The sequence below is a fragment of the Eublepharis macularius genome, chromosome 10 (genome assembly GCF_028583425.1).
Source record: "Eublepharis macularius isolate TG4126 chromosome 10, MPM_Emac_v1.0, whole genome shotgun sequence".
NCBI classification, from domain to species: domain Eukaryota; kingdom Metazoa; phylum Chordata; class Lepidosauria; order Squamata; family Eublepharidae; genus Eublepharis; species Eublepharis macularius.
In genome coordinates this window covers 23,313,195-23,457,373 of record NC_072799.1, presented here as the reverse complement: position 1 = coordinate 23,457,373, position 144,179 = coordinate 23,313,195, and the positions used below count along the sequence as shown (strand labels likewise).

General features: G+C 41.7%; 1 protein-coding gene across 3 annotated transcripts; it reads right to left on the bottom strand.

The window, feature by feature from the left end:
* Nucleotides 1–38,213: 38,213 nt before the first annotated feature.
* SMARCAD1 (SWI/SNF-related, matrix-associated actin-dependent regulator of chromatin, subfamily a, containing DEAD/H box 1) lies at nt 38,214–108,184 on the bottom strand. 3 transcript variants are annotated; one of them, XM_054990411.1, is made up of 25 exons: nt 107,902–108,184; nt 105,016–105,362; nt 94,032–94,215; nt 88,518–88,547; nt 87,228–87,408; nt 83,579–83,642; nt 81,990–82,081; nt 73,665–73,748; nt 72,175–72,259; nt 66,751–67,145; nt 61,080–61,282; nt 59,875–59,965; nt 55,778–55,877; nt 55,406–55,465; nt 52,750–52,825; nt 51,477–51,612; nt 50,628–50,765; nt 50,180–50,275; nt 49,855–49,972; nt 49,463–49,584; nt 45,147–45,335; nt 44,178–44,296; nt 43,536–43,718; nt 42,610–42,719; nt 38,214–38,771 (listed from the first exon to the last, which is right to left on the bottom strand). In XM_054990411.1, the coding sequence occupies exons 2-25, from the start codon at nt 105,272–105,274 to the stop codon at nt 38,710–38,712; spliced, it is 3,177 nt and encodes a 1,058-aa protein (XP_054846386.1). In that variant the 5' UTR covers nt 105,275–105,362; nt 107,902–108,184; the 3' UTR covers nt 38,214–38,709. The 3 variants fall into 3 exon arrangements, with proteins under 3 accessions (XP_054846386.1, XP_054846387.1, XP_054846388.1); XM_054990412.1 differs by lacking the exon at nt 88,518–88,547; XM_054990413.1 differs by lacking the exons at nt 66,751–67,145; nt 72,175–72,259; nt 73,665–73,748; ... (5 more) ...; nt 105,016–105,362; nt 107,902–108,184 and adding an exon at nt 66,100–66,463.
* Between the last annotated feature and the right edge of the window lie 35,995 nt (nt 108,185–144,179).

Genomic DNA, 144,179 nt, shown 5'->3' with positions numbered 1-144,179 from the left:
TTGTGAATGCCACGGACAGCCAAAAAGACAAATAAGTGGGCACTAGATCAAATCAAGCCAGAATTCTTCCTAGAAGCTAAAATAACAAGACTAAGTCTGTCACACTTTGGTCACATCATGAGAAGACATATTCTCTTGAAAAGTCAATAATGCTAGAAAAAGTGGAAGGCAGTAGGAAAAGAGAAAGACCTAAAATGAAATGGCTTGACTCAAGAAAAGAAGCCACATCCTCCAGTTTGTAGGATCATCTGAGCAAGACTGTTAATGATAGGACGTTTTGGAGGTCATTCACAGGGTCGCCATAGGTTGGAAGCAACTTGATGGCATAACACACACACACAATTAAAACTATGAGAAGCCACAACTCACTGGAAAAGATAATAATGCTAGGAAAGGATAATGCTAGGAAAGGATAATAATGCTAGGAAATAATGCTAGGCAGTAGGAAAAGAGGAGGAACCAAAATGAGATGGCTTGACTCGATAAAGAAGCCAGTTTGTAAGATTTGAGCAAGGCTGTTAATGACAGGATGTTATGGAGGGCATAAATTCATAGGGTCACCATAAGTCAGAAGCAATTTGACTGCACATCACACACACAATTAAAACACAAACTAGTTAACAATTAAATCCAGCAATAGGTGCAAAACCTCTGGAACTTATTGTTCGTAAGGAAAACGTAGGTGCTTAAGTTCCCACCGCAATCAATCCCAATAATTTTTTTGAAAGCAGTTATTTCAGTGAGATGTGCAGTTCATTTTCTCTAGGATGCTTCCAGCACATCCAAGGATGAAAAGTCAATTAAAATGAGCAACTAATAGAAACTGTCATTTTGAAGGGAAAAAAATGCTCGGTGTAGCATAACGTTCAATCCAAGAAGTAATCTGGATAATCAGATCTTCCTGTGAAGACCAACAACTTGCCAGGCACAGCTTTGGGAAGGATTAACTAGTGTTAGTGTGACGTAACAAATAAATGAACAAATGAGGCATGCGTCTGATACATCTATCATTCTCTTAATTAAATAAAATAAATAACATGAACAATGGCAGCAATAGCATAGTAGTTGCTGCTTCTAATTACTCATCAGGAAATTGATGACAATTATTTTTTCTGTAATTTATTTGTCGATAGATCTTCCCTAGAAAGATGACTATTAGTCTTCTTCCAACGATGCCATATTAGCTTCTCTAGAATGTTACTTATTGGCTTCTGTCATGTGCAAAAACACAGATCCAGTTCATACGACACTGAGAATGAGAAATGCATGTAGAGGAATATAGGACAGGATCCTGTCAATAATTTCTGTGTATATGTGTGTGGGAGGGAGCTTTTCACTGATTTCCCGCCTCCTGTGGCAGATTTCTGACTCCCCCTCATTCCTGAGAGGGCCCCCTTTCTCCCCAGGAGAAAGGGGGGATTTTATCAGGGGGGATTTTATCAGGGGAAAAAATCAGGGGGGGGAATCCCCCCCTGATTTTATCAGGGGGGATTTTATCAGGGGAAAGGAGCAGCAGGAGGGAAAAGACAGAGAGTATTATATAAGTCGATATGAAACAGGAGGATCTTGGCTGGCTCACCTCTTGCGGTTACAACAGAATTTATATTTGGAATACTTGTGAAAATACACCTTCCAAAGCTGCTTTGTGAATAATTATGTGCTTTAGAGGATTGTACTGTAACTTGAATTTACTTCTGGAATGTGTATTGTATCGCATACGTTTCATCTGTTTACCGTGAGGTACGGTCACTTTAACAGGCACCAGCACTTTATATACCTTAAAAAATTGTTTACAGGTGCTTGTCATTTTAGAACTGCAATGTTCTTATATGAATTGTTAATTGTATGATATGTTATTGATGTGGCTTTTTGCCTGTTCCTTCATTGGATTGTTTGCCTTTAAATTGTATGGCTTTGTATGTTTCATGATGAACGGACATATTTGATGTTTAAACTGTTTTGTTTGTATAAATATTCATAACAGAGTCACTAAACCTATATCAAAAAGAGTCCAGTAGCACCTTTAAGACTAACCAATTTTATTTTATTGTAGCATAAGCTTTCGAGAATCAAGTTCTCTTCATCAGATGCCTAAACCTATATATTTCTTAGTAAGTTAATCACAGCGTAGTTTCTTTTCCTTTGTGAAATTCAACACAGAGCTGGAAAAAAGGCAGACACAAGACATAAGTAGACTGACATGACAAATTAACAATGTGGAAACGAACCAGGAGGAACACACTTACAGCAACACACAGTATGTCATGTATTTGCCTTCAGAGCATATTCCTCAGATATTCTTTCATCTGATGAAGAGAACTGTGATTCTCGAAAGCTTATGCTACAGTAAAGTTGGTTAGTCTTAAAGGTGCTACTGGACTCTTTTCTATTCCTCAGATGAAGACCAAGAGGAGCCAAGACCATTCTGTGGGATGACCAGGAAACACCCAACACCGCTGGACCCCCTCCAGACCCAGAGCCTCTTCCAGACCCAGGCCCCTGGATGCTGAGGCCTCAGTGAAAGGACTTACCACAGAATGCTCAGCTCCAGGCAGTGCTGCCAAACTGCCAGAATCCAGGGCAGCCAGCCTCCTGCCATGTAGGGCCATGCCCTGGGCTACCAGTCCCCCAATTTCTCTCCTCACCCAGCAAGAGCGACAGATTGGGTAGGCCCATAAGGAAGCAACGCAGCAACAGGCAAGAGCCAGCCTTCCAGCCTGTGTTTCAGCTGTTGAGCCAAATCACTACCTAACTGCAGACAGTACCTTGTGGGATCATGATTCAGTCAAAGCCTGGCCAGGTGAAGGCCAGGAACAAGTGGGGCCTCTTGCTCTCCAGGATGCTTAAGCCCTGGGCTAAGCAGAAAGGTTTGCTGGTTCAACGAGTTCCCAAGCTCACAGCTTTGAGTGATGGTACTGGTTCCAGACCTTGCTCAGTCAACATCCACAGGGTAAGTCCTGGCTTATGAGAATACCCACAAATCGAGAAGCCTGAGGCAAACCACACTACTACATCTCTCTCAACCGTTTACTTAGAGTAGAGCCCTGTTACCTGTGTAAGACAGTCCTCCTACTGAATAATTCAGTTTTGCAGTTTGCTGAAAGCCAGGAAAATGGGAGTTCTCTTGACCTCTTCAGGCAGGCCATTCCATAAGATGGGGGCCACTACAAACCGTGCAGGTGTGCAGGCAGAGGTTGCTTTTGCCCAACTGCAGGGTGGAACTTGCAGAAAACCCTGTTCAGGTGAGGAAAGCTGCTGTGGTGGAGCACAGGACGTAAAGTTACCAGCCTCCAGGTGGTGGCTGGAGATCTCCTAGAATTACATGTGATTTCCAGGCCATAGAGATCAGTTCCCTTGGAGAAATCACCCTGTGAGGTGGGTGGGGCTGAGAGAGCTGTGAGTGACCAAGGTCACCCAGCTAGCTTCAAGTGGAGGAGTGGGGTATCAAACTCGGTTCTCCAGATTAGAGTCCTGACGCTCTTAACCACTACACCAAACTAGCTCCCTGTTCTGGAATGCTTTATTGAATAGAAATTCAGCATTTGGAATCTCCTCATCCTGTATTTCAGTTAATAAGAAATGTAGTCATAAGGTGACTTTAATGATGTTTCAAACAATATTTCCAACTCCAATCCAAATTGCCTAGGTATGGCTCTTTTACAAAAACTAAATATTTTTGCATGAGAGGGAAGGCAGCATGGTATAGCCTGAGCGTGGCAGATCTCAAATGCTAAGCAGGGTTGGTACTTGGATGTGAGACCACCAAGGAAGACTCTGCAGAGGAAGGCAATGGCAAACCACCTCTACTTCTCACTTACCTTGAAAAATCCTTTCAGGAGTTGCCACAAGTCAGTTGCAACTTGACAGCATGTTAAGAACATAAATTTTTAAGCAGAATGCGGCTAAATTAAAGTTTAAAACTAATTTGCTAACAGCTGCTAGGCACTAGCAAGCAGCCCATGGCCTTGATTTTAATTAGATCCAACACGTAACTATTGAATCTATTTGATTTTATGGTTTGTTATAAAACTAATCTGTATTATTTCTTGGAAGCTATTTCAAATACATTGGGTTGGACAGGTCAACCAAGGCTTTGCTACTGTCTGGCTTTGATTGAATCTTTTTACCTCAAAACCAACAAACAGCTTTCAGGGAATGATTCAGCCTCTTTTCCCATCTGAGCTGCCACTTCTGAGTAAACAGTCTGGTAACTCCTCTTCAGAAGAGTCAAGGGGAAATCACCTTCTGTGTTTGGCAGGTTTGTAGGATGCAAGATCTCTTGGTCAGAAAGTCTTCTTGACTCAAGGTCAGAAGGACCATCCTTGGAGAGGCCTGGTAGACTAGGCTGCAACAAATAACAACCTGCTTGGTTGTTTAAATGATAACGTTCACCATTGCTGCTAATAAAGCATAAAAAGATATGGAACAAATTTCATTTGCTGCTGGTGAAGGAGGGATGCAATCATACCTTACTGCAGTAAGGTGGACCTCAGAAGCCGTGTCTACATATCAGTAACAGCGTAAACAGATCTTCTTGATTCTAGAAGTTTGCTTCTGCATATGTTAGCATTGATTCCTGCAGTGTGGGGAGTGGAACTTTCACAGGTCCCTGAATAAACACAATTAATTCTCATTGATTAGCCCTGGTTTAATGGGCGGTGACAGGACACTAGGTCATAGATAGTTCCAACAGTGGAATGTATTGTCAGCTGAATGGATTTTTTAGATAGTGTAAACTTGGGACTCTTCTCTATTTATGGACTCTTGCCATTGCTAATTAATGCTTTAGTAATAACTGTGCTTATATACCACTCTTCTAGACAAATTAGTGCCTCACCCAGAGCAGTGAACAAGTTAGTGTTATTACTATCCCCACAATACAGCTGGGGAGCTGGGACTAAGAGGAGTGGCTTACCCAAGGCCACCTACTGAGCTCAAGGTAGTAGTGGGATTCGAACCAGTAGAGTGCTGATTAGCAGCCTAACCACTTAACCAATGTACTGCAGCAGCTCTGCCCCCTTCTACTGCAGTCTGGCACAATAAAATTTGGGACCTTTTTTTAATGGAAAAAATATCCTACCAATTAAGGCAAGCAGACTTGAGTAAATTACAATCTAGCTTTTGGGAAGATTGGCTACCAGTCTTGGACTATACGATTGCTCATGAGATAAATCTGTGTAAACCTTATCCATTAGATCCCTTCAGTATCTAACAAACTGCCTTAACTACACACCTGTAATATATTTATTGTTAATTATTTATGTTTAACCTGATTGGACTATATGCAGTATTTAGATAAGTATTGTTAGCTCACCATGGATTGTTGTGTTTAATTCTGTTACAAAAACAAAATTCAAAAATAGTTTTTAAAAAACCCTAGAAGGTACTCTACTTGGGTCAAGAGTCTCCCACACGGAAGCTTCTTCTAGGACATGAAAATCATGCCAGAAACTCCAGATCATGTTGGGAGGAGTCAGTGACATGGTTTAGTTTCTGGGAGGGGTGAAGCTGGCTTCCTTTGTATGTCTTGGAGCTACTGGTATTACCTTCATGCAGGGCTTTTTTTCAGCTGGAACGTGGTGGAACAGAGTTCTGGAACCTCTTGAAAATGGTCACATGGCTTGTGGCCCCGCCCCCTGATCTCCAGACATAAGGGAGTTTAGATTGCCGGCGTGGAGGGCAATCTAAACTCCCTTCTGTCTGGAGATCAGGGGGCGGGGCCACCAGCCATGTGACCATTTTCTCTGAGGGCAACCCACTGAGTTCCACCACCTCTTTTCCCAGAAAAAAAGCCATGCTTTAATGGCATAGGGAAGGAGCCCACTGCAATAGCAACTTTTTCAGAAAGGTTTTGCTTTAAAAGATAGAGCAAGATATCAGTTGGATGTTAAAATAATTGCTTCTGTATTACAGTCACAGCTTGCATACTGTCTCTAAATAGGATGAGTTTTATGTCTTTATTAGCCTGGCTTTTCCAGCCCCAAAGCATTTACCTTAAGGTGACATGCAAATAATTATTTTTTTAAAACCATATATTTCAGAAATCCTGTGCTCAATAAGAAGGATTAGACTAGATTTTGCCTATGTCACCAAGGTGCTTTAAATAAAAGAAGTCCAAGTATTAATTTTCACACCAGCAATAATGCACACAATACTGCTCTGAAGAAAAAGAGACCTCTTGAAACCCTCCCCTCCTCCACTTTAGCTGTGAAAAACGAACAGGCGGGTGAAATTTCCCCAGAGTACAGCTATTGCTTTTGGGAGGAGGACTTGGGAGGCCTTTAAAAGGATATTGTGAAGAACAGTCACCTGGACCACGCAATCAGCTTCCTGCCCTTCTTGGGCATGGCTCTCACCAGTAGTAGTTAACTCAATAAGTTCTGCTGCTCTGCTTATCATCGGATTGCTCTCTCCTGCTCTTTCACCCCCATCCTCTCCCCCAATTCTTTTACTGTCACTGAATCTAGATTAGACAATGCATGGTTGACAGAACAGGGCAAGTAGTCCTGCTGTAACATTAAAACCCTCATCATTTTTTATTTATTTAGTATATTTTTATTCTTGCCCTTCAAAGAGCTCTGGATGGTGTATATATTTTGCCTTCCCCATTTTATCCTGACAATGTTAGGAGAGTGTGATTGGCCAGAGGTCATCCAGCAAATCTCATCTCATCTCATCTCAGTCTTAAAACCAGCAATATAACTAAAAAGTTATTGCTGTTCTATATTCATTAAAAACATATGGCGTTTAATTGCAGCAGCTATATATTTACACACATGTAATGTTATGTTAAAATCCAGGCCCGCTAACAGAGTTATTAAATAATAATTAAAAGAACAAACAGGCTTCTTATTCAGATGAGGATCCAGAAATTTTCTTCTCAGATCCAAATAAATTACACAGAAAAAAAAATGCTCAATAGTTTCTACTGAAGAATGATCACAGATACAAACTCTAAATCCCCTTTCATGGCCTGTAAATCATCCGCGTAAGACAACAAGTGGAAGTGAATTCATTCTTGCAAGAAAAAAAACCTCTGGTAACATGGGACCATAATACTATAGAAATAATACGGTAAGTGGTATGACTATTCAAAGTACATGGACGAACATACGCACCACTTCCATTCCTGAAGACAGCACCATTCTTTTACCAGAAGATGACTACTAACCAGACTATAAGCACCAGTCTTCCCTAAAGCCAGCAAAGAGTCACAATCCCGGTGAAGTGAGTTCAGCTTATCTATGAGCAAATGAACCTATCCAGGTTTAAAAGAATCTAATACTGACAGCGAAACTAGTGATTCCTTACTCTCTAGATCAAAAAGAGTCCAGTAGCACCTTTAAGACTAACCAACTTTATTGTAGCATAAGCTTTCGAGAATCACAGTTCTCTTCCTCAGATGCATCTGATGAAGAGAACTGTGATTCTCGAAAGCTTATGCTACAATAAAGTTGGTTAGTCTTAAAGGTGCTACTGGACTCTTTTTGATTTTGCTACTACAGACTAATACGGCTAACTCCTCCAGATCTTACTCTCTAGATTAATTGCAAGCCAATATTTAATAACTATTAACCAAGCTATAAGAGATATTGTCTGCCGCCCAGTTTCCATTAACAAGAAGGATGTGACACATCTAGGACATGCTAAAATCAATCTAAGGAAAGCTGTCTGGATTATATTTGGGCATGTACCCAGACTACCAATCCATACTGGAATAGCATACAAAAACAGTAAAGTTATTTTTGCTCAAAATGCATCCAAAGCTGCAGGGACATATTGAGCACCTGTGGTGGAAAAAAAATTCCTCAGAATTGCAGCTGTACTCTTAGCTTCCATAGATATCTCTTTAATGTGCAAAGCCCAAGAAAGTGAATGTTGAAATGTAATTCCTAGACATTTATAAGATTGGACTTCTTCCATAATGTGACCTGAGATATTCCAGCATAATAATTTCAGCCTGCAAGATTTAGCAAAAACTAGAACCTTAGATTTTTCAAAATGAATTACCAGATATTCATCAGCACAATATTGACTGAAGATCTCAAATAACTGACGCAGACCCACTCTGGCTACTGATACCAGAGTAGTGTTTTCTGCATATAGCATTATTGGAATCAAATGAGTCCCAACTGTGGAGGGTGCAAAGATAGCATATTCAGTCTTGGGACTAAATCGTTAATGTAGGTAGGAGCCCCTCCTGGCCTCTAGGGGAGCAGTTAAACAGCCTTTTACACCACAGCAGACTTTAATTTGAGTATTAGAATAAAGACGACTAATCAAAAAGAGTAAACTGGTTGATATATTTGTACTGCATGGCTTCTCCCAGATTCTATCCCAAAGAACCATATTGAATGCAGATTTTAGGTCGAAAAAGGCAACATAACCTACTCTGTTTAATTTGAGTATGTTTCTCAGCCATATGTGCAACAGCTGTTACCCAAATGAGGTCTCCTTGAGAGTTGGGGAGAATTAGCAGCAAGGAGAAGCTTGTGAGAGGAGGGATAACTTTGGGATCTTTTAGTCTATGTATACAAGGATTGTCCCGAATAGAGAACTCCTTTCAATAAACGGACAGATATTCAATCAAAAGGGATTTTTATTTAAAATAATAAAGACACATATGTGTACAAGACACACAACGCACAACATGCAAATGGAGCTAGCTAGAAAGCAGTGGTGAAAGTTGGATAGAATTTAAGGGTTCGGGTGATATTTACCTATCCAGATGTCTGAGAGAGAGAGAGAGAGAGAGAGAGAGAGAGAGGAGCAGCATTGAGCTGCCTGCGCTTCAAGGTGGGAGAGACTCAAACAGAGGTTCAAGGGTGGAATGCTGGATCCAAGTATGCACACAATTTGGGGTTGAGGGACAGCCTATCTTATACCATGGAATCTACCTTGGAGCAAGATTGCATCTTCTACCCAAAAACAAATGCTTGAGTGGTTGGTCCTGGGGTGGGACAAAGAATTGTGAAGTTGTCTCTGGGGCAAGACAAAGAGCTAGCAAACTGTTCCCAAAATGGGACAATAAGCTGGTAAACCATCTCCAGGATGTAACAAAGAACTAGGAAGGTTTGATTAAGTCTTCCTGGGTGGAACTGAAGTTATCAAATTATGATTGATGACTCGTGAGGTGGATGAGTGAGGTTATCAGTTTTCTGAATCACTTAAGAATAGGAAAGTGGTTAAGATGAGATCACTGGGGTGGGAGGCATTGATTGATTCAGGAAAGCCCTATTGTATCAGGTCCTTAGTGCACCTCTGGGGCAATGGAGGGGGTCGAGTTGGCCTCACCTGTTTCTCCGCATGTTTGCATGTTCCATCTCCTGGGTGGGATCTGGTTTGCCGCTTGGGCAGTAGCTTCCATGCTTTTCTGCCTGCTTGGGCAGTAATTTTAATGCTGGAAACATATTTAGAGAAGGGATTCATGGCATATCCATAACCATACACCTTTTAATATTATGGGGGTGGTTCTGACCACTTACAGGGGCACACAATGATCAGTTCTTGAAATTGTCCAGAATAATCAATGGTCTGAAACAAGTGTGTCAAAACTGGGGACCACCAAGTGGCAAAATCCTTGATTAAATCAGGTGGTATCCAATCGGGCTCTGCCACCTTGCCTGCCTTTAAACCAGCAATAAAGTTCAAGATGTGAGCTTCCATAGCTGAGGACCAAGTACTATCACTGTCTTTACAATTCAACATAGCCTCGATAGTAGATGGTAGGGAGGAGGAATCAGCTCCATATAAAGATGTAAAGTGTTCTACCCACTTGTTACAGGAGATACAATGATCTGTATTTTGTTTTCTTTGAACTAATGACCTGTGAATGATCCTCCAAAAGGATCTTGTGTCCTTACTGGTGGATGCCTCAATCAGAGCAGCTCAAGATTGTTGGATACCACAGTACTTCTTGTGCCTAAGAAAGTTCTTATGTCTATGCTTTGAGTTGAGATATATTGTTTGTGTAGTAAAATTATTAGATTCCTTAAATTTATTAAGATTTCTTAAATTCCTGGCTTGTCTCCTGTGCATGAAACCAAGTCTTATTGTTTTTCCATTTGGGTTTATTACCATCCCTCCTTGCTAGTAAAGGTTTAATTTGGTCTAGTATGTCATGGAATTCCCTTAAAATCTCTTGGACAAAGGTAGAAACTATCAATTTGTTCTTCTCTATGAGCATTTCTTCTGAACAAAGTAACTGACCCACTTCTTCTTTGACCTTATCATCCCACAACCATGGGATAAGTGAAAATGGAGGCTCAGAATCAAGCTTTAGCTCCTCAGGAGCCTGGTTTATTTTAATATCCAGCTGCCAAAAAACAGGAAAATGGCCACTAACCATATATTCATATACTTTAAAATGGATTATCTAAGCAAATAAATCCAACAAAACCTACACTAAATCTCTCACATTAGAACCATTTTTTGAAAGAAATGTAAAATCCACAGGGCCATCGACTACCATTAACTAAAACCAACTCATGAGTGTCTGAACATTTTGTAAGCGCAATGCCAGCTGCATTGACTGTGCCATTCTTTGAGATACCTATACCTGGAAACCACTGACTTCGATTTGAAAATATTATTAATTTTAAACAATTGCTTGTCATTGGCTTTTGATTGGGCATTAAAATCCCTGGCCAATAATACAGGGGTATGACAGAATGGGCTTTTAAAGAAAAGATATTAAGTGGAGCACCCCAAGAGTGGAAATGAAAGGGTTAAAAAAGGGAGACTGATTGACATGCTGCTCCCCCCTCTCTGTGATTGGCCAGTGAGAAGGTACCAATTTGTGCTGACAGAATTGTTGCAGGAGTTAAGGAACGGAGTCTAACAAGGAGGGTCAGACTAGTAACCCTCTGCATGAGGAAAAAGGAAAAGTTTGCTTTAACTGGGGAAGCTTTAGGTTTATGGAAGAGTTTTAGTTAAAGTACAAGTGTGAAAGCCAGCACAGATTTACACAGACAAGATAGAACTGTGTGTGTGTGTGTGTTGTTTGCCGAGGAAGTGGGTAGTGAAAAGAGATTCCCCTTCAGCTAAGTGATAAGGGTTATGTCTTTTGGAGAAGAATAATTCCTGCTCAGTGTCAAAAAAGTGGGGTTTGGCTCTGAGGAGGACCCTGGGTCTGATGTAAAGGGTAAAGAGTCCTGTGTTAAAGTCAGAACACCTAAGCTGTAAAGTTTCTAAGAAGAAACCTTGTTTAAGTAACCTAAGTCTGAAACTACCAACCTCTCACTTTTAAGATTTGTACTGAAACTAAGCTTTAAGAAGATTATTGTGCCTGATGCTTGTGAAGTATTCGGTTCTACACTCAAAGTTTACCTCAGCTTTACTTTCCCTGCCTACCTATATACCAACCCTGCCTGTTTAATAAACCTGCTGTTTCCAATCCTGCCTGTTTAATAAACCTGCTGTTACCCAGCCTCTAGTGCCATTTAATTTGAAGAAGACATGGGCTCTTGTTTCTCCCCTACCAAATATTTGGGCTCGGATATAAGCCATAAATACATAAGCTTTGAGTGTGGGACAAAAAATTACACCCAGAGACACACTACCAGAGGCTGCCCAGCCGCAGCAAGCAATCTTGACAGTTTTGGAGGGAAAATCTGCCTCACAGTGGGGAAATGAATGGGGCTTACGACATAGGGGGGCACAGGGTAATTGTTCCTCACATACTCCAGATATATATCAAAACTGAACCATATTTCATCTAAATCACAGGAAGTTAAACTGGGAGGAAAATAAGAATTTATGATCACCATATTAAAGGAAAGAGCTTCCAAATATAGAGCCATAGCATTAATTCCCATGGATTCCATCTGAGTTGTTTTTAAATCTAGGGATTTAGCAATCTGGCAGGCAAGGCCAGCCCTAGGCCATCCCACAGTACCCACAGCAGGAAGGAAAAATGAATGAAAGCCCTCAGCTTCAAAAAAAACCCTTAACCCAGGTCTCTTGCAAAACAATATAAGGGTTGAGGACAAAAAATCAAGGACTTCATGCTGTGATCTGTTCTGTTCCCATCCTGTGATGTTCCAAGATAAAATTTTGAGTGATGAGATTGGGAATGTGGCACTATCTCATAAATTGCTGCCTGCTGTTATCTCATCAGCTAACTTGTTCAGAATTATTACATTGGTCTCTAAGGGTATGCTTCTTTTTCCTTCAATGTTATATTCTTGTAATTTAGTGTCAGACAGTGGACTCTCTCCTACTTGTTCTGCCTCTTCTTGATTCAAATCTTGCATACTCAACCCACTTTCTCTGGGCATTCTAGATGGGACTTTCTTATTTAAAATTTCTCCTACCAGGCCAAACTCATGTAGATTTGGTATTAAGTTCAGTTAAATTATCTGGAGTCTTTGCTTCAGCATTGGCTGACACTCTTAAATCCTCTAGGATCTGGTCATTTAGATCTGCAAGCTCAGCCTCCCCTGCATTATTGCACTGTGAACTGGCATCCAATTATAAGGTAGCATCATGCCATGTAATACTCTGATGGATGTAATGAGATGACATTCCAGCAAGTTTAATGGCAGAATGGGCACTTGAACCCAGGTCTTGCTCTCCAGACTGTTCCCTCATCACATCACTTATCATTCCCAGGTGCCATTTCAATAAAACACAACACTAAAAGAGTGGCCTGAAAACTTCTACCATTGATCAGAAGTCCCAGGTCTCAGGGAACCCTATAGTTATTCTGGCGTTGTTTCATAGCCCAACACAGATGCATTGTAAAGATTTTTTAAAAGATGCCCCTATGACGTTCCCTTGTCCTTGAACAGCAGAAATGGCACCAGAGGCGTTTTTTAAAATTCCAAAAATAACTAACTAGTTTGTTTATTTTAGAGGGGAAAGGTCAGGTGACTTGGGGTTGAAAATTTGTGAGGTAATTATATATATGAGGTAAAATCAGAACATGCAGATTTCAGTTCTTATGCTGTTCACAGATATTCAAAGGCTTGTTTTGAGACTTTGGTTCCCTTGTTTTTCTCCAAGCACTCTAGTATACTTTCTTTTAGTATTCTCTTTCTCTTCTAGAGTTTGGAATGCTGGTAACCACTGTGTAGTACCTCAATCCCCTTCACACACCATTGCTTCCTTCAGTCGTTAACTGAATTTGAAGGTCTCCGCAGGCAGTTTCCAAACCACACCTGACCAGAGATCTCTTCATTATTCACTCTCGAGCTACCTTCCTGTTTGACTGGGTAGGAAAAAAAATCTCCTCTCCTTAGAAGATCTTATTGGGTTTAGTTAAGGTACGTTAACTAAACAAACTGTACGCAGAAAGCTCTCATCCAAGTTAGAGAACCAATAACTGTTTGTCTGAAGATATATACATAAGTTTAGTGGAGAGAAAGAACTAGTAACTGATCTAACTAGTTAGGATGGCTTTAGATTGAAAGTAGGCCATCTCTCTCAGGAGGAGACACCATGCTGCCTCTCCTGGTGCATGCAGGGAAGAAGAGCGAGAGGAGGGGGAGAGAAGGAAAGGAAGGAAGTTCCCCTGGCAGGAAGGAGACTGATAGCAGCCTATTTATCTGACTCTATGGTTGTTGCCTTCCTTCTTCTCTGCTGGCAGTCCTAAAAGCCTGAGCAAGAGACATCGCCAGCCCCTTCTTCTAACAGATCTATCCCCTTTTCTTGGCCCTTTTGGGAGTCTGTACCTACTTCTCAAACCTCCTTGCCACCTTTCCCCAGCTCTCCTGTTGGTGTTAAAACTGCTCTCTATTAGGACCGTCTCCCAACTTTTCACACTGGATTCCTCTCTGCTAGGACTGAAAAATACACCCTCCTATTTCCATCTCACACTATGCAATCACATTCCTTGGAGTAGCCTGTCACTCAAAGCTCTTTGATTCTGTGAGGGATTAACTCTTAATACTCCTGCAACTGTGTGTGAACAGCCCTTCCTGGCTTTTTAAAACATGCTGTCTGCCACACACCCCTCTCTGCCTACTACAAATGCCTTTTTATTCCAGCTATTGTAGAATTCAACTTCTGTGCATCCTAGCTGTCAGCAGCAGGCTGACCAACTAACTAGGGCATGGACATATCTTTACATAACAACACCCTTCCAGTTTACCATGCAAACAACTATAGAGCTGCTAGATAATCTCAAAGCAGAAAGGAATTGTATGCAGCTGTGCAGTTCCGCAGTAAAATTCCAAAACAAAAGCCATGGAATGCCTTTTACTAGGACAAATCAAAAAGAAACAAGACCAAGAGTTAGTTTGCAAGTGCAACTCATCAGGCTGGATATTTCTAAAAAAGGAGAGGCAGAACAGGTATCAGCTGAAGACCTTGTCTTGTCTGAGGCCTCTGTAAAATGCAGGCTTAAAAGGTAAAGGTAGTCCCCTGTGCAAACATCGAGTCAGTACTGACCCATGGGGGGCGTTGCATCATGACGTTTCTTGGCAGACTTTTTACAGGGTGGTTTGCCATTGCCTTCCCCAGTCATCTACACCTTACCCCCAGGAAACTGGGTACTCATTTTACCGACCTCGGAAGGATGGAAGGCTGAGTCAACCTTGAGGCAGCTACCTGAACCCAGCTTCCACCAGGATTGAACTCAGGTCATGAGCAGAGCTTGGGCTGCAGTACTGCAGCTTACCACTCTGTGCCATGGGGCTCCTCTAAAATGCAGGCTTGCAGATTTAAAATGGTGCTAAGTTCAGGTTCACCCTTGGCTTCCTCAGAAGCCAAAATAACAACAAAAACCAGAGTTCTCCTGATTAAAATACATGTGCTCAGCTTCCAGGTTTTGTGTTTTACGTGGAACGACTCTCTTTTTTACTTCTGCTTCTCAAAAGGCCAAGGGTGCAACCTGGCATCAGCACCATTTTAAACTGACATACCCAGTCAGCATTTTACTGTGGATCGTGGCAAGACAAGGTCTTCAGATCATGATGGAGATACCTTCTTTCTCTCCAGCCATTTTCACACTGCTTACCGGCTGTGGAACATTGCGCCGAGCTCCCGGAATAACAGCGTCTTCCTTGCACAATTTCGCAAGAGTTCTTGTGCGAAATTGCACCAGGAAGACGCTGTTGTTCCGGGAGCTCGGTGCGATGTTCCACGGCTGGTAAGCAGTGTGAAAACCGCCTCCCTTTTAATCATCCAGCCTGATTAAGAGTTTTTGGAGAACTCAAAAGCTTGTGCTGTTTGTGTCATTTCAGCTTGCCCTAATAAAAAAGTGTGAATGTGGCTTCTGTTTTTACATAGAGCTACTATTCACTGGCACGGTGTGCAGGTAGGCCAGAAGAACAATCACAAAGAGAAGGTAGGCAAAGTGCCAGAAAAGAGAACATTCATGCAGTCTGCCTCAGCTAAATAATTGCATTTGCAACAGAGCTGCTAATTTTGCTTTGGGGGGAACAGCAGAGAAGCAACTTAGCGGTTCATTTGCTACATAACATCTTACAGAAGATGTGATGGAGAGTTTTTTATATCAGCTGTCTTGGAAACAGACCCAGTTGTAAAGGAGAGAACGTACAGAGAGAAAGAGACATTCTAAAAGATTTTAAAAGATTCTTTTTTTTAAAACGTCAAGCCATGATCAAGGTAAGATATTACCGGGGATGAGTTTGTCAGGCAGCAAAGAAATAAAAAATTCAACACCGCCTAGAGATATGTGAAAGAATATTATCGGGGAAAGTTGTAATGTGCTATTTGAGACATTTATCTCTCTATTCTAGAGAACACCAGAGAGCATCAGAGATAAAATAAGCCCTCAAAGTCAATGTGGAAATTCATCCCCAGTGTACTCTAAATTTCTTGCCAAACTGGAACTTGAATTTCTCTTCAGGTATCAGCTTTTGTTCTTTCTTCTCCACAGACAGAAGATGATGCTCAGCTGCCTTTTCCTCTCCAGCTATTCCTTATATGACAGGTTTTTTAAAAGATCTAATTTTCTTTATTTGTTATGATGATATTCTGGCCTAACTACTGTTGTGGGAAATTAAGGTGTTTGAGGTTTCTAGATGTATCTGATATAGATGGGCCTTGACCTGATTGTCAGGCTAGTGCAATCTTGTCAGATCTCAGAAGCTAAACAGGGTTGGCCCTGGTTAGTACTTGGATGGGACGCTACCAAAGAAGGCCAGGGTCATTACGCAGAGTCAGGCAATGGCAAAGCACAAACCACCTCTGATTGTTTCTTGCCTTGAAAAGCCTATGGTGTCACCATAAAGTCAGCTGCAACTTGACAGCACTTCATACACTGTTGTATCTGAATTCTAGAGGTCCCTCCTTTATACCCTACTGTATTCAAAGTCAACAAAAAAGCCTTTCATATTGTGTGTTCTAGAACAGAAGTTTCTGGCAAAACCTGAAACAAAGCCAAATTATCTTCTTTCCAGCATGTTGTATGTATTTCTTCCCTCATACATTCTTCTGTGCTCAACACTTCTTACGTAGAATGTATAACCTCTTTCCTTATAGGTTTTGGGAGGGGCGAAACTCTGGAACAGAGCTTAAGACAAATTTAAGAAGATTCTTTAACTCAAAACCTATCCAGCATACAGAAGAATACAACAAGGATGTATATAGTTAAACATGAGTGGGTAACAACAACCAGAAACTTACAATCTAAATCATCTCTATGCATTTAAAGAAGTAATTGGTTCTTGCTTGGAACAACTTGCTGATCCTAGCGGGGTTTTCATGGCAAGAGACTATCAGAGGTGGTTTGCCATTGCCTGTCTCTGCATAATGACCCTGGCCTTCCTTGGTAGCGTCCCATCCAAGTCTTTGTTCGAGGTCTCCCATCCAATTACTAACCAAGGTTGGTCCTGCTTAGCTTCTGAGATCTGACGAAATCAGGTTCACTTGGGCTATCTAGGTCTGGGCAATTGCTGTCCTATAGAGAAAAAATTCAAAGTAAAAATATTAATAAATATGAAGCTGAATTCAAGGAAGGTGATAAACACAACAGAGTGGGGCTTATTACCTGTCTCTTTAGCCATCCTTCAGCAGTTTTGAATTGAAATGTTCACTAACTGTCTGCATCCCTGGCAGTTAAGGGTGTACGTCAACAACAACCATATTAAAGTGGGCTGCTTTGAGTTTATTTATTAAGAACTGAGCAGTTCAACATTTTCTCAGAATCAGATTCGGTTTCATTTTCCCGGCCATGTCGGACGTTCCTCTCCACAGGTCCGGGGGGAACTGTCTGAGCAGCCTGACCGGGCGGTTGACCCGCGAGGGTTAACCCCCAGGACTCCCAGTGAGGGAGCCTGGATCTGGGGCGCTGCGGGAAGAACCCTCTGGAAGTAATGCAGGGGGTAAATTGCCCACTTGCTCCAACGGAGGCCGGCAGACTTGCGCAGCACTGCATGTGCTGCCGGGCCATGGAGAACGGCAATAAGCAGATTTGAGGTGAAGACCTGTAAGTAAGCGAATCCCTTCTGATTTTTAAGCATATGCGAAGGATCGGTGGGAATTGAAGCTAAAAAGGCGCAGACTTCTTCCCCTGCACCGAGTTTCGGAACTTAGTTGGCGCGCCCCCCCCCCTAAGATGGCAACGAGAAAGCAGAGCCCAGCAATGAGTAAATTGGTGATGGCGACATTACAGGGGAAGGGGGAAACTTTGGAAGAGTTGGTGAGACGAGCAGTTTTCGATGCTGTGCAGCCCTTTGTAGCGAAACTGAATGAAATGGGGCAAAAGGTTGATTCAGTGGAGAGCGAGGTGAAAGCCATTAAAGAAACAGCGACCGGAGCAGAGCAGTCTGCGCACGAGAACGCAGTACTCATGAAAGCAACAAGTAAGGAAGTGAAGCTTTTGGAGAATCAAATAATAGGATTACAAGTGGACCGTGCCCAAACGGTATTGCGTCTTCAAAATGTAAAAGAAGAGCAAGTGAAAATTTAAAAGATTTGGTGTCTGGACTTTTGGCGCCATTCGCAAAGGCAACTAAAGAAGAGATAAAAAACGATATTTTGGAAGTCCGGCGGACATCTTCAAAGTATGCAATGAAGCGGCAGCTGCCTCACGAGATTATTATTGACTTTTCATCTAAGAAGACTCGGGACACCATCTTAGACAATTCGTATAATGTGGACTTGGATTATTTGGGCAATAAGGTTAAAATATTGAAGGATGTTCCATTTTTGGCTAGTAAAAGAAGATTCAAGTATAAAGGACTTGCGGCTTTCTTGAGGAAATGTGATATAAAATATAAATGGCTGTTTCCAGAAGGCGTCTGGTTCAGATATAAAGATCAAACTTACAAGATCACACCGGACGCGCAGCTGACAGACTTTTTGTTCAACCATCAGGAGTTTCAGCAGGAAGAAAGTTCGAAGTCTGAAGGGGAAAGTGGGGGGGGGGGGAGGAAAGAGCGGGCGCAGCTGCTCCAGCTGCGCAGAGAGAATTGAGACCGAGACGCAAGGGGGGGGGGGGAAGAAGTCCTGATCCTGAATATAATCTGTATTGTATAAAACCTACCAATCTGACAGCATATTAGAAAGTTAACTTTTAAGAAAAATTGCAGCATGAAGGGAATACAAGACATGTAGTGTAGTGTTTGTTGTTTGTATGTTGATTTTCCCTTTTCCCAGTTCTCCCTTCCCTTTCCCCCCCTCCCCTTTATACTTTTGTAGTCTTCTGTAGTTTTTTTTATGTTAGATATTAAAAAATAATAAAAAAACTTTAAAAAAAAAAAAACATTTTCTCAGAATCTACTCACAGCCACCAGTTACTAATCCTGCCCACCCATAGCATAGGTATAGCAGGTTCTTTTAATGCCTAGTTCTCATTAAAAAAGAAGTAAGCCTCTAGCCCCTTCCTTTGTGTAGGTATGAGGGAAAAGGCATATATTCTCAAGGGAAATGGTTGGAAACTTAGGGGTTTTTTTTTTAATGGAAGCTGAGAATTTAAAGAAACTGTTACCTGTTGTTACGACCATATATATAGTACTGTTTTCTTTTTAATTGCAAAAGCCCTGTTGGCCCAGGGAAAGGGGGGGTGGCCATTTCCAGGAAATTAGGGCAGGAGAACTGTAGGGAATCCTGCCATGTGGAAATCCCATTGCTGCTGCTGGCTAGTTTTCTAGAAAGGTCATTGAATTAGCAGCATGACAAAGTGGTAGTTTGGGCCCTCTCTGCAGCCCAATTCCAATACCTTTCCTAGGTTCTTAGGTCAAAGCTGAGTGGATTCTTGTTTCTGTAATAGGGCAACCCCCTTTTGATTTTATCCTGCCAAATGGGAAAGTAGACACAATACTAATAAAAAAAATAACTTGTGACATTTCCAAACTTTGTTGCACATTTCCAAACTTTGTTATGTCTGATGAACCTGATTCATGAAAGACATAATAAATGTGTTGGTCTTAAAATAGCTAGAAGGCTCTTTGCTGCAGCTTTGCAGCATTCCAGACCTTCTTTGAAAAATGTGACCCGGATACATACTCATAATCTGGTCACCTCTAGATTGGGTCACAGCAGATGCTCCAGACAGGCCAGCCTAGTTTGAAGACAGTTCAGAAACTGGAATCAGTTTGGGAAACTTAGGAAGGTCCTCTAGGTTCCCCAAGGAACTGATCCCAGCTGCTGCTGAAGGAACTCAGCGGATTTATTTACATGTAATATAAGCTGTGGCTAGAGAGACCCCAATTGCAACAGCTCCAACAGTCATCAACAATATCACAGCTTCTTCTTCCCAGATACCACCAAGAGGCAGATGAAGGGTTGCCAATCCCTAGCAGAGACAAAGATCCCCTGCCTCTCATTTCCCACCACTGCTTGGAGCAGCAGCAGAAGAAAACAAATTTAAAAGGCCATCAAGCAAATGGCATGACTAAGGTTGCCAAGTGTCCAGTTTCCCCCTGGACAGTCTGGTTCCTCCCTCAAGACAGTCTGTTTTTTTCTTGGACTGTCCGAGGGAAGCATGGTTAAGTCAGTGTTTCCCAGTGCCAGTTTTTTTCTTTTCCCAGTATTTCAGTATTTCAGAGTATTTTTGATAAAGGTTGTTGTGTCTGTGTCTGCATGAGTGTAGGGATGCAATTTGCAGGCTTCCACCTACTGACACACCCCCATCCTGAGCCAGTGCATAGTGGAGCAGCAAGGGAATCAGTGTGAAGTGTCTCTCTAGGAATCTTTCCAGTCTCTATGATCTTTACCATAGATATTGGGGAAATTGTCATGTGACACAGTGACATTATTTCCAAGTCTCCAACCAGTAGTGACATTGCTGAATCAAGCAGTACCAATTTCAGAAGACTCCATCCCCGCCTCCCCACATCTCTTGCCTGTTGCCAGTGAAGGGCTGGGAACCCTACATATGTATGTTTTAGCTCATTTTTGAACTGTTCATTTAATTAACTTTGCTGCTCACTTTCAGTTCTACTTTTATAAAGCTGACATAAATCTCTTTTAGCAAATTATTGAAAACCATCCTGGGATTTTTAAAAAAAATTGAAGATGCAGCATTTAAATCTTTTAAATAGATCAATACAGCAAGCAATAACTTGCTTTGTTTTAGAGGTTTGCCTCTGAAAGCCCATGTTAGTCATATGCCTCACAAAAGTGGGATCACAGAAAGTTCTCTGCCATAATATGGGTGTACATATTGTAGAGATTTCCGTTTTATATTTTCCTGTAAATTTATGTCTCTTCTTGAAATTTTCAAAGGTCAAATAGTTTAAAGGTGCAAAACCATATCAACACCATGTGTTCTTAAGGGCATTGTGTTATGGGAAAACATTTAACTGCAATTTATAATCTAAAAAGCATCCATTAGAAATAACCTAGGGAATTTACAACATGTTAAGTGAATTAAAGAGCAGTGGGATGGGTACAACCTGAGAGCCTTTTTGACTTTCAATAGCTTATAACCTGAAAAATCTTGTTTGTCTCTGAGGTGCCACTGGACTCAAATCCTGCCGCCACTGGTAGTCATTTAATAAAAAGTTTGGGGAACACAAACCATTTTCTGGCTTTCTTCTGTTATCTGCCTAGACTGGAGGAGGAGGCATGGGGGGTAGCCCTCAGCAATGGTATGACATCACTTCCACAAAAACATGGACATGATGACATGCCTCTCTAGGCATCACCAGATACTCTATGATCCAAAGAGTTTCTGTTGTTTCCTAGGGAGGATTGATATCAATTCTAGGTTTTCTTTGACTGATGTCAAGTCATTGGCCCAATGACCATTTGTCTTCCTCCAGGGAGTTGGTAGCCTGGCAAACTTGACGGTGAGCATCTGTGGAAATAGCATGGTATTCATGTTGAAGTAGCTTCTCACCTCATGCACCCATATGGCAATTGCACCCCTCCCCTCAAAATAATGTTTGTCCAGTGGTTCCTCCTGCTGGCTTGTTAGAATGGACACTGCCCTGTCTTGAGCTTTTTTGATGGTGGCCTCATATTGTGGAATGGTATTCCTGAGTCTATCAGCAAGGTACTCACTCTTTTGTGTAAGCAGTCAGCCCAGCCTCCGCCATCTTTAATAGCCATTTTAACATGGCGGCTTGTGATATTAAAAATCACCAGGCCTCTGGATTTAAAATGTCAGCTTGTATTGCAGCCAGAGGATGTCCAGCTAACAGTTGCTGAGTCCCACCTGGGAGACCCAGGCATGAATGGAATGCTGCATAGGAATTTGGAGTGATCAGTGGTGACTGGATTTAAAGGCTCCCCAGCCCCTAAGGAATCCAGCGCAACAAAGGACTTGCAGAGTCATCTCCACTTAACACATTCCTTTCCCTCCTTCCGTGATGAGATCTCCTGTCCTTGATTGAGGAGCTAAGAAAATGACATTCATAAATATTTACAGTGTTCCTGGGAAGGTACATCCCCCTCAACTAAATTAATCAACTTAGCTCCGATAGACCTCATTACCAAACTATCCCTCTGTGCAGTGCTAGAACAAATTTTGCATTTGCCTTCACACGTCCTGGCAGCTACCAATCAAGGCAATCAAACCTTTTGTTATTCCCAGGAACTGATCATTGGACTCTTTGTTCTAATGGCTAGGTGGGTTCTCCCACTTCAGGGCATGTTTTACCTATAAAGGCAGGGCCCTGGCCTCATTCAAATTGTTCACGCTTACCGGATCCAAAGTACTGTTCCCTTGAGGTTTGCCCTAAGCCTCTTGCTCCCTTGGCCAAGAATGCTGGCATTTGAAGCTCTCCCTCTGCAGACTTCCCTACTCCTCGCCTTGCAATCCCTCAAATCTATTCCACCTTCACCATTGCTTTTCTTGGGCCGTTTGTGTGTGTATGCATTTGCCCCTTTAATAAAAATCACCCTTTAATTAAGAACACTGGCTTTGTGTGTGTATATCCTTGGGAAAGGACTCCGTAAATTATTGGTGAATAGATCCTGTGGTTACTGGCCTCTCGCATAGCTGTCTTCCTTGCTTGCTAATTCCGCCCCCCCCCCACCAATAAATTCTATTTACCAGCAAGGAGACCAGTTCAGGTAACATTTGATCTTTTAGAAGTTTTGCGAGACTGAACTATTCAAGAATGCGAAGGAAACTAGATGCTATTTGGGAAGTTGTTTGGCTGTTGATATTATTTCAGGATAATGGACTGATTATGTTGGTGGCTTTGAAAGTTATTGAACCTTCGGTGGTTTTTAAATATTACTCCTTGAGTCCATCAGTGGAGAATGGTGGGTTAAAAATGTCACACATAAATAAGTCTACCTATTTTTACTCTTCCATCACAAATCTTTTATAGCTCATGATTTCTGATAGCTTGGTAAAAATGGTAGGGTATATATAGAGACTGTATCTCCATTGCTCTCCACAGCTTGACCTAAAGGGGATCATACTGCTATTTCTGTCACCATTTTCTTTGTTTTTTAAAGTAAAATTAGTGGGTATTCAAGCCTTACTACTCAACTTGAACACCTACTCATTTGTCTCACGTTCTGCTTATGGACAGCGAGCCAATATTATTTTAAAATAATAATATTATTTAAATAAAAATAATTAAATAATTATTTAAATAAAATTATTTAAATAATTTTATTTAAAAGAAAAGATATGAAAATAGAAAGTGCATAAAAAAGATTATACAAACATTACATTTGAAGGTTGTTGTGGGTTTTCCGGGCTGTATTGCCGTGGTCTTGGCATTGTAGTTCCTGACGTTTCGCCAGCAGCTGTGGCTGGCATCTTCAGAGGTGTAGCACCAAAAGACAGAGATCTCTCAGTGTCACAGTGTCACAGTGCCAACATCTTTTCCACACTGTGACACTGAGAGATCTCTGTCTTTTGGTGCTACACCTCTGAAGATGCCAGCCACAGCTGCTGGCGAAACGTCAGGAACTACAATGCCAAGTCCACGGCAATACAGCCCGGAAAACCCACAACAACCATAGTTCTCCGGCCGTGAAAGCCTTTGACAATACATTACATTTGAAGTTGAATTGAGACTTATACAAACAGTACATTTAGAATTGGTTTAAGCCTTACACAAGAGCTGTATTTAAAATTACATTGAACTAATGGAAAAATACATTCAAAACATAATTGTATGTTGGCTCTCCTTCCCCCTCCTTGGTTACTTATACAAATTATAATATGAACTTTTTAAATTAATAATTTCCCTATGTTTAATCTTCTTATCTTTATATTAAGTTACCTTAATTAATGTTAATTTCTGCCTAGGTAGTCAAAGAAAGCCTTCCATTTTTCTCAAAATTTGACTCTTGGTCTATTACATAGATAAGTAGTTAATTTTGCCATTGATGCATATTCATAAATCTTATCTCTCTGGAAAGAGAGCCAAGATTTTGGTAAGCATTTTATCAGTTTTGGAACAGCTTTAGCTTTTTCATTGAATTGTTTTTCGCATATTCAAACAGTATTGTACAATACTGAGCAATCAGCAGTATTGCATATGTGAAAGTTCTTAAACAGCCAACTGGGAGTCCTCCTTCTCCCTTTCCCAAATACTCATACACTGCTTGTGCTACATGCCACTTACTGCTAATTGTGCACATAAGGAGTTCTTAAGTAAATGTACCCCCTGACCTGGTTGGCCCAGGCTAGCCCAGTCTTATCAGAGCTCAGAAGCTAAGTAGGATTGGTGCTGGTTAGTACCTGGAGGAAGGAAGACCCAGGGTGCCTGCCATAACTGTTAATGCATATCTACTGGGAGGGGGGAATGGGCTTTCTTCCTGTAGTATAGCTTTCGGCCTTTACTGTATCTTGGCTACGCTTGGCTGAGAGGTGTATCAGTACAGCTGGGAATGTCTGGGAACCGACCTTGGGAAATTCAGCTTTGCATCTTTTTCAGGACTTTTGCTGACTTCAACTGACTTGTTTGGACTGGGGGGAGGGGACTGGAGATATAATCTCTCAGGGAAGACTTTGCTTCAGCATTGCAGGCAATTACTATGTATCAGTGCACTTCTAGGGAGTTTTATCTAAATACTTTAACTTATACAACTGTGTTTGATGAAGTGGAGAGTCTGAGAGGATCCCCTAGACAGGCCTGACACAGGGTCACTAAGCAGAGACAGGCAATGGCAAAGCACCTGTGTTAGTCTCTTGCCTTGAAAACCTCAGCAGAGGTTGCCATAAGTCAGCTATGCCTCGATGGCACTTTACACATGCAGAAGTAAATGTCAATCAACAATTATAAACCCTAGGTTTTTTTAAAGGTCTTTTAAAGGGTTTGTTTAAGGCTGTGTTTTGAGCTTATTTCACATATGTGCACTTTCATACAACTGTATTGGAGCAGTAGTCTCTCTCTCCCTCCTCCGCCACCATTAATCATTTAATTACTTGACCTAATTATTTCACAGATGCAAAAGCACCCACAAGCAGGAGGAAATGAAACTCCACCACCACAGCTACTGCACAGCCACAAAGCTGTTGGGCAGCTGTTCATCTTGGCAAGCAGTCAGGCAAGCATAGCTGAGCCTTATCCCATAAGGGATCACAGCTGTTGAGCATGGTATATTGTCCTGACAAACATGTTTACTACAAATTTTGCAGTATCCCAAAAGTAACCAGGTAACAAGTAACCAGGTCTGTGATCATATCTGGCAATGAGAGACAGCAGCAGAGGAAGCAAGACGACACCTAATTCAATAGCTTCTTCACATGTTACAAAGTCTACGCATGGACATTGTACAGAATTGTTCTGGGTGTTTCCAGGCATGTATGAGCCCAATTTGGTCTGAGGCCACAGCAGATTAAAGGGTCATCCTCCTCCCCCTCTCCCTATGCTCCTCCCCAACAGAAATAGCCCCAGGGAGCCACTGTTTGCCGGTTTGGGAATCTTATATGTACTGATGACTATACGTTAATTTCCCTAACAGGGATTTCTACAACCACCCACAATTCCAAATTCTAGTGGTAACAAGACTAGAAATACTAGAACACGCAGTTCTGGGGACCGCTGATTCTATGGAACTTCTACTTTTTAAAAAAAATTATTTATGTTATTTATAGTCCGCCTTTCTCACGGAGACTGAAGGTGGATTATACAGTGTAAGTCAATAGATCAACAGCTGGGACATTCAATAAACAATACAATAAGGTGTAAATTGCAGAATTTTGAAACAATGTTGAGACAAAACAAGCAATTTGACATGACATGACATTGACATGCCAGTGGAGTATCGGATCAGGTTCAAGGTTTTGGTATTGACCTATAAGGCCCTGTGTGGACTGGGGTCAGCGTATCTGAGGGACCGTCTCTCCCCGTATATTCCCCAGAGGACCCTCCGATCAGGAGAAAAGAAATTACTATCAGTCTCTGGCTCCAAGGAGGCCTGCCTGGCCTCGACTAGAGCAAGAGCTTTCTCAGTCTTGGCTCCTACCTGGTGGAACACTCTGTCTACCGAGACCAGGGCCTGGCAGGATCTACTATCTTTCCGCCGGGCCTGTAAGACAGAGTTGTTCCGCCAGGCTTATGGCTGAGGCTGGGCCTCCACTGGCTGAAGGATATAACATCTACTCCCCTCCCTATGAGAGCTGCCCACCACTGTTCTGAAGCTGCTGCCATGTTCAATTGCACTGCTGCACTTTCTGTAATCGCCACTAAAAAAAAAAAAAGAGTGCTGCTATTTTTAATATCTTTCTACAATGCTTTTAATGTTTTATGATAATGTTTAATGAAATGTTTTAAATGTTTTTAATGCTGTTATCCACCCTGAGCCTGCTTGCGAGGAGGGCGGAATATAAATATGATAAAATAAATAAAATAAAATGACATAATAAACAACAGCCACAATCTTTACTGAAGCATCTCTTTGAATTGTTTGCTTGCAAAACAGCTGTTACCTGTGTATAAAAAACATTCCGAATAATTAGCTTTTGTGCAGTCTGCAGAACGCCAGGAGAGTCTGAGGTTTCCTGTCGTCCTTAGGGAGGCCTTTCTACAAGGTGGGGGCACTATAGAGAATGCACTTGTATGGGCAGCTGCTGATTTTGCCCCTGCCAAAGGCCTTGGCAAAGCTACCATGGTGGAGCATAGGGAGAGAGCTACTCTGTAGATATGAAAAAGTCCAGTAGCACCTTTAAGACTAACCAACTTTTTTGTATCATAAGCTTTCAACAACCACAACTCTCTTCGTCAGATGCAAAAAAGTTGGTTAGTCTTAAAGGTGCTACTGGACTCTTTACTATTTTGCGACTACAGACTAACACAGCTAACTCCGCTGGATCTCTGTAGATATGAGAGACCATGGGCTTGAACAGCATTGTAAGTGATGGCCCAAACCTTGAATTGAATCCTGTGACAGGAAACACAAAAGAAGAGAACCCCTTCGATAAATGCTTCGTAGGGAAAACACGTTTCACTTCAGCAACACTAAAAGAGCAGTTAAAGAGCTACAGTTTGTAATTGTGGATCTGTAAGTGTTTATATAAGGTGCAAGTGCAAAATATCAATTAAATTATATATTGTCGAAGGCTTTCACAGCCGGAGAATGATGGTTGTTGTGGATTTTCCAGGCTGTATCGCCGTGGTCTTGGCATTGTAGCACCTTCAGTGCTACACCTCTGAAGATGCCAGTCACAGGTGCTGGTGAAACGTCAGGAACTACAATGCCAAGACCATGGCAATACAGCCCGGAAAATCTACAACAACCATCAATTAAATTCACAATAATCCACTGTCAACATCCTATTACAATTCATAACATCAACAATGTAAATACATAACATCTGTTTCTGTCTTCCGTTTCCAACAGAAAGGTTCCAGTCTAACAACTAACAAGGTAAGTCCACATAAGGTACAAGTTTTCTTCTAATGTGTTGTTTATATTTTGCAGATAGCCCAAGACTGCTATAGCCATGTGAACTGGAGACTGTAGTAGCCAAGCAGTGCAATTCAACAAGGAGCCTGACTTGAACCTTGTTTCCCCAGGCCCTGAGTTTGCCTCACAGGGCAGCACCTTTGCTTCTCTTAACAGCATTTCAGCAATCAAATCACAAAGGGAGAGAGACTTTACAGGAAGGGGAAATGAGCAAGTGCAGCCCCCCTGCTGTCAATGAGGTTTGCACAAGGGGAGACCACTCCCCTCCCTTTCTATCAGCTTTGGAAACATTTGGAAGGGAGACTTCAATCACAGGCTGCAGTTTGAAGGACACTTCTCTGGGAGTAAGCACAAGGAAACATGGCACCAAAGGTAATAATTTATTGGCACTGTAGAAAAAGAAAAAAGTGAAAGAAAGGATTGTAATGCCTCCCGCCCTTCCCCTTCCCCTCACTTTCTTCAGGGACTGTTGTGTGTGTATGTAACTGAGGGAAAACTTAGTGAGTCGATGGTTTAGAGGGAGGACTGTGTTCTATGTGATTTTGGTGCCATTGTGTGCAAAAATAGCTGTCCCAAAGGCTCGTTTCACCCCACACACCCTTAAAAAGAACAGTATGTGTCTACGCATGTGTAGCCAACGCTCACCTCTCACACATGCAGCAGGCTGAAACTCATGCAGACCAAAACCAAACAAAAAACCCTGAATCAGATACAAGCTGGCATCAGCTAATCTGGAACAAACTAGTAATGGAATGGGATTGTTCCAGAACCCCTGGAACTGAAACTGAAATGGAAATTTTCTTGGTGCACATTGCCAGTCTTGATGTTATTATGGCACAGATCCAGGTGGCCAGATAGGCTGTGTTAAGGCAGGGACCCATTTTCTGTGCTAGACTGAGTTTATGGAAGGCATTTTTTGCAACTTCATTAACTTACTTCTCTAGTAGCAGCCCTGGATCCAGTATAACTCCCAAACTCCAAGTCTACAAGGTCAGCTGAGCACAATGCCCTTTAATATCTCTGCCTTCCCAACCAGTATCACTTCCATCTTGTCTGGGCTCAGTTTCAATTTGTACACTTTTAGCCAATTGACAACAGCTGTCAGGCAGTGATTTAAAACCTTTACTGTATCACCAGTAAATTTGGTGGAGAGATTTGGATAGATATAAGAGCTGGGTGCTATCTGCATAATGATATCTGATTCCATAGCTATGAATTATTTCTCCTAAAGGCTTTCCGTAAAGGTTGAAGAACATGGGGGATAAGATTGCGCCTTGTGGAACTCTGCAAGATAACTCCATAGGGGTAATTTTGTCCTTATATTTTTCTCCAAGTAGCAACCAGTGGATGATTAATGGTATTATAGATGACTGTTAGGTGGTGGGGAAATCAAACTATGATCAATTTTAGCAGTGGAAGTAGCTATTATGTTATCTGGGAAATTACCTTCATAAATAGGGACATAACGGTGCCTGCCTCCCACTGCTATTAAAGATACAAAACCCTCAAAGTTTTTAAAGGTTGGCCACAGCCAAGAAAGTCTTCTCAAGTGACTAACTGTGATTTGCCTTAGCAATAAAATTGCCCTTAGTGATAATGTTTAGTATTCACACATAGTGGCTCTTAAAACAGCACTGTCCCAGAGGCCCACTCTCTACCTGAGAACAACCTGAAAATGAAAAGAGAAAACAGGGGGGAAAGTCCCTATGAGGCCCCATAGAATTAGCAAGAGGAAAACAGACCTAGCAGGATATAAAGAAATAGGTGAACTGGGCAGGAAGAATCAATAGGGAATGAAAATGGTTAGAACATTTTGCTTGTGGGGATAAACACACACACACACACATCTTGCTTGGAGAAAACAATATGAAGCCCTACTCTGTGGTGAAGGGAGACCTGAAGGTTATGGTTCTCTCTCAAGTGTTTTCTATTCATAGCTTTAAGGTCATACACAGCCTGTAAAAAGCAGAGACATAGAAAGGGAAAAAACCCATAGTAGGTTTTATCCCAAAGCTGTAACCAAGCTATAACCTCCTCTGCATCCAGAGGAGGACTTCTTACTTGATGGCCTATCTGATGAAGTCCTAGGCGGCTTGGACTGCCTGAGAACCTTTTGTGGCTCTGAGGCTTGAAAACTGAGGAAATGGGCCAACGGACTTTACAGTGGTGTGTAGGTTTTGCACCCTCTCCAAAGTGCATACGTTTTTGAAATGAAAAAGCCTTTCTTAAACAGTAGATGCTCTAGACAAGCTTGCGTTTCATTGTTGAGAGTGCAGGCATGCAACTGAGAATGCCGCCTCAGGGTACCCACTGTGGCCATCTTGTTTGGAGCTGCACTCTGCGACATGCTTTTATATCAAACTGCTGCTTTGTGATTCTCCAAGTTTCATCCCAGAAAGTAGAGACCGTGGCTCAGGCATCCTCTTTGAGAAGATCCAAGGCTGGTATAAGTTTTTCTGATAAACACTTGAAAGCGAGAAATGCCTGCTAGATAATTTGGTATCTAGAGAAACCTTGTTGTACCCAAATTATGTGTGTCTGGTTATCTTAGCCAATTAAGAGAAATGAATACACACACAGAATGAAGTCTAATGAAGGATGTTGTAAAGAAAAACCAGATATATTTGCAAATAAGGCACACAGCTACAAGGTGAGCTCTGAGTATGCCACCAGAACAAAGGATTATATGCTATTTTAAAGGCACATTATATCACATTGGAGAAACGAAAGTCACACTTAAGGCAAAGCATCTGACCTCTCTCACACCTTTGGATTGGCTATTGACCATTTTTCAAGCTTAGTCCTGTGACAGAACATCTGCAATTCTATCCCTGTTCATACCTTGGCCATTTCCACACACGTTGAATAATGCACTTTCAATGCACTTTAGTTATCCTTTAGAAGTGGATTTTTTGTTCCACACATGGAAAATCCGTTACAAATGTGCACTAAAGCGTATTTAAAGTGGATTATTCAACGTGTGTGGAAACAGCCCTTCTTATCAATTTCCCCTTATATGGTCATTTCACATTTCCTTCAGACTCCATAACCCATCAATTGTGCTGCACGTATCCTCTTCCAGGAGGAATACCCTCACTCTTTCTTCTCCCTATTTCTGAAGATGTGTCTAAAGAATGTCTGTCTTCTATGTTTCCTAGGCAGGAGGAGGAGAATGGAGGATAAAAGTTCTCCCGGCCTGCAGCCTCAAGTTTTTAGCCTTCCCAAACAGGAAGAGAAAGGCCAAGGCAGAACAGTTACTTTAAAACATGCACAAAGAATATATGAAATATATTTCTATACTAGTGTGATTACACTGTGAGCTAAAAGTTGCTACTAAAATTTGCTAATCCCACAACCTCATACCAGATGCATAAACTTTTCTCCTGACAGCATCAAGTTTTCTATCCTCCTGGTCTGTTGAGCCAATGGAGTGCTTGCTTCCCCTTTCCCTGTGCTGCCTCCTCAATAATAGGGGACTGGTTGGAGAAGAGAAGCCTATATTTTTCTGATTGGAATCAAGAGAAATTCTCTCTCTTTTTAGAAATCACTGGTATGGGAACAGGCTTTATTCAGGCTTTTTTTGCTAAATGCAAAAACGCAAGCATAGCCAACTGGAAAATTGTGAGTGTGTCTCTAAGTCAACAAAGACAGGATCTGTTTTTTGAGGCTGTCTGGCAACTTCCAGGCCTAGTAGAGCAGCCATTCAGATTATTTATTCAGTGTACAGCCTGATGCCTTCAGAAAGGGATACAGATGGATTGAAAAATCAGCTCCACTGGTGAAGATCCAAAGCCTTCTCAGATACCTAATCCAAAGATGAAGAGCACTTGGATCAAGGAAAATCAGGTGTTAATGGATGGACCAGTTGATGAGAAGACCAAGTCATGGTCTCATCAATGAGATATTTGAATAGTTAGTGGAAGAGCAACAGGAGGATGAATGACCATTAGGCCCAAAGGAACAAGAGTTGATTATCAATGGTGGATATCCTCCCCAAACTGCCTTACCTTTCTCTTTTGCCAGCAAATACGGAAGACCTCGTATCTAACGAGGCCACCACAGGAATGCAAGTACAACAAATGAGATAGCTATCACCCGTAACAGACAATCATTCACATCTAATCAGTATAAATATAATAAATAATTTATAAAGTGCAAAGTGCAAATGTGAAACTTGTTAAATAAATACAATTATACTGACAATAATTACTAACAATAAATACTATACATTATGAATTCCTCCCGGCACACAATGTTCAATAAGTACACAATAAATATGCAAGATGATAACAATTCTAAACAGTCCAATTTCCTGTGGCTGTCCAATGGGACGAAATGATAACCGTTTTGATCCGTCTCACTATAAAGCCACTTAGCGTCTGCCTAGGGGAAAGAGGCACTGTAAACCACTGTGCCAGATGATAATTGACTCCAGGTAAGTGCTGTGTTTGGATTTGTCTACAATGTTAGTAAATCGAGTTGTTTTTCTTTTCACAGGTATACAAGAACCCAGAAGCCTCAATTATTCAGCCAAAAACATCCAAAGCATCTGACAGGATGCTAGCTATATTCCCGTTTTGCTCCCTTTCTCAAGGACATAATTGGTTATTGAGCCCAATCCCTGAAAGATACAAGAACATAACTTGTATCCTCCAGGTTACACATGTCCCAGTCTATGTCCTTATAAATAGCTTGATAAATCTATTGTCTGATTTAATCCTTGTGGTGTTACTGATTCAAGTTCAAAGATCCAAAAGGTTTCTTTCCTCAACAAGGGTAGAAATTTTGTTAAATAATTTAGACACAACACACTGTAAATTTATTTTTTTCAGAAGGAACGGTATCTGTACAGCTCTTCAGAGTGCATGTGAGAGAAAAACATTATTTAGCTTAGAAGATTTTTAAAAAGTAATATAAATAAGTAATATAAATACTTTGAAAGTATTCAAAACTTATTTATTGATTCAATTTATAGCCTGTGTTTTTCACTGAGAATCAAGGGAGATTAGAAAATGTATGTTTGTGTGTCTGTTGGACTGTTTTTTACTATACACACAGGATTAGTGCGTAATTCCTTAGTAAGGAGTAATTTCAAACTTTAAAAATAACAGTTTTTCCACTGCTAGGCACAGAATCTACTTAGCCTTACTAACATGCTAGTTTGTCAGGTGGTATAAGTGAAAGATTTGAAAGTGAAAGTTAAAAGGTACATCTACTTCTTACATTGGCCAATACTGCCTAGAAACTCTTATACGCCTTATGGGAGAGGCAGAAAATCCAGGAAAGCAGGTGAAGGAAGTGCTGCCTCACTACTGCTTCTGATTGCCAAATCCAAATCAAATTTATTACTACGTTCATAGACCAGCAAGCGAGATACAATACATAGTAAAACCTATGGGTAAATAAAACAGCATGTCAATAAAACAGTATAGTAAAATAACACATTAAAATTATTTTAAAACCCAATACAGCATAAAACCTAATCCAGCATAAATACAGAATTAAGAAAACTCCTTTTAGTTAGTAATATAATGTCTCCTGCTCTTCATTGCCAACCATCCGAATTTAGCAACCTTGTATGTTACATCCTGTTTCTTATCCGACAGCATTTTCGAAAGCAGAAGAGCTCTTTGTCTTCCTGGGTACACTACAAGTATAGGCATTATATAGACTTCTCTGATCTGATTGTACATTTTACACTAAAAAATAACATGTTCTAAGGATTCTGTTTTCCCATCAGCACAGGGGTACACGCGTTTTTCTATCGGAATTCTTTTGTATCTGCCTTCAAGTACAGTGGAGGGCAAAGCATCCCATCGCATTAACGTGAAGGCTCTCCTGGGTTCCTGATTTGCCAAGTTGTAAAGATAAGGCATAGGTGTTAGTCTGTTTATGGTATCTGAATCAAAATGGAAGTTTTTGATTCTGTTTATGTCACATTGCCTCTCAACCTCGAGTATTTTCTGCTTAATATGTCTTTTTGCATGATCATAGCCCATACTAAGCAATAATTGTTGCGACAGACCATAAGAGGCTAATTTCCTATCTAGCATTCTGGCCCAAGATGGAGTACTAGAGTCACTTAACAGTAATAATAAGTGATAAGGCCTTTGGGAAAGAAAATTAGCTTTAACCAGTGTAATCTTGCTGCAATCTATAATCTGGCCTCCACAGTTGTCAGACCTGCGTTGAGTCGGATTGCGGCATTTGTGACGCTGGCAGAGACCTGAAATATTTCTCTCAGGAATTTTGATTGTATTATTTCCAATGGGGAACAGTTAGATTTAATACTGAGCAATGTGCCATATGTAAGTTGGGCTAAAGATTTTGCTTCTGATTGTCTTTGTCTCTGCTACGTATGCAGCCACTCAAGAGAGTAAATGCAAGGACAGTTGCATGAATATAAAACTGCCCCTTTACCATGCCAGAACAATGGTCCATTGAATTGGTATTGCCGAATCTGACAGGCAGTGGATCTCCAGAGTTTTAGGCAAGGAAGATCTTTCCCAATACCTGCTACTTTTCACTGGAGACATCGGTGATTGAATCTGGGACTATTTGCATACAAAGCATGTGGTCTTTCATGGAGTTTTGACTTCCCAAAACTTTCTGGCTTATGTATAATATCAGCAATAAACAAACTGTACACAAACCCAGGTGGAGTTTTATGTTCCCTTCTAGTATTGCTCAAATTATGGGGGGCATGAAACCTCTTTCCAGTATGCTGAGAGAAGTCTGCCATTTGCATATGACTCTAAAAACAGAGAAAGCCAATTTAATAGTTAACATTATACTAGGTAAACAGAATCATTAGAGGGCCTGGCAAACATGTAGGGATAGGATGTCTTGGTGAACCAAAACTAAACACCCAGTCTCTAAGTACTGGCTTAAGCTGTATTAATATCAGCAATGGCTCAGACTCCTTTCTATAGTTATGGCCAACTCACATTTTGAAAATGCAAGCTGTATCAGAGTACAACTTTTTATAAATTAGTGCAGCATCTGATCTTTCTTCACTTTTCTTTCAATTTTAATGCTGCCATCTTGTGGAGGACACAGATATGACCACCGTTCAGATGGACGGTGCTTCTCAACATTTTCATTTCAGCCTCCTCCCTATTTTACCAAGACATTCATTTAGCAGGTAGGTTTTGTGGAGATCTCCTGGTACTGCATGTATCACAGGTCTATGCATTAAAATCTGTGGGTCAAGGCAAAGGAGTATTAAAGAACTACAGCCAAATATTGCCTCTTTCCCCTCATACCTGTTCCACTTACTGGTTCCCATCCAGCACAGGATAGCCATTCCATCCAAGCAGGTTCAGCAAAACTGAACTAAGAATGAAAGGTTACTAGCCCCACTGGAAAAGGCCATACAATATGCCCAGACCCTCTAGGACTGGGTATATTGTTCAAATTTGGAGGCATGGATTTCCATGGTTTGGAAAATGAGGCTGTGTTTGGCTGGGCATCAGTACTTGGACACTTAAATGAATTTGATCATGGGCAAGAATTTGAGCTCCGAGGAATAACCACTGAAGACTGTCCAGTACCCATTAGCTGAAAATATAATATTACCAGACACGCATGAAGCGCAACCATGTCCTGGGAGGCCATGGTGGATTTGGCATCAGGCTAAGGAGGTTTTCTTTCCTCCTTAAAGTAGGAGGAGGGCTTCCTGGTACTTGCCGAGGGATTAGTTTGCTGCCATTTACTGTTAGCCCTGAATGGTCTAAAACCAGTGTTTGTTCTTGAGTTGTCTTGCCCTCCCTTCTATGACTTGGCAGTACCTTCTTATCTTTGCCCTGTGCTAGGTATTTATCCATAGCATCCCCAATGGGCTGATGTCCCCCCCTCCCAATCCTACTGCCATCCACTTTAAATCTCTTTTTAGATTCTGGGCTATACAGACAGTTAAAGGCAGTCACAACATACCAACTGCGTAGTTCGTAATGATCAGGCAGACAGCCTTGACCCAAATCCCCACAGGGCCCCCTCTTTCCTCTTCCCAAGGGCTTTAGACAGACAGTTCCCTAAATTCACTACCACTCACCCAGATGAATGTCCAAGGCTATTGGAGTCAGGGAACTCAGTATGTCATCATTTACTTTCTCAGACAATTTGGTTGTAACCAGATGGGATTGTGTGTGTGGTGTTTCCCCAAGCCAACAACTTCCACCCAGGCAAGGTTGAAACAGAAAAAAAACCTACAAGATGAAAAAAGAATTACTTTTATTTACAAGATGAAAAGCATAGGAGTGATTCAAACACTGGATACATTGTTATTAAGATGGGAACTTATAACCCCACACTCTCAGAACGGGGTTGGTTGGTTACACTACAGTGCAACAGGAGTAAGAAGCAGCTTTCTCTCTGCTGCTTCTCAGCAGCCTCCAATCCTTCTCCTTCTCAAACTGTCCTAACGGATCTCAACTGTCCTCCACCCCAACATTCTGTTAGCTCTCTTTGGTGGAGACAGGGTTGACTCTCTGAATATGCAGCCAGGCTTTATGGCATGCAGTGATGTTGAAAGCCATCCCTCTGGCTGAAAGTTAGATGGCATCAAGAGATGAGTCTGCCATTAAGGCTTCTCTCAGGGCAATTTTCTTTAAATCATCCTTCAGGAATGTCCTTGTCAGCAGGTTGGAAGCCCAGATATAGATGGCTCTGGCAAACAAGGAGACCGCTGAGGAAGCCCAGAGATGCTAAGTGCTCTCCACTTGTCTTGGGCCTTCTGTCTAAGGGTAAACTCCCTTCCTATTTAAAGTCCTTGCTTAGCCCAAAGTTATGTAGGACCTTTATGTATGCATGATTTAACTGCCCCTTTTCAATGTTGGGTCATCTGCTCAGTATCGCCTTTTCGGATCGGTTCTGTCCCTGTTCCCTCCAGTTGGTGTATGCTCCAGTTTAGCCTAAAATGGATTATGCCTTGTTTTGATAAATGGAATATATTTCCTTTAGCAACATTGGAGCAAAAGGTTCAATTCTAAGAGGAATCTTCTGATTCTGACTCCAAACATACTTATTTTAGAGGCCACAGAGACGTGTTGAAGGGAGCTGTTTCTAGACATGGGTTCTATGTAAAAAAAATTTCAGCCTTACTGTTCAAGACCTAGGTCCAAGAACCGGGGGCCGGGCGGGGGAGGAAGGAGGAAGCCCAGAGTGCTGTAAAGAAAGCCTTGAAATTCTAACACAGGGCCAGGTCAGTCCCCTTGTTGTAGGGTAAACTGACTGAATACTCTGAGATGTCTGCTTTGGGTCAGGTCACTGTAGTATCAACTACTGGAGCTTAAAATGCCCTGCCACCTCCAAACAGAGACAGGAGATGATTTGATGGCTGGCCTTAGGTCTCACAATGGATTCCCATTCCGTCTTGACAACCTTGTGAAATACTGATGGAAAGGGAAGGCCTTGTGAAGGATTCTCCACATGTGGGAAGACTTTAGCTGAACCTGCAGGTCTAGTTCCTCCAGTTCTTGTTATGTGGGAACTCCAGGATGTGGAGGACCTTAGGAAGCAATTTTGAAAAGATGTCCTGAGGGAAGAGATAAGTTTGCATGATCATAACCAATCGGTTTTCTTCCTTGAAGAGATCTCCTTCCCTGGATGAGATCTGGCTGTTCCAAGACTTTCATTGCTGGATCCAACAATGCTGCTTTATGATGAGCGACGGACAGAGACCTCTGCTGATGGGAGTCAGAGCCCTTAACTTAGGGTTGGTGTGTCTGGGGGCACAGCTCTCTCCTCTAATTCCCTCAGCAAGCAGAGAAGCATAATGAGATCATCAATTTGCACTTGGGTTTGGTCCCGCAGTGTTGAATGCCTGCTAGAGTGGCAATGAGGAACTAATCTCTTTCTGCATCTCTCTTATTCCAGGCAAGGATGTAAGAGTATGTGTTCTCATCTAAGAGACTGGGCACTGGTGAGTTTTCTGGCTAGAGGATTGGCAGTCTTATACTCTGGGAGGGGCTAAATTGGAAATAAGAAGGCCATCCCTTCTCTCCTGCTTCACGCCAAAATTCGCCAGACCAGCACATGCTGCCATCTTGTCTTGATCCAAAGGAGGGGAAGGGGCGAATGTGTCTTTTATCACTGTCCCACTAAACTACTCTCAGTTTATCAATCCAGATGGCTGTGGCAAGAGGGAGGCAGAAGCAGGGGTGGTGCAGGGAGCGCCTCTGTTGCAGCCGCTGACACTCCTCCACTGCCTTGGAAGGAGCAACACAGGAGATCTCCTAAATTAACAACAGGAAGGAAAGTCTGCAAGTTGGCAGTGTAATGGTGGACCCTCCTCAAAGAGATCCCAGAGGACATACATTTCAAGGAACCTTCTCCCATTCCAGATCTAGCCTAGAAGGGGCTTGCTTCAGATTTAGTTCTTATCAAGTACAAAACCAGGAATCTTGACTGAGTTACAACTAGTGACTGGGCAGCAGAAAGACAAGAACAATCACTCCAGCACAGTTAAATCACAGGAGGCTGGTAACATTTTAATTTTAAGTAGATTGTCAACACTTTGAGCAGGTCTGATCCTTTTATGCACTTCGAAAATATCTATTCCTACAGAACATTGATCCATAAAGCCACAGGAAAAAAAATATACAATATAGTCCATTGTCTAAAATAAAATACATTAAAATAATAATAATATTCTAAACTGACAACTAAGAGGAGATTCCGATAGGACAGAATTAAGTGCATTAGGTCCCTATAAGTTACAAAACAAAAAAGTGGTGTGTGGCAGGAAGGAGATGTGAGTTGGCAGTATTCATACACTCACTGTTACATGTGGCTTGCCCTGAAAGATTACCAGCCCTTCTCTCTCTTTCTCTCTCTCAAAAAAGCACTGCCTATGTGCCGGCTCCCTGAGCAAGGTCTTACATTTTGGTTCCCTGGTTTCTTTTGTTTATGTTGTTTTCCAAGTTAGTGTTCAATTCCTGTCTTTCCAAGAATTTTAGATAATTGGCTAGCAAACTGAAAACTGTTAAGGTTTCATTTTATTATGCGAACAATTTCATACAAAACATTACAGTACTTCAAATAAAAACAAGCAAAAAGACAACAAAAATGGGCATTTCAAATAAGGCACATGTAAAAAAACCACACATCCAGTGAAATAGACAGCTTCTATATATATATTTGGAGGTAGAAATAATTACAAAAATATGGAACAATTTTAAGCATTAGCAGTTTAATTAAAACTAGGGTCCCCATTTTAAAACTGCCTTGGTAATATAGCTGAAGTGGCATTTTATGCACTACATTTTTGTGGCATCTCCATATTTTACTCTGAGTACCAATAGTGGGGAGGGGGAAGGGGAATTCTATGCCATGAGCCATACAACAAGGAAATTACAAAAAGTTATTAATGTCCATACAAATGTATTGTAATAATAACATAAAAACTCCTTGAAGCACCACATTGTATTCTTTCCTCAAATTAAAAAAATATCTACAACGTTTAGTGTTATATTATTAGAGACCTAATGATGCTTTTAATAACGTCGCTATATCTGCTGGGATGGCTCCTTCTTCCCCTGCAAAAAGACAAAAAGAATCTATTAGAGCCGTACTGGTGAGAAAAATTTTATGCAAAATTCTATCGTTTTAATTCTGAGAACAAAAAACATCATTAGATGTCTCGTACACTTCACGACAGATTAAAACAGTTCCTGTAACTTTGAGCAGATATGCATGTTGCATTAAAATAAGGGAGTAAAGGACACAAGGATTGAGCTTCTATGTATAAAACACAGACAGATACCCAAGTCACATGGCCTGTCAAGTTCCCCAATAACTGTAGCTACAAACCCAAAAGTAAGGCATGGAACACCTTGTAGAAAAGAGTTCTGTTACAAAAGGAACCTAGCTAGTTCTATAAAATAAGCTAGCTGTCATCCATGGGAACTGACACAAATGTCTGGCTTGCAAAATCTTGTAAATATATAAATATAATAAATTAAATTAAATTAAATTAAATTAAATTAAATTGTATACTAACAGCCACGTGGCCCTGATCTCAGGATACTTAAATCTGGAGATTGGAGCCAGGAACAGAGAAGACAGATCCTCCTACACACCTAAAAATGCTCCAAGTTTGCAGAAAATTCTGAAATAATATATATATGGTCAGGAAAAGGCAGGGTAGGGTCAGGGCACTTTTCAGGGCTGTTTGGACCTTTGAGAGAGGACTCATCAGAGCCAGGCCAAGAGGCAACCACAGGGTGACTTGATACCATATGACTTCCATGACTTACCCAGGCCTGGCTGCTTGCTATGTTCAATAGCAGCCCCCTCCCCCAGGCTAGTGTAGTGTAGTGGTTAGAGTTTCAAAGTAGGAACTTGGAGATCCAGGTTTAAATCACTCTGTTAACTGGGTGATTTTGATCCAGTCACACACTCTCAGCCTAACCTACTTCACAGGGATGTTGTGAGGATTGGGTTGCCAACATCCAGGTGAGGCCTGGAGATGCTCTGGAATTACCACTGATCTCCAGATGACATGGATCTATTTCCCTGGAGGAAATGGCTGCTCTGGGGGGGGGGTGACTTGTTTTGTAGTAAACCTGCTAAGCTCTAGTCCCTTCAACTGGGCCATAGGGGAGTGGCTGCTGGGGAGGAGGGGAAAGATGAAGACAGGGGCAGACAAAGGTGGCTGGGAAGGAGAGAAGGAAGCAGAAAAAGGTGGAGAAGCTATGTGTGGTCCAGGGAAGGAAATGAGGGTGTGGTGGGGGAAGGAAAATCAGATGCTTCCCACAAGTTCTTGCAGTTCCCCCACTTGTTGCTTATGAAAAGCAAAGAAAAACCAGGGGTACGGTCCAAAAATCACAGCGAAACAAGGCGAGTGTGGCACACAAGCCAAAGGACCCCGGGCGTACTATTTAAGATCATGCCGGGAGATTATGGGTTGCAGGTGGGAGAACTCATAAGGTGATTTGAAATAGGGAAGAAACTTTGTTCCTGCCTGTCAGCCGTTCAAATCATATTTAAGGTAAAGAGATTTATGTTGAAATGATAAATGTATTTGTGAAAGTTGGTGGAGGTATGTTTGGCCCTCCGTGTGAATTGGTTATGGTGTAAAGAATTGTTTTTTGTATGTTGCAGGAATGATATTGGCCGTTGAAGCTTAGTTGATTGCGAAACGGGATAATTTAGCCTGGCAAACCCGTTGCCATTTTCCCGTTGGCAGCAGCCGAACAAACAGGCTGCCCCCCCCTTCTTTTTCTTCAATATGTGCGGCTTGTTTGTTGGTAAACACAAATAAAACAATTGGATCAACACTGTGGATGGAGTAGCCTATTTTCGGTCCTTTGGCTTGTGTGCCACACTCGCCTTGTTTCGCTTATGAAAAGCAAACATTTGGAGAAGCTGAAGAGTTAAATTTAATACCACCAGTGCCCTAAAATCAACACACTGTCACTTGCCTTCGGCCTAGTGAAAAACCTGATGGGCAACCTCAGACTGTAGGTGGGCATTCACATAACTTAATTTTCTCTATACAAAAAAAAGAAATGCTTTCCATGTGCAAGAACAGATGCCAAGGGAACTCTGCCCTGACTCAATTTTTATGTCGAAGGAAAAAAAAATGCCTGGAAGGACATTTAATTTGAAACGGTACTGCCCCAGACATCGGTGTGCTGCCTCCATAGCAAGTAGGCCTTTATTCCAAGCAAGCAGTGAAACAAGCCTCACGTCATTTCTTGTTACTCTGACCAGATCAGGAATTGCACTTGCCTAAACTGTAGATAATGGGCAAAGAGAGCAATCGCTAACAAGAACTTTTCTCAACTGGGTTATGTTAAGCATCTTGAAGCATTAGGTTTCTGCAAATCCGATTCTGTAGCAACATCTTACAATAAAATAACCTTTTCCCAATCTTCTACTGCTTTGAAATGGGAAAAAGAGTATAAAAACTAGTTTCTACAATATGTAACCTAATAATTCCAAATTTGCAGGGGACCCTCTCCTAACCCTCCTCTCACGATCACCCAAGTTTCAGGGAGATTGGATTTCGGAGGGCCATCTTATGGCCCCCCAAAGAAGGTGCACCTATCCACTGCTGATCTCCATTATTCCCTATGGGGAAAATTAGAGGGGGTTCCTAGGTGGCTGCGTGGCATTTTGCAAGCAAAGTGCACCAAACCTGCAGCAATGCAGAGGCTGATTTGGGAACGCCAAAACATCCCAAATTGGGCCCGATCCAGGTTAAAAACCCAGATCCCAAACCTGAAGCGCACATACTAGGCTGGATTTAGCTTTGTTTATTCAGTTTCAAATTATTACAAAAATAGACTGGGATCAAGAGATATTTTAGCACACCCTGTGGGATTTCCCTCCATCCCAAACAGCACATCTCTCACACTGTATCACAAGCTGCTTTTAGAAAAGTCCAGAGGTTTTCACAGAATGTTTACTAGGCAGTAAGAGATGCTGCTGTGTGAGAACTATCAGCCTTGATGCTACTTTAGAAATACAAAACTAGCAGGTTCTTTGGACTGCAGCAAAATAAATGGGGTTGGATCCAACCAGCTTTTCGGATAGTGAAAACAGATGTAGGTGTTTCCTTTCACCACCCCAAAGACTATGCTAGGCATCGTTGGACCTGCACGACAAAAACCATACGGGGCAGGGGTAGTAGAGGAGAGTTTGGAAAGACTGAGCACAAAAGCTGGCTAGATCAAACCCATGGGTTGCAAGGCACAGATCCAGACATTCCATTGTTATTATGGGAGAGCTGTGCAGAGTAAAACTGAATCTTATTTAAAGAATAAAATGTGGAAGTCGGAAACTCTGGGTCATCAAGCTAAATCCTTACAAAGACAATACTGTATACATGGTAAGGACCTCAAATTCAAAACAGCAAGATGCTACATTTTAACTGCTTATATATATGGATGCTCAACTGTATAAACAAACGGAAACAAAGAGCTCCTACTGTAACCAATATGATATCGATGGAGTAGTTAGTGTGCTAATTTGGAGCAACACTGTATATTCCTAAATATTAGCTGCAAAGAGCAACTGTGTATATTTCTCTCTCTACTAAATTCTTTTATTTTATTCTTCTTCTTTCAGAACAGAGTTTTGTACTCCTTGGGCACACCAAGTAGAGCGGAGGGAGGTTTAGATCAAGTATTCAATCCACAATGGGTTGACTAACATTCGCTGAATGAATATTAGCTTGAACTATAGATCCTGTTCCATAATTTTTTCCTTATAAAAATATCAGTAATTATTTGACAATAATCCGATTCTTACCGCCACATGAGCTTCCTGGCACAAAATATATTAAGGTTTTTCTTGTACCGTACTGTCTTGGATCCATGCCTGTCTGTTACAATTTAATGTATTTAAAAGTAGCTTATGAGAACGTACCTGTCTCTGCTGCTGTCATATCTTGTTCTAGTTTTAACTTCTGCTGACTGATTCTGAGCATGGATTCCTCTATTGTCCCTTTACTGATGAGTCTAATAACTTTCACTTCTCTTAAAAACAAACAAAAAAATCCCGTTCATATAATTCTGAAAGTCAACATGCTTGATTTAATACTAGGAACATATTTCCAACTAACCTCATATTGCTATATAGTAAGCAATGAAGACTGCATATTAATTTTTACTGTGAGGATAGTGCAACTAATATGTACTCTGAAAAAATGTCAAAATATTTGAGATATTTTTTACGGTGGTTCTTACTGCCCTGAATGATAAAACTCTGTATAGCACAGGAACCAATACTGGTAGAAAGACAGATAGAAATGCTGAAAATAAAATCACTTCGGCACTTCTGAAGGCAACATCTATGTTGGTCACTGAAGAGTGACATCAAGAGATGGCCTGCAAGTGTGAACAGGTCAACACAAATCCAATGCTGTTGGCAAAGCTAACATAATCAGTTCCAATAATACTTTGAGAACTGAAGTAGTTTACCCCTAACACCAACTGCTGCTGCTTCTACTACGACGACAATGTTAATTAACTGGTTGCAACTTGACTGCACTTAATTTATGGAACCCTCATGGGGTTTTCAAGGTAAAAAGCCAGCAAAGATGGTTTGCCTCTGCATAGCAATCCTGGTCTTCCTTGGTGGTCTCCCATCCAAATACTAACTGTAGCTGAGTCCACTTAGCTTCTGAGCTCTGACAAGCTCATGCTAGTGCGGGCTATTCAAGCTGCTACTCTACTACTAGAAAATGGGTAATCTCTCTCACTGTAAAACTCTATGATCACTACAGTCATTGCAAACACAAGATCTGCATCATATGCAATCGTTGACATCTGTCAATAACAATGAAAACCTACCTGGTTTGTCCTACTCTGTGACATCTGTCTTCTGCCTGTTTGTCATTATACGGGTTGCAATCAATATCATGAAGAATGACCACATTGGCTGAAGTCAGATTAATCCCTAGTCCTCCAGCTTTAGTTGAAAGCAAGAAGACAAAGATACCCATATCCGAATTGAATTCATCAATCAGATGTATCCTACAAAAAAAATTTAAAAGTAAACAAGTGCAAACAAGTAATCAACACAGTCATTTCTGTCCCCTTCACTGCTTTGTCAGACCGTATGGATTGGTTCATACATGAGTTCACCATCTGACCGCAGATGCAAATGACAGCTCCTTATGAACTGGATAATTTTACCTAAATGCTTTCTCAATTATAAAGAGGTAACCTGTGCATTTCGCTACCACATACATGGTAGCTAAAGGTTATTCAGTTTAAATAAATTAGTTTAACATGTACTGTTAATAACATAAAGTAATGATTAAGCTGAGTATTTTAATTTGTTGAAACAGTAAAGAACCTGAGCTTTTGTAAATTTCCTTCTCCTTAATATCCAATAAATCTCAACAGCCAGATTCAAAGGCAAACACCCCGCCCCCCCGCGCCCAAACCTTGAGCTTAATAAAGTTGTTCTTGCGCATTACCCACATTTACCTGTCAGAAATCTGTGTCTTTCCATCGAGCCTAAGATATCGGAGTTGCTGCTGTTTAAGGAAAACTTCTAGGATGTCCAGCATCATAGTAAACTGGCTGAACAGTACAACTCTATCACCCTAAAAGAGGGAAGAGCACAAAAGCACAAAAGCAAGTTGTTGGGTTTCTACACAGGCACCACCACTGGGATGCATAGTTCAGATACTTGGACAAGAAAGTCAGCTCAAGGTTGATGTTTGTGACGAGGGGAGGGGAAACTCCCACTTCCATACCAAGCACTGTGCAAGTAGGGTTACCCATTTGTTTAAGAGCCAGAGAATACTGTATTGCTGGTACAATAAAATAACACAACACTGCAATATAGGAAGAAATATCAGCAGATAAATCTAACATATCTTTAGGGCTATAATCAAGATCTGACTAATACTTATGTACAAATATATTTAACAGTTTTACTGTCACAAACTTGAAATATTAAGAAAAAGATCTTAAATCTTTTTAAACAAGCTGTTGCATTTCAGATTAAAGTATGTAACAGTAAATTATTATAACATAGCTTCACAATATATGCTTCTTTTTTTTCTTTTTATTAATATGTTCCTTACTCTATCAAAAAAAAACTAGTATAGCAATTCAGTCTAGTAACTCTGAAGGATGTAAGGTGAGCAATTCACTGGACAGGAACCAAACAATTAGAATTTTAACCTAAGTTAATGACTATGAGTGGAGAAGAAGCAAGGGAAATTTACCAATAAAATTAAGATTGAAAAACCTACAGCCCTGTTCCCTTAAGCATTCCACCTATACTACAGCCCATTACACTTGACACAGTTTCCTACATCCAAATTCAGCATGCTAAACTGGTTTTCTTCAGGCTTGTATAGCAATAGAACACATTACAGAACATTACACAACTTTTTTACATGTATGACATCATTTGTTGGATGAAAATGAATTTGCAGAACAAACCTTTTCTTTAAAGTCTGACAGCATGTGTCCTAGTACTTTAAATTTTCCAGAATCCAAGATAAGATCAATTTCTAGTTTGAAATCACTGATGTTTGCATATTGTTTACAAAGCACATGTAACTCATAATCTGTCATCACAGACATATCTTCAAATATAAGGTCAGGATTTGCCTCACAGTGTGTAGGTTCCTAAAAAACAAAACAAAAAATACGCAAATGCAAAATGTTCTGGAACCATCAAGCCAATGTAACATTAATGTACACAGTACATTAAATACAGCTAAAAATATTGAGCTAAATCTGGTTTGTATTAGGACAATAAACAAGGTATTGCTGAAGACCAACACAATTTTCCAGAATATAATCTTTTGTGAGTCAAAGCTTATTTGGATTAAGTGAGCTTTAACTCCGGAAAGTTTATCCTCTGAAAGACTGTGTTGATCTTTTAACGTGCTATTGGACTTGAATTTGGTTCTACTACTGAGTAACACAGCTACCCACCTGAAACAATACCTTTATTAACATTACTATAAAAACTTGTTTAGGAAAAACCTCACAGTAAAGCTAAATCCCATTAGCCATCTGTACCACACTCGTGTCTTGAAAATCAAGTTCTGCATCAATCAATCATGAGCCAAACTGTGACAATGCAGGCAGTAGTGATGCCCACTGGGGCGGAGATGGTGAAAGGATCACACACTACAGATCTGCAAAATAAAAATTTAAAATAAAGCTGCATATTGTCTCAGATTGGGCTTTCATACACTGAGCTCATACTCTGCAAATACGCAGATAATGCACGGAGTGAGCTAGCATTTATAATCCAATACTAAAAGTGCGATGTAAATTGAGCAGAACAGCACCAGCAACCAGGAAAAAGCACCCAACAACTCCACAGAACAACAAAGTAAACATTTCTTCTGCACTTTATCCTAGAAACAGCAGCAGGGCTCTATTTTTTTTTAAGTTTGGGTTTTTTTAAAAATATACTAAACACTTGCTGTCAAGCAACCCCTTTGTTCCACAATCCCACCCTCTCCCCAGCCCAAAGCAGGGAATAGAAAGGATGAAGAACATTTTAAAAAGAAGTGGAGGAGAAGGAGGAAAGATGAAAACAAAAACAAAACAATAGATAATAAAAAATAAAGCAGAAAAGAGAGAACAAAAATAAAGCAGAAAAGAGAGAACAAATATTAACAGAAAGGAGCTGCTCCTTATTCAAGAAAAAAACCCAGCTGCTCCGATTCTGTAAGAACCAATTGACTAGGCCTATCAACCCTTCATTATCTCCCCCAGGACTCCACTTTTGCCATTGTTTCTTCATGTATGAATATTAACTCCACCTATGAAGAACCTTCCCTTCTCCTCCCCCTGTACCTTTAAGGGGGAAAGCCAGGATGTCTCCTGTCAAATTCTGCAAGGCCGGTTTGACTCTGATGTTAGAAGCTGTTCTCTGCCTGGAATGAGACAGCCTGCTTATCTCTTCCTCAGCCTGCAGTTTCTCTTTCACCTGAGAGAAGGCCTCATGGCCTTGGAGTTTCTCACACATTATTTCTGCTAGGTCCTGCTGTTAATTTATTAAACTTAGCTAACTGCTTACTAATAAGGAGCTCCGTGGCACAGAGAGGTAAGCTGCAGTACTGGAGCCTAAGTTCTGCTCACGACTTGAGTTCGATCCTGGCGGAAGCCAGGTTAACGTAGCCGGCTCAAGGTTGACTCAACCTTCCATCCTTCTGAGGTCGGTAAAATGAGTACCCAGTTTCCTGAGGGTGATATGTAGATAACTGGGGAAGGCAATGGCAAACCACCCCATAACAAAAAGGCTGCCAAGAAAACGCTGTGATGTGACGTCCCCCCACGGGTCAGCAATGCCTCAGTGCTTGCACAGGGGACTACTTTTACCTTTACCTGCTTACTAAAGGGGGTGGGTGGGAACTCTGGGGCTGGGCTTAGACTCCTATATACATTATGTGCTTGTAGAGAATCGCCATTCCTGGCAAGGAGGGTAAGAGGGAATGAACTAGTGACTTATCAAATAAAATGCTTTAACTCATGCAGTCAGTCTTTGAGAGTTACTTGGCAGAACCTCACGGGGAAAAGCTCCATGTGAAGGTTACCATACAGAAAACAGACTGCCACCACTTGGAATAATGTTCAGTAAGGAGGGAGGCAAAATGATTCTGGGGGCAGCTGAACCTGGTGGAGCAGTGTCACAACTGACCTGACAGGACAGTCTCCCCAGCACACAGCAGGAAGACTCAGGGCAGTGTCAACTTCATTATAGGTTGGAATGTTGGCAGAGCAAGATCTCACTTTATCTATGTATTCAACTGACGATGGCTTGAATTGCTTCTCTTTACACATCTGATGGAGAATGAATATATTATGCCAGACTGATCAGGGGTCTAGTATAAAGAAAATTTATGTCCAGCAGAGATGAGAGGGAAGGGATGTACAGGGATATCTGAATTAGTGATGTGCACTTTGGGTTCAGGATCCAGTTTTTTAACCCGGATCGGGCTCGATTTGGGATGTTTGGCATTCCCGGATCAGCCTCAGCACTGCTGAAACAATTCAGAAATTTTGACGCAAAGCTAACCCAAAGCTTCAGTATGCTTTGGGTAGCGCGGCAGCACTTTCCCCCCTTGCTATTCCCTAAGGAACATTCCTTACTGTTCCTTAAGGAATGGCAAGAGAAAAAAGTGCTGCCAGCATTTGTGTCTTTTTTGGCAGATGAGAGGAGGAATGAGGGGTTTGGAGTGAGAGGCAGGAGGGGGAGGGAGGGAGGGAATCAGGGAAAGGAGGGAGGCTGTGAGAGAGTGGCCAATCCCTGCAGCAGCAGCAGCAGCTCTCCTTCCATGGCGATTCTCTGGGAAAAGAGAGTGTTTTTAATACTGCAGGGGAAAACTAAGGGTGCTTTCTAGATGGTTGGGGGTGGCATTTTGCAAGCAAAATGCACCGAATTTTCAGGAGACCTACTCCTACCCATCCTCTCAACGCCACCCCATGTTTCAGGGAGAAAATGGGGGCGTTTCCTAGGTGGGTGGGGGTGGCATTTTGCAAGCAAAATGCACCAAACCTGCAGGGGTGTGTGGGGGTGCACTTGTTTGGCTTTGTTTGGCTTGTTTTGGGGATGTTGATTTGGGTGTGTGCTTTAGTTGGCTTTCACTTATTGTTAGTTGTTCTGCTGGGAGGGGTTTCTGTTTTATCCTGTGGTTGTGTGGGGCTTCCCTTGCTATTTCATAGTTGCTTCAGCTTGCTTTGCTTTTGATTGTTATTCTGGCCACTTGAGGATGGGTGCTGTTAGTGTTAGGTTCTGTTCTGTGGTAACTTGCAAGAGTGTCCCTTGGTTCAGTTTGGGTTGAATGGATGTGATTCTCTGGTGTGAAGTTGTTCCCCTTGCATCACTTTGGTTATATGGCCGGGTGGGGAAGGAGGGCTTCAGTTTACTTCTAGTTGTAAGAGTGTTCCTTGCTTCATATAGTTTTGTGTATTTTGAATTATATTTTTCTTAGTGTGATTCTCTGATGTGAAGGTTGGTCCTCACAGGGAACAATGGAGATTGGCGGTGGAAAGGGGCATCTTTTGGGGGGGCCATAACATGGCCCCCTGAAGTCCAATCTCCCTGAAATTTGGGTGGTCGTGAGACAAGCGTTAGGAGAGGGTCTCTTGCAAATTAGGAATTATTAGGTAAGAAAATGCTCCCTCCAGGTCCTGATAGCCAGGAACAGCTTGCCGCTTCAGGATTCGGGTTTTCCCAAATCTTTTTTGGGTGCACGCCCCTAATCTGAATAATGGGTCAGGAGTTCCTTTATTTTGCTTGTTCTTCTACAAGCCTCTTAACACTGTCTACCTTACCTAACCTAGAATGGAGAGCCTTCCAGACAAGGTTGTGACTTACTGCGTTTGTATAATGCTGGATCTCATTTATAGATAGAACAAAGCTAGTAGGGAACTGAAGATTAATATCCGTACGTTACATATAATGTTTGTCTTTACTTGACTAGCAAATGCATTTAGGAGTAGAGGAGCAAGCTCATAACAGCTTTTTTTGTAAAGTTATCTATAGATTTCACTAAATCATTAACAATACAACAATATTCCGTAGCTCTAATGAACAAACTCTTAGTTTTCTAAAGTAGAAGATTGCTGTTGGACACCAAATCTGTGATCCCTTTACTTTTAAGAAGCATTTCCTAAAGGCAGATTTTTAGGCTTCACATCTAAACATTTACCGCAGTCAATATTGGACTGACAGATGAAGAGCTGATATGGCTACCCAACTGAAACTACATTATTTAAACGTAACATCTTACCTTGAGCATGAGTTTTGACATCACTTTTAGTTTCTCAGGCGTATAATATTGGCGGTGCAAAAGGGGATGATTGGCCATTTTTCTTAGCTGCATCATGACATTTCCCATTTCTGTAGTCTTTTCTATGACCAGAAGCAAAACAAATGACACAAAATAAAATTTAGCCACTGCATTAAACAATTTTCTGCAACAGTTTATGATTTTTTAAAAGTGGTATGTCCACCAGAGCCCAGCTTTTCAGCCTGATACCACATGAGATAAAAAGGGGGAAAAATAACATTTGTGTTAAGACTTTGAAGTCCAATGGAATGTATATTATAATAGTTGGATTTTTATTGTATGTTATTTGCAAAAGTTAAAATAGAAAGTTATAAAAAATAACATTTGCATACCTTGACTTTCAAAAGACTTTTTAAAGCAGTTGAAGAGTTCCTGGTATAGCTGTTCCTGTTTCTCAGACATTTCACACCACTCAATAATATCTTTTTTGGGTGGTAGCTGTTTGAGGACCTGGTGGGGCAAAGCAACACATGTAAGCTTACACCTGCAGCTTAACTCAACCCTCCTTGAAGCAGGTTGAGAAGTCTGAGGACACTAACTGGGCAGAAGCGTGCGATACAAATGTCTTGAATAAATAAATCCTATTTGAAAGAGCATGTGTCTAAAAACTTATGGTCAACACTGCAGATTAGCACAGGTTAAAATACAAAGGCATACCTCTTCTTTAACTCTTCTCAGGATGAATGGTTTCATTATCTGCTTGGCATGTGTAATTCTCTCTTTTTCATATATACTATGTTCCTCATTTGTTTTCTAGGGAAAAGCATTGTAGAAAGTATAAAGTGAATTCCTGTGCTAGGTATAAGCTAAGCATGTTAACACCTGGACTGTTTTGCCTTTTATTTCAAAGGAAAATAGTTACTTCCAGCCTGAATGTTCTGAGCCAAGACACTCTTGATATGATGGGAATGCTGTAATTACCAAAACGTTTAGACCTACTAGTCAAAAGTGGGATAACCGGGTCTTAAGTCTGAACACTGCAGTGCAACTTTTCTGAAACACGTCTTAGTTTGTCTGAGGATATGGCATAGAACAGTTTCCCCTAAAAAGACCAGACATGAATTTAGATTTCTCACTAATGAAGATTAACTCAACATACACTTACTGCTTTAGAAGAGAACATCCTCCGAATTTCACTGGTGCTACTACTGAACATATGAGGCATAACAAAATTCAGGAGTGACATAAGTTCAAGAAGATTGTTTTGAACTGGAGTTCCTGTCAGCAGCAAACGATTCTTTGCCTATTTTTATATTTAAAAATAAAAAATTGGAACAAATGTTATTTATATAATGAAATCATCCATAACCCCCCCAACAAACTCCTGAAAATGCCAATACAACAGAACTTTCCTGCGTCCCTCCCTTCCCACTGATCTCCATGAAATGCCACTCCTGGGGGAAAAGGGGACCATGAGGAGGGTGGGGGCCTGCAGCAGCATCTTGCTGTTTAGGAATTTAATCCTCTTATCAGATAATGTGGTAAGTGGGTGGTTTCTTAGGGATGTTCTGTCTCGCCTTATTTGAATCAAAGCCATAGGATAGCAGGAATACTTCTAAAACTGAACATATATGTGCAAAAATTCAATTTCAGATCAAATGGTGGAAAGATAGCAGTGTAAGAGATGGATGCTTCCTAAAATCCTGACATTATCATAGCCAAAGCCACTTGAAGTGTTTAAGATTCAAACCAACTACAGCTAACAACTCAACTAGCTAGGCTATAGACTTGTGTAATATCCCGACATACAAAGTTAATTTTTCTTCCTCTGTTATTAAAGTAATGCCTACAATCACCATGCAGCATTTCCAATGACAAGTGACGCTGGAATACAGTATCATTGCTCATTCTTAGAACTTACAAAAAAGCAAGAGAACCACCCATATTTTTATAAATTCTAATAATATAACCGTTTGAGGGTAAAGTGTTGAGAATAAGAGGGTCAAATTCTTACATTAATTGTCATCAGATGTTGATAGCGTACAGAACCCATGTTTTTTAACATATGACCTTCATCGAAGATTGCATAATGAAGTTTCATCCGGCGAAATAGACTACGGTCTTCTGGACTGCTAATTGCACTGTTATACCTACCAATAGAGCAAACTATTAGCCTGAATCTCCTTTTTTGCAGAAATGGTATATTCTGAAATTCACAAGGACAGCAAAAGTAGCTGATATAACATAGTGACACACTTCCCACTCAGGTGCCCTTCACCTAATCCTTTTCTAGAGGCAACAGGTACTTAAACAGTGCTGATGCCATGGTATGGGGAGAAGAATGAAAGCAGCCATAAACACAGTTCCATATGCCTGTGAGTTCACCCAGTGCCAGAACAGGAAGGCACTATGGCAGTTCTTAAGCTTTTTATTGCAAGAGGTTGTACAAGCAGAGAAATCTTAAGATTTCATTTTACTTTCCTCAGGCAGCACTCTAGTACAAGCAATAGAACAGTCCTCCTTTGAGCAGAAGGCAGCTTTCACACATGGAAGATTACTTAAGGACCTAACACTCCCAAGTAGAATTTTGCATTCCTGTGAACATCAGGGGTTGGGCTTACCTTATAATGGTAACACAGCACTCAACATTTTAAGCAAATGCAATTTAATATGAAAATAAGATACTTTTTATTTCTTTTTAAGAAGGAAGTGACCAAAACTGGAGCTTAAACTCCGTTAGTGCTTTGATGACATATGAATACGCTTGTGCAAATGAAGACATTTAGTTGTAAGCAGGACTTCTGCGTGCCTTAATTTTACTCAGTGTGGTTTAAGGCAGCTAGTATTGCAGTGGAACTCCTTCCATATTTGTTCAATCTAGCAACAATCTTTTCTTCTTCTCTAAACTACAGTGCTAGCAAAAATACCCATTATTGTGACAGGTGGGATGCAAGTAGAGGAATGCCTGAATACTGCATCTGTGCATATCCCAATCCCACCTCCCCTGGAGTCCTTAATAGGTGTCCAGGTATAGAGAGCAGGTTTTTCTTTTACTACAACAATTTCACCCAATGCAGCCTTTGAGTCATCACTACACTGGGGGCTAAACTTAATCTCTACCTCTGCTGATCCCATCCACTGAGAACTGAGCTTATTCATATCTGTTCCGTTTCTTGGTCACACAGTGTTTGGAACAGACTTTCATATAGAGAGACAGAAACGTTCCTTTCCAGCTTTCCTTTGTTAAACAGAAAGAGGCCACACTTCACACAATAATATGTACTTACGTTGTCACAATCACATTAAAATCTACAGCTTTATTATGGATGTCCATTCGGAGATGCTTTCTATCTTCTTGAGAACCTAGGAGAAAAAGAAAAAGCCTTTAGAAAGGCATCGGAAGGAGACAGGGGCATAGGAAGGGATGCTGAAGCTGCAACAGACTAATGTGGCCGGAACAATGCCCTCTCCCTGCTCATTTCCTTTGGTACAGAAAAAGGCCTCACCAGGAGTGGAGTGAAGAGAGGCGGGAATGCAGCACCCATCAGGACTCCTGGCAGCTGCACTCTTTAATGTAAGTACAGGCCGCCAGAGGCCACACTATAAGCACATTGTTAGGCAGTTCCATAAGGGTAACATAACATTAGCAGAGAAAGGCTTTTAGTTGTGATCCCTCAGCAGGCATTGATGGGGGGTGGTTAATTTGTTTTCATTTCCCTTTCTTCCCTCTTTAGCTTGATGCTGTGACAAACAATAATCACAACAGGCAAGTGCCCATGTCTAGCTTGTTACAAACACGACTACTGACTGACTCACATTATTAACTTTGAAGAACTTTGGGAGCTACCATGCTACTCTATATGCTTACCCTGACTCTTCAAATTTACTCACTTTTTACCTAACTAGCTTTGAACATACCAACTAATGAGAGCAAAGACTGACTGAATCGGCAGTGTGTTTCAGTTTGTACTTTGAGAGTAGTCATAAGATCTCTACTACTTTATATCCATTCACTGAATGTCATAACTCTAGTTCATATTGTACTTTGCTCAGTAAATGCCCTAGCTGTTGATTATATTGTATTCACTTGCACTATGTAATCTTGCCTTGGGTCTCAGTGAGAAAGGTGGACTACAAATAAAATAAAAGCATAGAATAACATATAACATAACATATAACCAGGATAATCTGAATATTGTAAACCCATAGAAGGGCGATCTCAGCTGCTACCCCTGCTCTATGAAACTCTCCTTTACACTTCACATGCTTTTATCACTGGAGTCCTTTTGCCATCGACTGAAGTTAAATTCTTTCCCAGAGCTTTAAAAATATTTTAGATGCTATTAAATGAATGTTAATCTCTTTAAAATAATAGATATTATTAGTTAAACACATTTCTATTTATATTTTTGTTTCAAAACATTTTGTATGTACATATATCCTTAAATATAGTTTTTAAAAATCAGTGTGTAATCAATAACAATTAAAAATGATTCTCATATCAAGCAATACATGATTATAATACACCTACTTTTATTGCACTTTTAAATTCAATATTCTATTAATCTCATTTTAAAGTAGTGGTCTGAATGTTGTGTAAGGATCTGGGAGACCCAAGTTCAAATCTCCACTCTACCACAGAGCAGGGATTCAAACTTTGTTTTGTCTGGCACACCCCCACTGTTATTGGCCCTCGTCCCTCTTTTTTGTGCTCTGTGGTCATGTGTGTGTTTACTCAATTTTTTTATACTATTTTAAATGTTGTTTTAAATTTAAATTGTTTGTTAGTGTTTTAATGTTTGCCAGCTTGGGGGCCCTATTTTGGAGAGAAAGGCAGCCTACAAATGTTTTTAAAAATAAATAAATAAATAAATAAATAAAACAGAAGCTTGCTGGGCAACCTTGGGCCAGTCAGACACTTTCAGCCTAACCAACCTCACAGGGTTGTTGTGCAGATAAAATGGAGGAAAGGAGAATGATGCACACCATTTTGGGTTCTCAATGGGAAGAACTGTGGGGCATAGATCACCTTATGATTGCCTTATGTTATTTTAAATTTTGTTCTGTAGGCCATCAAAGTATCTATCTACAAGAATTCTATTAAGATCTAATAGTTTTGCGGTTAAAAAGTCTATAGAAAGGCCTAGAATGTGTGTTTCTACAAACATAAAACTGTATTTGGAGACAAAATATGAAAACATAAGATGCTACATAAATTATTTTTAAAAGCCAATACAAATATTTGAGAAGGTGAGAGGGGAAGAACGCAGCATCTGGACAGATGGGGAAATTGGGTGAATTAGGGCAGGAAAACAAATTATTTTGCAAGTTTAAAAATGTAGATGAAGGGGGCAACTGGATGCCTGGGTACGGAAGGAGTTAAATAAAGCCAGAACAAGGGGGAAGAAGCAGGTTCTAGTAGGGAAAGGATGGAATTTCCCTTGTCCTGTGAGTCCTCATGGGCCCCCCTACTCATCCTTAATAAACTTGTGCTCTGAATATGATGAGAATCTTGAACATATGCGCAACAGAATATGTAAGTCAAAATCTCTTTGATTAACCTGTATAATGCAACTGGATGATGTGAAATATTGTTTTCTTTAAGCTAATGCATATTTGGGATACTTGCATGGATGCATCCAAAGACTCTCGGGAACTCTCCCAACAACCAATGCGGAGGATCAAGCGAGGGGTGACCTGCCTTTGGACTCTTCTTATTGCATGGATGCAACACTTTTCTTGCAATCTATGCTTGAGATGAGTAATATTTTTCTTTATAAAAACGTAATTTTAATGTCTGTATTGTTTCTATTAGATAATTTTTAAAAAATTCTCATAAGCTTTACTGTAGTGTGCAGCTTTGCTTTGTTATACCTGCCAGCAAACATACAACTTGTATTTCCAGAAACATTTAATCGTGATACAAAAAAAAAAAATTCTTACCATAATAAAATAATACTTGTAGATCAGGACACCACAGATTAACTTCTCGTATCCAGTTATCTATTGAAAAACAGATATTTCTAGTTACTGCAATAGTACACAAAGATCACTATTAGGGTAACTTGCTTTTTACAGAGCTACGAATGTAGAATATCACCCTGGCTATAATCAAGAAAGTACAGAAAATAGAGAAGACTCATTTGAAGGGGACCTAAATTCAGCCATGAAGCAAATGGGGTAAACTTTGGGCCAGGTACTCACTCTCATTCATATCGAGAGTTCTGAGTTCTTTGCAGGAAAAACAGGATATATCTGCAATAAACAATGAGCCCCCCCCACCCCAAATTCATAATTATTAAATCCTTTACTCACCAATCGTTGATGCTGGCACAACGATCAAATGTGGACCTACATCACCCACTTGGTAAAGATATGCAAGGAATGCAATTGCTTGAATCGTTTTTCCTAAACCCTAGGTAAAAACAGGAATATTTTCAGGAAAAACACTACCATTTAAAAAGTAGTGGTGCTGTGGATCAGCTCCTTACTATCTGAGTTTCCTATTCTGTCTCCTCTCAGTGCTTTCCTCCCCATCAGACACACAAACTTCGAGGCACATTCTACCTCTTGTCTATTCCTGGTCGTGTTCAATTGCTGAGCCAGCATTACAGAGCAGTCTTTCAGAGGCAGTTTGTAAGGCTCAATTCTGAAGGCCTTTCATAAATGCCTTCTTTTAAAAGGCCTTTTTAAAAACCCAATGAGATAAACTTCCCCTAGGTAGGAGAAATTGTTTGTCTAGCAATTAACAGAATTTGCAACTGTCTCTGGGTTTTGTGATGTTAATAACTATATCTTTCTGGCTAATGGAGAGGTGGACTACACATAGTTTAAATAATTAAAATGTGTGGGCTAAATTTAGATTGAAAAACAGGGAGTATAAGGGGAACCAGCTACTTAAAATTAAACACATTAAATTCACTTCTTTACCAGTAGAAAAGGTACTCTATCAGGAGTTCGCAACGAGGTGCCCGTAGGCACCATGGCGCCTGATGATACTATTCCTAGCGCCTGCCATGTTTTTAGGAAGTGGGAGGGGCCAGATGGGGCTTTTGTCCAGCAGGGCTTCTGTCTAACCACTGGAGATCTAGTTGCCTGTGCAAATTTTTAAAAGTGTTGTTTTGGTAGCAGCTCCCATTCACAACACAAGGATCTGTGTTTTAGATTTTAAATTATATATTATTGTCTATTGGTTTTAAAGTTGAAATGTTAATGTTTTTTATAATGTATATGATATAATCTGCCCTGAGCCTGCTGATATGGGGAGGGCGGAATATAAATCAAATCAAATATAATATAATATAACATAAATAAATAAATAAATCTCCACTGTGTAACTGAAGGTAAACTGTGCATATGCAAGAAAATATTTTTAAAACAATATGTTCATTAAAAAAAATATTCTGTTAAACATATTAAATGTTGAAGAGTTACTATCAGAGATGTATAACTTAAGTCCCTGACCTTTTGTGGTTGGTTTGCGCTCTTGCAGCAGCCATTTTGTGGTTGGCTCCACCTCCTGTGGCAGCCATTTTGTGGCTGCACCCACCACATTCTGTTAGAATCCCCAAAGGGGCCCGCAGGCTGAAAAAAAGGTTGGGGACCCCTGGACTACTCCATTATAAGCTCTCTGAACACTTAATACCATTTCAAGGCTTACATGTCTCCTTATCTACAATACCTCCCCAACCAGCTATGTTCCAACTTGCTCTTGTCCCATACCCTTTGGTCCTCATGTCCTAATAGGCAGCTGTAGCTCACTATCCTGTTGCTGCACCATTCCTTTACTTGCAAGCCTGGCATACAGTATTTCAGAAACCAAACTAAAAAGTTACCAACCAAGCTGGATCTTTGCCCTGATCTCTAATTCATTGGATAACTATAGGATGTGAACTAATTGCCCTACATATCTTCTCCCCCATCCCATATTACAAGCATTCTCTTTTTCAATCTGATTCAGCTCACCTATTCTACAGACAACTACTGTTCCCCCTACATGTCAAATTCATTGCTGGGATAACCATCCTACCAGAAAGTTCAGTATATTTCTCCAATGAGGAAGATTTGACTGTGTGCATGCACAACTGTTGATTCCACCACTTCCCTACTCATTAGTTTTTGCTGCTTCAGCTGCCAAATCTACAAAATAGCTAGACAGAAGCTCCACAGTCTCATTTAAGTCCCCCCACCCCAAGGTGTTACTGAATATCCAAAGCACCATCACACCCTTATTCAGGGAACACTGAATTTATTTTCCAGTTCAATTCAGTAATACAGAGCAAATTAGGTACAATTCAGCCATCATTTCTTAGGGAAAACTCAATTTAGAAATTTCCAGTGACCTGGAAAGGGAGGGGAGGGGTCATTTTTGGACCAAATCTCATCAAATTTGCAAGGGACCTACTCCTCTAACAGTCTTCTAACGACCCCCCATGTTTATGAAGATTGGACCATAGGGAGCATTTTATGGCTCCCCAAAGAAGGTGCCCCAGCCACCTCCAATCTCCATTATTCCCTATGGGGAAAACCTACAGCTTGCAAACACATTTTTGAAAGTTCACAACTTAAGTTAACAAATTGAACCAAGCACTCCAACAACTCCCCCCCCCCCCGAAGAAGAATGACCAACAACTGAACACCTGACCAAACCAAACTTTTATGCCAACAGAAAACAGAACCCAGGGGGAAAAACACCAACCAAACTTCTGTAAAGAAAGCTCAACAAGAGAAGAAAACAGCCTTTCCCCCCCAGATGAACAAGTGAATTTAATAAAATTAACAGGAACTATAAAACTCCAAAGTATGCACAACAGGATAAAACAACCCCCTAGAAGAAAAAGCAGCAAAATTAACAGTAAATATAATCAACTTCAAAAGCCAGAAATCAAAGTCCCTCTACACAAAAGCCCAACCAAAGCATTGCCACACACAGCAAAAAGGCAGCTTGGAAATGCAAACTAAAAAAACCTCCTTTTCCCTCCCTCCCAGACACCAGGCCAACCCCTTCCCCTCAAAGAGAGAAAAAAACCCAGTAAGTCTATGACTCTCAAACCAGGAAGCAGCCAGGAATCTACTCTGCTCACTGGGCAGCAGGATCTAATTGCAGTCCTAAGCAGGTCAGAAGATAAAGCCAGCAGCAGCAAGCAGGTAGTGTCTCTCAATCTCCAGGCCAGAGCAAAATGGAAGCCGACTCATAATTTAACTCCTTGCAGCACTTTTAAAAAGGCACTCTCCTTCCTGAGAATCCCATTGGCCAGAGGAGAGCTGCTGCAAGGGTTGGCCATTCACATTCTCCCCTCCCTTCCCCTTCTGACTCACTCTCCCTCCCTTCTGGTAAAAAAAAGGAGGGAAGTAGTGTTTGTATTGTCGAAGGCTTTCACGGCCGGAGAACGATGGTTGTTGTGGGTTTTCCGGGCTGTATTGCCGTGGTCTTGGCATTGTAGTTCCTGGCGTTTCGCCAGCAGCTGTGGCTGGCATCTTCAGAGGTGTAGCACCAAAAGACAGAGATCTCTCAGTGTCACAGTGTGGAAAAGATGTAGGTCATTTGTATCTACTCAGGCGGGGTGGGGTTGAGCTGAGTCATCCTGTAAGTGTTTCCCCGGGTGTGGAATGCTAATGGCGGGAGGCTTCACTGTATCCTGAGGAGGTTCTTTTGCATATGGATTGGTACTTGATGTGCTAATCTTCTCTGCAGGGCTATTGTCGGGGATAGAATGTTTTGTTAGCCTGGTGTTTTCCATGGTTGTTTTCCATAGCCTGGTGTTTAGCATGGTTTCCAGTTCTGAAAAACACCAGGCTAACAAAACATTCTATCCCCGACAATAGCCCTGCAGAGAAGATTAGCACATCAAGTACCAATCCATATGCAAAAGAACCTCCTCAGGATACAGTGAAGCCTCCCGCCATTAGCATTCCACACCCGGGGAAACTCTTACAGGATGACTCAGCTCAACCCCACCCCTCCTGAGTAGATACAAATGACCTACATCTTTTCCACACTGTGACACTGAGAGATCTCTGTCTTTTGGTGCTACACCTCTGAAGATGCCAGCCACAGCTGCTGGCGAAACGTCAGGAACTACAATGCCAAGACCACGGCAATACAGCCCGGAAAACCCACAACAACCATCGAAGTAGTGTTTCTTTGCTGTTCCTTAGCAAAGGAATAGCAAGGAACAGTGCTGCTGCACTTCCCAAATTTTACAAAATAAATTCAGTTAACGTCAATTTGGTATTAGGGAATTAATTCAATAATACAGATTTAAGTTCAGTGATACCAAATTTTACCAAATCAGGTGAAATTTGGTAATTTTTACCAAATATCGAATCTGAATTGCACATCCCTAAATTATATGGTCAAAAAGCAGCTACGGTCATAATATATCCTTCTAAAATACAGTATTTCAACTTACCATTTCATCAGCTAAAATACCATTCAGTGAATGTTTATGCAACAGTGCTAGCCAGTTCAAGCCAATCTTCTGATACGGCTTTAGCGCCATGCTGAAAAATAAAAGTCCACACTAAATTGGTTGCTAGAAGAATAAAAACCTGCTAATTTAAAACTGAAAAGTACCTCTGTGCAACATTAGAGGCTATAATACAGCTAACTTTTATCACAGATTAAAAGTAGTGGTAACTGGCATAATTGGGGAACTGGAGTTGCTGGTTACATACAACCACAGCCTGAGAGCTGGTGGATAAGGAACAAGTAATGGTCTGTGCTGAGCTCCTGGCCGTGGGCACCACGCTGAGCAGAAGGGGTAGCACCCACAGCCAGAAAGCCAGTATGGTGCAGTGGTTAGAGTGATACAGCAGGATCTGGGTGCCCCTGGTTTGATTCCCTGCTCTGCCATGGAAGTTTGCTGGGTGGCCTTGGGCTGGTCACATACTCTGAGCCTAACTTAGCTCAAAGGGTTGTTGTGAGGGGAAAAAAACGAGAAAAGGTGAATGATGTAAGCCACGTTAGGCACCCATTGGGGGTACCTAAATATACAGCTTTAAAATGTCAGATACTGCATTCCTTACTGAAAGACATGAATAAATCCTTGCAAGTGACAATTCAAATGTAACAAGACTTGCAGTCTCGGTGCTTTTTCATGCACATCTCAGTTTGAAGATTTCCTGATTTTCAAACCACACCTTATTTTGATTCCAAACTTAGATTTAATTTTTGTTTGTAGACAAGAGAACCACGTTTTGTTATGATGTTTTTACTGGACAAAACAATATACTGTGGTATATTGGAAACTAGGAAATCATCAACGTCAGATCTGTGAACTAAGCAGAGTGAGAGGGGGTATAGAAGCATGCGATCCTGAGGATTTCCAAGGCTCATCCCCTTAATGATATACTATACCATATCATTACAATTGAATACAACCTATCCAAAGGTAAATGAAAAGTAATGCTAGACATTTTAATACAAACATCTTCCAAAGGTCATAGAATTCTGAAGTCACCATTTAAGATTTGATCTATATGGGCGTCCTGAATAAGCATAATGATGATGCTAGGAGTTGGCTATTCTTCTTGTATAGACTTTGGTTAGCTGATTCTAGCTTGTAGAACTTTTTTCTGTAATACAGAAGAGCTCCTAAAGAGTCATTCTACCAACCTCTGATTCAAAATGGAAGGCTGATCTATGTTCCATTCACCTCCGCTGTCTCCGGTGATCTTTGTCACTTGCTTGGTCAGTTTATTGGAAATCTCTTCACATTTGTTCATAAGTTTTAACACTACTACCCTCTCTTTGAGCAGTGTTTTGCAGTTCCATATAATATCTTCTGACAAACCATTGGTCTTGCACATTTTTGTGAACTATGAAAACGAGGAAAAGACAGGCACAAATTTGAAATAACACTGAGACAAAAGAAACTTAGTATGAAATCCTACCTAGCAATTCTTCCAACTCAACTTTGCAAACAATTACTCAGAAATAAAGATTATATAGTGGCAAAATGCTCAGAAGGAAAAGAGGGGACTGCATCCCATACGATTCTCATTGACAGATGGTGGCCCAGCCAGCACAAGAAGCAAGGACCAAGTCTGATACTTAAGGGCAGTTATTTTATCCTTATAGGTAAGAATTGAAACAATTCACTTGTGTCACAAAACTGAGGAGAGAAAGTACGGTGGTGGGGTATGCATGCCAACTTAACTTCATTTCCATTAAAATGAAAATATAATAGCATATGACTTCTGTCTCCTGTCCACATTATATGAATCATGTCTTCTTAGAGTGAACTAGTTCGCACTACTCCAAGACTATTAAACTTTTCAACATCTAACAGGACTTTCAACTGACTTGATAATTCCCTGATCCATAAAAACTCGTATTTCAACAGTAGAGGGCACTTGCTACTAGCAATACAAAGTGTCCAATTGCTTGTAGGTTATTTTGCTCTGTTTTGTTTTATTTGTTTTGCAGATGTGAACTACAGGAACGAAGTCAATATTTATCAACAAAAGCAACTTTAAAGTGACAAGTAATTAAAAATTATTTGTACAGCATACTGAAAAAATCAATAATTTTTATTTCCGCACCTATCTGTATTATACTACAATGGCCTTGAAGCAAAACAGATACCACTTAGTTTCCTACTATTAATATGCTCCTTAGATATCACTGCATAGGATAGTTATAATCAGAGTGGCAAGAACTACAAGAGAAGCTTATGCTTGAATCCTCACTTCAAAATACTAACACCCTGTAATAGTTTCCTACAGCTAAATAAAAAAAGTAGACCATTCCTGATCTACTTGAAAGGACTGTGTTCCCATCTTGCAATGGTGGCTGATGTGGTAGAAGGTCATCTTTTAGTGAGCTACCAGTACCAGAAACAATTATTCTCATAAGACAGGTATGAAGGGTTATAATCACATACCTAGGCCTTCCACACTGGAAGGAGGGAGATGCCCTTTCAACGCCAAGATAATCAACATGGACAATACTTGTCAGCAACCTGGCTGCTATTCTATGAATGCCTCTAGCACATGAGAACCACCCTTCTCACTTGTTTAAACAGGGAAATAATACAAAGAAACAAGAAACAGAATTCAAAATTGGCTAATTTTTCCCCCTGATCCCAGGCTTTAAGAGGCTTTTGTTGTCCCAACTATTGAGAAAGTCCATTACTTCTTCATGCCCTACATTTGTACAACTTAATTTCATACATAATGGATGCGATTAACAGGAAAATTTTTCAGTTTCTTTTACTTTGTTTTGCCAGGATACAACTTCACTAGGCCCTTGTTCGGTTTAATCCAGTAAATACATCTCCAATACCTTTGCAAGTTGAAAAGAACACCTTTGTTTTCTATCAAAATTATGCTTCATTAGAATAGTGAAGGTAAGAGCGGGAAAACCGTATAGTCAAAAGAAAATGCATAAAAGGTGAAGGAAAGGTGGTCTGGAAAAATGTCTGCAGATAAATCTGACGCGAAGGAAGAATGTAATTCTTTAAGCAAAGGGAACAAGCATAATAAACAAGGAGCAGATGAAGTATTTAGTAGTATTTAGGCTGTGGCATATCCATACTTATCTTCTCCTGAATGTCTAAACTGTACACAGAAAATTGATAGAACTGCTTAAGGGATTGTTGTGGGCCATGGGATTGTATACCCTGTCTCGTGAGATCTTTCCCCGTCCCTCGGTTATGCTGCCAGTACAATCCTGAACCAAAATTAAGCAATGGTTCACTCATAACCAGGCCTTAAAAACAACCCGATTGGCATTAACCACGGTTAACACACTGGTATCTAGCAGTACCATGCATGAATACAGCTTATAAAAATAGGGCATTTTCCAAGTCTGAGAGGGTTTTTAAAAAAAAAGCCTTAACCATATACACACACTGCACCTTAAGTAGATTTATGCAACTTCTTTAAAAATATGGACAATTTCTCTGTAACTGTGAAATCTATTTTTAAGCATCATACAACCACTTGAAAATATACATTTATTTCAATATCTGATTATATTGTTTTGACCTGACAGTTCTGGTGAAATATTTTTGAAATTAAGTTTCAACATTTACAAAATGGTTCAGAGAATTTAAGTAGTTATGAACCAAAAGAAGAAGTTAGTTTAAAAAAAGAAACCTAACCACAATATTTTAATAAGAGATTAGAAAATTTCAATAATTATTCTAAATGCCTAAAGCTCCGGTTGGCATGAAGATAAATCTTGTAATCTTTAAACAATACACCCCAAATGAGGCCATCTGTTATAAAAACCACCCATTTTTTCATGTCAGATTGTTAACATCTGTTTCCAAGTTGTAACAAGAACACCACATGCAGCTGTTTTCCAAAGTGCTGGCTGGTTCATACACCAACAAATCAGGTTGATATTGTTTCATTTGTTAAGTATACCATAATCCAGCCAAAGTTAAATCAATGGGACTTAAAATACACAACTACAGCTGTGGCCAAACTTTATCCCAATAAAATCACCAAGTTTAAAAGTACTTAATGGTAGCTGGATTAAGCCCTTTATTTTCAAAAGGATGTATGGAGGTCATTGGGGATGAAAACCTCAACCCAGCTAACTTCCACACATACCAACCAAAGTTATGCTACTTAGAATGTAATAGTTTTGAGCATGCTTTTTATTTTATCCAGTGGTTCACAGATTACCAAAAATTTATTTCTGCATGTAGCTTTCCCTAAGAAAAAGGTGCTGCATGTTTCATGTGAAAAGGAATTCTAAATAAAATAAACAAGGTGAATTTGTTTCAGACCATGCTTTTTATAAAACTAAAAAAATGCTAGTATCAGTATTAAAAGTTTTCATTCACGGCTCTGTCCTTGGCAACCAACATTCCTTGAAAAATATCTTCAAATTTCTCTTCACTCAAGAACTGTAAGCAGCAAAGTAAACTGAATATACCTTTCAATGCTAATGACTTTTCTATTAAGTAAGAAGGTATGTTTCTGTATATTTTCCGCCAACTCTTTAAAATTACTGCTTTATGTAGAATTACAGATACAGATTCTACAGATTGATACAAATCTGTAGATACTTCTGCTTGTGCGGGGCCAGAAAAGTACAGTTTTTTCACATCACCTTCTGTTCCAGAGGTTTGGTTCTCCAGCACTCAGGAACAGTGCCGGGAAGGGGGTGGGTAAGGCAGTGGCATATGGTGAACAAGCGAGAAACCTTTTTCTCCAAGTGAAGTGTGCTTGCAGTTCCTAGGACCCCAGTCTCAGCTATATGAACAACCTGCTTAAAAATATTTGATGCTATGCATGCAACTTGAGATTATTTCCAGAACATTCTGCAATCACATTTACTGTACAAGTGGTCTGTTCAGAGAAGTACAACCTGCACAGATGGCATTGTCAATTAGTAATAAATCTGGCAAAGCAGAATGAAAATAATTATATTTCTACAATACGAGGAACTACTTATAAAATTCTTTGGACATTTGGCATAGGTGATTTATCAATTAAGAGAATGTAACAGTAAAATGCCCCTGACCTGGATGGTCCAGACTAGCCCGATCTCACCAGATCTCAGAAGCTAAAAAGAGTTGGCCCTGGTTAATACTTCAGTGAGAGACCACCAGGGTCACTATGTAGAGGCAGGCAATGGAAAACCATCTCTGAATGTCTCTTGCAACCCTCTGCAATTGCCATGAGTCGGCTTCAACTTGTCAGCACATTACAGAAAGCAGTAAAATAAAATGAAATGTTTCTATAATACACCCTTATTTTTAAAAAAACAGACAAAAATTCTCATCTCTTGGAGAATTTACAAAATAAAAGTAGAACATTCTGTGAAATACCATCTTGCAATTTTGTAGCAAAAGTCCCAGCAATTATGTTTCTTAAACATAAGTAAGAAGCCATTCCTTTTTAAAAAGAGCCTGTTAAGAACTCTAATTTGCTGCATTATATTAAATCTGTGGGCATGTAATTACAGCAACTATACATATCTTTGAATGCTGACAAAGGCACCTTTTATTAAAGGGATTTTTGAACTCAAACAGGCCCACACAACTTCATAAAAACTATTTCCGAGGATAGCAGCCCTGTAGCAAATACTTTTGTAAGAATCTGTTTAGGCAAAGCTGAACACGTTTAGAAAAGGAGCAGATGTTCTATTCTAAGTCAAAGGCTTCGGGCAAAACCGTCTCTCCAGCAGTCTCTCTATAAAGCTGTATTTCTGCGTTTTTCACGTACACACTTTAAAATATACATGAACATTTATTTTTGTTTTAAGAACTTGACCAAGCCACTTTATATCTAAAATGATAAATGGCCACCAAGTAGCACAGCATGATGAAAATGTATAAAAATACATATGCTTTTACCAAATAAAAACTGCTGCTTCGCTATCTCCTGTCCCTAAGAAATACTACTTTAAGAACAAAAGTAACAGATACCTGGATAAAATGGCCTATTTTCTTCTACTTCTCTAAAAACTACATGCCTGAGCAAAAATAACATAAACCAAACTAGAATTCTACAAAATCTCCTTTGCATAATCATCATTCCTTATCACAAAGTCACATTATTCAAGCTAGAGGCTGGTCCTTGTACTGGAGCACACATAGCTTAAAGCACACAGTTGTCAAAAACATTTGGAAAAATACAATATAGAAATTTGGGTCCGTGCACCAACTACTCACCAGTGGCTATATTTTCTTTTTTCATTAACACTGTAAGGCTTCCCGATGCTTTACTTTTGAAAATAAATAATTGCAGCACACCTTAAAATGGCCACATTGTTCAGTAAGCAAAATCAGGGTTAACAGATACTGAAGATAATGATTTAGAGAAGAAACAAGCAAACAAAAAAACCCTAAGAATAATCTCTCCTAAGGATGAAGCATAAAATATCCATGCTGGCATCTTCAATCATGGAGCAACCCTGGAAGTTGGTTGCCGATCCTCTGAAGCAGATGAAGCAAGAAATTTTGCCACATTCTTGCCTCCTGAAAGGTTTCTCGGTTACAACAGATCAGAACAGGCTAACAAACAGCAGCTTCCCAAATGAAAGCTCTGAATTCTTCTTCTGCAGTGAAATGAACCAAGTTTCAGTGCAAAACAGTGAGTGACAGTATTGCCAGCCAATCAGCTTGGGTTTTTCAGGAAAATCACCCCTTAATTCATTCAAAATTAGGTCATCTGACACTATTTGAAATGCTATTGGCTTAGAATGAGCGTACTGCTTTAGCTTAATCAGGAAAAGGACACCCAACTATGCCTTCTTGGCTTTTAAGATATCCTTGACTGTATTACATGCTGTGGATATTAAAAAAATGAGTACAGAGACTTACCAGAGCTTCCCAACTATTAAACGGACGGAGCTCTATTATCCTTTGAGCCTTTTTTTGAGAACACTGAGGGATCAAAGTGAGTTCGCCGAGGGAAGCATCTTGCAAGAAAGTAAGTATTTTAGCTCTATAGCCATCTTCCATCACTTCCTCCCCACTGCCATAGTCCTCATCAAGGGAGCTCCCAGCTTCGGAAGCAGATTCATATTCTGAATCTTGCGAGTCTTTTTTAGTACTCCAAATTTTTTTCTTTTTATCTTTTTTTCTGAGGCCATTCTGAGATTTTGTGGAAGATTTCTGTTTGAATTTCACATCAGCATCATTTTGGTGATGGTTGGTGTTAATTGCTGAAACTGCCTTTCCATTTGAAACTTCACTTTGGGAAGGGTACTGTGTATCTGTATATACAATATTAAAAAAAATAAAGAGAAGTGACATGCAGAACGCAAACAATAGGGGAAAACTACTTAAGTGTCCAGGCTTACCTCATGGAGCACATTCTGATTCACTCACTCTGAAACATTTTTTTGTTATTTGGCACAGTTTCCCCAAAATCATATTGAATCCCTTAATGAGCCGAAAATCACAACGGAACATTGCACAAGCCCATTTAAAAGCCTAAATATTATTGTCAGTAATCCTGAGCAAAATTTAGTTGCTCCCAAATTATCTCAGTATCTCTTATCTGGCTAAATCCAGCTATTAACTGGCTAAATCTGGCTATTAACTAGCCATCATTAAGTAAAAAATAATTTTTACATAAATTTTCTGTCTTGTCTTCAAGAACATTTGTTGGCAGATTAAAGATAAAAATTTTCTTAGCATCTAAATGAGTTTTAACACAATGATCACATAACAGTATTCTATCAGCACGGGTAGAATATACTCCAGAATCAGCAAATCTAGCCTCTCTTGAATTTTTACATAACATACATTTTTAAAGACACTGCTGTCCTGTAATATTTTTAATAGCAATAACGTTTATATGTGCACACCATTTTCAACAATATTTAATATCGTTTTATATTCTATTGTTTCTCTACAGTAGTAAATATTTTTCATATGTAACAAATAATTCAGCATTATAACAAGAATTCAATGCAGAGCTGTGAATGCCTTTCTGAAGCTGTACTACTGCAAGTAGGCCATGTATTTCAAGTAAGAGCAGGAAAGTCAGATTAATAGTTTCACCAATTGTTGCATGAACTATATTAAAAAACTGTATCTTTATAGATGTAAGTGAAATGCAGGCAGACAATTAGTAGACATGTAGTTGCACATCACTTTTAAGTCAAGCAAGTTATTCTCACTACTGTTTGTAGAATGCCCATCTCTTCTGACAAAGAGAGCTGTGGGTCTCGAAAGCTTATGCCACAATAAAATTGGTTAGTCTTAAAGGTGCTACTGGACTCTTTACTTTACTTAGTTGTGGGTTTCCACTTTTGGCTTGGCTGTAGTATCTAAGGGAGCTTCTTTTGCTCTACCGTATCAAAGGAAAGTCATCAAAAATGTTCCTGGGATTTGGGAATTTTTTATGATCCTGACCACCACTTTAACCTCAAATTCACTTTTGGAAGCACCATATTTATGAAGCAATTTATTAAAAGAACTCTAGAATTAATCTCTTATCTATAGTTAATTTCTAGCCTATGTATATTTAAGGTATTCAAACCTACTCCCCTTCATCCGACAGTCTACCCACTTACTATTTCCATCACATTGATATAAAAACAACAGTACACTTTGGCATGAATTGCTACTTAAGAAATGTATAAAAATTTATTGTGCATATAAATCAATGGCTCCAAGGAAAAGAATCACCCTTTCAACAACTGAAAATTGTTTCAGGTTCTATTGTACTGCTATGTAAAACAAAGCATTGATGAATCAAAGCACTTCATGTCAAGTTCTGCAGAGAGAGGTTTTCAAAACCTGGGGGAACTTCTGGAGCAGTCTCCGAGACAGCATAAGAATGGGAGGCACCAATGTGCAGCACATGTGGAAATGTCTGCAAATGGCCAGAGACAGGCAAGTGTGTGGCTTTAACATACTAGGGCAATAATTGCAGGAACTTTCATCTGGAAGTACCACACTGTATACCAATATAATTACTATGAAGCTATTCTATCATTTTTGAATATTCCTAAAAAAGAACTTTTAATCACAACCTCCTGATTGTGACTGACTGGAATTTGATGAGCATGATTTTTTTTTTAAAAAATGTTGAATTCAGCTTTTCCATGTTTTCTAACAATTATTCTCATGCTTCATTCAGGTTTTTTAAAGCAAGAAATATACATTAAACAAAAAGAGCCATCTACCAGCTCTCTAATAAAGAAGATACATGAAAGATTACATAAGTGGCAGTAGAACATGTGTGACATGACACAGGAAGCATTTTAAAAGCTCCCTACTCCACACTGTATAGGAGAGCTGGGATTGTTTTCTTCTCTATTTTTGCTCTGAATCGACAGTCAATCACCCTCGTCATTCTACTGCCTGTACACAGTAGAATGTGTACTAAAAAAAAGTACTAATTTTTTTTCTTCGAATTTTTAACTTTTTCAAAAAAAAAAAAGTGTTATGCCTGCCTGTGAATAGAGATGTTAAGGTTTGGAAAAGCCCAGTAAAATTGGAATGAAAAGAAGAGGGAAGATTGTTTTCTCTCTTGTGGACTGTAAACATTTATCAATAGAAAAAATTAGAAATTTGGGGAACACTAAAAACAAAGAAATACTCTCTGTTAGAATGAGTGAATTTAAGACAAACAGACAAAATATATAGTGCGAAGATACTTATGTGACATAATTAACAACAGGAGATAATGTCATGCTGGTGATTCATGAAATCTCACAGGGGAGGGGACGTCAAATCCTCCCCTCCCTTACTGGTCCTCAAGACTCCTGCTACTATAAGCAGTGGTTTGGGGGCAGAAAGAATACATAATAACATTCGATTTATATACCACCCTTCAGGACAACTTAATGCCCACTCAGAGTGCTTTACAAAGTATGTTACTATCGCCACAACAAAACACCCTGTGAGGTGGGTGGGGCTGAGAGAGCTCCAGAGAGCCTTGACTAGCCCAAAGTCACCCCGCCGGCTTCAAGTGGAGGAGTGGGGAATCAAACCCAGCTCTCCAGATTAGAGTCCTGCACTCTTAACCACTACACCAAACATGGCATGCTTTCAGCTCCCCCCCCCCCAATGTTCATGGGTAGAGTTGGCCTTGGAAAAGTAAATTTCATGACCCTGGCTCAGAATCACCAGAAGATGAGCCTGAGGAACCAGAAACATCACCGAGGAACGGCAGCTGAGACCCTCCATATTGTAGCAGCCCCTTCAAACCATGGCCATCAGTTCCAGGGGCTGATCTTGAGGAACCTGCTACTGAGGTTCCACCCACAGAACCTATAGATGTCCTTCCAGATCCTGGGGCACCTACATGTCGGCCTTACTGGACTGGGACCCCAACCATCAGCCCTCCAGGATTCTCCCCTGCCCAGCAGGAACAACAAAGGCAGCAGCCTAATACTGATGCAGCAGAGAGAAGATGCAGCGCTGGGCTCCAGTCAGCAAATCAGACCATTGCTTTCTGTGACTTGATGCCCTGCATGTTTCTGGCCCCATAACGACCTAGCCAGGTGATTTCCAGAAGCTGCTTTCAGAATACCTGGGGCTGCTTTTCCCTCAGCCTTTTAAAGCTGAGAGCGTATGCTTTGCTGAATCAACCATTTCACAAGGCCACTAACTTTGCACACCACACCTTGCCTGTTCCAGAGCTCCAGACTCTGCCAAACCATAGTCAGAAGGGCAAGTCATTGCTTTCAGGTAGACCAGTAGGCTGGAACATGCCAGACATGTTTTCTGCTGCAAAGCATAAACCGGTATCCAAATACGATACTAGACTAACTGCGACTTCATGAGTGTTTCTGTCCAAGTAATACATTTCTATTTGTTTACTACAAAATTTGTTTTCCATTTTCAAATTTTTCCCCTACAACTAAGTAGGCAAAAACTAAGGTTTGCAAGCTAATGCAACATAGGGTGGAGTGGGGTGGTTTTCAGCATTCTCTCTCTCCCCCTCTCTAGTATAAAGAATGTTCACATTTTTGTTTATAGAAAGCTAAGACATCTGAACTTTTAAATTTCATAAATATGCCAAATGGTACAATTTTAATTATATATAAGTGATGTATTTTATACTGTTAAAGCAGTAAAATAAGTTCAGGATTTTTTCCAGCAAGAATCTGGACTTTTTTAAAAAAACACATCTCTACATGGGATATCCTGCAAGTATGCAGGGATTCTTATTCCTGGCTACAGCCTCTTTTCACTATCCTGCTGATAGTCCCTAGGCCACCAAGTTCACCACAAGCTAAAATGATTTCAGTAGTGATAACAGTGATGAATGGAAAGGGCAAGTGATGTGCATATAAGTAATGGAGGTGGTTGGTTCAGGCATATTAAAAAAAACCTACACTGCTGCACCACCCTTGCGCAATGGGGAGGGAGACCAGGGGGGAAAAAACAAAACAAGAATGACTGGGATCCAAACAAGCAGTGCAAATGTGATTCTACTTTACGTATCAAAAAAATAGGCCCCCCCTTTACACAACAACTCCTCACTTTCCTTCTCACCCTCTGAAAAGAGATCTGTGAGGGAGAATAGTCAGACTCAGCATTTCTAATTTTCCCAATCTATTCCTCCAACATCTGCATAGATCATAGATAGTAAGGGTATTTTAAAATGTGTAATCCCATTGGTGTGCACTTTTGTGATTCTGAGAATCAAAGATCCTAGGAAAAGTGCACCTGTGACCTTCAGCATAAAAACAAGGAGGAAGAAAATGACGAGGACCACAAAGAACCACTTCAAAACTAGTCCTTTGTATGACAAAATCTCTTAAAATATATGCATTTCAATATGGAAAGGGCTAATCATGAAGAGGTTTCTTTTGTTTTGTTTTTAATATGTATGTTGCAACACACAAGTGTGCTTTTCCCAGGATCTCAAATGACAGGTTCGGTGCCCCACCTTTGCAACTTCTCTCTCTCCCCCACAACGTATCTTCCCACAGATTGCTCATCAGACTTTCCACTTAGGTTCTGATCTAAAGAGCAGGGGAAAGGACCAAGATTTGATCTCCAAACCCTCACTAATAGATTTCCTGATCACTTCCAAATAGTTCCTCTGCTTTTACTCTATAAAATCCTCAAATAGTAAAGGAAGCATATACATTTCCAAATTGACATATAATATAGTATTTCCCTCTATTTAAAACTCTTTCTATGCATTACTTAAAACTAATTGTGAGACTGTCTATGGACTGGGACAGATAAAGTTTATTAGAATAGTAAAAAAATGAAAAGTTTGCACTTAGATTAAGAAAAGAAGAAAATGCAATAATGTTGAATGCATTTTACCTTCTTGATCTTCCATAAATACTTTTAAAGACTCCAGAGCTTCTCGAAAAATCCAGCTGTGTTCCCGAAGCACATCTCTCAGCTCCTAGACAAGAAAAAAAATTACAAGGAATCCTGCATAACTGTCACGTAATAGCTTGCAATCATTTAAAATATTTAATATTTAGCAATTGCACAGTCATCTATGCATATTAAAAACAAAGATTTATTTATTTAATTTCAAATTTCTATTCCACCCTCCCCGCGAGTGGGCTCAGGGCGGATAACAACATATTAAAATACAATAAAAATTCATCTACATTAAAACATCATTAAAACAGCAGTGTATTTCTATTAATACACATTTAAAACAGGATGGTGGACAGCCTTCACAGGGTTAACTTCACAGGGTTATACACCCCTTTTTTCAGGCCAGCAGAGGTCCAGCCTCAGCCATATGCCAGGCGGAACAACTCTGTCTTGCAGGCCCAGCAGACGGATAGTAGGTCCTGCTGGGCCCTGATCTCAGCAGACAGAGCGTTCCACCAGGTGGGAGCCAGGACTGAAAAGACCCTGGCTCTAGTCGAGGCGGGTCTCCTTGGGGCCAGGGAGCACCAACAGCTGTTTGTCCCCTGATTGGAGTGTCCTGCAGGGAATATATGGGGAGAGACGGTCCTGTAAATACGCTGGTTCCAGTCCGCACAGGGCCTTATAGGTCAATACCAGAACCTTGAACTTGATCCGGTACTCCACTGGCAACCAATGCAGCTCGCGTAAGATCAGTGTTAAATGTGCCTTATTTGGCACTCTCGTAATAACACGTGCCGCTGCATTTAATAAATGATATTTAATAAATGTAACACAATTACAACTACCTAGTACAAAACTCCTCCTTCTAAATTTTTGTCCAATAATTAAAGTTTAATGTGTTTCCAGAAATGCAGGAACACACTAACTCCAACTTCCGAAATGCAGAACAGTATTTATTTATGTAACCAAATTCCACCTTGACAATAACTTTCTGTTCACATTCACAATGGGGATCAGGTGTTCACTGAATCTTTTCCCTGACTGCTCAATTAATTCAGCTATTAAAGAAAACAGGATTCTAACTGTTCTTTCTCACAGATCAGCTTGCCAACTAACACCCTATGCAAGACAATTTTGATTTTGATTAATAGAGTTAACAGAAAAAAGACTGAGGTGGGATGAAGTCTGTTTCCCTGGTTCAGAACTTTGTTTAGGAAAGTAAGCAAGATGATGTGTTACTGGGTTCTAATGTAAGCAGTACTGCCAAGACACTGGTCCAAGATTCACGTAGAAGAGGAATTCACACTATCCCTGAAAAATCTTGTGGGGGGGAGGGGGGACTAAGTGGTGGAACTTGGCTTCCTCTATTCAATCCAAAATTATTTTCAAAGGAAAGAACTTTAGTTCCATGCACATAATATATTTATGGCTTTTGCATGAAGGTTATACAAAGCATACATTTTCTGCCAAATACAACATACCTCTTTATCCAAGCTGGGAAATTCTTTGTGCAGCTTGCAAACCAAGTTCTCACGTTCTTCCCATTGGTTCTCAGGACTTTCCAGCTATGGTTCAAAAGAGAAAGATTTTCTTTTTCATCTAACTCCGCATCAGAAGCAGAAAAGACAGACTAATGAACTTCACACATATACACACTTTGACAGAGAAAAGTAACATGCAACTAATCATATAACAAAATATGGCTTAACTACTACAAGTTAATTTGTCAATTAAATGGAAGAGAATAACAAATTTGTTAATAACTGGCAAATTCTCCATTAGTGTAGAAAAACCTCAAGATCTGTTGAATTGTTCATGAAACCATATGTTTGGTTACGAGTTTAGCACGGAAACTTATGCAGTGTTCTCTTCTAAATAAACGTTTATTTAACACAATGTCACATTTGAGCATTACTAATTTACAATGAGCATGACACAGTCAGTCATAGATAATGGCCAGGTTCAGATATCTTGGCTGCTAACTAGTGAAACCTATTCAACCCTTTGATGGATATAGATTTGGAGGCTTTTTATATACTTATTTTTATATACTAAACCTATGCTTTTTCAGTATTACATGCTTTGCACTTTTTCTATGCTCAGGAGCCAAAGTAGTACTTGCAATGTAACCTGTAAGAATTTGACACTTGAAACAAGAAGACTTGAAACTCTGTAAGAACTGATATACTGCTTTTAGGGCTGCATTTATATTATATGTTATATTATTCTATAGATTCCAATAGAAATCAGTACCAGAGAGCCTTTTGTAGAAAACTGATTTGATGCAGCAAGCTGGTTTTGGCCACCTGTGGTATTATCTTCCTTAAAGCTGATAAGAAACTCGGGAAAAGGACACAAATAGGAAAACATCCCTTCCTATCCACCAGATTGAGACTCATTGGCGCCCTTGAAAGTATTATGCCCAGAAGAAAGTAGGTAAAAGGTTAGACAGTGTCCTTCCAAAATGAGGGCAGAGGAAAAAAACTGTGAAGACTGGAATTCCCCCAAATAGAGAGGCCAGCCCAGAATTGCATCTTCAAATCAGAACTGACCCTAGATATGTTACGAGCCAATAAGATATCAAATATTAGAATACTGTAATATTGTTATGATTATCTGAAAGTATTAATTGCCTGTATTTCTATTGTAATTTTGATGAGCTCAGGACACAAGGAGACCACCTACTCCTGTGAAAATAAGCTCCTCCATTGTTTAAATTAAACAATCATATATTGCTTCATTCTACAGGACTCCGTGGTGTGTGTCTCTTATTGTGATTGGCGAGAGGGACACCTAAGGCACAAGTTTGTGCATAACACCTTCCTGCAAGGAACTCAAGATAGTATACCTGGATCTCTCCTTCCCACTTTATCCTTAGAATAACCCTGTGAGGTAGGTTAGGCTAAGGCGAAGTCACTGGCTAAAGGACACCCAGCAATTTTCATTGTGGTGTAGGAATCTGAACCCAAGCATCTCAGATCCTAGTCTGACACAGCAACTACCACTGTGGTTTGGCAGATCAGATCATGAACTAGATGTAAGGGGAGCAAGAGGGTGAGCATGTGCTCAAAGCACATTCATCATAACAAGAATGGGGGTTAATTTTACAAGGTTATTTTTCCAATGTGTCTAGTAATAACACAGATCGTGACAGCCAATATAAAAACTATGTTACACACAAACATGCCCAATCTATGTGTATAGTTGATGTACGAGTTTGTGTTTCCTTCGTAAATGTAGAGGATTCTACTCATTGCAGACAAACTGAAAAGGAGATTAAAATTGCTAAGTAATAATTTGTCTGCAGACATACATATTCTAAAGTTTTCTGTTAAAGCAGGTATGCAGAAGGCTAGAAATGGCCATGTTTTAGATCCCTTACTTCTGCAATGAAAGAATATTTTTGTATTACCAATGAAAGTTACACTTTACAAATATGTCAAATATTAATATAATCAAGATGTTCTTAACATCCCTGTTCACTTTGCACATTTTTTTCTAGGTTCAAAAATGTAGTGGTTAAGAGCACGGGACTCTAATCTGGAGAACTGGGTTTGATTCCCCACTCCTCCACGAAGCCAGCTGGGTGACCTTGGGCGAGTCACAGTTTTCTGGAACTCTCTCAGCCCCACCCACCTCACAGGGTGATTGTTGTGGGGTAATAATAACACTTTGTAAACCGCTCTGAGTGGGCATTAAGTTGTCCTGAAGGGCGGTATATAAATCGAATGTTGGCTGTTGTTGTTGTTGTTATTATTATTACATTCCAATCACACAGAAGCAGGGCTTTTTTTCAGGGGGAACGTGGGGGAATGGAGTTCTGGAACCTCTTGAAAATGGTCACATGGCTGGTGGCCCCGCCCCCTGATCTCCTGACAGAGTGGAGTTTAGATTGCCCTCTGCGCCGCTGGGCGGTATGGAGGGCAATCTAAACTCCCCTCTGTCTGGAGATCAGGGGGCGGGGCCACCGGCCATGTGACCATTTTCTCGAAGGGCAACCCACTGAGTTCTGCCACCTCTTTTCCCAGAAAAAAAGCCCTGCACAGAAGTGTTTGATGGCTTTTGCTGCCCAGTACAAATTTAATGTTTTTTTGTCTATGATCGGTCATAGTGATGTAGCAGTGGAACTGCCATCATTTGTAAGGGTGTAACATTTGGAAACACTCAAGTCAAAACTAAACCCTAAACCAGCTATTGCAAGTCAGTGCAGGGATATTTAAAGTGACCCAACATTCCCAAAATTCCAAGAGTAATGACAATTTATCTGACAGAATTTTGGGAGTGTTTCAGGAGGATCGACTGCCCCCAGCAAATAGATGTTTGGTGTTGCATTTACGGTTGCTGGGTCCAGCTAGGAATTTCCTGAAGATTTGGAGGGTGGAGCCTGGAAAGGGTGGGGTTTGGGGAGGGGCATCAGTGGGGTATAATGCCATAGACTCCACCCTTCAAAGCAGCCATTTTCTCCAGGGGAAGTGATCTCTATGGCCTGGACATGTTGTAATTTTGGGAGATCCCCAGCCATCACCTGGAGGCTGGCAATCCTAGTTGCATTGACTCTTTGCATTTTAAAGGGACAGTATTTTCTATGGAAAGATGTGGCCTCCAAGCTCTGCTATTACAAAAAGAGAATGGAAGTTTCAGCAATCCGTGCATCTATCTTTATTTATACAATGTTGTCATGATCTTGGGCCTGTAGGCCTCAATGAAGCCTGAGGCCTTGGAGGGAAAAGGAAGGCCATAAGGAGGCTGGCCCATAAGACCCCCTCCCTTGAAGGGAGAAGGTGTTCTTCTCCCAGGAGCTGATAAGACAGAAAAGTAGCTACCCGCAGGAAAGGTTCCTTCACCCAGGAAGGGTGGGTTGGATGCAGGAAGGGCCAGATATTGTGAGGACCAGTCACTCCTTAGGAGGCTTTATTGTTTTCTTGTTAGCTCCTTTATGCGTTAAATTCGTCCTGCTTGTTCTAAATGTATCCCCTGTTAAAACTGTTTCTCCCAAGCATTTTTTCCACCTGTTTATAGTGATTTCCTCTGTTCAATAAGGCAGCATGTTTTATTGGAGTCCTCACACCTCAAGTTTGACTTGTCAGCTGGCAACACCCTGACCAGCAGAGGGGCACTGTTAGGAAGGGTGAAGGGAAAGCGGGGAGTGCTCTGGGCCCTCCCTAGTGAAACTCCCAGACCAGAGTGGCAACAGCCAATATAAGGCCCTTGCCTGCTCCAGGGCTGGAGGGAGAGGTCGGGGGGAGGGCTAAGGACCCTTGGGGGGTTCCTATAGTAGGCCGGGCTCCCATGGCCCCTCTTATCCATGACATCACAGCAGCAGTGAGATGGTATAATTTTGGACCCAAGTGGGTAGCATAAGGGGATATGGCCCATTTTCCCTTTTGCAGGGAAGGTTTTACCCCTTGACAGAAACCGACACTTTTGGTTTTTTTTTTTGCAAAATACTTGACAGAAGTATTCAGAAGCACAGGGAAGATGCCAGCAGTCTTTTTTTTTTTTTAGCTTTCAGGTCATCTGGATAGTGTTGCCAGTGACAGTCAGTATATTTTCCTCAGATACAAAGAAATCTGAGAATGTAACAGCCTCCAGCTGCAGGAGGCAGCATTGGTTTGCCAATCCCACTGGAGCAGCCAGAGGGGCAGACCAGTCCCAACAGCCAGTACCCAGGGGTGAAGCAGTGCTGCACTTCCAGTTGTAGGTGGAGTAGGAGAAGGAGAAGATCCAGTTAGCTCATGAAGCTGAATGAGAAAGGCCTGAATTAGAACAGGAGAAGATGAAGCTAAACCATAAAATTGAGTTGGCCTAGATTCAGCAGAGGCTGCTCTGGTAGACTCTTACGAGATGGTGAATCACCATGGGTATTCCTTGTACCAGGCTGTGGACACTGAGGCCTTCCTACAAAACTCTGAACAAGTCTGCCTTGACTATAAAGTTCCTCCAGAACAGGAAACTGGGACCCCCGTCCTCCAAAAAGTGGAGTGCTTGCCTCCTTATCTGGGAAAATGGAAGGCAATAGAATAAACTACCAATTGTTTAAGTAGAGAGTTTAAGAGAGGCTGGAGTTCTCTAAAGAAGGGGGCTTGCAACAGGTTCAAAGACATTAAGTGGGAAAACAGGGAATTATACTCACAGCTAATATATAGACTGGGGAAATCATACGGCCTCTGGCCTGACTTGGCAATGACTAAGACCTCAGGTGACATAAAGGCCCTGGCAAGTATAGACCAGTTCTTGACTCTCATACCTGGGTCCATTAGGTGCCCTCAATTGACAAAAGCCACTCAACCCTTCAGGAAACTGGGCAGTGGGTAGAACGTCTAGCTGAAGCATATGGGGGTCTGAGGTGCAATAGCTGGTTTGAGGGGTGCCTAAAAGAATCCCAGAAGTTTCTACCAGTGGGTGGGGATCAACCTGAAGCCGAAGGAAGACGGCCTCAATGACAGCATTCTGATCTCCTTACCACTAGTGGATCACTACAGATGGGGGCCCCATTGTTTTGAGTGTAATGAATTGGGGCACATTAAAAGCAAGTGCCCTAAGTCAAGCACCAGAGCACACCACAAGATTCCAGAGGGCCCTCAACAAAAACCATCCTGATTTTGATCCACAGTACATTCCTTGGCATCATCAAAAGACTGTCACTGTAGATGGGCGAGGGGGGGGGGTGCTGCCCGGTGAGATGCTGCATCCCTTCTGAGCACTGTCCATTGCTTCCTCATTGACTCTAAATATCTCATCCCATGGGAATAGAGACATGAGCAACACCTTCATTAACCTGAGGGGATTACACTGCCTGCAGCCAGTGTGCCAAGTCAATATGGCAGGAGTCCTAAACCAGATGAAACTGTAGGAGAGGACAACCCAAGGCAGGTAAGGAGAGACACAGAAACTGGAGTACCAGCAGGGTCCTCAGACCCCATCTCTACCCTATGGTTAATTTGGCTGATGCTGAATTGGGTCCTGGGGTAAGCAGTTCCCTCCTGCAGGTGCAAGAGGAATATGCTGGTGGGGGGGCTTGCAAAAAGGCTCCCTCGAGTTACAAGAAAGGGTGAAAACCTCACCAAGGCTTACAGCACCTGCTGAGCATCACTGGAAACTCTTGAAACCTTTCAAGAACAGGTTGAGTAAATGTGTATGTTGCAAATGAATGGATCAGGACATTTCAGAACCCTGCGTTTTGAGTGAAAATGTGCTGGAGGCATCCAAGATCTCAGCAGTGGAAAACAGTAACATCTTTGTGCAGGAACAAGACCCAGAGACTGGTGTTGTTTTGAAACCTACATCTGACCTTCAGGATGAGGGAAAGAGTGTGGACAAAGCAAAGGATCACAGTGACTTTCCCCCCTTCTCCCTTTTATGAACATGCCCTCTGACCCTGGAAAAGTCCCCGCTGCTTGAACTTTCAGCCGTGAGCAGAGTTATTCTGAAGTTTTCTGCAAAGTGCCAGAGAGTTCAGGTTTCCCTCAAAAGAACTGACTACGGGGAAAAGATCCTCAGACTCCCAAATGGTTAGGGATTTTTGTCTGTGCACACGTTTCTAAGTGTGGTTAATGTTTCTGTTACTGTCACCCTTTTTCATTTTGAATGTAGACCTCAATGGGGATCGACATGGCCAGAAACCATGATTCAGACTAGTGGTGGTGGTGTAATGATTCTGAGGCCTTACAGTAGATTTTCTTGCAGGCCGGGCTGCCAATGTGCCTGCTGCTCCCAAGATGCTTCCCAGCTTTCAGATCAGACTAAGGGAAATTGAAAATGAAGGCCAATGGGCACCAAGGCTGGGCGATGGGAGAATTAATATAAAACCTTCTTGAAGAGGGAAGGCATTTTTCTCCAAGGAGCTATGGGGTAGGGAAGTAGCTACCAGCAGGAGAGGATCCCTCACCCAAGGAGGGTGGGCTGGACCCAGGAAGGGCCAGGTATTGCAGGGACCACTCTACCCAGGAAGGGCCAGGTATTGCAGGGATCATTGCATAAGAAGTTCTTACTATTTTCTTGCCAGCGCCTTTATGTGTTAATTTCCCCCTGCTTGTTGTAAACTGTTAAACTGTTTCTCACAAGCACTTCCCCTCCACTGTTTAGTATTTTCCCTGTTTAATAAAGCAGTGTGTTTTACTTTATTGGGGTCCTCACACTGCAAACTTAACCGGTAACCTGGCAAAGCCCTCACCAGCAGAGAGGTGCTAGTAGGAAAGGTGATGGGAAGGGAGAAGATGTTCTGGACCCTCCCTAGTTGAACTCCCAGACCAAAGTGATGGCAGCCAGCATAAGTCCCTTGCCTGTTCCAAGGCTGAAGGGAAGACCGATGAGGCTGGTCTACCCATGGTAGACAAGCACCGTTACCCCTTTTACCCACTACCAATGTCTATACTTTCTCTCCATACAGGCTGCTTGTCAGCTAATGACATCTCTGTGTTATTTTGCATAACACACATCTCTCTGGTTACTGAGGCTTCTGGGCTCACTTTGTAATAGCATTCGCCCATCCTTTCCCTCTGTGCACCCGTATGTATGCATATTTCTAACAGATTAACAATATTTTATACAAATAACACTGTGGGTTCTGAATTGTGAATAATTATCCTACTATATAAAAGGCTAACCAAGTTCCAGACAACTCACTTCCTACCCTGGTGCATCTCCAGAGGGTGCTGCTGTGGAGGGAAAACCAGAAGAGACAGCACGTCCCTCTGAGAATGTGCCACGGTGGGAAGTCCAGGCCAGGATCAGGCATGGAGCAGGCAGCAATGCCTGCCCCCTGACTTCACCCAGCTGGGATCAGGAGCGGAGTAGGAGGCAATGCCTGCCCCCCTTCACCCAGCTGGGATCAGGAGCAGAGCAAGTGGCAATGCCCACCCCCCCACACCTTCATCCAGAGGGGATCAGGAGTGGAGCAGGTGGCAATGCTTGCCCCTGCCTTCACCCAGCTGGGATCAGGAGCAGATCAGGTGGCAATGCTCGCCACCAACTTCCCCTAGCTGGGATCAGATGCACAGCAGGTGGCAAAGCCAGCCCCCCCCTTTACCCAGCTTGGATCAGGAGTGGAGAAGGTGGCAATGCCTTCCCCCTGCCATCACCCAGCTGGGATCAGGCGGCAATGGCCACTCCCTGCTTCACCCAGCTGGGATCAGGAATGGAACAGGTGGCAATGCTGGCTCCCCCTTCATCCCGCTGGAATCAGACATGGAGCAGGTGGCAATGCCTGCCCCCCCCCTCACCCAGCCAGGATCAGATGCAGAGCAGACAGCAATGTGCGCCCCCCCCTCACCCAGATGGAATCAAGGGCAGAAAAGAAGGTAATGCCCACCCCCCCTTCACTGGGCCGGGATCAGGAGCGGAGCAGGTGGTAATGCCCACACCCCTTCACCCATCCAGGATCAGTAGTGGAGCAGGTGGCAATGCCTACCCCTCCTTCACCCGGCCCAGATGAGGAGTGGAGCAGGTGGCAATGCCCACCCCCTGCCTTCACCCGGCTGGGATCAGTCAGGGAGAAGGAGGCAATTCCCACCCTCCCCTTTCTAGAGCCCATTGTATTTTTTCCCACAATGGGCTTTGTTACTAGTGGCATAATACATTTGTAGGTTTTAAAAGCAAGATTTGTCATCAAGTACGTAACACCCAACTTATGGGACATGCTTAAGGCAGGATTGTTTTATATTTTCTGAAGTTCCATCCGACACTTTGTGAACAATTAGGTCAGAATGTTAAAAAACTGGAAACTGGTGACAAAGCATTAATTCAACACAAGCCACAAAAATTATTTTGGTATCCTACACGTAAGGCGCTTATGACTAGACACTTACAGGATCCAATTTCTTCTTTTTTGTACTTTGGTCATCAATTTCTGTAGCATCTTCCCTGACGCTTTCTTCAAGTTTCCTTTTTCGAGATCCACCTTGTAAAAAGACAGAAAATATTACATTTGCAACATAAAGTTAAAACACATTGAATTTTAGGTCAATTTTGGTAATCAACCCTATAGTCTTTATATAACAATTAATGCAGGAGAGGGTCCATTTCAAGTTTAGCACTTTTTCTTATAACGAAAGAAGACAGAAAAAAATGCTTAAATAAATTGTAACCTCACTAGTGTACAATTTTAACAAGAAATATATACAATACAAGCAGGGAACCAGCAAGGACTTATGTGGGGCTTCTCATTTTCCCCTCCTTCACTATTTCCTTTTTCTGTTCTTGGAGAGCCCGTATTGCTTCTCACCCTTTTCTGCTTCCTTCCTTCCCTCCTTCCTACCCACCAGTCAACCTATCTCCATCTGCCTGGTCTTCAGATTTCCCTTCTTCCCTTCCCCTGGCAACCTCTCCCCAGAAATTGGCCCAGCTGAACAGTGGCTGCTGCAAAGCTGGGACCCAGCTGACCAGTGGGGAACCCAGGATTTGCAGGGAGTGGATGACACCTCACTTACCCCTCCTCTCTTTTCTCCACACAATTTCTTCTTTCCCTCCTCCTAGCAGCCGCCACATCCTCTCCTTTTCCCTGCTGCTTTCCCTCCTAGCAGCCCCTCCCCCTTTTCCTGCTTCCTTCTCTCCTCCCCATTCACCAATCTTTTATCTGCCCCCCCCCCTCGGCTATATTTGTTATATATCTATACCCCGCCTTTCTCCACAACAGGGACCCAAAGCCGCTTACATCATTCTTCTCCACTTTATCTTCACAGCAACCCTGGGAGATAAGTTAAGCTGAGAGTGTGTGATCAGCCCAGGGTCACCCCATGAGCACCATGGCAGAGTGTGGACTTGAACCTGGGTCGATAGTGCCAGGCAGATAGAAGAAGCGAGGTATCTTTAAAAGATGGGGACACACACAGCAGGACCTCTGCCCAAGATTTTATCAAGCCCATGGATTAATATGGTGACAATAGTTCTTAAAATTTCCTGGTCCCAGACCATTTAGGGTTTTAAAAGTAAGAACCAGCACTCCTACTTGTATCAGGACACAAACTGGCAGCCAGTGAAGTTCCAAGAACTAGTTATGTTCCTAATAACCTGTTCCTGACTCCAGATCTTGCAACTATGTTCTAGGCCAATTTAAGTTTCAAAAGTCTTCAAATAAAACAACAACCCTATATAAATGTGCATTAGAATAATCTAACCTAGATGTGATCAGAGCATGGATAAGAGTGGCAAATCTTGTCTATCAATCAAGGAAGTGAATTGGTGAACTATCCGAAATCGATTCAAAGTGTAAAAATAATCGTATTTACTTGTCCTCTCAAAAGTGCAAAACTATTAACCAGAATGCAGAAAAATAATAAGTATAATATTTAAGACCTCTACAGCCTTGTGCACTACTGACTTAAACATTTTATCCTTTCAGAAGATGAACTAACGTAAAGGCCCATCTTGAAACAATTAATAGGAAATGACTGCATACCTTCTTCAAACAACTTGAGGCCAGCAGCTATTGCTCCATCCATTGTATCAGTTGATGCTATAAGCTAAAGAGAGAAATGGAGACAGTCAAGGATCAATGTTTAAATCAATTTAAGCAGATAATCTAAAAACCCTGAAAAGCAACAATTGATAACATTTCTGTGATGGGGGAGTCTCTGAACATGTGTTGTCCTGATTCAATAGCTGCCTAGCCTCCTTGCATGGGTAGATTTGCAGTCTGTTAGTTTGAGTGGGATTGTGTCCTGTGAATTTGTGAGACAACAGAGATGACTGGAGTAGTAAGCTCACCATATCCTCAGTTTTGAAGATCACTCCCTATTGAACATATTGTTGGCTCCCTATAAAAGAACTCTCATTCTCTTTGTTTACAATTTCACAGGTTATAATTAATCTACCACCAACTAGACATACTTCAGGTCTCAGCCCTGCGACAAAGATCTCACTAGGAGGTCAAACTACTCCTTGGTCTTAAGATAACCAACAGAACAATCAAGATCTTGATGAAAATCTGAACAGCCAAGGCCAGGCTAAACAAAAGAGCATAGAACAGAGACAGCACTAGTAGCAATAGTGGATGATCTCCGTCTGAATACAGACAAAGGCCATGCCTCCTCATTGCTCCTCCTGGATCTGTCTGCAGCCCCTGACACAGTAGACCATGCCATCCTGCTGAGATTTTTAGAAACAGAAGTGGGCATCAACGGGTGTGCCCTGGACTGGTTTAAATCATTTCTCATGGAACGGGCTCAAATGGTGGCCACTGGGGGTCAGCTATCTCCAGAATGGGAACTATCTTGCGGGGTTCCACAGGGCGCAATCTTATCTCCCATGTTATTCAACCTCTGTGTATAGCCTTTAGGAGAACTCATTAGCAGCTATGGAGTTAGATGTCACCCAATATGCAGATGACAGCCAACTCTAAATCTCGCTATCTAGGTCCCCACAGGATGCAGTAGAAATCTTAGATCACTGCCTGACAGTCATGGTGAAAGGGTTGAAAAACAATGAATTGAAATTGAACCCAGACACGATTGAAGTGATGCTTGTTGAGAAGGCAGAGATCTTGAAGGATATTGTACTCCCCATGGATGGAGTTTGTCTGACTCTTGAAGACTTAGTTAACAGCCTAGAAGTTATACTGGATCCAGCGCTACTACTAGAAAAACAAGTTAAGGCAGCAGCAAAAAATGCTTTCTACAACCTCAATGTAGCCTGGAAGATGGCCAACCTGGCCACCTGGATCCACGCTATGGCAACATAAAAACTTGACTATTGTAATGCACTATACATAGGTCTTCCATCTAAGTTAACTAGGAGGCTCCAATTAGTGCAAAAATCTGCAGCTCGACTGTTATCAGGAGAAAGGAGGAGAATGAACATCACTCCCAGCCGACAGTCACACCATTGGCTACCTATCAGTTACCGTGCTCAGTTCAAAGTTTTGGTTATTACATATAAAGCTCTTCATGGCCTTGGTCTGGCATACCTACAGGACGGCCTCCCTCCCTAGGTCCCGCCACAGCAGCTTCACTCATCTAAACATGGTCTCCTGCAGGTGCCAGGCTGCACGTGGGCAAAATCAACAGCAGCCTGTACATGGGCTTTCTCTGTGGTGGCCCCTACCCTGTGGAATGACCTGCCTCAGGAGGTAAGGAGAGCCCCCACTCTCTTGGATTTCCTCAAACAATGCAAAACCAAATTATTCAAAAAGGCTTTTTTACTCAAATGGGAGGGCTGTATTGTAGGGTGGGGTCTCAGATGCTTCGCTAATGAGTTAGGGACTGTAGACTTGACCACTACATTGCCTTACACATTATGTGTTGCTTTAAATATGTACTCCTATGTACTACCTGTGCTTTATCTTGTCTAATGTCAGTCCTAGAATTGATTATGTTCTGTTTCAGTATTTCTTCTACTTTGTATTGGATTCCTGCTAATGCTATGTCTTTTTAAACTTGTATCTATTTACCCTATAGCATTGTTTATGGTAATGTACTTGATACTGATTGTACTAATCTCATACTGTGTAAGCAGCCTTGAGTCTCAGTGAGAAAGGAGGACTATAAATGATATAAATAAAATAAATAATAAAATAAATAGAATTGGCAAGTCTTGCCGTTGTGGTGAATAAGAAGACAGCACCATCTGATGAAAAAGGGAATTAAAATAAGTTTGGGAAATGCTTCCAACAACTTGTTTGGACTTGAGGATCAATCCTCCAATAATCCTCCTTATTGGCCTGCTTTTGTGAAGACAACTGCAAAGTGTGAAGAACTTTGCTCGAAACTCAGAAATATTGGGAGTGGGAAGGGAAGCTTAACCTACGTCTGCTGCTCAGACTCTTCCCCCTTAGACTGACAGCTCCCCAGTGCCTTTAACTGAACCCTTCCGGTATGGTAACAGACTGGCTCCTTGTAGCAGAGAAGCCTGGTGTCTTTCCTAAACTTATTCTTACTATAGCATGGGGTGTTATAAATGGAAAAACTGCTGTTTTGAATATTTATGTGCTGGAAGTCTTCTAAGACAACTTTTTCTTCTTTCTAAATTTAAAGCAGAACTCAAGAGAGGTCCAGTTGTTTCCTCAGAGGAAAGGAAGACTGGCCTCATGAGAAAGCCCCCTCTTTGCAAGACAACTACTTTCCTCCTCACCAGAGGAAGGGAGTGGTTTGGCATGGTATAGCACAATCTGGTCAGAGCTCTGAAGATAAGCAGGGTTGGTACTTGGATGGGAGACCATCAAGAATGACTGCAGAGGAAGTAATGGCAAACCACCCGTTTCTCTCTTGCCTTGAAAGCCCCTTGCTGGGGTCGCCATATGTGAGTTATGACTTAACATCACACACCTACATACATATACAGAGGAAGCAGCTTCAGCCAACTAATGGACTTCTGAGTGAGGATCAAGTCACACCATTTTGCCTAGAAGTAGGACAAGACAGAAAGCTGTTTGCACACTGGGCATTGAAAAACTACTGGTAATGGCAGTCTCTCTAGTTTCTAGGTGACAGAAAATGAAAGTTATCTTGAAGGCTTTTTAAGTGGAGTGTCAAATTTTCAAAAGGTAGAAACAGCTCTAAAAATAAAAAAGAGCTGTTCAAAATCCGAAAATGTGCACCCGGGTGAAAAAAAACCCTGCAACTCGTACTTCGTTTGTGGGTGAGCAGGGGGTAGGGGGGGGGGTCAGCTTCCCTTCACTCTTAAGGAGACTGCTGTGGCCGAGAAGAGATTTAGGCTCAGAAATGGCATGCCTGCTCCCTCCCTCCATAAGGGCCCTAAGTCAACGGCTGGAGCGAGGGGATTTGCTGTTCCTTGTGTCGGCTGCTGAAAGCAACTTCAGCTAAAACAACACTGCGCTCGAATCACAGTTAGCCTCTGTAAGCTGCACTCAGCTACTGGGGTTGTTTCTAGGCTGCAGGGGGAAGTTCACATGTGCCATCCACAGCCAGGTTTGGGGGTTTTTGAGAGGGAGGGAAGGGGCTGGGGCCATTTCAACTCCCAACATTTCCTTGCAAGGACAGGCAGGGATCTCTTGCCCTCCTCTAATTTCCACTCCCAATGCTTCTGCACAAGAGCCTCTTCCATTATTGACCCTTCAAAGCCAGTAACAACCCAAAGCCGTATTACTTTACTTGTAATAGCTCTTGGTCACTCTTCTGTGGAAAAAGCTCCTTTAGTGTCTGAAGTTTGCACTCATTCAGATCTTCCTCTTCATCCTCCCCATCCAAGGCATCTGAAGACTGAGAGGGACCGTTTCTGTCTATACATTTTGATGTCTCGTCTTCAGATTGTTCTGCATCAGAAGTCTCAGAGCTGTTATGGGTGAAGAAAAAAAAATACTGTATCAATCTAGAGTGGTAGAATGCCGTCTTCAAGAATCACACAATCAAGAATTAACACTTTGCAGCATCTAGACAACCGCTGGTCCTTTCAACACTCGTGTTCGAAGGAAAGAAGGCACGCACTTCTAATATACTGGTTTTGGTGTTTTTCATAAAACCGCAAAAAGGACAAATGCTCCAATAAGATGTAAGGGTTGCCTGTGGGATTTCTTGCAGTATTCTCTACAATCTTTGGCTGAACAGATGCAATATTTGCTTTATAGCTAGCAGAAATCTGATTTCTGGAATTCACTGCTTTCTGATGACACATCAGCTTTCAGAGGAACTGCTACAGTTATCATTTCCAACAGCCCACTTGAAATACACTAAGATTACAGAAAGCACTAAAAGGAACACATAAGGAAACCCCATGATCCTCAGCACAGCCCTTTTGGTGGTTAAAAGGGATGCTTTCCTCCCCTTTTCACCAGTAGAAAAGCTGATTGGATACAACTCAGAACCTTTGCATTGTACACAAAGCCATGCCAACAAAGGGACACTTCACCAAATTTATTAACCCCAATACTTTCTCAGGTAACAGTTACAAGTTGGGAGCTTGGGCCTAAAAGCTTGCCTAGCCCCGATCCAGGACATATTTTAAAATGTTCTTAGAATTAGAGGTGCAGTGGACTATACAAATGCCATGCATTTTATGTTGGTTTGGGATAAAATGGTGTTCACTCAAGAAAGCTTCTTGCCTTACAAGACTTATAGTAAAAAGAGCCAAGTCCACATGAATATTAGTAGTAAACCTACTGAAAAGAATCTCTCTTAAACAATGATCTAATGTGGCCCATTCTTACAGATAATACTGAATGATTGTCTTGAATCATTCGAAAGAACTGAGCAAACACAAAGCTTTTCGCTAGCCCAGTGACATTCCTTTAAACAACAATGGAATGGTGCTATATTATAGTAAGTTCAGTCTTGTAAATTAAATCCACAAATGCCGTGAGCTTAACAGTTCATTGTTACGAATGTGCCTTAGGAAAAAAGATTAAATACTTGAATTAATGGCAAAGATAAAAATATTTTCAATACCTCATATTAACAGCGTAAGGCCAAAAATCCCTACAAAAAATAAAAATTCATTATCATCCAGTTCACACAAACATTTGTTACCTGTATACTTAAAACAAATATATTCAGAGGAATGCCTGTTTACAAGTCTGGGATAATTATTCCTTCAAAAAGAAAAAAACCCTCCTGAATTGTAAAATAAATACATTCTCAAAATTTTTCAAATATTGATCACAAATATTTAAGAGAAGGGACCTGAATTCACTTAACATAGAGGTATAAGCATATAGGAAAAAATTGTTTTCACCACTAGTTAGATTACAGGCTTAAACTAGAGGATGGCTGCGCTTTGCAGCACCTAAACAGCAAAATGCAGAATACTGTTCTCAAATAGTGTATTAAATTGCCTTAGGAAAAAAGATTAAATACTTGAATTAATGGAAAAGGTAAAAATATTTTCAATACCTCATTCAATTCTCTAAAAAAAATTAACTCATAAGGTATCTTCTGCTAAATCTTTTATAAAATTGAATACTTGAAGGTATTTCAAAATGCTCATCTAATTGTCAAATGGTTGGCACCATTTATAATTTCTTTCTTTAAAATGCTATTCTAATTAAGAATACAGAAATACTAACATGCATTCAATTATGCACTAAACAGTTAAAGATTCTTAGTACATAATGTACAAAGAAAGCAAGACCTCTCTTCACAGTGATTTTATACAGTTATTTGTGAAAGACTGGTTTCAAAATGTGTTATGTGCCATCATGGCGACCCTAAAAATGAAAGACCCAAAGCATCTTATCATTAACAGATTTGTTCAGAAGTAAAAGAACCTATGATTAAATGGGCTAAAATTTTTGGACATGACAAGTTAACGGAACAATGGGAAAATGTGGTCAAAAGGGTTGAAATTTACATTAAGCTCTAGTCTTAAAGAGAATTTTTATAAGATGATGTATCATTGGTATATGACTCCTGAGAAACTGGCCAGAACATACAAGAGTATTTTGAATCTATGATGGAAATGTGACGAACACCACGAAGGAACATTTTACCATATGCTGTGGGCTTGTAAGAAAGCAAAAAGATTTTGGATACAAATACAACTATTAATCAGATGATTTTAAATACTAATATACAATTGAAACCAGAGTCTTTTCTTTTGGGATTGATGGACACTCAACTGGAAAGAAGTCATAGAACTTTGATTTTATATATGATAATGGCCACAATATTATTATGTTGAAAACTGGAAAAGTGCAAGATTGCCTAAAATAGAGGAATGGCTGGTGAAGGTGTTGAAATTTACAACGATGGCAAAACTTACACTGATTAGCGAAAAGATCTGTGGGTTCGCAGAACAAGGAACATTAGAAAAAATAGAGCTTTTCTTTCTCATAAAGTAAGATAAAATTTGATAATTACATTTGTCACGGATAAAATCAGAAGCCTCCTTTTAGCTTATATAGTTTCTTTTTCGTCTGTTTTGTTATATTTTTCTTTGTTGTCATTTTTTGTTTTGTTATTTTCTACATATTTGTCCTTTTGTTAGGTTGCCATTTTCTTTATATAAAATTTTAAATTTTTTTAAAAAGTGATTGCAGGAGAAGTGTTTTCGGTGCTTCTTGATCTCTCCTGAATAGTGCTAGTTCCTTCGTGACACGGCTCCTCTGTGGAATGGGTCACACATTGCTTTCAAGCAGCCAATAAACACCTTACTGAAGAGTAAAAAAACCCATACAAAACCTCCCAGACTTGCTCGGATCTCGCAAACTGAAAGACGTAGTTTCCTTGATTGAGTCCAGCCATCTTATTTGGGGGCTTCCTCTTTTCCTACTGCCTTCCACTTTTCCTAGCATTGTTGTCTTTTCCAGTGAATCTTGTCTTTTCATGATGTGACCAAAGTAGGATAGCCTCAGTCGTATCATTTTAGCTTCTAGGGAGAATTCAGGCTTCATTTGATCTAGAACCCACTTGTGTCTTTTTGGCTGTCCATGGTCTCCATACAACTCTTCTCCAGTACCACATTTCAAATGAATCAGCTTTCTTCTTGTCAGCTTTCTTCAGAGTCCAGCTCTCACATCCATACATAGTAATGAGGAATACCATATGCGTTTCTAATTAAGTGATCATTTAAATTGTATGGATAATGATTGTTTTAATATTTTAAATTCCACATATTTTGCTTTCAATATTATGGGATTCATGAAGGATGTAGTACACAGAAATGCTGTAGTGATGAAGAAAATTGTGTTAAGAATCTCTAAACTATCTTAGCAATGGCAATCCTGTTAAGCCGTTGGTATATGTGCAGTGCAGTTGGTACTACAATCTTGGAGCATCAAAATGAAGAATGTATTGAGAACACTGGGCCGGATGGACCCTCTCTGTTTAGCCATAAATGCACTGGCAAAGATCTCTCAGATGCTAGTCTTCCAAGCTACTCTGCAGTGGCAAAGCTGCCTTCATAGGCAGGGCTGAGTTGTATATGAAAATCTGTCTCCTCCTCAGATGAATACCCATCTATCTGCATGCAACCTGAGCTCTTCTACATCCCCATGAAAGGAGCACTGGAGAACACCAAAGTGAACTCTCTCTCTCCCTACACAGAACGAATGCCTATTACATCCACTATCTGGTTTGATGAAGTTTCTGGTTTCCAAGGAGGAGATGGTAGGAAGTGTGTCCTTGTCCCCACTTCTGGGGAGGATAAGTGAAGTGATGAGTGCGCGGTACTCCTGGCTGCAATTCAGGGGGTGTGAGGTCCTAGGCAAGCATAAGTATGTACAAGAAAAAACTTCAAGGGGAAAGGCTATAATTTGATAAAAGGCATGGTTTAAGAAGGTTCAATCCTCTCTCTCTCCAGCAGGAGTGTACATGGAAGTTAAAGTGGCCCAGAGCTAAGCCAGGCTGAGTGGCTCCTGTGGTTGTACAAGCCAGGACTTTCACAGCCACTTTACTCAGAGCTGGCCAGCTGTGCTCATCTCTCTCACCTGTTGCCTCTTCCTGCACCGGTGGCAGCAGAGCAGAAGGAAGCACGTGTGTTGGCTGCAAATGCCACTAGTCAGGTCTGAGCTGAGTCGCCCCTGCAGCACTTGCAGAGATACTCCAGCAAAGTGCATGACACACACACAGAACTTTCCCTGCAAGTTAAGTGGACGGTCCACCTATGACCTCTGGTTAAAAAAACTTTCAGGTAGTATTTGGGAAAGACTTCTGCATGAGACAATTGCGAGAGTAGACAATAGCAAGGTAAACAATTGGTCCCAATCAGTACATAACAGCTTCACACATTCAATATGCAATGTGCACCTTTTCTGGGCTAGGGATGAAAGTCAGACATAAGCAGTAGTCCCCTGCCATTGAAGACATCATGAGAGGCAGTGGGTCACAGATGGTAACGATAGGAAGGAATAACATACAGGACTGAAGAACGTAAGAATTCTGCCAAATTAGACCACAGGTTTGTCCAGTGCTTTCCACAACCGCCCAACGAATACCTACCCTTATTTGTTGCTCTGTGGCAACAGATGTCAGGGGAACACTGCTACGAATTGTTATGCAGAATTTTTGTTTATGACAACCCAAACCTCCATAAATTCGTCTAGTTCCCATTTAAAGTTTCCTCAGATAGCAGCCAATACCACATCTTGTAGCAACAAATTCCATGTGATTATATGTGTAGTATTACTTCCTTTCGACTGTTCTCAATCTACTAGTCTTCAATTTCAATGAGTGACCCAAATCCTAATATTATGGGAAAGGGAGAAAAGTTCTATCAACTTCTTGGACACCATGCAAACACCTTTCCTGTGCCTCCCATTATAATTTGGGGGCGTCGGGGGAGGGGGGAGACTAAAGCCCTAAACCCCTCAGAGTTTTCTCACAGGAAAAATGTTCCAATCCTTTGGTCATTTTGTTTGCTTTCTGTACCTTTGCCAACTCTACAATAACTTTTTTGAGAGAGTGTGACCAGAACTGTACAGTATTGCAAACACAGTTGTGCCATAGATTTATATAAAGATACAGGATGCTGGATTTTTCAATCCCTTTCCCTATACTCCCTTAAATGGAATTTGCCTTTCACTGTTATTGCACATGAAATTAACATTTGCACTGAACTATCCACCAAGACTCTTAAATTCCTATCCAGGATAGTTTGCTAGTTTAGATCTCATCAAGGTATATGTGAAGTTAAAAGTGTCTGGGGTCTGAGTCCCAGCCCCCAGACTTGCCAGGAGGGAAGAGCGGGAGGCAACAGGGAGACAGCAACCCTGCCACCCCAGCCAGCAACCAGGGCCAGAACCTGCCTACTCCAGGGGGAAGGGGCAAAAGGCCAAAGCCTCAGAGGGCTGGAGGGAGCAAAGAGAGACCAGCTAGTCCCACCCTCCAGGGGGAGGAGAGGGGGCTAAGCAGGCCAGAGGAAAAGGGCCAAGGCAGGGGGAATAGGGGCCCAGCAGCAGCCCAAACAGAGCTCTTACCTGGCCGGGAGGAGAAGCAGCCACAGCAGCTCAGAGTCACGCCCCAGCCTCCACTTCAGCTTGAAGACAGCATCCTGGCTCAGGAGATGCTCATAACCAAGCTCCTCCAGGTGGAGCTGCTGAAAGCATTCTGTAGAAAGAGCTGGGCAGCCAGCCAAGGGGCCACAGCTGGGCCTACCTTCAGTAATCAGCTCAGCCAGAGAGACCTGGCAACCAGCCAACATAATGCAGCTGTTGCTGATCCAGGCAGCCCAGCCAGCTATACCAGCTGCAGCAGCTTGAGACAGCCCAGGCCAATTCTGGGAGGCCAAGGAGGAGTGTGCCTGGCAGGCAGGACCTGCAAGGTGGGTGGGGTGCTGAGAGAAGGCCCTATAAAAGCTGGCTGGGAAGAGCCTTGAGGTGGTGGGTGTGAGTAAGGAGTGATGGTGTGGAGTGAGAGCAGAGCAGTGTGAGAGTGGAGAATGGAGAATGGAGAAGAATTCTGGGAGGAGATGATGGAGGACGCAGGGGGTAAGCAGGCCAGGTTGAGCAGGCCGGCGAGTGGATTGAGAGGGAGTCAGGGTGATGTATACCGCCCCTCCTTCCACAGAGCAGGGTCCTGCAGCATCCCTGGCGCCCCTCTGACATCAGGGCCGGCCCAGCCGGCGCCCCGCCCAGCGGCGGCAGCGACAAGCCCTGACAAAAAGTTCTTTGTAACGAAGTGTAAAGTGATGTACATGCATACGTAAATGCCATTTACCATTTTGCAGCTTTTCATAGTGATTTACTGGTTTTTTTCTTACACATTAACTTTAACGTGGATTGGTTCACATTCACCAGTGTTGATCTGGTTGAGAAAAGGCCTGACCCTAATTCCTGTACTCTACTCATGGGCTGTTGTGGAGTTACCTATAATATTTTATTGATATTAAAAACAGACTGTTTTCTTGGGGGGGGGGGGGGAGATTCATTTGATAGCACTTTATGAGCATCAGATACAACTCTGGAATCCAGCTTGATGGCCAAATTTACAAGGGAGTATATGCAGCATAAGGAGCAGAATACTCACATTATAATTACATCCTTCCTGGGAGCAGGGGATTGCTTTGCTTGGGAGTGATTGGGGGATGCCACGGCCACCGTCTCCTCCTCTTCGCTGTCTGATGACAATTCAATCACATCTTTCCGATACTTAAAATGGGACAGTGTTCTCGTTCTCTTTATTTCAGGGGTTTCAGGAACGCTGGAGTCATCTTTGAAAACATTGTGAAGGTGGGGAAATATATATATATTATTTACATATCCATGCACACACTGAGTACATATATATTACTGTAAATGAAACATTACCAGAAATGGGCATGCTGAAAGATTCTTTCAAAATAAAGGACTATGAATAATCCTTCACAATCCGAAAGAAAACCCAACATTTTTAAAAGTTTGTGCCAATGCCTGGTACAAATCATGGCATCCTGAAAAGAGCTTACTTTTTAAAACACTAGTTTCTGTCTAGCAGTCCTGCTATCAAAGGAAATGGGCTTCTGTGTTCTACTCAGTTACTACCCACTTTAAATGTCAGGCAGTATTACAGGCGTATTGTTCGCATTTGTTATGTACAACCAAAACACAAACAAAGCAATTGAGGGCTCCTTTCAAAGCTAGAAGTATTCTAACCCTAGAGGCATGCCTAGCTAAATGGGAAAGACAGCAGCACACATAGGGGAACAGCAGCTGCAAAACAGGATTGATGCCTGACAGAAGTTTATGGGAAATAAATTTAAAATCATCTGAAACTGCTTAAGAGGCATTTGATGGAAAGTTCAATAAATCCTGAGCTTTTATAACCCTGGGCAACTTACTGACACTGAAAACTTCTATACAGTGTGAACACTGGGAGGTGTGATATCCCCTCCCCACCTGAGTTGTAGTCATATACTGCCAAACAGTAAAAGGGGCATATAACAAGAGAGATTTACTGGAGGACAGAGATGGAAATCAAGAAAGAACTTGCAAGTTGGATTGCTGCAGATCAAAAAAATGCTGTTAATAGTTCCCTTTCCATTATAAGTAAAAGCAGGTGATATGATTAATATGCCACTAAAGACCAGAGGTTCTCAAACTGTTGGTCCCAACCCAAAAGCCGAGTATTTTGTTCTCACAGGCGAGTCTTAAGAATCAAAGTCCTAAACTGGGGAAAGAGGCTGTGAGCTCCCCCTTCCCAGTTATGGGTAAAAAGAAACAGAGGGCAGAACTGCTGTATTTCCTCCTCCTCTCCCCTTCCTTTGCCCTCCATTCACTTCCATTCCCAAGAGCTCAGCTGGATCCCAGCAGTGTAGGAAATAATAGGCACAGCTTAAGTCCATTATCTCCACTGCCCATACTGCTGGTGGCTGGATTTTGCCTACACCTACTGCCCCCCCCATGTTAGATACCAACAGCACCAGGTCCACACCGAGCCCTGGCCTGTGGCGCTGCAGTGGTGGATATCTAAAGATACAGTAAATGCTGAAGTAGGTCATACTTCACAAACCATATGGTTTCTGGAGTAAAATAGGGCAAAAGGAAAAACTGTCTCCATGCCCTTGGAACTGGAGTAACTTCGGTGACAGAGAAAGGTAAAGAGTACAGTATACGGCAAGTTTGCTCCCCCCACCCCAGCAACAAATTATTCTGTTTCCCAGTTCTGCTGAAGCAAGTCTTCAGACCAGCTTCCAAAAAGGTAGCTATGTACTTGCTGTGGAATGTAAACGGCTTAGCTTTTAATTAGATGGTTGGTAATGATTAGGAAGGCAAACCACTTGTAGGGACAGAACTAAATTTTATTGCTATGTAAACATTTGCTATTTATCTTTATGATTTCTCCACTGTCCAGGTATCAAGTTAGGTATTATTTCATGTGCAAGTTAGGGACCCACAAGAACTTGGGGAGGGGAAACTCATTTTCTCCTCCCCCACCACGTCCACTTTCCCTTCTCTGCCCCCATAGCCTCTCCTCTTTTCCCACTTCCTTTTCTCCTTACCATCCACCCAGCAACCTCTCCCCAGTGGCCCAGTTGCATGGTGCTGGCTGAGCACAATGAAGAATGCACAAGGACTTGTGCGGGTACTTCACTTTTCTCTGTATCCCCTTCTGCACACTATTATCCCTTTACCTTCTCCGGGAAGCCTCCATATGCTCACCTTTCCCTACGTCCTCCTCACCTTCAAACCCACTAAACAACTTAGCTTCTTACCTGTCCCTCATCTTCAGCTATACCATGGGTCCCCAGCCTTTTTGGGCCTGTGGGCATCTTTGAAATCCTGACAGAGAGTGGTGGGCACAACTAAAAATGGCTGCCAGAAGAGGCAAATCCAATAACAAAATGGTTGCTGGAAGAGACAGATCCAAACAACATCTCACACTTATTAATATTTAATAATTTATTTAAAGTATTCACATCCTTTGCTTTGTACCCCAGGCCTAAAGAATAGTGACTGTTGCAAGGCCAATTTTAATTTCAGTTCAGAGATTTTCTTTTCTGAATCTCAGAACCAAGTGATTAGCAGTACCTTGCCTTACCCTATGCAGGAGTCTTCACACACTACTTTTAACCCATGCTCTACTTCTAAGACCTGCTGAAATTAACTGAACATACACCAGAACCAGTATGCATAAAACTGCTATATTCCTTGGAAACAGGAAGCTTTCACAGTTATTAAATGACATTGAACCTTCATAGGCAGAGGCAGCATACTTCAATACAGACTTGTACAAATATTTTCTTATATGTTACTCTGAAAATTTAAGCACTGGGTTGGATCCAGCCATCTTTTCTGCTGGTAAGAAAGGAAGGAGAAAAGTGTGGGGAGGGAGGAGGGAGAATGTGAATGAAGTTTCAAGGTTACCTTTTTCATTCACAGACAAATACTATGAGTGCTTGTAATCCATGACAACTTCAGATCAGGGTAGTACTTTCCTTCTTGAAGACTAGCAGATGCATCTAATGAAAACTGTATATTGCAAAGGCTTTTTCTGATCTTGAAAGAAAACAATGGAGGCAGGTCTTACTATGGTGCCTAACGATCCTGAGTCATAAATTCTCCCAACACATGCGCACACATGTGTACACACTGGCTCTCTTTGGTAATATTTTTGTGATATATCCACTCTGCACACTTCCCCCCTGTATTTTTCATCCAGATGTGGAAGCTGAACATATTTGTGCTTACCGAAGATCAAGAAAGAACACTAGTGACAACAGTAACAAAAAAAACCCCTCTGATCCTGAAGCACTTAGCTGATCCTATCAATATCAATTGAATATACATCAATAATCATGACCAAATCCCATTATTTTGCTGGGATTGTGTTTTGACATTTTTACATTATTTTAAAATGAACATGGAAGGGTTGAGAAAATGGTGGAACACTGGGGAAACAGAATGTTGGGACAAGAATGCCCTTGGTCCAGGCCAGCAGAGCTCTTTCATTATTAGACTTTCAAATCATGTATTACCAAACACTCAAAACATCTCACTTAAAATAAACATGAACAAAATATTAAAGCACCAGAATAAAGACGCACATCGTTTTTATCAACATAATGCCCATTAATTAGCCAAGTTGACTAAAATAAGAATAGTGTTAATTTGCATGTAAATCCAAAGAGGATTGCAAGTAGACCTCCTTTTTTAACTCCCACCACCATTCTCCTTCCATTATAATTGAAGTCAAGAGTGTCCGATGGGTAGCCTTGTTGGTCTGCTGCAGAAGAGCAAGATTTGACTCTAGGAACACCTTAGAAACCAATTCGATCTCCAGGGTATGACCTTTAAACCTCATGAAGTACTTTGGCTCTGGCTGGCTTCGGGGGAGGAGGGCTCCCCCCACCCCCAGCAGCCTCCTTCTCTCCTGACCATTGTTACTCGGGACGGAGTAAGGGGCTTTGGTTAGCTTGGGGACTGGTTGAAGTAAAGCTTTACTTTGATTACTTTCCTCCTTGGGTGGCTGCAACACAGAACTCAAGGCAACAGGTCTGATCAGGAATAGCTTCCCACCCCACCCCGGTACATGCTAGCCATCTTCACCTTCCAGGCTGAAGTAGCGCCGCTTGGGGTAGCAGGGTTGGGGTGGGAAAAGGGGCTTTTCTAAACTGACTGTACTAATCTCACACTGTGTAATCTGCCTTGAGTCTCAGTGAGAAAGATGGACTAAAAATGACATATACATACATACATACATACATTACATACATACATACAAATTTTCTATCTCCATCCCAGGCTGAACAAGGAGGATCACTTCTAAGGCATAAAAGGGTAGCTTACTTCAAGCCAATAAGAACCTCTTGCTACAGTTGCAGAGGTTCAAGTAGAATGAGCCCTACTCAGCAAAAGCCGTGTTTGGCCACATCCACTTCCTGAAAAACCTTGGTGAGAGCACAAAAGGGGGCTACATATTGTGGCCCTTTGATCTATATTTATTAATTTACTTCACTATTTTATCCTCACAATATCCCTGTGAGGTAGGTTGGGCTGAAGGTACGAGACTGGCCCAAGGTCACCCAACAAGCTTCTATGGCAGACTGCGGATTCAGATCCTAGCCTGCCATTCTAACCACTATGCCACACTGGTGCTGGAAAGGATTCCTTCAGGGCTCCGAGTCTTGGTTTCTTCCCAATGGTACATCTCCTGGTCCTCAGCTCATAAGTTCTATCCCCAGTTCTTTTTCCTAACTAACCTTAACACCACCAAAAGCATACCTCTCTGGCTGAATCCAGACCAGAGAAGTTCTTACACATCACAAGACACAGTGAATTGAGCACAACTGATCTTTTTGAGGCTACATTCTAACTGCTACTACCAGTGTCAGTGCTCTGATTCCTGGGAATTTTGCTGGCAGACAACCAGCTATTCATAAGATGTTACTACAAAACTGGCTGATACTAGCTGAATGACTCTCAAGGAGAGTAACTGCATATTAGAACAATGAGAATTTAAAAATATAATAACAAAAACAGTATGCTTATATACTGCCCTTCTGGACAGATTACTGCCACACTTAAGAGTAGTAAACAAAGCCAGTGTCATTATCCCTACAATACAGCTAGGGAGGTGGGGCTGAGAGGAGTGACTGACCCAAGGCCACCTGCATAGCTCATGGCAGTAGTGGGATTCAAACTAACTGAGTGTTGATTTGCATCCCAGCCACTTAACCACTATACTACCACATACATTGTTACAGGAAGTCAAAAGCAGATTCACTGAACTGCTATTGTTCAGGCTAATTTATACAAACTCAAGGTATACAGAAATTACATACAGTCTACATAACATTTTAGATTGGCATTACATTCTATGGCATAAGCAGCAACGAAACTCCCAAAAATGGGACAGAGAAAGAAAGGATGGCAATGGAATGAGAAGAAGTGACCCGAGGTCTAAGCAAGAGGGATATACCAGAACAGCAACACCAACAAGGTGGCAAATAAGAGACAGATAGGTGTAAGGTTTTTTTAAGTAATAACACGAATGAGATCCAATAAGGACAGGGGAATCAATAAACTATTTGAAAAACTGGAAAAGTACAAAGAAAACAACAAAAATAGCATAGCTGATTGGCGGCGGGGGGGGGGGGGGGACTGCAGCAAACTGAGATAATTGCAACCATCAGCTCCAGAAAGCATGAAAGAATAAACTCATGTCATCTCTACAATAAAAACTTCAGTGATATTAACAAGTTGGAAATGACAAGTTTTTGAATAAGAGAGAGGAGAGAGAACATTCAAAGAAAACAATGGTTCACACCTGGGAAGACAACAACAACAACAACAAAAACTCTATTAGGCTTCCCTGTGCTAAAAGTTCCTTCCAGGCTAAACTCCAGTGTTGAAGGAGACTGGGTGGTTAGAACCTTTCTCCATGCTGGGAAGGGTTCTATATTATAGCGTGACATTCAACAGTGATAAACACCATTCTACCATCTTACTCAGCTACATACATCGACCTACACAGAGAACCCATATATTCCAATAACCTTGATATGATAATCATCTACTAGTTGTGTTCTAAAAATAAACGTGTTAATTTTGTCTTGAACCCATATTAATAATAAAATTAGCCCATTTCTAAAGAGCTGCTCCTGCTTTTTCCTTCCCGCCGTCTTCACCCAAAACAAGAAGACAGAGCTTGAGAAGCCACCAAATTCAAAGCCCTTCCTTCAAAGACAGGGGACTGTAAAGGCACTAACAGTGTTCTCCTATGCACACTTCAGTTTCACTTGGTTCAATGGGACACAGTTTTGGGTACAAGTCCATAAGACAGACTAAGAAGCACACCTTACAAATGTGAGGGGCTTAGAAGATGTATGAAGCTCACAGCACTAGTGGCTACCTAAATGCTCTGCAAGGGAAGAACAGGCAAAGCGCCTGCTCATTCAGATATGGCCAGAAGCTGCAGAAGCCCTCTGTACCTCATGCTGAGGAGAAAGCACAAAAACAGAGATGGATGTAAAGGGTCAGGCCATGAGTCTTCTGAAAGGTTCCAAGCCAGTGCTGCTATGTGATTCAGAGCATGTTCCTGAAGTGGAAAGTCTGTACTCTCTTCACTTTGCTCTTTATTCTTGCTCTTTCCCTGGCATGAGGCTCAGGTGAGATTGATACAGCCAAGGTTATCCTATCTTGTGCCAAGGTAAGAGTGAGATTTGGACATGCTCTCCTCTGGTTCAGTGCTAAGGGCTAAGTTAGCAGCTCCTTCTAGGATGTGCAGCAAAGGACGGTGGAGAGGAGATTGCCTACTTTGTGCAACACAATCTGGTTTAAGAGGCAGGCTCATTTGCACGTACAGGCTGCACACCATAACAGCATTGATTGGCAAAACTCCATTTTATGCCCATGTAACATTGAAATTGAGCTCCGAAAAGGCTGGAGCAGTCTTGCTAAAGTGACTGGTTCTAGGAAATAAGCTGTAACCAAGGAGCAGACAAGCTCACACAGTCCTTAATCCAACAATCACTGAGAGAACTGCCCAAGATCTCCCCGAAGAAGCATCAGAGAAGCACACAGGGGCAGCATTTTTGAATAAAACAACTCCTTTCTCCACTGTACCATTGATTTTTGTTCTTTGCTCCATCCTTGTTGCAGCCCTCTTCTCTGGTACATAGTACAGTAGACAGACCAGGCTCTTTAAACCACTATTAAAACATATTAGATTCCAGGATAAAAACAAAACATCTTTTTTATTATGGAGTTACTATGGAGACTGCTTTACAGTTGCTTCTAAGTTGCCTTTCAGAAAAGCCTACTATATAGTTTTTAATTAATTCACCAGCCTATGCTTTTGTTATAAAAAGGAAATCTGCACACCTAGATAACAGGAAACTGCTTGATGTCTCATGTTAACAGAGTCCCCTATGGCTGGTATTCCCCACATTTTGAAGAGAGATGAGATGTTTTAATTAGATTTTATGTTATGTCAGTACTATATGGCATCTGTACTACTATACTATCTACATTGTTTTTACTCTGGAGGACTCTGTGAGGTCAGAAAAGGAGAAAGACAGGAAGAGGTAATTCATCACCACTGGCCTATACAGAGGTTCTTGGAATTATACATGGGAACAATCAAACGTGAGGAAGTAATAGCAATTTGATAACTAGTATGTTACTGTGCTTATAGAGAAATACTAAGAAGTTGTCTGGCTTGTTTTTCTGTAAACATTGCTTCAACAAATCTTGATGCAACCAAAGTATAGATATAAACCTTGTAGTTTGCAGATAACTTAGTAAGTCAACTCATCTGCATTTTCCTACAAGTTCTTAGCTCAGGCTTCCTTAGCAGCTTCAGTGAAATGAGCTTTGAGAACAAAGTGAATGAACAGTTCACTGGACCTAACTCCAGAAACACTGAATGAGGATTCAAACAATGCTCTCCAGAAGCTATTAGAAATGAGTCTGTGTTGCATTAAACCAAAGAAGAGACTGCAGTGGGGAATCAATCACATTGTTAGCAACACTGCCTTGAGCTGTATGACCAGAAACCTAAAACCAAAGTGTTGCATGAGTACCATACACACATTTTCTTACAGGCAAGAACTGTATTTATGAGTAGACAAAATCCAAAAAAGTGCTTGCAAAACACTGTGTAACTCAAAACTGTTCCATAAACTATGTCGGTTTGCTGTTTGAATGCTCAAGTAACCATAATAAAGTTCATGGTTACGTATCTATAAGCAAGGCAACAAAAAATACTTCAGAAAACATGAAAGGTTCTGCATACTTGAGATTCTCCCAAGATATACAGAAAAAGGTTAATTTTTATGTTTGAAGACAAAAATCACAAACCATCATAATGAACACTAAGCATGCTCTATAAGCAACATAATTTTGAGGATAGTGAATCATCAGTTAAAAGAAAACAGAAACATAAGGACACGCTGATTTACTTGTAACAGCTGTTAGTATTTTGGAGGAAGAAATTAGGATTAGCCATTCATCTGGAGAACTAATCCTGACACCAACCGCTGCCAGTGCAATAAGCTTTTCAGGGCTTGGGGGCAGCCGGGGCGGGGGGATGAGATTTAGGACTGCAGGGAAAATACTTTTTTCAGTTCTAATTAATTGACCTGGATAGCCTGTTCTTGATAACATCAGCTGGATAGCCTAGACTAGCTGATCTAATCAAATCTTGGAAGCTAAATAGGGTCAGCCCTGGTTAGCACTTGGATGGGAGACCACCGAGGAAATCTATGGTCACTATGCAGTCAGGCACTGACCAACCACCTCTGTTGTATCTTTTGTCTTAAAAACCCTGTAGGTCAGCATAAGTAAGCTGAGACCTAATGCCACCTTATTCACAATTAATTGCACTCCTGAGATTCTAAATCCAATGTACTCACTTATCAGAGGTATTATGTACATTTTCATTCTTCCATACTGCATGGACAATAAGACGTTAAAAAATTAACGTTAAAAATAATAAGACGTTAAAAATACTTCATCTAGCTCTGAACTCAAGTAGTACACTACCAGATGACTGGCTTCCTGTAGTTGGGGCAACTGTATTACAGTACTACTCTGCTGAAGTTCAGGGATAGGTGAGTAGGAAGTTCACTGCTAGGTTAAGAGGTTATTAATATAATAGAAAAGAGTCCAGTAGCACCTTTAAGACTAACCAACTTTACTGTAGCATAAGCTTTCGAGAATCACAGTTCTCTTCATCAGATGCATTAATATATTGGGACCTTATATAACAAAAGCATCTGTTCCTATGACCAGAAATCTATTGACTTAGCTCATGTGGTTTTCCCGTGCCCATGATTTGTAGTAGATACCCTGGGAATATTTTATCATGATAACCAGGGATATCGGTCCAGAACAGACTTATAATATTGTTTGCTGATAAAAATAAATGGGTAACATCACAAATAGCAAAGTGTATCATTTGGGTGATAAAGACTCTGCTAAAGCCATCTATTGATAGCACAGTAAGTGCTATGCTGGGTTTGATGTGTTAATATATGAACAGTAAGTAATTATGTGTCTGAATTTAAAATGGACATTTTAAGGGTTTGAATTGGTATTGAGATTGTATTGCAGATTTTTCCTGGTATTGTTTGCTAAGGCGATGAGCTAATACAATAAAGTTTATGATGGTAGTAACACTGCTGGGGAAATCTCTTAACTGTTCAATCTTACAACGCAATCCTAAACAGAGTTACTCCAGTCTAAGTCCATTGAAATCAAAGGGTTTAGACTGGAGTAACTCTGTTTACGATTATACTGTTAGCCTCCTGTTTCCAAAATTCCTTCAAAGCTGTTCAAACAGAATAAAATACACAGTGAAACAAACAGCACTGTACACTGAAAATTTTTACATACCCCAACCAATATTACGGAAAACACTGTCAAATCAAATATAGATAATGAAACTGAGAATGGAGTTCATCTCCTTTCCACTATTTTATTGTGCTTATCTGTCCATTTATTTTTGTTTAAAATTATTTAAATCCTACCTTTCCACCATGCCCAAGGCAGTTTAAAAGATAAACAACGCCCAGTGAAAATATAGTTATAATACATAAAATAATTTAGATCAAGTTAACTGCAACTTCTGTAACAGATAATACCACCAGCTGCCAATCAGAGATATTCATTAGTTACTTCTGAAGGTGAGTCAAAATAATTCTGCTTTGGACAGTGCTTTCTATATCATATTTAGCCACCTGTTCCAAAGTGAGGGTATAACCTCTGAAGACAAGCACCCATGGTTTATAGAGGAGCAGACTTCCCAAAAGAGAGTCACCTGATGACCTTAGCTGGCACATGAGACCATATGTGGAAAGGTGGTCCACTAAATGGAAAGCTGTGAAGAGCTTTCAAGGCAACAATCAACAACTTGAATTGTGCCAGAAAACAAACAGGTAACCAATAAAGCAGTTGAAACATAGACAGAATATGATCATTCCCGCATATGATCATACCAGCATAAACCAGTCAATCTACTAGCAGCATTCTGTGCCATTTTTTCCAGTAGGAAACCCAGAATTTTAAAGCGTTTCTGAGAACTAAGCTACAACAGATGAATTACATGAGAAGGAGCACTTGAAGGGAGTAGCAATGTGGAGGTAAAACTGACCAAACCTTAGGGAAGCAAAGAGGAAATTAACAAACCCTCAGAGCAGCCTTCTTCCTGGCTCTGTAAAGAAGGGAAATTGACAAAGCCTTTCGATCTCTTTTAAAACTCAGCTTTCCGGCTAACATTGCGACTCCCTTCACGTGCTCCTCCTGATGTAATCCGTCTCTTGTAGCTTGGCTCTTAAATGAGTTTACTTCCCCAAAAGATGAACCTTCTAAGAGGTTTATCATTTTTAGAACAGGCTCCTAAACTGAAACTATATAAGCAAACTGAAACATCTTAAGCATCATAATTAAAGATTTTTTGTTTTTAAAAAGCCAGTGACCTAAATAAAAGCAGCCGTTGGTTAGAGGTTAATGGTCACTGTGGACCAAAAGTCAAAACTGGATGCTTGCAGGCTTTCTACTAATTTACAAAAAAGGCAGAAAACAGAGCTCACCAGTTTTCTCTGTCACATCAGATGCTGGAGTGGCTGGCCTGCTACTATGATCAGTAGCATCATCATCTTCTCTACCAATGGTAACATTGTCTTCTGAAGCAGAAGGAAGTGCTATAGTATCCTCAGCAGCAGTATCTAAAGAAGGAGCAGTAGCATCTATCTCCTCCTCACTTGTGGGAAGGCTGGGAGAAGAGTCGTTTTGTTCCTCAGTTCTTGTCTTCTTTTCAAAACGAAAACGGTCAAGATTAAACAAACTCATCTCGGCCTTTCACGTCTACCAGTTTATGGAGTTCAGCTTTATAATCCCTGTGGATGGTTACAGCACCAAACAAGTCAAGAAGATCTTTCTACAGAAGAGAAGGGGGACAGAAGGAGAATTCATTTGTCAGAGCCACAAAGTGCATCTCTTAGCTCAGGATGCTCTAACTGAGTACTATTCTGTAAAACACCAGCTCAGTTCTTTTTGTATCAACTAAAATACTTTTTATATTTGCAGCTTCACTTGACAATTATTGTTTTCTCTACCTTGATATTAGCAAGAACTATGAGATGAAGAACAATATAAAGAGTTCCTCCTTGAATTTTCCCAGGTAATGTTGATGGCTACTAATCATAGACCAAAGTTCTTCCTTGAGAATTATCAAAATTTTCCCTTATCATGCTTCTATATATGACACATATATAAAGTAACTGGGCAAGACTATTCAGCAATATCCATGCACAATCAGTAGGCTGATGACAAATGTCTTTGTTTTTCACTACCCAAATTTTGCTAGGTCAGCATCTGCTATACAAGAGGAAGGAAAGCCAACTGAAGGTATGTCAAAACAAAACTAAGTAGGTCACTGTTGGTGGGTCTAGTGACCCAAAGGAAATAGGGATCCCATTATACTTTCTCAGACTTGCCATCTCACTCAAGTTTGCACAAGTTTGCACTAGTTCTGATTGCTAAACCTAGAGGTGGTAAGCCGTAACTTTTTTGTTTAGAGTCAGATCTAGCAACTACTACTTATACTAATGTAATCAAAATGATGCATTGTATCCTACAGAAAGCTATTTAGACAACTTATTTGGGAGCATCAGCTATTATAGAATGCAGTGGGGTCCTGTATAATAGGGGGAGAAGGGTCAATAACAGCATTTAACACTGATTAGTGCATAACTGGAAGTTGTTAGCTTAAAATATCTTTGACTGTAAACATCTTAGCAAACATTTTCTCCAGCACATTATATCAAAACATTTAACACGATCATCTTAACTATACTATACGATACTGTTTGTTAATTGTGTATTGTAAGGCAATGTAAAAACTTATTCTAGGTAACTGCTCTACGACTACAGGAGTCCACTAGAGCCTGAACACTTTCAAAAGGAAAAAGCAGAGAGATCCTTTTAATTTGAGCATCTGCTGAATTTTAGAAACTGTGGTTTTAATGTATTTAGGTGTTTGCAGATGTTTTTCCATGCTCTATCAGACTGAGCTTTAGTATTATGATGTGTCACAAACCATTAGAAAGGTACAAGTTACAAATAAAATCAATGAAAAATGAGACAAGTATCTGAACCATAATGCCATTATTTCCATGGCATTATGTTCACAGCCAGAACACCAGTAGCTTTTAGCCCATCACAGCAGAAAACATACAAAAGACAAAGGAGAAACCACAAGACAACACAAGTCCCTTAGCAGTAAAACAAACAAACAAACAAATCCTTTCCTGCATCAAGTTTTTTTTCTTCCATAACTGAACCTGCCATAACGATCAACAAGCCCTGATGGCTAACTCTCAAAATACTCCCATCATCACTACGTCCACTGCATTCTTTCGAACTGTATTTATTTGCATCATTTACAATCCAGCTTCCTCAAGGAGGCTCAAGACAAATCACACAAATAAAAACACAATTAAGTGTAATAGAACCACACCATGGTTCTCTTCTCCTCCTCCCACAAGCTTTTGCATCACCATCACCTCACCCCCACTTACAGACCCTACCCCAACTCTCTCCAGGTAGCTACTGAGCTGTCTGTCTGCCTAACATGTTCCTGTTGATTATACATTATGCTCTTGTTCCTTCTTCAAGTCTGAAGAAGAGAGCTCTGACTCTCAAAAGCTTACACCCTGAAAATCTTGTTGGTCTCTAAGGTGCCACTGGACTCAAATCCTGCTGTTCCCTGTTGATTATACATCATCTTGACCCTGGGCCAGTCACATACTGATACTCTAAGCCTAACCAACCTCACAGGATTATTGTGATGATAAAAAGGAGAATAAGATGATGTAAGCCACTTGGGGTCCCACTGGGGAGAAATGAACTAAATTACATTTAAGTTAAATTTTTCCTTCGCCACCCCTCCCCACAACCCACTTCTTATACTTGGTTCCCTACAAATTCTTCTACACAAAAAAGATATTTAAAAACAACAAAAAATATTTATTTCTAACTCAAGCATTGGGGGACCAAAGCCCCACTTGAGAACGCTGGAGGGACACCTGAGGCAAAAACTGAGCCCTGTATATATGGGTCTCTGCTGCAGTCATTCTGTTGGGGAGGTAGGTGTGCGTGCGTGCGTGTAAGTATGTGTGTGTATATATGTATCTCTGTAAAATAGTCTGCATGTGTATGTATGTGCATATATGCGTATATATGTATAATTATGGATATTAAAAAATTAGGTGGCGCCAGAATCCTTGCTTCTGCTGTCCCAGGGCGACTCTCCCCGCCCGCTCGCCCGCCCCCGCCTGCTCCTGCCGGGGCACTCTCCACCGCCTGCGGGGAAGCGGCAGACAAAGGAGAGCGGGGGATGGGCACCGGCGCAGCCAGGCGCCTCTCCCCGGCAGCCTCTCGCCCCCTCCCTCGCCCGGCTGCTCCTTCCTCCTTACCCCGCCCCCACGCCCGCGAAGCCGGAGCCCTCAGGAGCGCCCGCACCGGCCAGCGGTGGCGGCGGCCGAGCGAGGCGTGCGCCGCGGAGGGGGAGGGGAGGCCGGCAATGACGCCAGTGACGGCGACCACTGCGGCGATGAGGGAGCCGAGCGAGCCCCGCTCCACCCCGGCTCCCCCCTAGATGAAAGAGGCGACGGCGACGAGCTCGAAGCAACCGGACGCTGAAGAGAGGAAGGAAGGAAAGAAAGAAAGGAAAGAAAGGAAAGGAAGGAGCCGCCCCGGGCGGATAGGCGCTGGAAGGAGGCGCGGAGTGATGACCTCACCATTTCCCAGCATCCCTTCCCGGCGTACGGCTGAGGGAAGAGAGGGAGAAAGGCTTTCTGTTGCTATGTGGGAACAAGGAGCCTGCGCGCTCCCGTAGACTCCCAGCCCCGCGGGGGCGCGCGCGGCGAGGCGAATCGCCCGCGGAACGCGGAAGGCTTTTCGCGCCTGCCGGTGGCTGCCCTTCAAGGGGCATGCGCGAACTCTGAGCGCTGTGGACGGCGCGGGCTTGAAGCCTGTGAGAACGGGCCGGCCTCAAGTGGTAACGGATTCGGTTGCCAACCTCCAGGTGCGGCCTGGAGATCTCCCAGAATTCCATCACTAACGATAATAAATACCGCTCTTCGGGTCAGATTAGCGCCCCTCAAAGCAGTAAACGAAGTGAGTGACATAATCCCCACAATACAATGAATGAGTCTCCAGACGACAGAGCTCAGTTCCCCTGGAGAAAATGGCTGCTTTGGAGGGTGGACTCTGGCGTTATCCCCTATCCTGCCCTCTCCAGGCTCCAATCCCAAATCTCCAGGAATTTCCCGACCTAGATCTGGCAACCATGGCGTATCGGAGACAGCGAGTAAGTGTGACTTGTTATTGATATTAACTAGTAGGAAACTTCAATACACACATGTAACAACGAGAGGGGCTATGGTCAGAAGTAGAGTGCATCAGCTTGGCAGGCCAAAGGTCACAGGTTCAATCAGGCAGTAGAGGTATGTGACCCTTGCTAGGACCCTTGCTAGAGTTGCCAACTTGGTTGGGAAATCTCTGGAGATTTGGGGGTGCAGCCTGGAGACAGTGGGGTTTGGGGAAGGGCCACTGTGGAGTCTAATGCTACACAGAGTGCACCCTCCAGGTATATTCTCTAGGGGAATTGATTTCTCTAGTCTGGAGATGAGTTGTAATTCCAGGAGAGCTCCAAGCCTCATCTGTAGGATGGAACCCCACTTAGGTCTGAGTAGAAGTTGGGTTGTCAACTCTTAGTTGAAGAAATTTCTGGAGATTTGGTGGGGTGGAGCCTGAAGAGGGCAGGGTTTGGGGAGAGCTGCTGGCAAAGTATAATGCCATAGGGTGAGGGATCCCAAGTGCCCACCAGTGGCAGGCAGACTCCCAGCGGTCTGCTCCATTGCCTGCCAATCGCTGGTGATTGGTGGGAGATGGCAAACAGTTCAGTGATTGCTCTCGACTGGCAGGCAACATCACTTCCTGAAGTGATGTCATCGTGCCAGCTACAGGAGTGCTCCCACACATTGTGGAGGGCCAATTTAGGCCCCAAACAGTTCAGTTCTAAAGGCTCGTGAGCACTCCTGTGGTGGCACGATGATGTCACTTCTGGAAGTGTGTCATTGTGCCAGGGGTTGGGAGCGTATGTGCGCTTTGTGTGCACACAAAGATCATCCCTGGGGTTAGTACCAGGGCTCTGTCCCGCTGGAAGACTATGGGGACCTATAAAGGGTCCACTCTACAAACCAGTCCTTTTCTCCAGGGGAACTGATCTCTGTAGTCTTGAGATGTGTTGTAATTCCCAGAGATCTCCAGGCCTCACCCAGAGGTTGACAACTTAGGTTGACAGAGTATACCATACTGATCTTATTGGACCAATGGTCTGATTCAGTATAAGGCAGCTACTTGTGAGTTCCAGCACAGAGTGTTCCCATTTTAGAATATTTAGGACTTTTATGAAGGCACAGGAGGATGCATGCTTCCTGTTGTATTATCCAGAGTTTAGTGGTATAGCCCGTGATTTGAATGCAGAAGGTTTGAGATTTAATAATAATAATAACAACAACAACAACAACAACAACAACATTCGATTTATATACTGCCCTTCAGGACAACTTAATTCCCACTCAGAGCGGTTTACAAAGTGTTATTATTACCCCACAACAATCACCCTGTGAGGTGGGTGGGACTGAGAGAGCTCCAGAGAACTGTGACTCGCCCAAGGTCACCCAGCTGGCTTCGTGGAGGAGTGGGGAATCAAACCCGGCTCTCCAGATTAGAGACCCGTGCTCTTAACCACTACACCAAACTGGTGTAAGACCTGGTATGATGTTTCTATATAAAATCCCAAAGTGGTTTTATGCCTAGAATAAATATGTTAAAAAATAAAGCCACTGTACAAAATACGTAATGATCTAGTAGCATAATAATTTTGTAAAAATAACCTCAGAACAATAGATGTTATGTTACACAAGCAGCAATCATAAAATCAAAAACAGATAGCAGCAATAAGATAAAGTCAAGTTAAACATGAGTGCATTCAAGAATTCAGCCTGCATGAAGGTTTGTTCACCTGTTTTATGTAGTTTTAAAAAAAGAGACCAAATTCCATAATCTATGTTCAAGAGTTGACAGAGCTGGCTTGGATACCTGCCAGGCTGATTTCTGGTAATGCAAGCACAGAAAGCAAAGCACTGCCTTACATGGTGGAATTGCCACTGAAACTAGGTGATATTGGTCCAAGAGTATGAGTCAATATAGACGTGCTGCATATATTCATATACTTATTGAACATTCGTGTCTGTTCCATGGTGAGATGAATACACTTCTGTAATTATATACCTCATTAATCAATCCTTCCCCAGATAAATTTGTGCAAAGCATCATTAAAATTAAATTTATTAAATCTATAGAATATGATGGACAGAGACAGGGCAAATGGTTGCCATATAGGGTTGTCAGCTGTCCCTGGCAACCAGTGAGGGGGGGGTACTTAACAGGCTTCTTTTCCTTCCTGTTCAGGAAGTGATGTCATCATGCTGTCAAAGTGCTCCCAGTGGTGGGCAATTGCTGGGCAATTTGCCATCTCCCACCAGGCAGAGGGGCAAACCCCTCGATGTTTGCCTGTCGCCAACAGGCCCTACTGCCATATGAGCAACAAAATCCAATTTTTTTTTCCACGGGATCCATCCAGGATTTACTTCAATCTTTCCCAAAACTTCAGAGCAAAGCAGGTTTGAGAAAAATCAGATAACAGCTGGGGAAACCCTGGGAGGTGTCCAAATGCACCAAAATGTGGAAATGGCCCAAGCCTTGCTGAATAAGACGGCACTTGGCTTCTTTGGAAAGAAGTGCTGCCTAAACGATATTAGGAAATTCTTTTAGCATGTCAACAAACATGCACAGGGCAGGCTCATGGTGGGATATAAATGAAATAAAATACATAAATACATTGTTCTGCCTTCCTTTCCTCAAAAGAAAATGTATCACATAGAAATAGGCAGCAGAGAGGAGAAGTAAACCAGCAGGACTCATGACAGAGGAAGTACCAACTGCAGTCAACCAAGGATTCATATTGAAACCAGTCCTGCTTATCTTACTTATAAATGATCCTGCAGTCAAGAGTGAGCAGTGAGGTGGCCAAGTTTGCAGATGACACCAAGAGCTCCAAACAGTCTCCAAACTGGGTAAATGAGATTAATTGTATGAAAGCATAAAGTCAGCAGCACAATCCCTTATAGAACATCAGCCTTGCCGACTAGCATCACCTTCATCTCGTTTGGATTAATTTCAACCACTTGACTAGATCCTCAAAGCAATGGCCAGGATGGTAATAGCAACACCTAGCTTTTTAAAGAAATGTAGAGGTGGGTTGAGCTGAGAGAGAGAATGACTGGCCAATGGTAACCTAGTGAGCCGCATGTCTAAACAGGGCTTTGAAGCTGATTCTCTCTGGTCCTAAACCAACATCCTAAGCCCCATACCACACACTTTCCTTTCTGCAGGGCAAAAAGAAATGCTTTGCTTAAGTTTTAAAATGGCTCCGCATCCAGTTAAGCTGCAGCATGGGGTTTTGTACCAAATCTCAAAGCACACGTCAGGGCCTGCTTCCGAACCGTGTATAGAATTGGTGGGAGGTATTTCTAGTGTTATAAATTGTGAGCAACAAGACAAGCTGTCAACGGCAGATGGGCTTGTACGTGATTGCCAATTAAAGAAACTAAAAAGATGTTTAAACTAGCTCACACATCTGTAGTTGCCGCAGTGGTGAGCAGCTCCACAAGTACTCCATGAGGTTGCTATGGCAACCACACTGTACTTCAGCCATAGACTTCCCTGCTCTTTGGAACAGATTGCTTGTTGAGTACACGCTAAGGCCTCAGGTTGAACTGTCCCAGCGTCGGTGTTTTCTTTTTTGTTTCAAGAATTCTTTTTCTAGCTTTCTCTTGAAAGTCCCTATCTGCAAGACAATAACAAGGAGCAACTCTGGGGGGGAAATAAAAAAAAACAATAAAAGTGATTCTGGAAGCTTTATGGGCAAAGGTTTACAGTTTGGTTAACATTCTGTATGCTGAATTAAGTGCCTCTGTAGAACTTTTCTAAGGACATGTTTATAGTGCCATCCCTAAGTAGAGTCATGCCTTTCTAAGCCCATTTACTTTGATGGACTTAGAAGGGACTCACTCTGCTTTGGATGGCACTATTGGAGTCATTTTTTTCACCTCATGCACAGAAGTATATAACCAGTTTTCCAATGGTTATATACTTACCAGAGAACCATAGCCAATCTCAGCTCTCTAACTAGTGTGACTGTCAGAGTTTACTGTGTAGATTTGTGTGTGTGTACACTTTAAAAACACACATCTAAAATGCAGTGTGGGAATAAGCCCTTAGACAGATATAATTTAGGAGATCAGTACATTTGATCTCTACAGTATGGTTCAATCAGTGCAATCCAAAGAAGTTACTCCAGTCTAATTCCGTTGTTTTCAGTATGTTTAGACTGGAGTAACAGTTCTTAGGACTGCACTGTTAGAGAGCTTGACTTCCACTGATCTCTAAGACTGGCAATGCAGTCCTAGGCAAAGTTTCATTCTTCTAAGTCCTGTGAAGTCAATAGGCTTAGAAGGGTGTAACTGTTCTTAAGGCCACACTGTGCAAATTACCATGCCAAGATCTGTGCGAATTATGCAGTCTTCCTAACCAGTTTCCTGACTGGTTTTTACAGCCGATATGTTACCTGTGCTTTCTGGGACACTTTCTTTGGTATTTTAGCAGAGGAAACAGCTACATGGGCATGCCTCAAACTACTACCTGTAGGTGTCTTAAAATTACTTTGCAATTTGTAGCAAGAATAATAAAGATTTAAATAATGGAATCAGTCCAGTAACAATAATAAGAGATTGCTGCTTTCCATAAGGCAGGCTAGGTGTGGTTTGCAGTACCAGCAAAGATCAATGCCACTTTTTCCCCATCCACCCAAGGAACCACACCCAGTGGTAATAACATCCCTTTTCTTTCTTAACGTTCTCTAACATAAGCATTTACCAGCCTGAACTAGCCCAAAGTGATTGATGAAGCGCTTATCTTATTATAATGCACTTTTAGTCAGAGGTACGTGCCAGAGGACTTTATAATAATATCTCCAGGTCTGTTCCTCTAGAGTATATTTTTAGCAGGTAAAACATCTGCTGGAATTTCAGCGAATATCTTGTCTGTACCAGTAAGCACAGGACACAGACCAGCTGAGACCCTTTTCTGTTCAAACTCCCCCAAAATAATCAACAGAAGCACAAGAACAGTACTGCTCTCTTTGCCATTGATAAGAGCAAAACCATAAAATGTGCCCTGGAGGCACATGGGCATTGTGCTTTCATTGCATTATAGCAGTCATTCGCGACTGGTTTTGTCTTGCTCCCAGGGGAACATCCGGTCGCAAATGATTGTTATAACACAATGTCCGGTGATGTGTGGATGCAGCCACCATTATACTAGCATAACATCATTCAGTACATATATTGAAGGGGAAGGCGTATATATGATAAGAACCTTCTAGTGCAAAGAAGCATAAGGCAACCTCCCTCTATCCCACCCTGGTTTTGCCCTTGCTACACTACCTTTGAATGCAGCAATTTACTTTTTCATAAGAACAAATTATATAGGAGAGGAGGATGAAGGATGCAGTTGAAAACACTCCACTCCTGATAATGCCAGTAATTAAGAATCAAGCCTGCTCCTATTTGCATAGCCCTCCTTCCTCATTTGCATTGCCTCAATCTGAGTTCCGTTTCTCCATCATTGTGAACTGTGACAGCATGTTGAGAACTGGCATCTCACCACTACATCTAATAATAAACTGGGTGATTCATGGCAATCACAAAAGAAGCAAAAAAAACCCAGGCCACCCACAGGCAAGGGGACTCCCCAAGTATGCAGAAACATGACTTTGTAAATTAACTTTTTTAGAAGTCTGATACAGAGTGAATGTGCTCCAGGAAGAACAGATGATAAAAACAGATGAGTGTTGGTTAAACAGAGTGGGATTGCCTGAGAGTTTATAGAATCTAGGAGGGGGAAGGTGATGTTCATGTGTGTATGAATTTCCAAACTGTTTATTCCCGTAACCTTCACAATCCCTCACGTGTCCCGCTTCTTGTTCTTTTAAATAGCAATTTTGATGGTCCTGTTCCTGTCAATAGAACAGCAAGTGGAGCCGACCACAAAGCAAGCAGGGAGTGATGCATACCCCAGGGATGCAGAAAAACGTTAATTTGTGAGCTTTGAAAATAAAGCTTCTCATAGACTCACCAAAAATGGCCTAGCGAGCACTGGGCGTGATCCAGGAGCTAAGGAATGCAGAGGGTCTCTGAATTTCAGTTGAAGGGGGAGATAGATTGGCCTGCCCAAGCCCCGAACCAAGGGAGGGCTCACCAAGAGGGAGAGTGAGGCCAGGGGGTTCAAGGTGTGCACATGCATGCCCCCAATCCACATGTGATAAGTTTTAGGGACCATGATCACTTTGAAGTGAAAAGTGTATTGGGGAAGGAAGAATTAGGATCAAAAGCAAACTGTACCCTCTGATCCTAATTAATCACGTAGAGGGATTCTAAGCTGCAAACAGGACAGAGTCCTTAGCAGTTTATGCTATCTTCGAATGGGGAGTGAAACTAAGATGGGGAAGCATGCCTTCTCCAGCTTCCATTGCTCATCCCAAACTTTAAAAGCAGCTAGCAGAGTGTCGGGCAGAGTGATTTACCAGCCACTCCCAGGAGTTCTTGGGTTTTCCAGACTGCTGTCTGGAGTCTTCCTTGTTCCTGGTAGATTCTCCGGCTGGTCATCATTTGCAGCTTCTATTTGGACTTTCCTGCTACGGAGTTTTTTCACCTTCACGTTGATTGAGCTGACTCTTTGAGCCTCTTGGAGGCTCCACCCATTCCGGTTTCTGGCGTTTAGCACTATTATATTGCAAGACTGACTAATCTAAACTGATATATGATTGATACGTCTTTTTTTTTACTGCTTTTGATGGGGTTGACTTTTGTTATTGACTTTAGTAAACGGTTTACTGTTTGATTTTTCTTGCTGTATACTGTGTTGGTTGTGTGGGGAATTTGCTGTTTTTCGGTTGTTCCAGTTCCCCTGGGTGCCTTTTGTTGTTTTCTACATCCCAAACTTTGCCATAAGACATGGGGAGGGAGGCTCTTCCTGATCACTCAAGCCTTGAACCTCTGCGGTCAAGTTAATTCCACTGTAGCCCTAGACTTCTGAGGTGCCAGATCAGGGTTCAAATTATAGGGAGCAACACAGTCCTTACCCCCTATTTCTTGGACTCCCTTGGCTGTTTTAGAAAGCTCCAAAGGGCCATGATATGTGCCCCTCTCTATTCAATTGCCCCCAAGCCCATCTTCAGCCTGGATATCTTTACTATCCCTGTGCTGCTGTGCCTGGCTGAAAAGGAAATAGTAAAATAACAACAATAACATTCGAAGTATATACTGCCCTTCAAGACAACTTAACGCCCACTCAGAGTGGTTTACAAAGTGTGCTATTATTATCCTCACAAAAATCACCCTGTGAGGTATGTGGAGCTGAGAGAGCTCCGAGAATTCAAGGTTACCCAGCTGGCTTCAAGCGGAGGACTGAGGAATCAAACCTGGTTCTCCAAATTAGAGTCCTGCTGCTCTTAACCACTACACCAAACTGGAAGTCTGGTCTCCAGCACTCTACAACTTTGGTTATCTATATTAACTTGGGTTGCCAGCCTCCAGGTGGGGCCTGGACATTTCCTGGAATTACAACTGATCTCCAGACTACAGAGATCAGTTCCCCTGGAGAAAATGGCCGTTTTGGAGGCTGAACTCTGTGGCATTATACCCCACTGAGGTCCCTCCCCATCCAAAGTCCACCACCCCCAAGCTTCACCCCATATCTTCAGGAATTTCCCAACCTGGACTTGGCAACCCTACCAACCCATGTCATATAACAGTCTTGGGGCTCTCCTGCTGCACCCCCACCCCCCTCACATGCTGCTTCAGGAGATGTTGCATATTTGAAGTGGGTGGAATATCAACATAACAAATTATAGTACATAATATTTAATGATGTCAAGTTCATTAACAAAATCCGGACAAAAGGGAGCAGCTACTGGTAGGGGGAATTCTAACCCTGGAATGAGGATATCTCCAGTTCTGGATGGGGTTTCACTCCTCCTAAAGGAGCCAGGTTCGTAGGTGCTGCTGGACCCAGGCCTCCTATCAGATAAATGGGTGGCAGCGGTGGCCAGGGTGCCTTTCATCAGCTTTGGCTAATGAGCTAGATGCAGCCCTTCCTGGGCAGAAAGGATCTCGCCACTCCGGTGCACACCCTGGTAACATCTTGATTAGATTACCGCAATGCACTGTACATGAGGCAGTTGAATGCACAGAGCGGTCCCTCAGTGGAACAGGCTTCCTTAGGAGGTGGTGGGCTCTCCTTCTTTGGTTATTTTTAAGTAGAGGCTAGATGGGATTCCGACAGTAATGCTTATTCTGTGAACCTAGGTAGATCATGAGAGGGAGGGCAGGAAGAGTTACATCAGTGCTTAGTTCTCATGGACCTTCCTACATGCCCAGAGTAAGGCCTATCAAAACCTTGGGGTCAGGTAGCAATTTTCCCCAGGCCAGTTTGGCTAGGGATCCTGATGTTATTTTGCCATCTTCTGGGCATGGTCTGTGTGTGTGTGTGTGTGTGTGTGTGTGTGTGAGGGGAGGTATTTGTGAATTTCCGGCATTGTGCAGGGGTAGAGTTCCCAGGTGCCCACTGGTGGTGAACAAACTCCCGGGGATTTGCCCCCTCATCCACCAATTGCCCAGCGATTGGCGAGAGGGAGCACAATCCTGGAGCTTTTCCGCCACTGGCAGGCACCTCAAGAGTGTGCACTGCACACACACTCCCAACCAGCACGTCAGCGTCACTTCCAGAAAAGACGGCATCACACTGCCCATGGGAGCATTCCTGCACTTCATTTGGGGCCGAATCAACCCTGTGTGGAGTGCGGGAGTGCTCGCGCAGTTGGTGTGGTCACATCATTTCCAGAAGTGATGTCATCACGCTGCCTCGGGCGGGGGGGGGGGGCGCAAAAGGTAAGTGCCAGGGACTCCACCCTCCCGACAGGAGGTGAGGTTTACCTGGCAACCCTAGGGGACTGGACTAGGTGACCCTAGAGATCCCTTCCAAAATCTATGATCTAGAGATCTATGATTTTATGAAGTGGGGAGGGGGTGAGGCATATTGAGCTGTGCATTTTAAAAGACAGCCAGTGATGGTGGCTTGAAGGGGATCTTTTGGAGTACGGGAGCGGGGTGGGGGCACAGAATGGGATGGGAATCCACTCAGCCTGCTGCGTCCTCCCCTGCCCCTCCAGCCTTGCCCTACTCTCCTGCAGTGGTGCTTGGATCCATTCATGCCACTGCCCTCTCACTGCTGCTGCTTCACCTCTGCTGCAGCTGCCTGTGGTGGCTGCTTACAACCAGATAATCCAACCCAGTGAGTCTGGGTGCCTGGATCCAATCTGGGGTTCATCATGGGGAACAGTATATCCGGATTACGCCACATTGGTATAAATCCAGCATTTTTGCCAGTTCCTGGACTGGGATTGCACACCCCAATTCCGAATACAGAGATGAAACAGTGCTTAAACAAAACATAAGTAATTTGACATGGCATATTAAACAACATGAAAACTACCCAATAGAACATATCTGCATCAATAGACTGTTGCCAGTAGTCCCTGTCCCTTTACCAAAAGACCTCTCTGAGCCATTTCTGAAAGCACAGCCCTGTTACCTGAATGGAAAGGCCCTCCTGAATAATTCAGTTCTGCAAAGCTTGTGGGCAGCCAAGAGAGTGGGAGCTCTCTTGACATCTTCAGGCAGGCCACTCCACAAGGTGGGGCCTGCCACAGAGAATGCATGTGTAACCAATTTTGCCCCATCACAAGGTGTTACCAGCAGAACGCCCTGTTCAGATGAGTGAAGTGGCCACAGTGGCGCATAGGGAGAGAGGTGGTCCTGCCGATAATGAGCCAGACCTTCAATTGAGTTTGGGAACTGATGGGTAGCCAGTGGAGTGACTGCAGAGTAGGAGTAATATGCATGCTCCTCCTAGCTCCTGATAATAGTTGTGCTGCAGTGTTCTGCACCATCTGGAATCTCCGAGTTGATGGGGGGGGGAGGATGGACGGATGGACGAAGAGGGAGAAGGATGAATTCTTTATGTCTTGCCATCAGTATACATGGCACAGAGTAATCCAAAACCCCAGAGCACTATCTACACAATACCTTTTAGTAGGACCAACAAAAAGACACATAACAGTGTGCAAGCTTTCGAGTTCTCCAGAACTCTTCTTCGGTCTAGATTACAAAAAATAGGGAAAGGAAAAATGCTTCAGGACATTATGTTAATCCCTATTCACATGTGCGTTAGATGTTAGATGCAGAGATTGTGCTGATATCCAGCTATACCCAGCTTCTTTGAGCAAGAGACAATAAAATTCCAACAAATGTTTCTAATATTCTGTTTTGGAAGGAGCACAAAAATACTTGGTGGTCATTGTATTAACTTAGGAGACAAACTTAAGATGTTGCATGAGGTATACAAATTTGTTTCTGGGCACCATTCAAGGTGTGGTTTGGGACCAACATACCTGAAGGCCTATGTGCTCCCTTATGAGCCTACCCAATTACTCTGGCCTCTGCCTTCTGCGATTAGTCAGGTGGCAACGAAGGAGAGGGCCTTCCCAATCATGGCACAAAACTCTGGAACTCCTTCCTCAAGGGGGCTTGTCTGTGCCCTTCTGTTGCCATCTTCTGCCAACATCTGAAGACTTTTTTGTTTTGTTTGACATCAGTAATCCCTCAGTAATCCCTGCTTCCTGCCCAAATGTTTTAATTTTTTAAAAAAATGTTATGTATTTGAGTTCTGTTTTAATAGTATATTGTTGGTTTTAATGTTTTTTTAAGGTGTGATTTTATTGTGTATATTTTAATTTGTTAGCCACCTGGGTGGCCCTTATGTGGGCATGAAGATTGGGTATATTTTTTTTGTTAAATAAACATAATTGAGGCCAAATTATGTAGTTTTGCCTCATGTTTCATTCTCACATTCTCTTGCTAGTCACGCCTTTCAGATGTCAAGTTCTCTTTATCAGCTGAATTCAAGCACCATAGAAGTAGAAAGAAGTTGTTGTGATGTATGCTGGTCCAAAAGAAAAATCTAAGAACCCAGAACACAATCCACATAAAACCTTCTATTAGGACCAAACAATTGACAAGAATATGTTCTGAGTTTTTTTAGTTTTTTTCTTTGGACTGGCACAGCTGAGTGGAAATTATTTTTCGTTTATACAGTAACACAATCACAAATACAGGTTTCTGTACTGAAATTATTTAAAATAATTAAATAAATTTAAAATGGTATTCTATTTAACATAGAAATTTTGGCAGTGGATAAGACCATTTAGGCTCTGTTGCAATGGGATACGGTTGTGGGGGGTGTTAACTGAAGGAATGAGATATTGTGGGGTTGAGTGGGACAAAGGAAAATACCAGTATATAGGAGCGCAGTGTCCAGCTCCTTTTCATATGGCTTATTCTTGGAAAATTACTATCTCTTTTGTGAGTTACTCCAAAATCTGAAATGAAAGTGTAGTCTAGGACAAACTGTGAGTCCAATAACTTTACTGGGGTCAATGAGAGTTTTGCCTAAGAAAGAAATGCAGGACTGGACCCTCAAGCTGTATTTTAAAATATATTCCTTCTAATGTCCACTAGAGGGAGAAAGTTTGTGTTCAAATTCATGTTTCAGGACCATATGCTATGGGTCCCATATATCAATGATTTTTAGGTACAGCCAGATCAGTTATGACAGTATGTAGACAGTTTTGAAGATTAAAAAATAATAATATTTAATAGCTTAATGGTATGTATTTTTCTGGTATATTTTCTGCATATTTTTGTATGTACAAAGACTACCTTTAAAAAAAAATCAAATGGGTTCGTATTCAAAACATTTGATAGTCATTCCTGCACTCTAAAGTAGTACTTGAGCAGATGCATCACATGTCATTGCTGATGGCATAGCTTGGCTCTGAACGAGAAATATCTTGTGTGTATGAATTTGCCCTAAATTCCATTGAAATCATTGGGGCATGCAAAATTCAGATCTTTTCTAGCCATAAAAGTTGTGTTACTTTAGTGATTCATTTCCCCTTTTTAAGGCTCTAAATAGACATAGGATGTAAAACAGAAACTACAGGTTGGTCTCCATCAAGAAACAATATCTTCTTGAGCAAGATTTAAGAAACCATCTCCCTATCAGAGATAGAAAAAACAGAAGAAGCTTCATGGCCTAATGTCAGCTAGAATGTACTGGTTGCACTAATGCTCAGTTCTTTCAGCAGCCAACGCTGGGCTTTACATCCTTAGGTTCCCATAGATTTTCTCAGTGTCTGTAAGCTGACTGGGGAAAACCATGGTTCTAGGTATACATAGCATGAACTTACCACAAAGTGTATCCACAACCAATTCCTTTTAATATAGGCTTCAGGAACTGGTGGAAACTCTGAGGTGCGTATCAAGCATATCAGAGCTGCCTCTGTTACTGACGTAAGTGATGAAGCTGTTTCGTCCATGCAGATTCCATGTATACATAAAAGAGCCTGCACATACAAGGAGCCATTGCACTGGGGTGATGGTCTGCCATGTTATGCATATATATCCTTCTAGCAGGCGTGAGCATGGTCTACAGGTGAACAGATCAGTTTTTTGACCACAGCTCTTTCTCCCATCGGAAAATTCCCCAACTATGATGAGGATGGTGTACAAACAGCATTAATTCCATCTTTGTACAACCATGCCCTGTGCTAATATGAGGAGAACACGGGTATTGCTTTTGATCAATGATTGCACTGATGCTGTGTGCACATTACTTCCATGTTGAGGGACTTTCCAGCAGTGGGAGACAGTCAGATCATGCAATCCTGTTGAATGCACAGGGTTTGTAGATTAGTGACGGCTCTTCTGTTGTCTTGGTGCTGGAAGGAAGGCAGTGGGAGGGCTTCTGGTGTCCTGGCCTCACTGACAGTCCTTTAGATGGCACTGGATTTCTAGCCACTGTGTGTGACAGAATGTTGGACTGGATGGGCCACTGGCCTGATCCAACATGGCTTTGCTTATGTTCTTATGTTCTTATGTAAAACACAAATTGATTTTGAAAGAAGACTCAACATAAATACTTGAATAATTAAATACAGTCCAGCTTTATTAGTCTTAAGATTGTTAGATAAGAATATTAGTCTTAAGATTGTTGGATGATGCTAACTGTATGATGTTAGAGAAAGGAAGACAATGTGCTTTTTTGAAACCTCAAAAACATTCACATTCCAAAATTATGTTGCTTTCCTTCTGCTCTGTGTGCCTTTCCAGCACTCTGTTTAAGAACAAGATTATGGCAGAGCAGCGAAATGTCCACTAGATGCCAGGCTTCCTTTTTGCAGAATGGCAACGCAGCACTGTAGGCTTTGAAGACTTGTACATAGGCATTAACTAGGACATTTTTCCAAGCGCTGCATGGGGGGTTAGAGATCAGGGCTCTGTGCTAAAGAAATAGCTACGATTTTGTGCCCGGGGATCCAGGTTAAGCTGAATTTGCTCATAAAGTGTGCAAATCTACACTCTATCATCTTTCAAGCGTAAAATGCCTGCTCTTGATAGGCTTGCACTCTCTCTGACAGATGAGGATAGCAGAGGCCATTGCTGGGCCTGGGTTTTCTTCTGGCACCAGAAGTAGCAGCTGTGGATGGGAGTCCTTTTTGCCAGCCGTACTAATATTGGAACAATGAAACTTGCAGCACCATGATCCAATGCATGTTTGCACAGAGGTTTGTCCCACTGTGTTCAATGGGGCATCCTCCCAGATTAATGTGCAGAGGAAATAGTTTACAGAGCAGGTAACACTTTTGTATAGTGTAGCAGAGAGATGTGCAAGCTGTTTTCACTCCTGAATTCTTCCATTCTTTCCCATGTGTATCAGCAGAAGCACAGCTCGCATGGTCTTTGTCTCCCATTCCCATTTGATTTCTGCGTGTGAAGGTGGCGGCAGTCTTTGCCACACACAAATATCATGTATGTTAGATGGACTAAACTGAGAAACTGGGAGGGATAGGTCCAAGGAGAGACAGAAGTGGGGGACCAGAAGAGGTAATACAAAGCTAACAGAACTATCCTAAACAGAGTTACGTCCTTTGAAGTCTACTGACACCAGTGGTTTTACAATGGTGTAACTGTGCTTAGGATTGCCCTGTAAATTGGTTTAGTAAAGGCTGAAGAAGAAGCTGACAAGTGGAAAAAGCTGTGGCCAGTTCAAAAGAGAGGAGTTGTTATTCCAGGCAAAGGGAGTAGCAAGGCAGAAGGATAGGAGTGGGTGAAGGAGGCATGGGAAAGTAACAATAGAGGAGTCTTTGCAGAATGGAATGAGCAAGAGGGATGTAAGGGGAGACAAGGAAAAGAGATACAGTCAGGAGCAAAGAGATGGAGAGCGTTAAAGGATGAGTAATCAGCCTAATGGAGGATTCTAATACACAGGAGACTCAAAAGTTGCCATTTAAGATACTAAGAGGGGGTCATAGACTGTAGCAGTGCATCATTTGATTGCACAGGTGTGTCGAGGGGGGGTTGTAGTTGCAAACTTCCTTGGCCAGAGACTTAAAAAAAATACATCTAAATAAATATCCAGCAGTGCCATTCCTGTACCATCAGTTTTTAATTCTGTTTTTATCCAGGTTTTTTTCATCATAAGACTGTATTTGCCTTAACCTGGTACTTCATTTTGTAATATTTAGACTTCTTCTCTGACTTAACAACATCTAGAATTCTCATCCCGTCTGCGAAAGCTTTCCAGACTTTATGTCTCATGTAAATGTGATTTTTTTGTCAAACTTTTGTTACTAGAGCAAATCACTAACTATCAGTGTAATCCTATTCAGAGTTGCACCTTATAAAACTATTAAATTCACTGGATTTAGAAGGATGATAATCCTGATAAGGATGGCACTGTATGGTTCAACTAGCAACAGAGCCTTCCTCTGTTGTAAGGAACTCTGCACTAACTCAGGAAACCTTCCAACAACAGAACATGCATCTTCTGCCAGAGCCTAGCCCCAGTAGAATATTCCACCATTGGCAGAGTGGAACATCTGATCCAGTCCAATAAATACACTGTTACCACCAATTAGAGTGATTTCAAAAGGCTTTATATCAGAGTGGAAACACATAATCAAGAAAATGCTGCGCTGTAGCATTTCGGACAGAGGGTGGGTTATTTGTGGGTGTTTGAATGTCCCTCCCCCCATATCAAAAGCATCTTAAGTACAGAAAACCAACCTCATTGAGAGATCATCAACCTATATAGATAAGATCTTTGCTCTTCAATCATATTAAGCTATGTATAAAACGTGATTTCAGGAAAAAGCACCTGTTATTTAGTCTCTTTAGACACTATGTAATTTTACATTGGATAGTTACTGTTACTGTTCATGTTTATGTTTATGTTTATAAAATAATTTTTAAAAAGACTAAAAAAGAGTTCAGAAAACCAGCATGTCAGGCTAAAGGCTTAGCTAGAATTTTCCTTTTGGCACGCTAGTTTTGTACGTGGAACATCAAGACATGAAATCTCCTACATGTAGGTTTGTATGTATAGTCTGGGAGAAATTGGCCAGCATGATTTTCTTGATCATATATCTCTGTTTCCATTTCAAGTGGCAGATGTTATTATGTGTAAGCTGTTATGGTGAAGTGGCTCTTCATAAGGATGTGAGACTGTGTATATGCCACTGCAAGCTAGGGATTTCAAAAAACTTTCCTCTGCCACTTCTTGCAGTGCCTTGGAACTGTTAAAAGGATCGTGTAACAGATGATGTGAAAGACCTATATCCAAAAGCTGCTGCCAAAGCAGAGTAGATAATACTGATGTGGATGGCAGTAATGGTTATAGTGTTTCTAAGGCCCTGGACAAAACTTGAGGATGGGCTCTAGAATCACTTGAGCAGGGGAGGTGGGAAATCAGCTGTAGGGTGGTCAGGGGGTCTCTTGATCCCCTCCCTGAGTGCTGCCAGGACAGTGGGGCAGCTCTTTTGGCAGGGGGGCTGGAACAACTGCCAGAGATGCCCCTGCTTAATGGAGCAGTGGCCTGGCTCAGTGTAAAGTAGCCTCATGTGTTTACCTTAACAGCTACATTTTATAAGTATATTGAGGAGTAATGCCTTGATTCCTTGCAAAACAACATCCCAGTACCAGAGGGACAGAGAACTGAGATTGTAGCCCTGCTGCCTGCTTGATGGCCCCTCAACTGGCTGGCGGGCACCCTGGCCAGCTGCAGCCACCACGAGCCTGGCACCTCCTGTAACAACAATGGCAGCTATCAACAGACTACTGGGGGAAGAGGGAGGAAAGGAGATATAGAAGGAAGTAGTAATGTTTCTTTTCTTCTGTTGCCATTCCCAATGAATTAATCTTATTTGTTCATTTTGTGTGATGTGCATTCATTCATTCAATTGGTCTTTTTTGTTCATGTTTTCTTTTTATTTGGAACCAGATGCTCATCTCTACTGCACACTGTTTTGTACATTTGCAGTTAGGTAGGGAAAAAGCACTGTCTGTGAATCATTCCCCATATGATATAACAACCATTAAAGTTACCAATAACCTGGAGGAACAAATGTCCTAGCCCTTTAACAGAGGCTTGATGTGTGTAAATGTGCACATGAAGCTTTTTGTGACTTGAAGATAAATAACATCACCTGTAAAACATCACTCCATAAAGCCTCTCTTAACAGGGCAGAACATTTTTTTTCTCCAGCTCATTGGCATCTCTAATATCCATGTTAACCAATTCAAAATGGCATGAATGTGGCAAGTCTCTTTTTTCTTCTGAGCGCAGCAAGAAAAGTGAGGCTTCTGTTGCATCATCGTTGCAACCACCTTTCTCTGTCCATCTTTTATAAATGTACGAAGCAGAACTGTAATGAGTGATCATTTCCTTTAAGATATATGATCAATTACAGCAATCGCTTTTCCATAGGTTGATGTGAACCAAAACTGTCCTAGAGCCTGTCAGAATACTGTTGCAGATTGCTAAAAGATATGAAATAATAATAAAGAGAGAATCCCTCTGAGCGTGTACAGAACACATGCCCTTCACTGCTTTGCCCCCCCCTGCATGCCTAGAATTAGAAAAAGAAAAAAAAAACGGTTGCCATCAGAAGATACAACTTGGAGGCAAATATGAGTCCTGGCACATCTCTCTCGAGCACCTGCTCTCTCATCTTCTGATTTGGCAAGATTTACTCTTGAAAACCCCATGCTGGGTACTCCTTAACCCTTTCCTTTAAATGCTTGCCAATTTACTGATTTATTATTTGTCCAAATAACTCCCTGGGCATTGCAGCCTCTGATTAGAGTGCCAAGACGCTCATCAAGTGGGAATGAACCTGGCAGCAGCATTGGCAATGGACATCTTTGCTACTGTAAGCAGTAAAATTGCACTCATGCAGCTCTTTTCTAAATAATCCACATACATTCTCTCAAAAATCATTAAGGGGGGGGGCTAGTATTATTATTATTCCCATATTACAGGAGGAAGAGAAAGCTGAGACTAAGACCAACCATTACATTTATAAGGTTTGAACTGGATATATCCTGGCTCATTGCTCATTGTTTTAAGTATATTTGTCTGTAGTTTTGTGCCACTTATCAAAGAACAGATCTGACAGAACCTAGATCTGAAATTGCAGTAGAGAGTTATAATGTCCTATTTCTCTTCCAAAGTCTTTGGCTATCCACAGACTATTGGTTTGTTTAAGCATCCTTAGTCCATCCTTCATCCAACAGGTTCTCTGGACAGTTCATTAACATTGTGGTAGATTATAATTGCTGTATTGTCAAGGATGGGTTAATTAGTAAAATTTCCTAGGGGACTGCAATGTCAGTGGCCCTTTGAACTAAGAGGATTAAACTGGAGCACAGCTGGAATCCTAATCACAGTTATGATGGAGGTAATTCCTCCAAAACTGATGAGATTTGGTTCCAGGAGATGCTATTGGAACTGGAATACCAGGCCACTCTTCTTTACCAAGGAAGGTTGCTAACAGGCCTGCCTGGTGAAAATTGTCCTCTCTCTTTAGGCTTAATGTGTGCAAATGGGCAGTTGAAGCTTATCTTGGTATGGAGGCAAATAACATCCCATTAAGTTTCTAACCTGGATGACTTCGATGGCCCAGGCTAGCCCAATCCCATCAGATCTCGAAAGCTAAGCAGGGTTGGCCCTGATTAGTATTTGGATGGGAGATCAACAAGGAAATCTAAGGTCATTACACAGAGGTAGACAATGGCAAACCACCTCTGAACATCTCTTACCTTGAAAACTGTACAAGGTCGTCATAAGTCAGCTGTGACTTGATGGCACTTTCCACCACCAAGCATCTATTAGAGGAACAGAACACGTTTCTCCAAGCCTGTTGGAGAGATTCTGAGTGCAGGTTCGAGCGTCATCTAGGTGGTGTCATTTCTTTGTTTAGTAGTTCAGAAGTTGTGGTTCAAAACAGGACCCTTGTTTCTTTTCACTTTCTCCATTCTTATTCCCTTGCTTGATACATAAAAAACTTTCTTTAGATCCACCTTGTAACCAAAAGGTGGGAATGAGCCACAACCCTGATTCTGTTAATTCAAATATCCACAAATATCCAAATATCACGCTAGGACTGATTTTTTTAAAAATCCTCTTGACGTTAAAGGACGAATTAGCTCTTTGGCAATTAAATGGCAGAGTGATCTTACATATATTGGATCAAACACAGACAGCATGGCAGGAGGCATTTATATCTTGCAGCTGTATTGGTTTTCTTGTAGTTTTTTTTTAATGATGAGGGTAAGAAATTGTTCAAGCATATGTTTGGCATGCTGTGATCGTCTGAGATTTGGTGTTGATGGAGGGAATATTGGCTTTTCATTTGGTATTGTTAGTGGAAGTGGGTGGTATGGCACAGAGTGAATGACAGTCTCATCATCTAACAGTTTTCTCGTAAGATCTCAGCTCCGGAGAAGCCGCCTTCACTATCTACCGAACATTAGTTTGTCCCCCTTTAATCTTTAGGGGGGGGGATTGATATTCAGGACTTTGGTTTGGAAGAGGAGGAGGAGGAGGAGGCTGAGCTGGGATGTATAAGATGAAATAAGGTGATCTGCATGGGCTAAACAGTTACCAGCCAGTATTCAGTTCAGGAGCAATTCTTGGAAAGTGGTAGAAGAGGCAGTACTAATATCTATAATAATAAAAGGAAGCGTCTTTCTGTCTGTCTGTGGCAGGCATAATTCATAAAAAATAAAGTTGAGCATTTAGAAAGTGGCCATTCGCCTCAGGAGTATCATAGAAGTTGCCGAGCCAATGATGAAGGCAAATCAGACTTGCTGGGTCAGGTTATCTACAGACCACCCACCCCCTCTATTTGCAATGCAAGCTAAAGTACTCTGTTTATGGCAGGCATAACTCATTAGAAAATAAACACAAGAGTATCAAAATTAGCCCGCAGCTTTAGATGACCATGGGAGTTGCAGTGCCAAAAATGAAGGGAATCGAATCCTCTGGCTTATTGCCAGAATACTCCCTCGTATCCTGTGCTATTTGCAACGGGAGCTGAGGTTGTCTGTTTGCAGCAGACATAACTCATCAGTGTTAAAGTGTTTGACTAGGGTCAAATCTTCAATCTGCCATAGAAGCTCGCTGGGTGACCTTGGGCCAGTCACACCCTCTCAGCCTAACCTACCTCACATAGTGGTTATGAAGATAAAATTAAGGAGCAAGTTGCTTTGGGTTCCCATTGGGAAAGAAGACAAGGTATGACATTTGTTATATACCTAATTTTGGTCATAGTTTGAAAGAAAGGTTGATCTCTCTTGCTACTGCTTCATCAGTTATTGCTGCAACTTTTTTGGAAGGATACAGAACTGCTCAATCAGTATTCAAACTGCCATTAAATATTGCGACTCAGTGCGAGGAGTCGGTGAGTGGACCAAGGGATGTCACCTAGTGACGTGCAGAAATTCCACACTGCATGTCTGGTTGATTGTCCAAATGATGGACCCAACCTAACCCCCGAGGACTGTGTGTGCATCATATACTTAGCCCCTTAGTCACTGTGGTTAACACTGTTCACCAAGAGAGAAACATTGGCATGATCTTGTTCATCCTTTTGAACTTCTCGGTGTGTTTTGATGCCACTGATCATGGTATCTTTCTACAGCTGCAGAGGTTGGGAATGAGGATAGGCACTGCATTGCAGTGGTTCATCTCCTACCTTGGTAGGAATTCGAGATGACGGGTGCTGACGAGAGGATTGTCCCTTCTCACGGGAGCTTTCTTTTGGGGTTCCATAGAGGTTCTCTTGAAATTACTTGAAGCGGTTGTTCAGAATTTCAGAATGGGTTGTCATCATTATGCAGACGATATTAACACTTTCTAAGAGACGGGTGTGGTAATTTCATTTTGAATAAAAGTCAGAGATCCACGTGCGGCTGGATGAGGGTGAATAAACTGAAATGTAGTCCAGACAATAGATAACAGAATTGCTCGTAATGTGTGGCCCTAGAATTGGAGAAATAGTGGAAACAATGGAAATACCAAAGATACAACTACGAAAGAAATGAAATGATAAAACTCACTGGGTAGCCTTCGGCCAGTCTTTCACTCTTGGCCTACTCTACCTCACAGGGTTGTTATGAGGGTAAAACGATGAAGGGAGTACTGTATGCACCTCTCCGGGCTCCTTGGAGGATGGGTAGTGTCCGGGGTCTGAGCCCCAGCCCCCAGACTTGACAAGAGGGAACAGCAGGTCAACCGGGCTGACGGGCAAACAGAGGGGGCAGCCAGCAGCCAGCAGGTCAACCGGTCAGCCAGCAGGCAGTAGGTCAACCGGTCTGACTGGCAAGCAGAGGGGGCAGCCTGGGGACAGCAGGTCATCCCCTCCCACGGGCAAATGGAGCCAGAACCTGCCGGCGCCAGGGGCAAGAGGCAAAGGCCCAGGGCCTCAGGAGTCAGGGGGAGACAGAGAGAAGCCAGCGAGTCCCACTCCCCTGGGGAAGGAAAGGGGACTAAGCAAGGCAGAAGGGGGCAAGGGCAGAGGGATTGGGGGCCCAGCAGTCACCCACCCAAAGACCTTACCTAAGGAGGAGAAGCAGCAGCAGCCCCAACAGCCCAAAGCCACGCCCCAGCTAGAAAATAGTAGCCTGGCCCAGGAGTTGCCAGAAGCCAAGCCACTCCAGGTGGGGCTATTGGAGGCACTCTGCAGGAAGCCCTGGGCAACCAGCCAAGGAGCCGCAGCTGGACCCACCTTCAGCCATCAGCTCAGCCAGGGAGGCCGAGCTGCTAGCCAGGGGACTGCAGCGGGACAGGCCTTCAGCAATCAGCCAAGGCAGGGAGGCTGGGCAGCCAGGGAACAAGGCACAGCTGGTGCTGGTCAGTGGGGCCAGATCAGCTACCCCAGCTGCAACTGCTTGGTGCAGCCCAAGACCAGGCTGGAAGAGGGGTGGGGCAGTAGAAGGAAGCCCTATAAAAGCTGGCTGGGAAGAGCCCTGTGGTGGTGGATGTGAGTAAGGAGTGATAATGTGGAGTGAGAGCGGTGCAATGCAAGAGTGGAGGTTTGGAGGAGAGTTCTGGAAGGAGGGGATGAAGAAGGACACAGGGGGCAAGCAGGCCAGGTTGAGCAGGCCAGCGAGTGGACTGAGAGGGAGTCTGGGTGAGGTATACCGCCCCTCCTTTCACAGAGCAGGGTCCTGCAGCATCCCTGGCCCCCCTATGATGTCAGGAGCAGACCGCCCAATGCCACGCCCAGCGGCAGCGGCGGCAAGCCCTGACAGGTAGGATAAAAATACGGTGGATAAAATTTCATAAAATGGTACAAAAATATGCTAGTCCCTTAAATTTTCTGAGAGTGGGATTTACTACTTATCTACTGTGTGTCACCCAATAAATGCAATAATATATGAAAAGAGAAAACATGTATCTGTATCAAATGAAAAAACATGGGGTGGATGTATGCTGGGGTGCTGTAACTGCCTGCCGATCCCTACTATGCCTACCATGTTTTTGCACTTGGGTCTCCCTTTCAGTTGTAACAATTGCTACTGGAAGACACTTGGTAGGAGACAACACAATCCCTGGGAGTCAAGTTATCTGCCAAGTAAAGTATGAACCAGCATTTTCAGTGCAATCCAAAGCAAAGTTACATCCTTCTAAATCCACTGAAGTCAGTGGGCTCAAAATTGTGTGACTCTGCTTAGGACTGCAGTGTTAATGTCTGTCACCATAGCTATAGCTATTGGGTGTGAAGGCAGAGACGTTTTATTCTCAGATCTGTCATTTGTTGTCTATTTTACAATGGTGCCACCCTTGGAAGATAGAGACATTTCTTTATTCATGTGTCTCAGTGAGTGGTAAATGAGACATGCTTGGCCAAGTTAGTTTGGATGGAAATTAGTCTAATTAGTTGTTATATTCTATGATGGAGCAAATTTGTTGTAGCTAAGAATTAATTCCACTATGGCCAATGTAGTGTCTTTTGTAGTGTCAGAAAGTCGCTCAGTTTTGTGCTTTCATGGACTGAAAATGTATGTAAGAGAGTCAGTGACATCATTTCAGATTTCCAATGCTCTGATTATCACACATAAGGAATTAAGTAAGGGGCTTACTTTCAAATAATACATTTAGAATGACGATTTACTTTCAGTTTAAAACAGTGATCAACGTTTTTGAGTACTGTGCAAAAGTTATTTACTGCTTTCTACCTGGTGTATATTTCCCTTGTGCTCTGTTACTTTAATTTTCATGTGGTCTTTTATATGTTGTCAATTTCATGTGGTGCTGCAACTTCTGCATTTAAATTGTGCATTGTTTCACAAAGGCAAAACTGACAGGCAAGCCAAAGCAAACTTGATCCGAAGTGGTAGCATGATTCAGAAGAGACATTTACACACAGTGGCTTAGATATTTTGCAAAAAGCTTTTCTAACATGCCTTACCAGTATGGGAAAAAAATCAGTGTTCTATTACTGCAGTTTGCGCCTACAAATATATCTCAAATACTGATTAATCTCTAAATTGATAAGAATCACATCCCATAATGAATTTACATTCTCCAAGTGAACAATTCAGCCCTTGACGCCAACCTCTGAGGGTGAATATTGTGGTCATGGTGTCTGAACAGTGTGGTAGCTATGGCTACCTATATCATTCTTAGCAATGGGAAAAAAAGTGACAATGACATTAAATTTAATCAGGTTCCCCTTTTCACTGGTTCCCACTGGGATGAGCCACTAGTGTCTTTGCCTTAAATATTCAAAGCCTTCAAAGTTTGCATGCGTTTTTATGCTAGGACAATATCCTGCTAACAGAGAACAATGGATCTGTCATGTATTTCTCCTGTGAGTAGCCATAAGTCTGGATTTCGTTAGCAGAGGGATATTATGATTGCTTCGTTTGCAATTGTCCCGATGTTAGCCTTCAGTTAGGCAGATGAAGAAGAAAAAGAAAAAAGAAGGGCCGTGATGAAATGTAGGCACTAAAGTATAATACGCCTGCCTATTTTGCTTTCGGAATGTAGACCAGAGGACTCTGTCCCTTTTAGAGGATAGAGCTTTATTTCCAGTCACACTTCATCTGATATAAATGAACCAGTGCTATGTATCACATGGTTGAATGCATTTGGAAACACAACCTAACATATATTAAGGAACAGGAGCCTTATGGATCCCTACAAATCAAATGCACCAGAGCCTTACAATGTACCGGAAGAGTTATGATGCTCATCAAGTAGATGTTAAAAGAGTTTTTAGAAGTGGAGGGGGGAGGGGGTTAGCAGCATGAGTTATTCCAGAATGCATGCTTCTTACCCTCATTCATAAGACTCTATAGTTAGTTCTCCCCCTATGTTGGATAAGTGCTTTCTTTTATTCGAGTTTCAGTGCCACATTTATTAATTCTAGTAAAGCAGATAAGTTCTAATGATAAATAAATGTTGGAGCTAACTTTGCATCCAGACATGGCTTTCCGGTTCTAGGTTTACTTCAGTGCCAAAGTGGAGAGTTTTAAATGTTAATACAATGAAATCTGATTTTCTGTAATGAAAATGTGTCTATTGTTATCCATTGCTGTCTCAAATAGGTAATGCTTAGCATCTGTTTTTTTTGAGATTTCAGAGTACCACGCATGTATTAACTCAGTAGGCTGTACAGCAACCCTGAATGGTATGTCAGTGTTACTATACATATATTGCCCATCAGTATTAAAACTAAGAGGCAATGAATGCTGTCTAGTGCATCTGTGGCTGGGACAATCACATTCTTTTGGTTCACAGTTCTTAGCTAATACACAAGAACAATGTCAATATGAAATAGCTTATATTTCCTTTCATTCACTTTAATGTTGAGAATAAGCATACAGAGATTCCATAATTTAATCATCATTATTGCTATATGTAACACTTAAGGAGTAAGTTATTTAGAACTTGTTTCCCTCAATGCAATTCACGGCTTTTTTCCCAGTAATTGCTGTTGATGGGTTTTAATGCCCCTTTAGGTTTGTTTTCATTATGCAGCATATGCCCTTCTGGCTAACCCAATTTTAAACACTCCTCTTGCAAAGAACAATTTTTCATTTTGAACTACAGTCAGAAAAAAGTCTCCACTTATTCATATGTTGGTTTCACGTCCAAATGCAATTATAATGATATGTAATAACCATTTAACATGGAGCGCTCTTCTCAACCTACCACTGCAATGAGAATTTGGTAGAAAATCCTACAGGCATTTAACTGGAACTAGTGGCTGCTTCACGTTACATTTCTGCTGTAGGCTTGCCCACCAGTGGTGGGAAGTCTCCCGGGGATTTGCCCCATGATTGGCGGGAGGTGGCAAGACCTCCTGGAGATCGCCTGCCAACAGCAGGCAACCCTGTGCAAATTTGCTCTGTGCAAAGCATGGGAGCACACCCGCGAAGTGCTGTCATCACACAAGTGCTAGAAGCACAAAGCATGCAAAAACAAACACAGAGAAGGCGCATGGTGAGTGCCAGGTTCCCGCCCCTTACTGGGAGGGTATAGGGACCTGGCAACCCTAGCTATATGGAAAGTAAGAGAACGTAAAGTGTGAAACAGGTCATACATGTTCTCTACATATGAGAAGTTGAACTGGATCCAAGGGTACCATTCTACTCATAAAAGCACTCTTCTGCTCATGGGATAATCTTCCTTTTATGGAAAGATTTCTTCTATGAATGGAGGAATCCTTCCATTAATGGATAATTCTTCCATGAACAGAAAGAGTCCCTTTGGATTCAACAAAAATGACTTCCGGACATGGACGTATTAGAATGTAACTTTGAAAGAAAGACTGAAAACTAACTCTTTAAAAAGTTATGAAATTAATTGTAGTTTTAGGACTTTCCTTTTAAAATCTAGAAAGGGAAGACGCTGTAACAAGAGAAGAGATAGAACTGATAGAGATACAATGCTAAAAAATAATCAGCTGAAAACCTAAAAATAATGAAATGATGTTTCAGAACTAGCTGTTCATGGACATGTAACACATTGCAGGAGAGGCAATGTTTGTTTTTACAAGATTACCCTTCTTGCACATATGATGTCTCATTTTTATGCCAAGGTGGTACAGTCCTTGAACAGTTTTTATGCACAGCTTTTTCAAAGATTGCACCCATGTGAAATATATGGGAATGGTCATCTGTGCTTGTTTACAGTATTCCAGTATTACGTTTCTTACCTGACGGTCTCTCTAGATGTGCAGATTTTTAAAGAATTGGGGCTGAGGAACCCAGACCCAACTTGAGTTCCCTGCAACTACACAGCAGCTATTAAAAATAAAGACGAGCTGTTTGAGAATGTACTCTGCAGAAGGAGGAGGCACTCCTTCCTCCCTGCCCCCCCCCCCCCCAGCCATTTCCCTGTGTCAAAATAGCATGTGAGGGAGGTTTTTTCCTCTGTTTTTTCTGCTCCACATGAATGGGGAGGGAGGGGCCCCTTCTCCCGTGGAGGCATTCTGAGTTTTTTTGGGCTGTCCTTTATTTTTTAACAACCATTTACTTTTCACCTGCTGTACGGCTGCAGAAACCCAGACCCAACTCTTTAAATGATTGCATGTCTAGAAAGAGTCTCAGCTACTGAAGTCTTTGGGTGCTTGCTGCAAGCGATGCAGCTACAAGGAAGAAAGGATTAATTGGTTTTCTCCTCCTCCTGTCACTTATCATATAAACCCACCAGAGTATAGTCTTGCAGTTTTATCTTAACTGACACTATCCACAGCGTGACCTACATGACTTCTTTGACTAGCCATTCTGTGCTATGAAATCCTGTATTTCCCCAAGGGCTGATGCAGAGTTCATTTTTCACCATGAAGACGTGTGTATGACAAAAGAGAATGGATGAAGACACAAGACTTCATAATGCCAGCATGATAAGGCCAAGTATGACATAGTGTTCTACCATGGTGCCATTAAAGCATGCTGTTGGCCTATGAAAACTTAACTTCAACCAAATAAAAAAACCAAAGATGTACAGATTGTTTATTACCTGGGGCAATGGCATGTTTTAAGGTTACCAAGGCAGAACTCCAAAAGACCAATATAAATTGGTATTGGATGGTAATGTACCAACACTCCCCCACCCCCAGTGCTGAGAAAATGTGGAGAGTAGCTGCCACTATGTTGCCTTATGTACTACCTATTCACTTTAAATATGTGCCCCTATGAGCTACCTGCACTTCATGTCTAATGTCCATCCCAGAATTGCTTATGTTCTGTTTCAGCATTTCTGCAACTGTGTATCAGATTCTTGCAAATGTGATGACTTTGTAAACTTGTATTTATTTACCCTATGGCATTGTTTATAGAAATGTTCTTGATATTGACTGTACTAATCTCACACTGTGTAATCCACCTTGCGTCTCAGTGACCGCAGCTATTGTGACATGGTAGTGAAATGAGCCACGAAATAAAGGAGACTAGGCTCATATCTGCTTCAGTCGGCCATGTACTAAAAGGAACAGCACTAAAGAATAAGGACAACCAGAGTGGAGGGGAAAGAAACATCTTTGAGGTCTAGGGCATGAAATCACTCCCTAGATCTTATACAGCATGTTTGATACTGCAGCAACCCTTCTGTTCTTGATGCAATCAGTGATTAGAAATTCATGTTTCAGATTCATCCTCGGGAAAATGGAAGTACTTGTGCTTATAGCCTCAGTGACGAACACCATGTACACAGCTGTGGTAGAGATACCTATAGCCACAGGGAAAGGCATCAAAGCAACCAACTCTCACTGCTTTATTCAAAGGCTCCACAGTTTTAGAGGTCTTTTCACACTTGCCGAGAAGATATTTATTTTAAAGCAGCAGTGGGCAATGTCTGTTATCTCAGGGGCTGCTTTGGAATCCATTTTGCAGTCCAAGACTATAATAAACTAATTGACAATTTACTGGCTTTTAGTGGTATTTCAGGTTCTGGAGCTTGAATAGGTTGCAGCCGGCTGAATAGTATCTGAAGAAGTGAGCTGTGACTCAGAAAAGCTCATACCCTACCACAAATTTTGTTAGTTTTATAGGTGCTACTGGACTCTTGCTCTTTTCTACTGCTACAGATAGACTAACACGTTTACCCATCTTGAGGCTGAATAGGTTTGCCTCTCTGCCTAATAGTAAGATTGTCCTTGAAAATGAGTCCTTCCCAGGTGCTTTGGCCCTCCACAATTACAGGTCACCTGCGCAGAACTAGCTGGACTATTGCATACAACACCCGAAGGGAGATGCAACATTAAAGTATAATGTTTCACTCTCTTACAACTTTGATTTCCTGTTTTTATGTGTAAAACTGTGGGCGAATCTCCTAGATTAAAATTTAATCAGGTCACCTGAGGCCAGATAGAATTATTTTAAACTCTGTATTTGCCCCATGGTTGGATTCTGATGGAATGACAATGGAATCTTTTTGTTTTTCACAGAAAACACTGTGGGAAATGTATTCATCACTTCCTGTGATTGGCCTGCACTGATGACACAAATGCCATCTTTCCACCAAATGCTGCTGTATTATTTCCAGGTAGGATTAGGACATCCTTAGCCATTCTGAAGGAGAATAGAACCTGATTGTTTGGTCTTATCACTTCACAGGAATTATTCTACTTTTATCCTCAAATAGATGTCTCCATTCCTAGCTAAGGTGTAAGTATTGTTGCTCAACTTTTCAGTTCCAAAGCTTATCTACAAGCTCTGAAACTCAATCCACAAGACATACTTGTCAGTTTTGATGTTGTATCCCTGTTTACCAAGGTTCCAGTAAAAGACACTATTGCACTTATTAATCAGATTTTCCCAGAGGATGTAACAGCCTTATTCCATCATTGTCTGACAACCAGTTACTTCCAATGGGATAACGAATTCTATGAACAGATGGATGGGGTGGCCATGGGGAGCCCTCTCAGCCCAGTTATAGCAAACTTCTACATGGAACATTTTGAAAAAACAGCTCTAGAATCAGCACCCCACAAACCTAGTGTATGGTTTCGGTTTGTGGATGATACATTTATCATTTGGAGCCATGGGGAGGAAGAATTGATGGGGTTTTTGAATCATCTCAACAACATCCACCTGAACATACAATTCACAATGGAGAAAGAAATCGAGGGAAAACTCCCATTCCTGGATACCTTGGTCATCCGCAAAGCAAACTTTCAGTTAGGTCACAAGGTCTACAGGAAACCAACTCACACTGATCGGTACTTACACAAAAACTCCAATCACCACCCCCGACAGAAAAGAGGCATAATGAAAACATTAGTGGATCATTAGACAAATATGTGAGCTGCACTTTCTCAGTGAGGAAATTAATCATCTAAACCACACATTTCAGGCGAATGGCTACTCCAGAAATGAAATCTGAAGAGCAATCAAACCCAGGATGAATCAAACAACCAAGGAAAAACAGTCTCATACAGGAAAAGTGTTTTTGCCATATATCAAAGGAATTACTGATCAGATGGGAAAGCTTATGAAAAAGCATAACCTTCAAGCAGTATTCAGACCCACCCGAAAAATACAACAGATGCTACGATCAGCAAAAGACAGTAGAGACCCCCTCACCTCTGCAGGAGTATACTGTATACCCTGCAGCTGTGGACAAGTGTACATCAGGACCACAAAGCGTAGCATCCAGACAAGAATAAAAGAACATGAAAGACACTGCAGACTTGGACAACCTGAAAAATCAGCAGTGGCTGAACATAGCCTAACTCAAACAGGGCACAGTATCTTATTCCAGGACACCAAAATACTGGACAACACTTCCAACTACTTTGTCAGACTGCACAGGGAAGCCATTGAAATTCACAAGCATAAGCAAAACTTCAACAGGAAAGAAGAAATCTTAAGAATGAACAGAGCATGGTTTCCAGTTCTGAAAAACTCCAGGCTAACAAAACACTCTACACCTGACAATAGCCCTGCAGAGAAGATTAGCACATCAAGCCCCAATCCATATGCAAAAGAACCCCCTCAGGATACAGTGAAGCCTCCCTCCATTAGCATTCCACACCCTGGGAAACTCTTACAGGAGGACTCAGCTCAACCCCACCCCTCCTGAGTAGATATAAATGACCTGCCAACACCTTTTCCACACTGTGACACTGAGAGATCTCTGTCTTTTGGTGCTACACCTCTGAAGATGCCAGCCACAGCTGCTGGCGAAACGTCAGGAACTACAATGCCAGGACCACGGCAATACAGCCCGGAAAACCCACAACAACCATCTTATCTACAAGTATTTTGAGCTGTAATGGAGAACATCATGGGGGTGTTAGTTCCAGAACGTCTTCGCCACAGATAATTCTAACCTCATGGTGAAGAAAAGCTCAGTGATTTGGATCCATCCAGTTTTTCACTCCATCTATTTAAAAAAAAATTAAAAAAGGAAAACCAAATTCATACAACATAGAAATAAAAGTATGACAACAATTAGTGACAAATCTAAGCCATCCACAAAAATAAGTCCATCCACAGTTGTTGTCTATATGGCATATGTTTGAATACTGATAAAATTGTAAGGTGCTGAATCCATTGAATTATAGGAGATGGGCATTTGTTTCGCCAGTGTTGTAATGTAAGTCTTGTAAGGGCTTAAAGGTTCATTTTTGTTGACGATCAGTTCAGTTCCAGGATATAGGTAAATATAAAAGTACATACAAATCCTCAAAAATCAATGAGTATTCTAGTATAAATAGTATGAGTAATAACCCTCCCAAAAAGATTGAAAAACTGGACATGTCCAAAGCATATGCTTAAGAGATGTGTGCTGTAAGTTTCAATGCTAGCAATTAGACACTATACTTAATCCTTTTCTAAAAGGGTGCTGTGGCATCCAATATATTCAACCCCTAAACATAATTTTTTGCTGAGTAAGTCACAGTTTAAGATCCATAGAATCAACAGATATACAGTTCAATCATATGGTAAATTACCCTAAGCCCATTGAAGTCAACAGACTTCGATTGGAATAACTCTCCATAGAATTGCACTGATAGTATTTAACATCCCATTGCTTTGGCAGGAGTGGGAATTCTAACTCCTTATTCTATTCATTCTTAAGTTTCTGCATATCATATTGATTAAGTGATATCACATATTTATAAAGAAATATTGTAGGTTTTGTTTTCTGCATTGATTCAATGAGAATTTCCAAAAGTGGGGGGAGACTCTGAAATGCTCAGTGCTACAGGGATACCCACAAATGTTGTAGTTGTCAAACTTCATTTAGCAAAAGTTGACAAGTCATATCTAGAACTCAGCTGAGAAAATGACAAAAACTTGTCATCATGGCCTATCAATTGATCCAAAGTAAAAATCCTGCTATCTGTCCAAGCTTTCCATAGAAAAGACTAAATCACAAATTTTAGATATGGGTTAGCCCATAATATTATTCTGTGTCATTAACACTTGACAGGGGTACTAGACAAGTTTGTCCTCTTTCTCTTACTTTTGATATATATTTGAGTGGAACCCCTGGCTTGTACAGTCAGACAAAAGAATTATATTGCTAGCTTTGTTCATAACTCTTTGGAATTTAAAATTATCCTATATGCAGATAATCTTGTATTGTTTATCTCAGAACCTCACTCTTCCATTTCAGTATTAATTAACACAATCGATACTTTTGGTGATTTGTCTGGTTATTCAATTAATTGAATAAAACCTCAGTTGATGCCATTGGGAGACAATATGTTTATTATTAGATTTATATCCTGCCCTCCCTACCCGCAGGCTCAAGGCGGCTCACAACAAATATTTTAATACAGATTTAAAATGCATATTAAAACAGATAAAGCCAATCAATAAATATAAATTTACATAAATTGGCATCAATATATATCTCAGAGGCTATCTTAAACCCATAAAGTACAAACAGTAGAAGATGGAAACAATCAGTTCCAGGCAGCATCTTTCCATATACCTTCCAGATATATTCATAAAATTTATATTTTATTTCAGACATTTATGTGGGGCTCTTTACCACCTTGGACTTATGTAAAGAGGATGCAGCTTCCATTTAATGAAGGATTTGGCTTTCATGATCTTAGTTTATATCATCAGGCATACTTGTTAACTTGATAACTTGTATTAGTGGGATTGCGACGAGTCCCAGGTGGATTATACATCCTGGGTGCTTTTGGAGGCTTCTGGTCTGGTGTCCCTCTTTAAATGGAGTGCTCAAATGGATTCAGCCATATCTGCAGTTAGAGAACTGTGATGCCTAATGTCACAACAATATCAGCGCAACCCGCCTTCACATGCTAAATTAACAGTTTTTTCACTCAACGTAGTTCAGTTCTCTTTGTAAATATAGCCTCTGTGCTACAAGGCTTTTGACCATGCAAGTCTCAAGATCCTCAGCAGAGGTGGTCAGAGAAGACACTGTCTTCCCTTTTTCATCAGTGGAAAAGATTATTGGACCCAGCCCGTGACTGCTATAAGTTCTGTCTTTTAAGCACTGAACACGCTCTAAAGAAAGGACTTTATACCAGAAATTCACCTGGGCAAAATAATTCCCATTCATAAAATGGAAATTGTCAGGTTGCATGTTTTGGGAAAAATCTTCAGTGGGGTAAAACAACCCTGGCTGTAGCCCTGTGGGAAAACTCTGCCCACATGAAGATGTGTGTGTGCATATAATATATCCAAGGCTATGCTTGTATAGTGGACCTGGAGCTGGATTCTGAAGTTTCAGGACTAGACATTAAAATAGTAAGTATAACCTTCCAAACCTGAGGCTCCAGGAACTGTCTCCACTACTTTAAGTCCTGATACATAATGTGTTTATTTTCACTCATGAAAGTAAAAGTGCATTGACAGCTCTCATGTGCTATATGTACATGCATATGCATGTTCACAAGAGAGACTTTTATTTGCTTTGTTTATAAACTGCTTTTCTCCATAATGGGGACCTAAAGCAGCTTATATCATTCTTCTGTCCTCCATTTTATCCTTACAACAACCTCACAGGGTAGCCTAGGTTGAGTGTGTGTGACTGACCACAAACTTCCATGGTAGAGTTGAGATTTGAACCTGCCTCTCTCATGACCCCAGTCCAACACCCTAATCACTACGCCCTACTGATACTATGTTTGAATTAGGAATACATGGAATGCAAAATCTAATTTCACACTCACATGCCAAAATGGTATAAAACCGTGCTGATAAAGCAATCAGCACAAATGCAGGACATAAATTATAAACAAAGTTTAATCATAACTTATTTTAATTTAGCCTAGTGTATGATCTTTTTCTCCCATGGGACAGTAAATGTCAGTAGGGGGGAGGGTATGCATGTATGTTCATCGTTAGCATTTGGTTTGATGAAAGAAACAAAAAGATAATTTTGTAAAGTGGAGCTAGAAACTGTATACTTCTTTATTGTCCCATCACAAAAATGTTCAGTCTAAATGAACCTTAGATCTCTGGATACTTTGTTATGCTAATGGTAACATGATGCAGTTGATTTCCTTGAACCTTTTCTCCATCCCTTTCAGTGAGGTCGCACCTGAAAGCACCTCCTATGTTGCACAGATAAATGCGATCTATTCTGCAAGTCTCTCTACAGAGGCACCACATTTCTTTCTTTAGAGGACATTGGCATTCTGCCTTTTGCAGTGCAGGGTTCAAATGTTAGAATTTCAGACTTACACACTTAAAAAAAAAAACTGGTCCGCGTGTTATCTCTGACTGGAATTTTTCACTTAGTCATTTGCTCGCATGAGAAATGTCATGTACAATTTGATCTCTTGTGGTGATGTCTGTGATCTTGAAAGCAAAGTTTCTCCAGAGTCTACCCGGAGCGGCTGTTGCAGCTGAGGCCAAAGAGTTAGTTTACATTGTCAATGCAATCAATTTCAGTAAGAGTCAAAAAACACCTCCAGCTAATGAGTTAAACGTCATATTGTCATAATCGCTTTTTCTTCTGTTTATGGAATTCTGAAAACCCAAATCTAAAGTTTGCCTGTTTTTTGGAAAAAGGAGTCTTTGGGAGCAATTCTAATCAGGTCTACTCACAAATCTGTCTCATGTTATTTAATGGGGTTTTCTCCTACAAAAGTGCTTTTAGGTTTGCAGCCTGTGAGTTTTAGATGGCATCACAACCCATGTGGTTCATTGTCCGTCTTCTGTGCAGTCCCACATGGGACTGCGCGTGCGCAGGCCTGCCGACCGGATCTTTTTTCTCTAGCCAAACGTCCACTAGGGGGCGCCCAACTGGATAGTGCGCCTGTGCGGCCTTTCCCGCCAATATCGCATCTGGTGGGCGCCCCCCCCCTCCAGTTTCTTCTTTGCCACCGACCGGTGAAGACGTAGCTCGTCCGCTGACCTGAAGAAGAAAGCAAAAGTGTTGGAAGATCTCAAATAACAGTATCGGTGAGAGCTTGCTTTTCTCGACCACGATGTCTGAGAAAGCTTTATTCAAGAAATGTACGACGTGCTGCACTAAGATGACCAGGACGGATGGCCATTCTGTCTGCCTGGAATGCCTGGGGGAGACGCATATTGTGGCTAAATGTGTTCATTGCCAGAAGTTTACGCCCAAAGCCAGGGCCAAAAGAAAAGCTAGGCTAGAGGCAATGTTATGGAAGAGGGCAATGTGGGCTACTAATGGCGCGGAGATGCCCCCCAAACCTCCCTCGGTGAGTGGAAAGTCGTCCCGGAGCGCCTCGTCTACGGCGAATCTCCTTTCCCGGGATGCCCTAGAGCAACCCCCCCCCTCGGATCCGAGCGGGGCATCGGATCAGATCCACCAGCCATCCAAGTCTCCCAGGACTCCGACCCCGAGTCCGAGAAGCGCTCCGGATCCAACGGCGTCGAGATCGGAGCCAAGGAACGTGGAACCGAAGCCGTCGGAGTCGTGGAGTTCGGAACTGGTGCGATCTGAGCAACCTCCTAGCGAGACCGCACGATCGGAGTCGAGGTGTTCAGATCCGTCGAAGCCACCGAGTTCGTTGGTTCCGAGACACTCCGATCCGACTCAGAGGAAACGTTCCAGGGTTGAAGACCAGACTGGACCAGCACCCAAGAAAGCTAAGAAGAAGAGCAAACAGAAGCACACTGCGTCAGTCCAGACAGAGACCGAGTGGGAGACGCCTGTAATCCCCTCTCGAATTCGATCACCATCGTACCATTCATCGGATGGCGATTGGGATCCCCGTGGAGATCATTGGTCTGGCTCCCTGTTCCAAGAGGGACGCTGTCGGCCTTCGGAACAGAGCTCCCCTCTACATCATCGTCGCCGTTTGGAGACTCTCGGCTCCGACCTCCTCCGGCCCCATCGGGCCTATTCCACCTCATCGGTCCGGGATGACTGGGAGCTGCCTCTTAGTGATTATTCCCATTTCGATTCGCCTCGACGGGATCAGGGCTACCATCATTCTGAATTTGGCTGTGACCAGAGCCCGAGCCCTCCGTCGGATCCATCTCCTGACGAGGTTATTATCGGTTCCGGCAGGATCTCCCCTACAGAGGACTTCCGTCTATATGCGGAGCAGATGCTTAGAATGGCTTGCTCGTTGGAACTGGAGGTGTCTGCAGTTAATCCGAAGCCCAAAGATTAGATTTTGCGCCATATATACTCTGGCAACCCAGCTTCAATTGCTTTTCCTATTGTGGAAGGTTTAGAGGAGGTCATTACTTCAATATGTGAGAACCCTGCTTCCGTTCACCCTACCTCTCGGCGTCTGGAGGCTTTATACAAGACTCGGGACAATGTCTGCACATACCTCTTCACCCATCCTCCTCCATCTTCGCTGATTGCTGAGGAGATGCAGTCCAATCAGAGACAAAGTGCGCATGTTGTACCTGCTGACAAGGAGAGTAGGAAGTTAGATTCTCTAGGGAAGAAGATCTACTCCTCGGCGGCCCTGTCGGTGAAGATTGCGAATTATTCCTCCATAATGGGAGCCTGTCAGATATTCCTGTGGAACCGTGTCGCGGTGTTCCTTGATAAGCTTCCTGACGACCAGAAAGTTTTGGCCAAGGTCATTATGGATGAGGCTCTACGCCTCTCAAAGCAGCAAATTAGCGCTGGTCGCAACACCCTGGAGACCTCATCAAGAGCT

Excerpts from the sequence above, each read along its gene's own strand:
- SMARCAD1 (XM_054990411.1), bottom strand. The coding sequence starts at position 105,274 with ATGAGTTTGTTTAATCTTGACCGTTTTCGTTTTGAAAAGAAGACAAGA. Across the intron at positions 51,613-52,749 it reads TTTAATGTGATTGTGACAAC|GTATAACAGTGCAATTAGCA; the intron begins GTAAGTACATAT and ends CTCTATTGGTAG. Across the intron at positions 50,766-51,476 it reads AACATCTGATGACAATTAAT|GCAAAGAATCGTTTGCTGCT; the intron begins GTAAGAATTTGA and ends ATATAAAAATAG.